The sequence below is a fragment of the Oryx dammah genome, unplaced genomic scaffold (assembly GCF_014754425.2).
Source record: "Oryx dammah isolate SB20612 unplaced genomic scaffold, SCBI_Odam_1.1 HiC_scaffold_18, whole genome shotgun sequence".
Lineage (NCBI taxonomy): Eukaryota > Metazoa > Chordata > Mammalia > Artiodactyla > Bovidae > Oryx > Oryx dammah.
Genome location: NW_024070202.1, coordinates 13,041,931 through 13,181,207, shown reverse-complemented (window position 1 = coordinate 13,181,207; position 139,277 = coordinate 13,041,931). Strand labels below are relative to the sequence as shown.

The 139,277-nt window shown below is 41.3% G+C and overlaps 3 protein-coding genes and 1 long non-coding RNA gene across 5 annotated transcripts in view; 3 read left to right on the top strand and 1 right to left on the bottom strand.

Moving 5' to 3' along the window:
• The first annotated feature begins 18,785 nt into the window (after positions 1–18,785).
• Positions 18,786–47,698, top strand: PON2 (paraoxonase 2). Its single transcript, XM_040260476.1, has 9 exons — positions 18,786–18,984; positions 26,014–26,084; positions 33,422–33,477; positions 39,312–39,477; positions 40,017–40,143; positions 42,114–42,314; positions 45,404–45,485; positions 46,159–46,287; positions 46,894–47,698. Exons 1-9 carry the CDS (start codon positions 18,911–18,913, stop codon positions 47,050–47,052), a joined length of 1,065 nt encoding a protein of 354 aa, XP_040116410.1. The 5' UTR covers positions 18,786–18,910; the 3' UTR covers positions 47,053–47,698.
• On the bottom strand, positions 19,299–33,871 carry LOC120877968. Its single transcript, XR_005724431.1, has 3 exons — positions 30,980–33,871; positions 23,911–24,005; positions 19,299–19,736 (listed from the first exon to the last, which is right to left on the bottom strand). It is a non-coding gene; the product is annotated as an uncharacterized LOC120877968 (long non-coding RNA).
• Positions 47,699–61,962: 14,264 nt separating the features above from the next.
• Positions 61,963–96,782, top strand: PON3 (paraoxonase 3). Its single transcript, XM_040260475.1, has 9 exons — positions 61,963–62,108; positions 63,449–63,519; positions 72,363–72,418; positions 78,350–78,515; positions 81,981–82,107; positions 90,913–91,113; positions 92,579–92,660; positions 92,900–93,028; positions 95,464–96,782. Exons 1-9 carry the CDS (start codon positions 62,035–62,037, stop codon positions 95,620–95,622), a joined length of 1,065 nt encoding a protein of 354 aa, XP_040116409.1. The 5' UTR covers positions 61,963–62,034; the 3' UTR covers positions 95,623–96,782.
• Positions 96,783–114,884: 18,102 nt separating this feature from the next.
• Positions 114,885–139,277, top strand: part of PON1 (paraoxonase 1) — a 35,330-nt gene continuing 10,937 nt past the window's right edge. The window contains exons 1-5 of one of the 2 annotated variants that reach the window (XM_040260473.1): positions 114,885–115,157; positions 128,245–128,315; positions 129,810–129,865; positions 131,108–131,276; positions 134,208–134,334. In XM_040260473.1, the coding sequence (XP_040116407.1) occupies positions 115,084–115,157; positions 128,245–128,315; positions 129,810–129,865; positions 131,108–131,276; positions 134,208–134,334 (497 nt within the window). In that variant the 5' untranslated portion in view covers positions 114,885–115,083. The remainder of the gene's footprint in view (positions 115,158–128,244; positions 128,316–129,809; positions 129,866–131,107; positions 131,277–134,207; positions 134,335–139,277) is intronic. The other variant, XM_040260474.1, reaches the window with a different exon arrangement.

Genomic DNA, 139,277 nt, shown 5'->3' with positions numbered 1-139,277 from the left:
CTGCAAGGAGATCCAACCAGTCCATTCTGAAGGAGATCAGTCCTGGGATTTCTTTGGAAGGAATGATGCTAAAGCTGAAACTCCAGTACTTTGGCCACCTCATGTGAAGAGGTGACTCATTGGAAAAGACTCTGATGCTGGGAGGGATTGGGGGCAGGAGGAGAAGGGGATGACAGAGGATGAGATGGCTGGATGGCATCACTGACTCGATGGACGTGAGTCTGAGTGAACTCCGGGAGTTGGTGATGGACAGGGAGGCCTGGCATGCTGCAGTTCATGGGGTCGCAAAGAGTCGGACACGACTGAGTGACTGAACTGAACTGAACTGAGGTTATGCTCAAAATCCTTCAAGCTAGGTTTCAGCAGTATGTGAGCTGAGAACTTCCAGATGTACAAGCTAGGTTTAGAAAAGGCAGAGAAACCAGAGATTTCTAAACTAGAACCAGTTTAGAACTAGATTTTTAAACTAAACCAGAGAAACTGCCAACATTCATTGGATCATAGAGAAAGCAAGGGAATTACAGAAAAACATCTACTTCTGCTTTGTTGGCTATGCTACAGCCTTTGAACATCTGGATCACAGCAAACTGTGGAAAATTCTGAAAGAGATGGGAATACCAGACCACCTTACCTGCCTCCTATGTGCAAGTCAAGAAGCGACAGTTAGAACCTCATGTGGAAAAACTGGCCGGTTCAAAATTGGAAAAGGAGTACATCAAGGCTGTATATTGTCACCCTGTTTATTTAACGTACATGCAGATTACATTATTCAAAATGCTGGGCTGGATGAATCACAAGCCGGAATCAATACTGCCAGGAGAAATATCAACAACCTTAGATAGGCAGATGATACCACTCTAATGGCAGAAAGCGAAGAGGAACTAAAGAGCCTCTTGATGAAGGTAAAAGAGGAGAGTGAAAAAGCTGGCTTAAAACTCAACATTAAAAAAAACAAAGATCATGGCATCTGTGATGGTCCCATCACTTCATAGAAAATAGATGGGGAAAAAGTGGAAGTAGTGACATTTTATTTTCTTGAGCTCCAAAATCACTGTGGATGGTAACTGTAGCCATGAAATTAAAAGACACTTGCTCCTTGGAAGGAAAGCTATGACAAACCTAGACAATGTATTAAAAAGCAAAGACATCACTTCGCCAACAAAGGTCTGTATAGTCAAAGCTATGGTTTTTCCAGTGGTCATATATGGATGTGAGAGTTGGACCATAAAGAAGGCTGAGGGCCGAAGAATTGATGCCTTCAAACTGTGGTGCTGGAGAAGACTCTTGAGAGTCCCTCAGACTGCAAGGAGATAAAACCAGTCAATCTTAAAGGAAATCAACCCTGAATTTTCGTTGGAAGGACAGATCCTGAAGCTTCAATACTTTGACCACCTGACGCAAAAAGCCCCTGATGGTGGGAAAGATTGAAGGCAAAAGGAGTAGAGGGTGTCAGAGGATGAGATGGTTAGATAGCATCACAGACTCAATGGACATGAATCTGAGCAAACTCTGGGAGATAGTGAAAGATAGGGAAGCCTGGCCATGCTTCAGTCCATGGATTCACAAGGAGTTGGAAACAACTTAGCAAGTGAACCTAAACAACAGTTTGAGATAAAATCATCTTGGATTTAGAATGGGTTTGGGAGTTTTGGATGGACATGCACACACTGCTATATTTAAAATGGGTAACCAACAAGGACCTACTGTATAGCACATGGAACTTGCTCAATGTTATGTGGCAGTCTGGATGGGAGGGGAGTTTGGAGTATAATGGATACATGTATATGTATGGCTGAGTCCCTTTGCTTTCCACCTGAAACTATCACAACATTGTTAATGGGCTATATCTTAATACAAAATAAAACATTTCTAAAAATAAAAATAAATTAAGTAAATAAAATCATTCCCAAGTTAAAAACAACAACAACAAAAGAATGAGTCTTAAATTCAATGACTTACATCTTCATAAGAAAAATGAGAGGAAGATTTTCAAGACAAAAAGAAGACACATGAAGATACAGGCAGAGATGCAAGTTATGACGGCACAAAGCAAGGACTGCCAGGGGACAGCAGAAACTGGAAGAAGCAAGAAAGAATCTTCTTTTAGACCTTTGGAGGGGGTGTGGCCCTGCCTACAGCTTGATTTGAACTTTTATTCTCCAGAACAAGAAGAGAATAAATTACTGTTGCTTAAGCCACTGAGTTTATGAGTATTTTTTATGGTAGTCCTAGGAAAACAATACCACATTTATGATACCACAGGCACTATAAATTATCTAGGAATAAATCCAAGTATTCATGTGTACAATCTTAATGGGAAAAAAATCATGTATTTTTAAGAAAGGTTAAAAGAATTTAAGAATTCTGAGAAATTTAAGAATTTTAAGAAATTAAATTATTTAAGAAGTTTAAGAATCTGTCCTCCCTGGGGGCTCAGTGGTAAAGAATCTGCCTGCAAGGCAGGAAACACAGGTTCGATTCGCAGGTCGGGAAGATCCCATGGAGAAGGGAATGGCAACCCACTCCAGTATTCTTGCCTGGAAATCCATGGAAGAGTAGCCTGGCAGACCACAGTCCCTGGGGTCCCAAAGAGTTGGACATGACTTAGAGACTAAATACAGACTACAACACAATATTCAATTGTATTATAAATCTATAGTGAGTTAAATAGTGTTATTGGCATAATATGAAAATCAGATCAATTTTTAAAAAATAAAGATTCCAGAAACAGACTCATTTCATAAACATAAGAAAGCCAAGTTGCAGAAGAATTACAATGACAGATGAATTTCCAAAAAGATACTTGGCCTCAGAAAGACTCAAAAGAATACAAATAAAAAGGACCCCCCCCTTTTTTATAATCAGCAAAAAATAAAATGTCTTATAATATCAATTGATTGGTAAGGATTAGAAGGAAAGGTATTTTCATACTGCTGTTGTGTTACAAAGTATAGCCACTATGGAGGACAATTAGGAAGTGTAGTAATCAATTAAAATTGAATATATGCATACTCTAAGACTCAGCAAATCTATTTCTTGGCATTTAACTTATAGAAACACTTATGCACAAGAAATCAAATGTAAGGTATTTACTGCATAATTATTTGTGATAGCAAAATGAATATCAATCAATTAGAATCAGTTAAATATACTAAGGTACATTCATGCAAAGAATATTATGCATCAAAGAATGAAGTACTCCTGTGAGAACTAGTAACATGGAAAATAAACATAAGTGACATCAAGTTCAGAAATAAAATTTACACATCGATAAAAGTTTTATGGGACTTAATGATAAGCAATATTGATAGTATATCAGAAGAATTCAGGTAGGATTCATGCAAGCTCAAAGATCTTTAGAGTTAAATGGAACTATGCTTACTCATTTTAACCTTAGAAATACAAGTTTTAATCAAGTGATGTTGACACCTGTGCAGGATTTCATAGTCTAATCTGATTTAAATGATGAGTGACTATAAAGCTAATTTTGTGTCAGTCTGGCTGGCCTACAGTGCCAGCTGTAAATTTGGTTGAACGTTACTCTGGACATTTTTGTGAAGGTGTTTTTGGTCTTCTCCACCTTTTTAAAGTTAATTTCTATTGGAGTATAATCCATCTACAATGTTGTGTGAGTGTCTGTTGCACAGCAAAGTGAATCAGTTATACACGCACATATATTCACCATTTTTTAGATTCTGTTCCCATATAGGTCATTACAGAGCACTGAGTAGAGTTCCCTGTGCTATACAGTAGGTCCTTATTAGTTAACCTCAACCTCCCAATTTATTCCTCCCCTTGGTAACCATAAGGTTTTTCTACATCTGTGACTCTTGTTTTGTAAATAAGTTCATCTGTACCACTTTTTTAGATTCCACATATAAAGTGATATCATATGATATTTTTCTTTCTCTGTCTGGTTTACTTCACTCAGTGTGACAATTTCTAGGTCCCTTCATGTCACTGCAAACAGCATTATTTCTGTGAAGATGCTTTTGAAATGGAACTAATGTGGTGGACTTTGAGTAAGCAAGAATGGTCTCTATCATGTGGGTGGGCCTCATCCTATTAATTTGAAGGCCTTACTGAAACAAAGACTGACATGCCCTGGGTAAGAAGGAATTGTGTTTGCAGTCTGCCTTTGCACTCAAACTGCACCTCTTTCCTGGGTCTCCAGCCTGCTCTCTGTAGATTTTTTTACTTACCAAGCCTCCACAATCACATGGGCCGATTCCTTAGAATAAATTTCTGTCCATATATCGACACATATCCTACTGGCTCTGTTTCTCTGGAGAACCCTGACTAATCCAGTAATGATAGAACTCAAATCCAGGCACGTACGCTATGTCTGTGGCCAGCTTATTCTTGAAGTTTCGGAGTTATTAGCTTTGTAATGTCTCATACAAGTAGGGACTAGTGCATATCCTCATGGCTGCAGTGATTCAATTATATAAGTCCACAATTCTGTTTGTTACAAACTCTATCAAGAAAAGAAAACAACCCCAAAATTATATAAGAAAGTAATCCCTAAAATCATGTGAAATAACATAATTTTCTTTTAGTAGGGAAGCATCTTTCAACCCTAAGAAAATCTGAAGTTAAATATATAAATGTCAAGTTAAATCTGTGTTTTCAATAATTTAGTGCTCAGAATTTTGCATGTTTTTATATTCTACATACCTGTCGATCTTAAAGGAAATCAGTCCCGAACATTCACTGGAAGGACCGATGCTGAAGCTGGAGCTCCAGTACTGTGGCCACCTGATGCGGAGAGCTGCTGCTGCTGCTGCTAAGTCGCTTCAGTCGTGTCCGACTCTGTGCGGCCCCATAGGCGGCAGTCCACCAGGCTCCCCCATCCCTGGGATTCTCCAGGCAAGAATACTGGAGTGGGTTGCCATTTCCTTCTCCAATGCATGAAAGTGAAAAGTGAAAGTGAAGTTGCTCAGTCGTATCCAACTCTTCGAGACCCCATGGACTGCAGCCCACCAGGCTCCTCCATCCATGGGATTTTCCAGGCAAGAGTACTGGAGTGGGGTGCCATTGCCTTCTCCAATGTGGAGAGCTACCTCATTGGAAAAGACCCTGATTCTGGGAAAGACTGAGGGCAAAAGGAGAAAGAGGCAGCAGAGGATGAGATGATTACATAGCATGACTGACTCAATGGACATGAATCTGAGCAAACTCTGGGAAACAGTAAAGGACAGGGAAGCCAGGCATGTTGCAGTCCATGGGGTTGCAAAGAACTGGACACAACTTAGTGACTGAACAACAACAGCAAATACCTGTGATATTTAAAATCTGGTCTAACAGAATAATAGCTTATTAGAACAGCAATCTCTTACGATTCTAATTTAAAATGTATTATACAGTTTTGTTTAGGCTCATGGTTTTAATTTAACATCTGTACTTCATAAACATTAATGGAACATGAAGAGAATTTAAGAATCATGTATTTATAAATATAATTTATTTGCTATATGAGCTATTAAAAAAGTGAAAGTCACTCAGTTGTGTCTGATTCTTTGTGACCCCATGGACTATAGTCTGCCAGGCTCCTCTGCCCATGGGAATTCTCCAGGCCAGAATACTGGAGTAGGTACTGTTCCCGTCTCCAAGGGATCTCTCAACCCAGGGATCACACCTGGGTCTCCCATGTTACAGGCAGATTCTTTACCATCTGAACCACCAGGGAAACTGTGAGCTATTTAACTACTCAGGAAACTTTTGATTGGTAAGACATACAATGTACAACTTTAAGGAAAACAGAATATTTTGGTTTCATGAATACAGTTTAAATAATAGAAGTTTAAAAATCTAATTTTATGAATTGGTCCTAATATTAATTAAAGAATTCTTACAAGATGTTGTTGAAATCTGCTCTGAATAGAATAATAAGACTTCTTCAAACATAAGATATAGATTTCATAATCTGTAACTTTAATAAATTATCCATTTTTAAAACCAACGATCATCTCTGAAGAGTGATTTCTATAGCAAAAAAGAATCATCCTCAAGACACCAAAGAACACTAGTTGACAATATTGTTCATGAGCACATATACAATACCACATGTTTCTACAGGTTCATATATAAGAAAATAATTTAAAAAAGAATATATAGGAAGCTACAAAAAGTGTTATACAGCTCTATACAGTCAGCAAAAACAAGACCAGGAGCTGACTGTGACTCAGATCATGAACTCCTTAGTGCCAAATTCAGACTGAAATTGGAGAAAGTGGAGAAAACCACTACACCATTCAGGTATGACCTAAATAAAATCCCTTATGATTATACAGTGGAAGTGAGAAATAGATTTAAGGGACTAGATCTGACAGACAGAGTGCGTGATGAACTATGGATAGAGGTTCATGACATTGTACAGGAGATAGGAATTAAGACTATCTCCAAGAAAAAGAAACGCAAAAAAGCAAAATGGCTGTCTGACAAGGCCTTTCAAATAGCTGTGAAAAGAAGGGAAGCGAAAAGCAAAGAAGAAAAGGAAAGATATACCCATTTGAATGCAGAGTTCCAAAGAATACCAAGAAGAGATAAGAAAGCCTTCCCAATTATCAATGCAAAGAAATAGAGGAAAACAACAGAATGGGAAAGACTAGAGATCTCTTCAGGAAAATTAGAGATACCAAGGGAACATTTCATGCAAAGATGGGCTTGATAAAGGACAGAAATGGTATGGACCTAACAGAAGCAGAAGATATTAAGAAGAGGTGGCAAGAATACATAGAAGACCTGTACAAAAAAGATCTTCACGACCAGGATAATCATGATGGTATGATCACTCACCTAGAGCCAGACATCCTGGAATGTGAAGTTAAGTTGGCCTTAGAAAGCATCACTACGAACAAAGCTAGTGGAGGTGATGGAATTCCAGTTGAGCTATTTCAAATCCTGGAAGATGATGCTGTGAAAGTGCTGCACTCAATATGCCAGCAAATTTGATTCAGCAGTGGCCACAGGACTGGAAAAGGTCAGTTTTCATTCCAATCCCAAAGAAAGGCAATGCCAAAGAATGCTCAAACTACTGCACAATTGCACTCATCTCACACGCCAGGGATGGGGAGCCTGGTGGGCTGCTGTCTATGGGGTTGCACAGAGTCGGACACAACTGAAGCTACTTAGCAGCAGCAGCAGCACACGCTAGTAAAGCAATCCTCAAAATTCTCCAAGCCAGGCTTTAACAATACGTGAACCGTGAACTTCCAGATGTTCGAGCTGGTTTTAGAAAAGGCAGAGGAACCAGAGATCAAATTGCCAACATCCACTGGATCACTGAAAAAGCAAGAGAGTTCCAGAAAAACATCTAGTTCTGCTTTATTGACTATGCTAAAGCCTTGGACTGTGTGGATCACAATAAACTGTGGAAAATTCTGAAAGAGACGGGAATACCAGACCACCTGACCTGAGTCTTGAGAAACCTATATCCAAGTCAGGAAGCAACAGTTAGAACTGGACATGGAACAACAGACTGGTTCCAAATAGGAAAAGGAGTACGTCAAGGCTGTATATTGTCACCCTGCTTATTTAACTTCTATGCAGAGTACATTATGAGAAACTCTGGGCTGGAAGAAGCACAAGCTGGAATCAAGATTGCTGGGAGAAAAATCAATAACCTCAGAGGTGCAGATGATACCACCTTATGGCAGAAAGTGAAGAAGAATTAAAGAGCCTCTTGATGAAAGTGAAAGAGGAGAGCGAAAAAGTTGGCTTAAAGCTCAACATTCAGAAAACTAAGATCATGGCATCCAGTCCCAACACTTCATGGCAAATAGATGGGGAAACAGTAGCTGCCTTTATTTTTGGGGGCTCCAAAATGACTACAGATGGTGATTGCAGCCATGAAATTAAAAGACACTTACTCCTTGGAAGGAAAGTTATGACCAACCTAGGCAGCATATTAAAAAGCAGAGACATTTCTTTGTCAACAAAGGTCCGTCTAGTCAAGGCTATGGTTTTTCCTGTGGTCATGTATGGATGTGAGAGTTGGACTATAAAGAAAGCTGAGCCCCGAAGAATTGATGCTTTTGAACTATGGTGTTGGAGAAGACTCTTGAGAGTCCCTTGGACTGCAAGGAGATCTAACCAGTCCATCCTAAATTCGATCAGTCCTGGGTATTTATTGGAAGGACTGATGTTGAAGCTGAGACTCCAATACTTGGGCCACCTGTTGTGAAGAACTGACTCTTTTGAAAAGACCCTGATGCTGGGAAAGACTGAGGGCAGGAGAAGGGGACGACAGAGGATGAGATGGTTGGATGGCATCACCGACTCAATGGACCTGGGTTTGGGTAAACTCCAGGAGTTGGTGATGGACAGGGAGGCCTGGCGTGGTGCAGTTCATGGGGTGACAAAGAGTCGGACATGACTGAGCGACTGAACTGAGCTGAATGAAAAGTGTTCTCCCTTGGAAGAAAGTTAAGATTTTATCAGGAACTCTAAATATTTTGCAGTGTGAAAACATTCATGTGTTATTTGTGTAAGTAACATAAAGAAAATCCTTCTTCAAGTCATGTCTACCCCATCTGAGTTCAATAAGCAGGGGTCAACATACTTCTGACTCAGTCTTCCCTGGTAGATCAGCAGTACAGTATCCACCTTCAATCGATAAGATCCAGGAAACACAGGTTTGATCCCTGTGTTGGGAAGATCCCCTGCAGAAGGAAATGGCAACCGACTTCAGTATTCTTGCCTGCAAAATCCCATGGTCAGAGGAGCCTGGTGGGCTACAGTCTATAGGGTCGAAAAGAGTTGGACACATCTCAGCACTGACAGACTGTCTATATTGTCTCAGAACCAGTTTGTATCAGGAGTTAACCTTGCTCTCTTCATACTAACACAAAGCCATGCTCCTAACTTTACCATTTACAATCACCTTCCTACTTGAGGGACTTTTTATAATGTGCAAAACTAAAAAAATATGAACAAGACTCAGAATGTAATTTTGGTACTACTGTTGTGAGTTTTATTGGCTTTGTCAGTATTACCGTGGCGAGGGGTGAAATATCCTATGAACAGTTTAGGGAATATTGATGGAAGTAGGAAAGCATGTAAAAAGACTCTAGAGTGGGGAGTTACTGGCATTCCAGACTATATTTTCCAAGTGTAGCCTGGAGAAAAAAACTTGTTATTTTCAAAGAGCTAAAGGTAGATTCCTCTTGAGTACTAAGGCTCTTCTTTGTTTGCTAGAAAAGGACCTGCAGCCAGGTTGGGTGTGAAATGACAGACTTTTGAGTCATGGTCTAGAAGGGAAGGCAGAACAGAGGGAAAGCTAAAATCCTCAGCATAAAGGTTTCATTCTACAGCAAAACTGGGAGGGTCCTAGTACTGAAGTAGAGTGTCCTTGGGTCAATGGGTCTTTTAAAATTATCATCTGTGATCCTGTCTTGGAGAACAAATACATAAGCCACATTACTGGAGCTTGTATATACAGGTTTTTAATTAACATTGCAGCTATCCATTAAAAAACTTATACTTAGAAAAAGTTTATTAGGTTGTAAAATTATAGTGTTTTAAATTTTATTTATTATTGTTCTTCTTAAGAAACAGGTCAGAAGTGCATATTGTTTTTCCTGGCTAAGGCTCTGGTAGTATCTGACACGATTACAAAACTCCTGAAATTATGTGTAAAAACTTGCTGAACAGAGTAGACAGTTCCACTCTAACCTAGAAACCAGAGCCAGGAGCTGAGTGACCTGATCCAAACTTCCTTTGCTCCTGCATGTTAGGTCTCAGAAGAGGGAAAGTCCCTAGTGATCAGCCGGGCTGCCCCACTCCTGGGCAGAACTGAACTCTTGAAGGAACACCCAGGTGAACAGTGGTGCCTACTGCGTTTCCCTCCTTGGTGGGAAGAGGTTGCTAATGAAAGTTTTAGGAAACAGACTGGGCTAGGTGAACTTTTCTGTAGCCCCTGGCAGAGGCGGGGTTGGGGCAGGGCGGCGGGGGGTGATAGGGCCAACTCCCAGGCACAGGTAGGTTCCAGAGACACCCTGGACTTGGCGGAGTTCAGCTGGCAGCTCACTTGGCCCATTATCAGCTAGGAGCCCAGCAGAGGCTGCTACCCCTCGGGCCCACTGTCCTCTTTCTTTCCTTCCTTCCTCCTGTGTGCGCCCCACTGCTCAGTTCTGTCCAGTGTCCTCCACCAGGAATTTTCCATCATTCCAGCAGCCTGCTTGGACAAATTCCCATGATTTCTCATGACTTATGGACCTCTGTGCAGTGCCTCACATTGCTAGACCTGGATTCATTTTCTATTTTTAAGATACTCAGGTAACTTCAATGTCTTCTCACTTAGAAAATCCATAAGTTAAATTTGTGGAATGCAGGCAGGGTTATTGGAAATGAAATATAAGGTTACAAAGAATACTGAAGACTTAATTTAACATCCCACCTCCATCTCTGCAATTTAATCATATTTCATGTAAATAGTCATTATTTTTTCAAGCCATAAAATATTAAGTAAACATAGATGATAGCCACTATCTGTGTTTGAAATAAGAAAGAGCCCTACCCCTAAGTCCCACACCAAATGTGAGGTTATCTTTCCCCAAGGCAGCCAGGCAAATTCAAGCTCCAGAGCGCCTGTGAAATATAAAGTAATGAAAAGAAAGTGCACAGGCTTAAAAAGAAATAATGATAATAATAATAAAACACTGCTTGCAGGAAAAAATAAATGAAAGGCAGAAAATGAAATAGGTCTCCAAAAGTCATTCCTTAAGACTCTCATGTCTATTCTCCTAAAATAAAACATATCAAATAAAATCTAAGTTCCTCCTGCATGTCTGTGCTGCACACACACAGTTTGTTAGCAAAGGGGATGGGGTCCCTGGAAACAGAAACAAGCAGTCTCCTGGTCTTTATCACATCACTCCGACGGAGAAAGTTCTTGACCTCTCCCACTGCCCATCACTGTCCCTTCTCTGACCCGAGCGCTGGGGTCTTTCAACTTCCACTTGTTAAAAGCCTGGCCCATCCTCCAGGCTGCAGTCAGGTTCATGATGCCCATGACAATGTCAAGGACTATCCCCAGAATCTCATTATCTGCTAATCTTTATTTCTGTTCCTCAGATGTCCCTGTGAATGGGCTTTGAGTCTGCCGTCAAAAACCGAAATCCACCGTGATACTCTCCCTTTGTGTCCTGTGGCAGCCCAGGCCCCGTTCTATCACTCACACCCCTTTTTTGTCAGCCTGCATGACAAAGCTGTTTACCAGAACAAAGAATAGATGGCAGGAAAGGGTACTCAAAGGAAGAAATCATGCATTTTTTTAGAAAACTCACTGACTAGAAGAAATTATCACAATCGTTTTTTCACTGGTTCTTACTAGATTCGAGTATGTGGGCACCCTCAGAATTTAGGAAAAACACATACACTTACAGTCTACTGCGCTGGACTTACATATATGCTGTTTCAGTGAAAACGCACACCATACATAAAGAATCAGCACTCTGCAAAATGGAATTAAACGGAGTGTGGGGGGCGGGGGCTGAAAGGCAGCCATTTTACAAAGGAGTTAAGACATCAAACGAGGTCAAAGAATTTTTCAAAAAGTGGAGAACCAGAGGGAGTGAGCTAAAAGATAAGGGATGGTGGCTGGAAAATGACATCTTAGAACAGAGACTGTAGAAGTATTGTGATTACTGGTGATGGCAACATCTTAAAAGTACAACCAGAGGAGTAGGCAGACAAGTAAGGTAGAGACAAGGTCACTGGAAGGAACGTAGTCATGGAACTGAAAAGGTGAGTCTGGAAAGGTTACCCACAAGGATGTTAAAATCGCCAAGCGTTTTGGCAGTACGGTATACAAGGCAGCGGGAGCAGAACCACCTAGGACAGGCAGGAAAGTATCCTGAAGCTGGGGGCCATGTGGGGCGAGTGGTAAAGAACCTGCCTGCCAATGCAGGAGACAGAAGAGACCCGGGTTCAGTTCTTGAGTTGGGAAGATCCCCTGGAGGAGGATAAAGCAGCCCACCTCAATGTTCTTGCCTGGAGAATCCCATGGACAGAGGAGCCTGGAGGGCTACACTCCCCAGGGTTGCACAGAGTCAGACACGAAAACTATGACTGAACATGTACTCATGCACAAATAACATAGAAAGTTGAAAAGGGTATTTAGAGAAGATGTTTGAGGATATAGGGGATTTTGTTAATGACTATGGGTTTCAGAGGATATAACAGAAGTGTTTTAGAAGGTGTGGGCAAGGGAGGATAGAGAGCTGGGAGAAAGTACCCAGACATATGGGAAGAGTCTGGTGGATGAAGGTTGACTAGGAAGCCTGAGCTTCTCAAGGTGACCACATAACACAGGGCTAAGGGGCCCAATGAGATCAAATAGATCCTGGAGGCAAGGCAGTGAGCTGCTCCAGAGCACTCTTGCCAAGGGCAGGAAAGGGCCTGTTTTATGCCAAGTATGGATAACTCTGGAGATTTCTTTCCAACCACTTCCACCATTCACATCGTTCCCAGTCCAAGAGCAAACAGGTTTCATTCTCTACGGTCAGGGAATGACTGCTTGGAACACAGTAGTATAAAGAACCTCAAGGCCATATTCAAATTTAGGAGAAAAACAAACAAACCAAAAATGGTCATCTCTTTGCCAGCATCTGCTCTCCCTAGTTTAAGGTGATCCCTAGAGCTCAGTTCAATTCTTCTTTCTCCATCCCACCTCCCACTTTTTAACTTGCGTCTCAGCCTCTCAGGACTTCTACATATGTCACCTCACTTCACGGGGCAATGTCAACCCTTCCTAAAGACCCTCTACACAGCTCTCTGCTCATGCACCCCACGTCTCCATGTCCAGACAAGACCTTGCTCCTGAGCATTAAAAACTTGTCTGCAGTTTTCTCCTGGGCTTGGAGCACATCCATGGTGCTCACCAATCCCCTGTCCATGACACCTCAATCTGTACCTCTCCCATTTATCCCATAGTATATCCCCATTTACCTATTTGAACAACCCACGTCTTCTTCAACTCCTTTCCCCCACATCTTATCGGCCACCTATTTCCATCCATTCGATCTCTGAATTCCTTAAACCCACCCCCTGCCCTCCCCTCCAACCTACTGCCTCAGCCTGGTTCACATCTTCTGAGAAGTCGTGGGAAGTAGACTCCACCCAACTCACCCTCCCACAGCCAGTGATCTTTGTGAAACATTGATTCTCCCTTCTTAAAAGGCTTTTGTAGCTCTGCAGCACGTACAGGGTAAAATTCAAAGTTCTTAGCCCTTGACAGATAACACTGCCCATGTTTGTTCATGCACCCCCCTCTCCCATTAAACTATGACCTCCACCAAGGCAGGAATGTATGCCTCCTTTGAGTTCCCAGGAATTGGTTGGAGATGCAGAATATACTCAATAACTGTGAAGTAATACAAGCAGGCAGAGGAAAAGTATAAAAGGCAACTCAATTTTAAAGACTCTCCTTCACGAGAGTTGATACAAAATCATTTTCTACAACTCCTGTTATAGCTGATTCATCTCTACTCTTACCTTAAATAGCAAAGGAATAAAAGTCTCTTAATTTAACAATTAAAAAATATATCAAGGGTTGAAATGAAGGGGTTTTTTTGAAAATTAGGTCTTAATATATATGTTCTTATATTGGATTCTGGTTCTACCATTTTCGAGGTGTGTAACCCTGGGCAAGATGCTTAACCGCTGGCCTAAGTTTCATCACTTATAAATTGGAGAGAATAACCAACTAATTCAAATGGTTGCTATGGGAATTAAATGAGGTCATGTCTGAAAAGTGTGTTAGAATAGGAAATGTTCAATAAGTAAGTTACTCTGAAAGAGATTACTCTGATAGTTACTCTGAAAGATATTGCACATATAGTTTATTTATGAAAACCAGAAACATTATTGGTATTAGACAATGGAAACATGCGTGTATTTCCTAGAATGGAGGGAACATATCTTTAGTTTTTCTACACAGTTCAGGCCATACCAAGTCAGCCTCTGAAGGAGATTGGGAGTTTTGTGTCTGGTCTCCCCAACCTCTCTCTCTCCCAACATTTTCTATCAAGACCTCTGGAGAGATCCCACGTGGTCCCACAGCTCCTGGAAGACAGGCAGCAAATCTGTCAGCCTTCTATAGAAAGAGACTTGGGTCAAAGGGACCATTTGATTAACTTCCAACATTATCTCAAAATTGTTTACTCGTATGTCCTAGAGATACACTGACACAATGAAAAAACTCATTCACTTTTTTCTTTGAACTTACACACTGCCGTTTTTCTTTCAGCATCTTACCTTACGAAAATGTAAAGTTATCCACTATCTCTGCTCTCTTTCCACACATGCAAGAATATTACAATGATTTAACACAAGTTCCACTTCCTCCTTGTTCTCACCTAAAATTTTAAAAACTCATTCATTTTACTGGGCCATTCCTCTTGTAATAAACCAGAAATAAACTTTTTTTTTTGCAAAATGCATAACTGTTTTCTGACTAGCACATAAAATTTTACTTTACATCTGTGTGTTTTTGATCTACAAACAGCAAGTTCATATTCAATCTAGTATCTGAAGAATGTTAAGTTGTTGATTATGAATATTTAAAAAATATATAACAATTTTCTATCTTTGTTATATGGCATTTCTTCACTTTTTAATATACTGAAATTCTCAGAAAATGACTTGGGTCAAAGGGACCATCTGATTAATTTCCAACATTATCTCAAAATTGTTTATTCATATGTTCTAGAGATACAATGACACAATGGAAAAACTCATTCATTTTTTCTTTGAATTTGCACACTGCTGTAAGTTGGTAGGGAAGTCTGCCCTCCAAGGAGCACTAGTATGAAGCATCTACAAAGCAAATCTTTCTTTTACTGATAATAACTATCTTTTATAACACCTCTTCCATGTATTTCTATGTTAAAAGATCTAAAGGTATGACTCCTTGAAAAAAAAAAAAGGAAAAGGGAGGAAGAAAATAAAAAGGATATGGAGGGATGAATGTCCCATCATATACAAAATGACAATAATTACAAGAAACCTATTTCATAAATTACTGGGATTTTACACGTGATGATCTACTGCAAAGAACTTTAAAGTGTTAAAATACGATCATAAGAGGCTGTCCACTTGTGTTCCAGGACCATTTTTGGTCTGTGAATGCTTTGTTTCTCGCCCATGGTGAGATAAGTATGAAAATTTGAAAGTATGCATTTAGAACTGTTATACAAATTTGACAAAGTAATTTTACATCAGCTGAATCAAATAATAAAAGATTTGGGCTTATATTTTGTACGTCTGAATTTTCATTTCATTTTCTAGTAATTCACTTTCATTGTACTTTACAAAGGCAAAGAAAACCTGTCCTTCACCACATATAGTTTGAGAAGCACTGAAAAAAACTATTATTATTTCTGCAATTTTGCTTAACAACCATTAATTTCTAATTACAAAGTAGTTATATGTCATTATTTGAGAAATACTTCCAACCAAGTGTGAGGAACTGCCAGCATACAAACAAGTTCTAAAACAAGTCTCTTTTGTATTGGGTAACTTGGTTATTTGGGAGTCAGAAAACAATTTTTCCCATGAGAAAACATAAGCCGAGGGTTAGGTTGGCATAGCCTACAAATTCCAATTATCTCAAAAGACTGCTAAGCTATACTATAAAATGTAATCCCTCGTATGTACTATAGAATTTATGACCAGCCTTCTCCATTTTGTGATGAAGAAATTAGGCTTCTAATTTCCAACTATGAGAAATTAGTTGGAATTCTAACCCAACTATGAGAAAAGATAATTCTCAGCCCTGGCATAGTAGGGATAGGGATTGGGGGTGGTGGTGGTGGTACTTTTTAAACTTTTTCGTTTTATTTTGGAGTATAACTGATTAACAATGTTGTGATAGCTTCAGGTAGACAGCAAAGTGACTCAGCCATATATATATATACACACACATGTATCCATTCTCTCCCAAAATTGCCTTCCATCCAGGCTGCCTCAAAACATTGAGCAGAGTTCCCTGTGCTATACAGTAGGTTCTTGTTGTTTATCCATTTGAATATAGCAGTGTGTACATGTCCATCCCAAACTCCCTAATTCTCCCTTCCCAGAATGGAGCTATTGGGCTCTTCACACAAAGTCCTGAGGAATTTAGGAGACCAAGTTTGAGGGAACTCACTGGTCGAGTTAATAAAATTAAACTGAGGGTTTCCCAAGATTCTCTGAGACAGGTGAGGTATGTCTCGCTGGATTTGAAAGCCTGGTTCTTTACCACAAATGCCTCCATCCTAAACCCCAGGGCATTGTGGTGGCACAAGATGGGGAGCAGGCTTCATCCTGAATGGAACTCTATCTTTGGGGACCTTTATTTCTCTTCTGTCATTGTTTGAAAAGATGTGAAGACAAGCCTAGGCTTAGTGAGAAACAATGGAAGGCTCAATTAGTGATGTCTGCCATGGGCAAGAAGGGCAGGTTGGCACAAGAGCTGTGTTTCACTACCCTGAGTATATCTTGAAGAAAGCAGACCTTTGACTCATTAAGTTCAGTTGTAACCAGGCTGAATTATTAATATTAAGAACATGAGTTTAAAAAATGCCAGGGAATAGCAAAGGAAAACAGCACACAACAATTAGATGTACAATTAGATGTACAGGCACAGGTTATGTACTGGTCACTATCCAGAATCATTGGCATAATGCTCTCCAAACTAACACAGAAGCCCTGGCCATAGGCCCAGGCCTTCTCTTTTGGCTCTTCATTCTAAATTCTGATGTCACATATGAGATTCTTCTCTTCTCCAAAGACTGTCATTAAAAACCTCCCTAGGGCTTCGCTGGGGGCTCAGTGGTAAAGAATCCACCCGCCAATGTGGGAGACATGGGTTGGATCCCTGATCCGGGAAGATCCCACACGCTGCAGAGCACCTAAGCCCGTGAGCCACAACTATTAAGCCCATGTGCCACACGCCCCAGAGCCCATGCTCCACAAGAGAAGCCATCACAATGAGAAGCCTCATATGGCAGCTAGAGAGTAGCCCCCTCTCGCATAGCCAGGGAAAAGCCTGTGCCACAGTGAAGACTCAGCACAGCCAAAATTTAAAAAACAAACAAACAAAAAACAAAGAAGCATGGTATCAGGGTATTTGTGTTCAAACAGACAATTAAAAAAAAAAAAAACCTCCCTAAAGAAGAGATCCCACCCTTACCTACCCAGTCATACGGTAACTATGGCACCATTCTTAATCCAGATGTTCCATATATAGAATTCCGGAGGGTTTGTGACTTTGAATGAGCGGAAAGTATCTTGATTTCTAATGGAATTAAGCATTGCTTTCAATTACGAAAGTAGGAAACAAGTTCCAGAAGCATTAGCAATACTTGTGACTTTGTTACTAATGGAAATGAGTTATGATCATTATTTCATTATAGTGCTACAGATTTCTTGAAATAACATTTATGCTCATCACTACGTGAAAGAATAGTGCTACACCTTGCTATTTAATGTGTTAACAATGTAGCACATATTACATTGCTATATTACTGTAGCACAAACTTCTGAAAGAACACTTTGATAATTTATTTTGAATGTAATAGATCTCCTTTGCAACTAGTACTTCCATTGTATGCACTTATAAACATTTTTCTAGGAAGGTATCTATAGTTTCACTACTGCCAGAGGAGTCCACGCCACACACACAAAAGGTAAGCCTCCTGGGCTTTCAAAGGACAACTATGTAAGTCTCTACCAGGCAACAGAACTTAATAATATCCCTCAGGACTGAATCAGAGACACTCACACACAGAAAAGTGAAAGTGAAAGTTGCTCTTTGCGACCAGGCCAGAATACTGCAGTGGGTTCAGTTCAGTTCAGTTCAGTCGCTCAGTCGTGTCCGACTCTTTGCGACCCCAGGAATTGCAGCACGCCAGGCCTCCCTGTCCATCACCATCTCCCGGAGTTCACTCAGACTCACGTCCATCGAGTCCGTCCAGGGATCAAACCCAGGTCTCCCTCATGGCAGGTGGATTCTTTACCAGCTGAGCTACTAGGGAAGCCCTACAGGAAATGCAGAGTCTTTTTTTTTTCCCCTGGGGTGTATTACAGGTGATAAACTGGCATCTGCCCACATAATGTAGGGTGACAATTAACCAGCAACCAGCAGAAGCTTATTTCAGCCATACTCACTTGTTCCCTGGTGGATTGGATGGTAAAGAATCCGCCTACCATGCTGGAGACCTGGCTTTGATTCCTGGGTTGGGAAGATCTCCTGGAGGAGGGCATGGCAACCCACTCCAGTATTCTTGCCTGGAGAATCCCATGGACACAGGAGCCTGGCGGGCTACATACAGTCCATGGGATCACAGAGTCGAATACGACTGAGTGACCGGACTGAGCGCAGCACAGTCTGGATGAAGCATTACTTAGAAACTTGATGTTTCCTTCCTCCCATCTATATACTGTTATTAAAAATAGTGATTCCAACATATATTTACAAGACACGACCCAGTATCTTTTCCTGTAGTAATAATAAAAATACGCCGCCCCCCCCCCACACACACACACACTTTAAAACCGTCCCTCACAAGTTTCTAGGACGTAAGTTCCAGCACTAGGAGGGAAGGAATGTCTGGGAAGTGGGCACTAAGCAAAGCCTGAGAGCTGCTTGAGATTCCTGCGGGGCTGTCAGTGAAAGGAAGTGAAGGAATTCTAAGCGCCCTCTAACCTGGCGCGGGTGCGGCGGGGGTGGGCCTCCGTTCCCAGGGAAGGTGTCTGAGGAGGTCGGAGTGTGTCCGAGGCCAAGGGCCGGGTCGAGGGCGGAGCCCCGGCTCCTCGCCAGCAGGGCGGCTCGGGGCGGAGCGCAGCCCGCGTGGCCCGGCGGTGCCGCGGCGCCGCCCACAGCGCTCCCCGGCCCGGCGGAGCAAGGCAGCGCGGCTCCCGAGCCATGGGGCGGCTGCTGGCGCTGAGCTTGCTGGGGATCGCGCTGGCGCTGCTGGGCGAGAGGTTCCTGACGCTCAGGTAGGGGCTGGGGGCCCTCCCGGGTCCGCAGGGTCGGGGTGGCCGGGGCTGCGGGGGCCCCTCGTGCTGGGACCCGGGGCCGGGGACGCTCTCTGCCGGCTCTGCTCCCCGGCCCGCCGAGCGTCGCCACCCCACCCCCAGCCGCCCGCAAAACCCCACACAGTTTGGGCTGAATCGCGAGACTTCCTGGAGAGTTTGCAAGCTTTTGCTGCTCACAAAGTTCTTTGCTACCTAGGTTGACGAGCTGTGCGAGTGCCGTGCAATTTACTCAAGGGCAAACCTCGTGCTTTAACTTGAAAACGACACTATTACTAATGCACTGAAACTTTAATTATAAAGATTTATTTCAGGTCACGGATCCTGCTTCTCTTTGGTGCCCAAACCAGCCTCTGTCTTTAACAAAGTTGTTCTCCATCCCTCCCCTGCCGCGTTGGAGAAGCTTCTTCCGCTCTCTAATCTTGGCGCGGCAGATCAAAAATACTTGAAATATTCAGCTACTGTTCTTACATCACTTCCTTATTTATCTCCTCGTCCAGGAACCGTGAAGCCAGAATGCCAAACAGGACCCGCCTAGTCCTTCACACATTTTACTTATTATGAAAAAAAAAGGCGGTAGGCAGATGTCACAGTCTCCACATTATCAATTCAAATTATATAAGCCTCACGCGAAAGAATTCCAGAAATGCTGAGCATCTGTTCTGTATGCTGTGCTCTTTTAGGCTCCTGTAATAGAGTAAGGTACCGTTCTTACCCTATGAAAGGGAAGGAGAGAAATAAGACAGATGGATAAACAAGGATGTCCAGTGCAGCAGTGTTAGTCGCTCAGTCGTATCCGACTCTTTGCGACCCCACGAACCGTAGCCCAGTACGCTGCTCCTCTATCCATCGGATTCTCCAGGCAAGAATACTGGAGTGGATTGCCGTTCCCTTCTCCAGAAGATCTTCCTGACCCAGGGGTCGAACCCAGGTGTTCTGCATTGCAGGCAGATTCCATCTGAGCTACAGGGACAGTCAGGATGTTCAGGACAGGTACAAACCAACCCCTATAGGCTTAAGGAGGAAAAATGACAACTCCTGAAGCTGAAGCTCAGGAGGAAGAGACATTTGACATTGTCCTGGAAGGATGGGTGAAACCCAAGTGGGGAGGAAGGAGGCAGTCCCAGATTGAGGTTGCAGCATAAACAAAGGGACTGATGTGGGGAAGTTTGGATCTGAGGGGAGCTTAAAGTTAAGGGATGATGACAGTAGGGATAGGTGAAGGATAGGTCTCGAGATGGTTATTAAAGGTATGCTGAGAAATTGGGGCCAGCTTTGATGGGCAAAAGGGAACTATCAGTGTTTGCTGTGTGTGTGCTTTATTTTTTAAACAGGAACCTGTTTAAACTTTCTAAAGCAGAATCAGCTGGACTGTGTAGAGCTGACCTGGAAGGCTGCATTAGAGTAGAGCAGTGATTCTCAATCCTGGCTGTGCCTTAGGCTCTCCAGGAGACCTGCTGTCTGGACTGCACCCCCAGCAGTTCCAATCCTGTTGCTCTGAGTGGGGCCCAGGCATGAGTATTTTTTATTTTTAAAAATTCTCTTGATAATTCTCACATGAAGTTAGAGTTGACAAGTACCAGAATGGAGACTAAAAAGACCTGGGGAAACTAGTTAAAGTATTGCAGTGGTCTGGCCCAAACTCTGGAAGCCGGGGGGATGAGGGGTAGGTCAAAGGTGATGCTAGAGTTTCCAGCTCAACTGGCTTGGCTGTAGCTTCGTCTGCTCTAGAAAAACACCAGGAGGACAGTGTCTGTGTGCCAGGAAGGGTCAGAGTCGGAGGAGGAACGTTCACTGGTAAGAAATGGATATGCTGAGCTTAATTTTCAGGTTATATAAATGACTGTCCTGTTCTGCAGAAGCTTATTGAGTTGGATGATTTTGTATGATCTATCCAGCTCCCAGTTTCAAAGCAAGACCATTAAAATTCACAAGCTCATTAGGTTCTCCCTATAGTTCAAACCACCAGTGTTTCTATTAATTGAAGTTTTCTTAGTTTATAATTTTTTCTTCTTAATAATCATAAGGTTTTAAATTTAAGTCCCTTTGAATTGGTCCTGGGTGTTCTTTGGAAGGAATGATGCTAAAGCTGAAACTCTAGTACTTTGGCCACCTCATGCAAAGAGTTGACTCATTGGAAAAGACTCTGATGCTGGGAGGGATTGGGGGCAAGAGGAGAAGGGGACGACAGAGGGTGAGATGGCGGGATGGCATCACCGACTCGATGGACATGAGTCTGAGTGAACTCCGGGAGTTGGTGATGGACAGGGAGGCCTGGTGTGCTGTAATTCATGGGGTCGCAAAGAGTCAGACATGACTGAACTGAACTGAACTGAGTGATAAATATGGTTGCAAACTTAAGAAAAAATAGAAAAATCTTATTCATACAGACTGGACCTGATGGGTCATTTAAAATTTAATGTGTCTTTTCTTTATAAAGACTTGACTATAATAAACTTTATTTAGCAGTGACTTCACAGGGTTGTAACCTCATTGGACAACTGAAGCCTCATATTGGCTGATGTGAGAAGGTGAGGGGAATGATGGATGGACAGATCTAGCAAATAAAAATGCAAGACACCTAGTCAAACTGGAATGTCAGATAAACAACAAATCTTTTTTTAGTATAAACATACCCCAGGCAATATTTGGGATGTAATTATACTAAAATAGTATTCATTATTTATCTGAAATTCAAATTTAACTGGGTATCTCACATTTTATCTGGCAACCCTATAAGTGCAGAATATCAAGTACCTACTGTTTACGAAGTTTGGTGGGGTGCTTAAATGCATAGCATTTCTCCTTTCAGTCCCTTAGAGTATTTTGAAAAGCAGCATGTTCCCACCTCCACAAAAAGAAAGGCTCTTCAAGAAACAGATTTTCAGTTTGTTTTTTTTTGCTCTCATCCGGTGCCTTCTATTTTATTATTCTATTTTTAGAGATGGTACTTTGGCACTCAAGTTTCTTTCTCTCCCCCAAGGTGCCCACTTAAATTTCAACTTGGATTTCAGATAAGCAATGAATAATATTTTAGTATAAGTGTGTCATGGATGGATAAATGGAATCAGAGTTGTCTGTTTCCTTCTGAACTGTAACTGGCTACAGTTCCCAGGGGAGGATGGCATATCATCCCCAACTTTTCCACTCCTCCCTGCTGCTGAGTCACTTCAGTCGTGTCCGACTCTGTGCGACCCTATAGATGGCAGGCCACCAGGCTCCCCAGTCCCTGGGATTCTCCAGGCAAGAACACTGGAGTGGGTTGCCATTTCCTTCTCCAATGCATGAAAGTGGAAAGTGAAAGTGAAGGCGCTCAGTCCTATCCGACTGTTAGCGACCCCGTGGACTGCAGCCTACCAGGCTCCTCCGTCCATGGGATTTTTCAGGCAAGAGTACTGGAGTGGGGTGCCATTGCCTTCTCTGCCCTAGTTGAACAATAAAGGGGAAAACAGAAATACACAAATGTTTCCAGGCCCGTGCTCCCTATTCCAAAGCACACAGCCTTGAATGAATCATAAGACTTAAGTGCCTAAGAGACTTGTGCCTGAGCAGGAAATCCAGAAATAAGCACCTGAACTTTCTGCTTGTTGCCTGACATCTTTTATGACAACTCCACCAAGAAGCTATCCAATGAACACTTCTGAAGGGGCAGCCTGTTTTTTAGCCACCATACTCCTTATTTATTGTGTGACTACCGTGTGCTGGTCTGAAATGGCTGTGCTGGGTCTTCATTGCTACACAGGTTTTCCTCTAGTTGCAGAGAGTGGGGGCTACTCTCTAGCTGCGGAGCACAGGCTTTTCATGTGGTTACTGCTCTTATTGCAGAGCATGCGCTCTAGGTGTGTGGGCTTCAATAAGCTGTAGGGCGTGGGCTCAGTAGTTACGGCTCCTGGGCTTTAGAGCACAGGCTCAGTGGTTGTGGTGCAAGCTTTGCCCCACAGCATGTGGGATCTTCCTGGATCAGGGACCCAACCCCTGTCTCCTGCATTGGCTGGCCGGTTCTTTACCACTGAGTCACCAGGGAAGCTCTGTGTGCTAGTCTTTGTGTTCAAAGTGTCAACAGTTCTTTGTATTAAACTAAAACAAACATTTACTGACATTTGGAAAGAAAGCCCTTTGACCTTCCTGCCTTCTCCCAGTCTTCATATCTGTCTTTATATTATATTATATATTTCCTATATTATATCTGATAAAGCTGAAGCTTGGAGAAGCTAACTAGTTCAATAGTTAGTGCCAAACCTGTACTCTAAGCCAGGTCTTCTGATTCTGGATACAGTTTGCCCCAGTTCCCTGCAGCCTCCTCTCTCGTCTGCCATTGGAGCAAACGTTCTCAGCTTTACAAGCCTGAGCACAAACTCTGAGTTAAGTAAGAGCATTACAGGGGATGAGGGAGTAAATTCCAAGGGGTTTTACAAGTCTGTATGTGAAAGATAAAGCCCCTGTTTGAATTTAGTGTGTACTTAAAAGATAAAGCCCCACCAGTGGTTTGTAAGTTCAAAGGCAGTGCAATAAGGAACAAACCTGGTAAGAAGACTGTGTCCCCTGTTGACACACCCACCTGGTGCATCTTTACTGTTACCACAAAATGAAGCAAGATAATCACTAACCAGCCCCATCTCATTCTGCTTTGAAGGTAATGCCCTTTCCTGAGTGAAAGAAGTAGAGATTTCTTTCATGCTAATGACTGTTGGTTAAGGGTTTATGCCTTATAGCCAGATAGCCTGAATTCTCCACTATTTACCTGACTCATTGGCTTTTTATTTAACCTTTCTGTGCCTCAGTGTCCTAATCTGGAGGATGGGGGGTAGGCTGTAAAAACAATCAATGAGTTAATTCTTGCAAAATGCTAGGACAATGTCAGACACATAGTAAGGGCTCAATAACTGTTACCTGTGATGACGTTGGAGCAGAGGTTCTTAGATTTTTGTGCCGCAGATCCTTTTGGCAGTCTGGTGAAGCCTTGACTCCTTCTCAGCATCATGTTTCTAAATGCATAAAATAAAATACACAGGATTACAAAGCAAACTTAAATACTATCTCAGTTAATACTAACTTACTTAAATTCTATTGTCAAACTATTTGAAAAATCTAATGTAGGCTATATTAAGCCTTAAATATATCTAGAGGTCGTTGAATACCTAACAGTAGGTACTGTGAAGCCGAGATGAATATAAATGGTATTTTGAGATATCTACAACTAAAATGTTAGGAAACATCTGCAATTTCTGTTAGTGGCAGTCACAGGTACTACTAGTAGAAAGCTCAGTGGTTTGTTGCCTACGCTCATCATCAAAAGAAATACTCACTTTCAGGCAGAGGTTTAACTAAAGATGTGTTTTTCTCCCCATCTGAGTTCATAGACCCCTGAATTTTACCCATGGACTCCATGAAGGTCACTGGGCCTGAAATTAAGAACCCTGATGTTGGGACTTCCCTGGCAGTCCAGTGGTTAAGAATTTGCCTTGCAATGCAGGGAATATGGGTTCGATCCCTGGTTGTGGAACTAAGATCCCACATAAGGCCTATAGACCTAAACTGACCTGCCAAAGGTCATGCAGTCTTACTGCTATGACAGAAACACAGTCTACCTGTTTCACTACTAACACTTTTGATACATGTTAGCCCTTCTTATTTCTGATTACCATTTATCACCCATGAGTATCAGCAGCAGCATCCTCATCACTAGTATTAACTGCTACTACTTATGTTAGGCTTAATAGACTTGTTTTCCAATAAAAATTAATTTAAAAAAATACTTGTTTTCCCTTTAAGTCATTCCTGGGGCTCATAGATTTGAGATCTTTTGGTATTTTTTTTTTTTTTTACTGTTTATTTAAAATTTTTGTTGGTTATTTTATTTTTAATTTTCTATTTGTCCATATATTTTATATATTTAATTTATTCATTTATTTTTATTTCATTGCTTTATTGCTATGTTTTAAGAAATTTAATACTATTTTAGTTATATGATTCCAAATACATAGTGATTAACACTTTAATTAGAAACTTTCATATTATATATATACACGTATATGTGAACTGCCAAAATACATAGTTGCCACTCCCTTTTGGTAATTCTGAGTTGTCCAGGCTGAGGTTTCTTCCATTTTGCCGAGAAAACGGTAGCCTTGCCCATATTCAGCGTCTAGAAGTCCGAAGAGGCAAGGATATGAATAGAAGAGAGACAAGGGACACAGGGTCATTCTGTCTCTTAGAAGAGTGGCATGCGTGAACCACTTTGAAAAATGCAGACTGCTCTGTCAGCACGATTGTCGTTATTTATGTACGTAGAGAACACAAAGAAGGTGCGCCGATGAGAAGAGGGGAAGCCTTCGAGCAGCAGAGCCCAGATGTGTTTGTCCACCTTGCTTGGCGGGCTGCTGCTCCAGGGCAGGAAGCAAGAGTGAAGATGCTTTATCGAAGTTCAACATTTTCTTGTTAGTTCTTCACTTCTGTTTTTACGAAATGACAACAGCAAGTAGTTTTGCCAGAGTAGTTGGTGCTCCTCAATCTCTTAATAAGTATTTATGTGGTATCTCCTGTGAGCCAGGCTCTGAACAATGCCATTTTCCCTTGGCCTGCTTTCCATCACTGCGTCATTATGCAGAGGGTCTGAGCAGTTTTCAGCTCCCCTGGGTCTTCTGGTGCTACATCTGAGGCTCTTCCCACAACAAGAGAGCTGTGAGAACTGGGATATGGTGTCATGCTCATATTTGCATAGGGGCATGCATTGCGAGCTGTATTTGCTGGATTACTAGCTTCCCTTCATGGCCCGTGTTCACATAGAGAACTCTGTGATGTGCATTTTTATTTTAACTTCAGTTCTGGTACTATTCTATGTTCCTACCCTTGTTTTCCATCTTCTCCTTTATCCGCTTTAGATTTGTGCTGTGTTTTGTGTCAGTGTGTGTGTATTGCTGTAAGCCTCTTTAAACCCTTTCTGCTACAAAGCAGGGATACATAAACAGATGGATTTTTTTCTTTTTTAAACAGGAATCGACTTAAAGCCTCCAGAGAAGTGGAATCTGTAGACCTTCCTAATTGCCACCTGATTAAAGGAATCGGTGAGTCTGAGAAAATGCTTGTTACACAGCTCACATTGTTTGGCCACTAACACTAAAAAATTCACTAAGTATTTTGGCACATAATTACTGTTTATCAGAGGAACAATCACATTAGATCAGCAAAACCTTTTCATCTCTTCTGATCTCATGTACCCTGTATTTCTTCTCTCTTACTCTCACTGTGATTTACTAATTATTTGTACAACCCTATGTTTGTTGTTAGATTTCTTGCTTGTTTAGTGACTTTGCTGAACTATTTTTGTCAGGTCTGTATTTTTGTCACGTGTGGCAACTGAATTCTATGTAACATTAGCCCAGGAGTGAGTTGGGGAAGGTAAGCCAGAAGGAAGAGAAGTTATAAAATAGAAAAATAAAAATCTCCTAACAAAATCTCCACTTCCCACAAATATTACTCAGCTATAAAAAAGAATGAAATAATGCCATTTGCAGCAACATGGGTGGAACTAGCGATGATCATACCAAGTGAAGTAAGCCAGACAAAGACAAGTATCATATGATACCACTTACATGTGGAATCCAAAAAATTACACAAATGAACTTATGTATAAAACAGAAACAGATCCAGAGACAGGCACTTCCATGGTGGTGCAGTGTATACGGGTTCGATCTCTGGTCCAGAAAGATTCCACATGCCACAGAGCAACTAAGCTGGTGTGCCACAAGTACTGAGACCATGTTCTAAAGCTCCTGAGCTACAGCTACTCAAGCCTGAGCGCCTAGAGTCCATGCTCTATAACAAAAGAAGCCACCCCAATGAGAAGCCTGGGCACCACAGGAGTCCGCCCTGCTCACCACAACTAGAAAAAGCTTGTGCACAGCGGCAAAGACCTAGTACAACCAAAAGTAAAGAAAGCATGAATAAATAACTTTTTTATTTTTTTAAAAAAGAAGCAGATCCACAGACATAGAAAACAAACTTTTGGTTATCAAAGGGGAAAGCGGAAGGTGGGATAAATTAGGAGTTTGGGATTAATATATACACACTTAGTTCAGTTCAGTTGCTCCGTCGTGTCCAACTCTCTGCGACCCAGTGAATCGCAGCACGCCAGGCCTCCCTGTTCATCACCAACTCCCGGAGTTCACTCAGACTCACATCCATCGAGTCAGTGATGCCATCCAGCCATCTCATCCTGGGTCGTCCCCTTCTCCTCCTGCCCCCAATCTCTCCCAGCATCAGAGTTTTTTCCAATGAGTCAACTCTTCGCATGAGGTGGCCAAAGTACTGGAGCTTCAGCTTTAGCATCATTCCTTCCAAAGAAATCCCAGGGTTGATCTCCTTCAGAATGGACTGATTGGATCTCCTTGCAGTCCAAGGGATTCTCAAGAGTCTTCTCCAACACCACACTTCAAAAGCATCAATTCTTCGGCGCTCAGCTTTCTTCACAGTCCAACTCTCACATCCATACATGACCACAGGAAAAACCATAGCCTTGACTAGACGGACCTTAGTCGGCAAAGTAACATCTCTGCTTTTGAATATGCTATCTAGGTTGGTCATAACTTTCCTTCCAAGGAGTAGGCGTCTTTTAATTTCTACCATATATAAAAGAGATAAGCAATAAGGAAGCACAGAGAACCCTGGTGTGCTGCAGTCCATGGGGTTGCAGAGAATCAGACACAACTTAGCGACTGACGACAACAACAAGGTACCATATATTGTGTAGCACAGGGAACTATACTCAGTATTTTGTAATAACCTGTAATGGAAAAGAATATATATATGCACATATAACTGAGTCACTATGCTGTACACATAAAATTAACACAACACTGTAAACCAACTATACTTCAATAAAAAGTAAATAATTAAATTTTTAAAAAAATTTCCATCTCCCACAAAAATAACCTCAGATACAGAGTTTCTATTTTATCTTTTCTGGTATTTCCAGTGCAAATGCAAATAAATATATGCATATACATTTATATCTATTTTTTCACAAATGGCCTCTTAGTATAAAATTATATTCTGTGACTTGCTTCATTCTGACTATGAAGAGATTTCCACATTAGCACTTGAATAGACCTCCCTCATTCTTTTTAATATTTGCATGTACCATTATTATTTAACCAGTTCCTTATTGCACATTGGAGTGGTTACAGGTTTTTGCAACTACAAGCAAATCAGTGAACATCATCATGCATATAGCTCTTGCATCTTTTTTACATGAAGGATAAGTTTTCAATAGTGGGATTATTGTTCAGTTAGCACATATATTTAAAGTTTTGATACTGTTCGCTAAATTGCCCTCAAGTTGGAACACGAATAAACTCAGGACCTCATATTTACAACCACATTCACTCCAGACAGGATTCATAATGCACTTTTGTCAAAAACAAAGTAGTGGAACTCTTCTGGATCATACAACGAAGGCTTCAATTTCACGCCATGCCATGCTCAGTCATTTCAGTCGTGTCCAACTCTTTGAGACCCAATGGACCTCAGGCTCCTGCCTGGCTCCTCTGTCCATGGGATTCTCCAGGCAAGAATACTGGACTGGTTGCCATGTTTTCCTCTGGGAATCTCCCCGACCCAGGGATCAAACTCTTGTCTCTTGGATTGCAGCCAGATTCTTTACTGCTGACCCACCAGGAAGCCAATTCATGGAACCTATTGGTTTTCAGAGCAGCCTTTCCTACTTCAGAGTTTCTTTCTGGTTCTGCCCCCTCTCCTCTGTACATCTGTTTTCTCTGTGCTCTTGTCTCCTTTTCCCGTTGCTGCTTCTGTACTTTTTTCCTAGTCCTGTCTCCCTTCACTAGACTCCTTGACTTCTTTCTCCTGGCATTTCCCCTTTTTGTTTGTTGCCCAAACACTGAGCAGGAAGATACAAACTCGGTGTCAAATAACCAACTGTTGGATTGAAAAGGGCTATGCTGGATAATGCAGACTGTCCTAAAATTCCGATTGTCTGAAGTCCTGAGAAACTCAGCAAATGCATCCTTCTTTCTGGCTGCAAGCAGGAAGAGCTCCTTGGAACTGGTCACTCAGCAGAAGCCAGATGGCAGCTGAGAGGGACCTGTTCAGGTTGGGAGGTTGAGTTAGCGATCCTGGAGGTTACTTTTGCTACCGAGTTAATAATTGTAAAATTATTAAATAGCCTGGCATCTGTGAAGCCCACCTTCTGTGGATTCAAGTCTCAGGGCAGACGGCATTACAGGACAGAGTGCCAAGCACATTGCTGCTGCAACTCATGGGACAGAGAGCTCCTCGGAGGAAAACAAGTGCAACAACATTTGTATTCTGAACAGGCGTCTGACTGTGTTTGTGACCTTTATGTTGTGATGTGTGCGAGCTGCTGTCTGCAATTGGGAAGAATGAGGAAATATGTCACCTATGGCCCCTCTTGTGAAGCGTTTAATGTCTCTGACGCACTTCAAAAGGCAGTGGAGCAAAGACGTTGAATGATTAGAAGCACATTTGGGATACATTTTTAGATCAAATTAGAATCGTATTTTTCTCTTTTTCCCTTTCTTCTTTGCTTTTGCTCTCTGGTTAGCATACACTATGTGAACATTTGTTGAGTGCTATGTCAGGGATGCATAGTGGTTAATAATAGCTTGTGGTTATATGTTTTTAACAACAGTTGCTTATTCAGTGGTCTTTGATTACAAAGGATTAGTCGGGTATACTTTCCCATATGGGCAAAAGCAACTTCTCACGGTAGGCAGCAGGAATACAGGAGTTCTCTTTTTTAGTTTCCACTTTGGGAACAGTAGCAGACACACACTTGAGGCCAGCTAATCCCTCCAGGAGTTCTCTACTTATTCCATTTTTTGTTTTTTTATTCCTTTCTAGTGTATCTAACAGAAACTAAGATTTGGCATAATATCTATATCTAAATAATAAAAAATATGCTTAAAGAGCTATTTAATTCTATTTGAAGTTTAAAACATTTTAAAATATCTTTAAAATATCTTGAAAATGCTGGCATTCAGAGCCTGGACTAAAAATTTTGAATGGATTATTTCTCTTGAGTTAATAAATGATTTTATACAATTGGTAATCATGATTTTTATAACTGCTGCTTGAGAGATTTTTTTGTTTTTTAAGCATGAAAGTTTGTAGCTCTTGTCATCAAGCCCTTTGCAATCTACCTATGCAAAGGGAAGCAGAAAAACTCACTGTGTGAGATATGAACATATTTTTTGTTTTTCTTTTTATAACAGTTAAGGATCTAAGGCTCAGAGAGGTTAACTTTAGCAATTTTTTTTCAATATAGTGTCTTCTCCCAGAGTCATTAACACATATAGCTGATTAATGAACCAAAAAAGTGGAAAATAATAGGCTACATTACATTTTGGTTACTCTGTTGGGTATGAAGGGCTGATAAGCTATTATAAAGTTACAGTAAGTAACTTACAGAAGAAAGAAATTGATTTTCTTTTATGTGACAGTCCAAAGACAAGCAAATGGCCTAGGGTTATTAGACGACTGTATTTCATGTGGTCATTCTGAGACAAAGGCTGATGAAGCAGCACAGCTATCTTCAACGTTTCACCTTGGTCCAAGACTAGAACTCCAGTGGTTGCCATTTCCCAGCAGGAAGGGGTAGAAAGAAAATTTACCTAGATATATTTACTTTCTTTACCCAGTAGTTGCATACACATTGTACTTTCATGTCCCATTAACCTGAACTCAGACAAACAGCCACCTTTATCAGCAAGAGGGATTTCTCTGATGGCTCAGTTGGTAAAAAATCTGCCTGGAATGCAGGAGAATTGGGTTCGATTCCTCGGTCAGGAAGATCCCCTGGAGAAGGGAATGGCAGTATCCTTGCCTGGGAAATCCCACGGACAGAGGAGCCTGGTGGCCTACAGTCCATGGGGTCACATAGGGTCCGACACAAACGAGCAAGCACACACATGTTGCCATGTACCTGTAGCTGAACAGCAATAAGGGAAGTATGGATCCTGGGGAGGGGTTAGCCTTCTCTGACACAGATAATTGCTAAAGAAATAAGAAGGGATCAAAATCAGATGTGCTAATTTACAAGACTTTCTGGAGAAAGATGGTTTGAAAGAGGTTTGAAAGAAAAGTACAACATATGAATTGATGAAGATCTTGGTGAAAGGCATGGAAGAAAACATTTTGAGGAAAAAGCCAACATATAGAATCGACCACAGCAAAGTCAAGTGTTCTCAAAAAGGAATCAAGGAATGGTTCTCACAGAGAAATTTCATTAAATGTTAGGTTGTATTTGTTTCTATGTACTTTTAAGTGAGAACAAAAGCCTTGAATCCCAGCTTCCCAGTTTGTGATCTTAACTGTTCAAAGGCTCAATATTCTCCACTCTAAAATAAGAGATAATATTATCACTTCTTAGAGTTATGAAAATTATATGAATTAACATGTGTAAAGTACTTATAAGGAGCCTGGTACTTGGTGAACACAATGTATGTTAATAGTTATAACTAATAGTTATAGTTACTATTACTAATAGTTAATAGTTACTACCAAAACTACTACTGTTTCTGTTATTGAATTAGAGGAGGAAAAACATCTCCAGCTTTGACTACTTTTACAATAATCAGACTGAAAGGGTGTTATGAGATGACAAAAGCCTACTGTTATATTGGCTATAGAAGTGAAGATGGGGGAGTAGATCTGGAAAATATTCTAAAGAAGCTACAGATATGACTTTTTTTCCTTTGAAATTAGGCAACAGGATGAAACAGAAGTTGCAATGTGGTCGAAGTGAACATATCTTTTAAAAACGTTGCTCTCTTCTTGATTATTGAAAGAATATGTTTTGTAGAAATTTTTAAAACAAAGAAAAATTTAAAGAGTAAAAGGAAAATCACTCAACCAAAAATCCCACCACCCCAAAAACATGGTTAGTTTTTTTTTGTACATATCTTTTCTTTGTCTATGTGTGTAGGCATGTACACATTGAAATTGTCTTAAATAATTTTTCAAGAACAACAAATTTTAATTAATTGAGCTCCTACTAAATGGATCTAGAAAGCAGAACTTGGACTAGAATTCTGTGTGCACATGTGTGTTCATATGTTTGTGTTTTTGTGTGTATATGTGGTGAAGGGTTCCTTGGTCCTCGCTCTTTACCAGTTGAAAAGCACCATGGAACTTTTGGTGAGTATCACAGACCCATTTTTGAACCTGCTGAAAGCATAGAACCTTTTTCACAGAAGATATCTGTACATATACAGGACATTTTGCATTGCACAGAATTTCAGAAGGCTCATAGAGTCTTTAAAACCCATTTGTGGTTCCACAGACCCGAGGTTAAGAACCCCGCCAGCACACTATGCTTAGACATAGCTCTCCACTTTCTGAGACAGTAAGCATATGGGTCATCTTTATGAAGTGAAGTTCTTGACTTTTTTTTTGCTTTTCTCCACTGTGATGGAACGAGCAACGCTAGAGGCAGTGCAGCTAAATGCAAACTCAGGAAGCAAAACCCAAATAGCTGGATAGGTGCTGTTTGTTTTTGACAACCTAGAAATAATCTTGGAGACATACTCTGGAGAGGGCTTAAAGGGGAAGACTGAATTTTGTGGACTCAAAGAACGCGTCATGACTTGGCTTAATCTAAGCCATTTTTCTTCTTTTCTGTGTTTGGGTCTATTATCTGTCCATGGAATTTACACAGTGAGACCACTGGGAAGGTCTTATGTCTAATTATTTGCTGTGCTGTGTGGAGTGTACAGCAGACAATCAATAAACAATCAATAGTAATTGTAGTCTGTCTCAGAGACTGCTCTGAAGCTTCAACTGGCTTCAGGTGCATGGTATTTTTCATTAATTTTCTTTTGCCAGTTTTTTTTTTTTTTAATCCAAAGCCTAAATTTAAAGATTAAACAGAAAGCTCTTTGCTTATGAGATCGAACAGACGTTGTTTTTTAAAGAGGGACTATATAATCCCAGGTGTTTTATCTCTGGTAATGAGAGAAATGTCTGTGTTTGCTTCAGACTGAATGAGCCGAGAAAGGGACAAGATATTTGCATGGTTAAATGATGATGAGTCCTTCATTCTGAAAGTAATAGTCCCCTGATGGCAATTACTTTTGCATAGACATCTGGCTGTTTATCATAAGAGTGTACAGATGTCAACTTTTTCAGTCTCGTAGCTAGAAATGTAGTGATTACTTGACTTTGATTTGAGTAAACATAAAATCTCTAACATTTAAAGTCAGAAGTTCACTGCAGGAAAGGATTTGGACCTGACGTTTATTAAAGGGAGTGGTTCCTTGGAAGGGAACCGTGCCAAAAGATACAGACACTGATAAAGCAAACAAAGCTCTACCTAACAAATCACAGAATTTGAACATGACATCTATCTATTTCTTGAACTTAACAGAAGCTGGCGCTGAAGATATTGACATACTTCCCAATGGTCTGGCTTTCTTTAGTGTGGTGAGTATCTACCTTCTCCATCTCAGTGCAAGAAGTACAAGGAAGTTTGATGAGGCCTGCAAAGCAGTCACTTGAAGTTCCTCACTTTCAAAATTATATTCTGAAAACAAAAGACAGGTCAAACAGGATCTTGGAAATTTACCTCCAGCTTCTCTAAATATAGGGATGAAAAAGTCTTTGCCAGTTGACTTATTACTGTTTATGTCCCCACTGCCTTGCACTAAAATATTCCAGTGCAATCTGTTTGTTATTAAAAATGATATCTGGAGCATGATTGTGGATATTGATAATACATTATCCTATTTTAAATGCAGAATATACCTTTCTTTCCATTGAACATTCAATTTAAAGCTAGCATTCTTGCTGTTATTTATTTATTTTAATTTAAATTTATTTATTTTAATTGGAGGCTAATTACTTTACAATATTGTATTGCTTTTACCATACATTGACATGAATCCGCCACGGGTGTACACATGTTCCCCATCCTGAACCCCACTCCCACCTCCCTCCCCGTACCATCCCTCTGGGTCATCCCAGTGCACCAGCCCCAAGCATCCTGTATCCTGCATCAAACCTGGACTGGTGATTCGTTTCTTATATGATATTATACATGTTTCAATGCCATTCTCCCAAATCATCCCACCCTCTCCCTCTCCCACAGAGTCCAAAAGACTGTTCTATACATCTGGGTCTCTTTTGCTGTCTCGCATACAGGGTTATCATTACCATCTTTCTAAATTCCATATATATGCGTTAGTATACTGTATTGGTATTTTTCTTTCTGGCTTACTTCACTCTGTATAATGGGCTCCAGTTTCATCCACCTCATTAGAACTGATTCAAATGTATTCTTTTTAATGGCTGAGTAATACTCCATTGTGTATATGTACCACAGCTTTCTTATCCATTCATCTGCTGATGGACATCTAGGTTGCTTCCATGTCCTGGCTATTATAAACAGTGCTGTGATGAACATTGAGGTACATGTGTCTCTTTCAATTCTGGTTTCCTCGGTGTGTATGCCCAGCAGTGGGATTGCTGGGTCATATGGCAGTTCTATTTCCAGTTTTTTAAGGAATCTCCACACTGTTCTCCATAGTGGCTGTACTAGTTTGCATTTCCACCAACAGTGTAAGAGGGTTCCTTTGCTCCACACCCTCTCCAGCATTTATTGCTTGTAAACTTTTGGAGAGCAGCCATTCTGACTGGCATGAAATGGTACCTCATTGTGGTTTTGATTTGCATTTCTCTGATAATGAGTGATGTTGAGCATCTTTTCATGTGTTTGTTAGCCATCTGTATGTCTTCTTTGGAGAAATGTCTATTTAGTTCTTTGGACCATTTTTTGATTGGGTCGTTTATTTTTCTGGAATTGAGCTGCAGGAATTGCTTGTATATTTTTGAGATTAATTCTTTGTCAGTTGCTTCATTTGCTGTTATTTTCTCCCATTCTGAAGGCTGTCTTTTCACCTTGCTTATAGTTTCCTTTGTTGTGCAGAAGCTCTTAAGTTTAATTAGGTCCCATTTGTTTATTTTTGCTTTTATTTCCAGTATTCTGGGAGGTGGGTCATAGACGATCCTGCTGTGATTTATGTCGGAGAGTGTTTTGCCTATGTTCTCCTCTAGGAGTTTTATAGTTTCTGGTCTTACATTTAGATCTTTAATCCATTTTGAGTTTATTTTTGTGTATGGTGTTAGAAAGTGTTCTAGTTTCATTCTTTTACAAGTGGTTGACCAGTTTTCCCAGCACTACTTGTTAAAGAGATTGTCTTTAATCCATTGTATATTCTTGCCTCCTTTGTCAAAAATAAGGTGTCCACAGGTGTGTGGATTTATCTCTGGGCTTTCTATTTTGTTCCATTGATCTATATGTTATTTATTTTTGAACAATATATTAACTCCCAAAGGAAGGCCAGTGCTTTTTCTTTCTTTTTGCTGCTGAAAAGCCTATCATCAGTGGAAAGTCATTGATTGCGTTTACCCTTCACTTTTGCCTTAATTTTTATAACCTGAAAAGTAACAGTCTTTTCAGGCATATATTTTAAAGACTTCAAAATGGATTGGCCAGAGTGCTGCTAGGTTATACCAATAGGCATTCTAATTGGAAAACCGTATATATGGGCCAAAGAGGAAGTTCTGCCTTTCTCTCCTCCCTAGAATGGGCCAGTGTGATGGACCTCAGCATCTTCATGGGTTCCATTTTTCTTGAGAAAGAAGAATCCAACTTTTGGACTTCCCTGGTAGTCTAGTGGCTAAGACTCCTTGCTCCCAATGCAGGGGGCCCGGGTTTGATCCTGGGAACTAGATCCTTGTACCACAACTAAGAGTTTGCATGCTGCAACTGAGATTCAGTGCATCCAAATAAATAAATATCTTTTAAATGAAGAAAAAAGTATCCAACTTTGAAGGCAGCCTGTAGGTATTCTGTTCCCTCTCAGCAGCCATTATTTTCAGACTCTGAGACTCAGGGAAAGATGTGAAAACCTTGGAGATGCTTAGAAGACAGTAGCAACACTAATAAAATAGCTGTCAGACTTACGAGGAAGGTGAGAGAGCACAGCTTAGATGAGAATGAGGGTTAGAGCACCCTTCAGGTTCTTGATGGTTTTTATGTGAAAGCCTGTGAGCAGCTGGTTGTCTACCATGGAGGAAGAAAAGAAATACTGTAGGTTTTGGCAGAAGCATGGATATTTATATTAAATTTTCAAACTACAACTTTAAAAGAAAAATTGTAGTTAATTACCTACTCACAATGAGTAAAGTGATATTTCTGGGAGGACTCTGGGTTTGTGTAGAAGCACGTGCTTGCACATATGGCTTACAGTCTTAGGGAAAAGCACTGAAATTACTCGTCAGCATTATACATAACCAAAGACACAAATATCTAGAGTAAAGGAGAAGGCAGTTGCTTGCCTTTTTTTTTTCCCCCCAAAGAAGCTGTTCTCAGAGATTTGGGTAATCCAGAAATCATCTATTTCAAGATTTTATCCCCATAAAAATAAACCTGAATTAGGAGGAGTGAGGTCTTCAAATACATAAATCAACAGCCATTTTTAGCTGAGAGATCTAATATAGTCACAGTGATCTTGTAGTCAAGTCAACAGAATTTCTTCTGCATGATTTTTTTTTTATCCTTCCTTGGTTATATGACTTTTTACTGATGTAAAATGATTTACTTTCATTTTACTGATTTTTAAAATTTACTCAGCATTGTCTCTAATATTTCCTAGTATGTTGCTCCTTTCTAAATGAATAACTCCTACATCGTGGCATTTGTTTATTCTTCCAAGCATTGTAGCCCGTTAACCCATCCCATTCAACAGTTAGGGGCAACCTCAAAACTGACACCACATTTAATGGGGACTTGGATGACACAGAATAGAATAGAGATTTAAATGACAGTGTAAATGTACTTGAAACTGCTGAACTGTACACTTAAAAGTAGTGATAATGGTAAATTTTATGTTATGTATATTTTACCACAAGTGGAAATAAAATTTTAAAAAGAGATAAAAACAGGTTTAAATGATATCTTAAATTAAGATAATTATGGAGAGTTATTGGGGCTTCCCTGGTAGCTCAACTGGTAAAGAATCTACCTGCAATGCAGGAGACCTTGGCTCAGTTCCTGGGTTGGAAAGATACCCTGGAGAAGGGTTAGGCTACTCTCTCCAGTGTTACTGGGCTTCCCTGGTGGCTCAGATGGTAAAGAATCTGCCTGCAATGCGGGAGACCTGGGTTCCTTGCCTGGGTTGGGAAGATCCTCTGGAAGAGGGCATGGCAACCCACTCCAGTGTTCTTGCCTGGAGAATTCCCGTGGACAGAAGAGCCTGGCAGGCTACAGTCTATAGTGTCACAAAGAGCTGGACACGACTGAGCAACGGAGCGTACATGAAGAGTTATTACGTCCCTGGTAGAGCTTCCTGTGCATCGATACTCTAGTGTTTATGGCGCGTTGATATACCACTGACTTGTCAGTGCCGTGGAACAATAGCATAATTCCAGTGTATTCTGTTTGTTGGATCTTGAAGTTGTATAATTTGATAGATATTTTTTTAATTGGAGAAAATGTGTATTAAATACAATTTGAGCATAAAGTAAGGTTTTGGGGTAGGTTTTGGACTTTGCTGGTGGCTCAGATGGTAAACAGAGAAGGCAATGGCACCCCACTCCAGTACTCTTGCCTGGAAAATCCCATGGACGGAGGAGCCTGGAGGGCTGCAGTCCATGGGGTCGCTAAGAGTTGGACACGACTGAGCAAGTTCACTTTCCCTTTTCACTTTCATGCATTAGAGAAGGAAATGGCAACCCACTCCAGTATTCTTGCCTGGAGAATCCCAGGGATGGGGGAACCTGGTGGGCTGCCGTCTATGGGGTTGTACAGAGTCGGACACGACTTAAGTGACTTAGCAACAGCAGATGGTAAAGCGTCTGCCTATAATGCAGGAGACTCAGGATTGATACATGGGTTGGGAAGATCCTCTGGAGAAGGAAATGACAACCCACTCCAGTATTCTTGCCTGGAAAATCCCATGGCTGGAGGAGCACGGTAGGCTACAGTCCATGGGGTCGCAAAGTGTCAGACATGACTGAGTGACTCCACTTTCACTTGGGAAGGTATTCTTTTAAATTTGCATAAAGTATGACTTGAAAAATTTAAAAGAGAAAAGACCTCAATTATTTCAGTGAGTGCTGAAAAAGCATTAAATAAAATTCAACTCTCATTCCTGATTACAAGCTCAAAAAAAACTAGAAGTAGAAGGAAACTTCCCAGAAACCTACAGCAAACATCATTCTTAGTGGTGAAATATTCACTGCCTTCCCATTAACGTTTAGAAAAGGAAGAAAATGCCCTAAAATGCCGTAACCATCAGTAATCTACTAAAGTTCTTAACCCAAGAAAACAAGAAAAAGAAATACGATGTAGGAGAAAAGACGAAACTGCCATTAATTTCAGACAGCGTGATTACTTGTTTTTCTAAACAGTCCAGGAGATTACACTGACAGACTCTTAGACCTAATAGGAAGTTGAGTGAAATGGTTGGATTCAAAACGAACATATAAAACTCAGTGAGTTTCCCATGCACTAGGAAAAACCAAATAGATAATGCAGTAGTAGTGATAATGCAGTAGTAGTTATACTGCTACTTCTGCTACTATTAATAAGATTTCCTTTGAATAGCAATTTGATATCTGAAATTTATACATAAAAATAAATGAGCAGATATATTTAAGATTATTTTGTAAAGGTAAAGCAATGTAGTGTGGGATAAATATATAGTATGTATAAATATATATATAGTATAATATATATACTAATATATATATGATAAATAAAGCTGTAGTAATTAAAAAGTTGCATATTAGCACAGAAATAGGGCACAAGTCCCCAGACAGACCGATATGTAAACAAGGATCTAGTACATGATAAAAGCAACATTTAGAATCAGTGGGAAAAGGACAGCCTGAGTGCATGCCAGGCACTGAGAAAGTTCCACCTGATGTCCCAGTGGGGAGAGGATGGATGTGTGTCAGAGAGCAGTTTATTCCCGCCCTCAACTCTGCATTATCTCATGTCCACCAACCTTCTGGTTACCCTCTGAGGAGACCAAACCCCTCATCTCTGTCTCTACTCAGAAATATTAGATACTGCTTGGCTTTCAGCCTTCCACCCCCCAATTATTATTTTCTTATTGTTTCATCTCTGCTTTCTTTGTGTTTCTAGCGTTATGCCAGCACCTTTAGCCAAACTATCACTTATTTATAGTTGCTACTTTAGTCCATAAAAATACTTCAGCCTTTATATTTAACTTTTGCTCTGTTTTCAAAAGGGTCTAAAATGTCCAGGCCTCCACAGTTTTGCACCAGATAAGCCTGGAGGAATACTAATGATGGATCTAAATGAAGAAAACCCAAGGGCACTGGAATTAAGAATCAGCCGTGGATTTAATTTGGCTTCATTTAATCCACATGGTATCAGCACTTTCATAGACAGTGGTAAGAACTGATGAGCTACCAACATTAAAAAAAACAAACAAACAATGGTTTGCAAATAACTGGAAAATAGATTTGGATCATATCTGTATAAGAGAACAATTAACTCATGAATTGTTTCTGTATTCTTCATACAAATAAGTCCAACATTGCCTCTTCAGCTGGCAGTAAGTTATACTACATTTTGAAATTTCTAATAGTTATTAATTACACCTGAGTGTTTAGATTTCATAAACTTTTCATATATCTATTTTCATTGCATTGAAAAAGAGCTATATTTCTAAGTTAAACTATAAACAGATTATCCATGAATTCCGTGTATGGAGTGAGAAACACTCTTGCTTAAAGGTCAGGAGACCAGTGATCAGAAATAACACTAGACAGACAGTGACGGGAAAGATGGGGAAGAAGAATGATCTGTTAGGTCCTCTAACAGCTTATACATTCAGCCTTTCCTTGCCTGTGGTATTTAAATGTCAGTGTCTACCCAGAGGTCCTATGGTTATATCTTGTAATTGAACTCTATTCTCTCATTTTTTCAGATGACACTGTTTATCTCTTTGTTGTGAACCACCCAGAATTCAAGAACACAGTAGAAATTTTTAAATTTGAAGAGGAAGAAAATTCTCTTTTGCATCTAAAAACGATCAAACATGAGCTTCTTCCAAGGTAATTAGTCCTTTTGTTCATTCTCAGGTTTATTGCTGCCTTTTCCAGATTATCATGGTCCTTTCATCTTTTGTAAGGGCTGAAATATATACATACATACATACATTCATACATACATACACATACATAAACAAATACATATACTTATATGTATATGTGTATGTATAGTTTCCTTGCAACTTTCCTTTTCATAAATATTTACATGAATGTAAAATTTTGAATGAAACCAGTATTTTAGCCACGGCAAAATTACATTATCCAAACTCAACTCAGTATTGAAGTGATTGAATGGTACACAGATTTTTAACCCCCAAGAAAGAGTCTTTAGAAACTCTCTCAAATGCACATCCTTTCAAACTGGGAAGTATAACAGGTTCATGAGACCTTTTTAGGTCCCAGAAAAACTTGCTCAGAATTTCTACCATGACGACCACTAACTGAATTTATATTCATATAATCTACTAAATAAAAGATGCAGGAATTGCATGGTTTCAGAGTTTTCTGTTATAGTATATACTGCAGAGATTAATTGTCCCTTAATTTGAAGAATGGGCTTCCCTGGTGGCTCAGCAGCAAATAATTTGCCTGTAATGCAGGAGACACTGGTTCCATCCCTGGGTCGGGAAGATCCCCTGAAGGGAATGGCAGCCCACGCCACTCTTCTCCCCTGGGAGATCCCATGGACAGAGCCTGGCGGGCTACAGCCCATGAGGTCACAAGAGTCAGACGTGACTGAGCGACTAAACAACAGCAGTTTCCTTGCAGAGCAGGGAAAGTTGACGTCAGTGTTCTATGCTGACTCGCTTGAGAAATGAGGAAATGCTGGTCTGCAGGGGATTTGCTTTTCAGAGCCGTCTCGAGAGTAGAAGACAAACCTCACCATTGTTCCTTCTGTCACCTTCCATTTCAGATGACTCATCACACAAATAATAATAATACCCGTCCTGCAAGGAAGAGTAGCCTGCTTTATATGGAATTTGTATGCTTAGTATGGAACTAACATGAAATGTTTTCACAAGGTAGCCATGGGCTCCTGGCCCTACAGAATTGGAAGTGCATCACTACTACTTCAAGAACACAGCTGGTTGATGAATATTTTTAATATCTACTTCTCTGTCTGGAATTTAAGTGTGTAGCTGCCAACAGTTCTTCCAAAAATTCACTTCCTAATAATTAGGAGCTTAAGTGCCCTCCAGGCAGCCTTTGCTTTAGGGAGCTCTTTCAGAAAGAGGGGACTCACCTTCCCTGTTTTTTCTTTAACAAAGGGGAAAGCCATTCTTTCAGAAATTTTTGCATAGGGTAATTGGAATTTAAATTTAATAACACCCTTACCTAACTGGTTTTAAAAATGTAATTGTTTTCAGCATATAAATCTCTCACCTGAAGCACTGCACTATGGCAATTTCATCATCCGTCTATCTGGAAGTGTTTATTGAGTGCCTGTTCATTCTCGGCAGGTCGGCTTTGCGAGTCAGGTAGAAATTGAACAGTCAATCTTAGTTTGACTAATAACTAAGCAAAGGCACTCAAGAAAATCCAGCAGCTGAGAAAATGGAAGCTAGGTAAATGTTTTTGACAGCCCAACCAGCTCACCAGCCAAAGAGGCTCCATCAAGCTCTGTACTATGGATAGCTGTGTCTTTTCACGTTGTTCTTAAACCTTACATTTCTTGCTGTCAAAAAAACATACTCTGTTGGCACTAAGTTATTTTTTCTTTGATAATAATCCTGCCATAATTGCTAAATGATCTGTCTTCAGATTACTTGGTACGATACAAAATTATTCTCCCAGCAAATGATATTACAGTAGGTTACATATGACTATACCCATGTGATCTTAGCTGAGCTTTTCCTAGGGAACCTCTTACCAACAATTTAAGGCACATATTGTGTCAACCTTCTGGATACTTAATCATTAATATGGAGACCAACTGGCTTTTCATTTTCTCTCACGTTATTTTTCTCTTCCAGTGTGAATGATATCATAGCTGTTGGACCAGAACATTTCTATGCTACCAATGACCACTATTTCTCTGATCCTTTCTTAAAGTATTTGGAAACATACTTGAACTTACACTGGACAAATGTTGTTTACTACAGTCCAAATGAAGTTAAAATGGTAGCAGAAGGATTCGATTCAGCAAATGGGATCAATATTTCACCTGATAAAAAGTATGAGCTCTTATGGAAGTATTTTCATTTCTCTTAGCCATGGTGCTAGGTGAAATTCTTTACTTCGCTCTTTTTTTTTGCCTAAGGCAGAAATAGCTTACCTGTTATTTTTGGTCTATGATAAATATATATGATATTTATAACTATTACTATAATACTATAATATTATAATACATATATGTAACATATTATTGGCCTTCCAAGGTTACTGGGCTTCCCAGGTGGCACAGTGGTAAAGAATCCACCTGTCAATGCAGGACACACAAGAGATGCAGGTTTGATCTCTGGGTCAGGAAGATTCCCTGGAGTAGGAAATGGCAAACCACTCCAGTATTCTTGCCTGAAAAATTTCATGGACAGAGGAGCCTGGCAGGCTACAGTCTGTGGGGTCACAAAGAGCTGGACATGACTGATCACAAAGGAGAGCTTATAATTTATTATTAAGTATATATATAATGTTTTATATAAACATATGTGCTATATATTTATATATAATGTAGAAATATCTATTTATATACAGTATTCAAATTTGGTCCATATCGTTATGGGTTTCCCCACTGGCTCAGTGGTAAAGAATATGCCTGCCAAGCAAGAGACATGGGTTTGATCTCTGGGTTGGGAAGATGCTGTGGAGGAGGAAATGGCAACCCACTCCAGTATTCTTGCCTGGGAAGTCCCATGGACAGAGGAGCCTGGTGGGCTATAGTCCATGGAGTGGCAAAAGAGTCAAATAGGACTGAGCAGCTAACAATGACAGCAACTCTATCATAGAATTTAATTTTATAAATGTAAATTCTCATAAAATGGGTTCATATTTATATATACATATTTAAATATAAGGTAGATGTTTTTCTTTTAAATAAATATATTATTGTTTTACTGGCTTTTATTGTTTTATTCCATTATAAGGATGACTGTAAACTAGCCAATTCTCTATGGATATATACGATTTTCTTTTCTGTACAAAATATGTTTTTTATTTTTCTTTTACCACTGAAACTTATCCATATATTTTTAAGGAACAACCTCCCCCCAAAGGAGAACATAATGGTTAAATATTCAGATTTTGGAGTCATGTAGACTGAGGTTCAAATGCCTACTGGGTATTGGCTAAATCTGGGGCTATGAGCCCCTTCCCTCTGCACATTTCTACAAGTGTTTCTGTAGAACAAACTCCTCAAAATAGAACTACTCACTCAAAGAGTGCTCCTTTTAAATGTTAATTTTTATAGTGCCAAATCCCCCCCCCAAAAAAATTCTTTCACTTTTATATGTCCAACTCTAGTTTATAGAAAGGATATTTTTCCCTTTTACTAGGTTAGCACATTGAACAATTTACTACACATATAACATGAAATAAATCTGCCATCCTTGACAACTAAATGTCTTTATTTTCATGACAATTTTTTCTTTATTGTTGATTACACAAAATGGATGTAGAATCTTTTCAATTGTCTGTGACTGACCCAATCCAACCTCTCCCACCAAATCTGTTTTTCTCTCCGACTCTCATCTTTCAATTATGAGAGTCAAACTTTCCAGTCACTCAAGCTGAAACTAATAATAAGAATAGGGAGTCCAGCTTTAACTCTCCTCTCACTGTTCCTACTCAGCCGCTGAGCAGCTCACACTGGTTCTGTGTGTGTTTCCTCAGCCCCTCTTCCTTCTCATTGACACTGCTTGGCCCCGGCTCTCACTCTCACTTTCTTCCCATTTGTTTTCAGTCTACTTCCATTTTCTTTTTCTCTTTTTTGGCACCATTGCCAATTTTGTCTTTCTCTGTCCCACTGCCGTTCCAAGACCTCTGAAAGAGGGACCTCTGTCTGCTTTACCTTTGACTCTTCACACTGAGCCCAGCCAGGCACAAACCACATGCTTAGTGACTGCTGCACAGAACTGACCATCTGTTATTATCACACTCTGTTATTCCAGAAATTCAGCAGACCCCAATTGCTTATCAAATCAAGGCAGGCTAAAGGGCTAGACTTTAATAGGCTAGCTCCAACCTTTCCCTTCTACTGTTTTCATACTTACTATGCCTTACACAGGAGCTCAGTATTTTGCAAACCTGCCTCTTTCATTCTTGGCCCTGTACCTTTGCTCACGTGTTTTCTTTTGCCTAAAAGATGCTTTGTCCTCACATCCTCAAATCCAGTCGTTCAGTCCATGTCCACCGCAAATGCCCCTTTCTTTGTAAGCCCTGTTTTTTCAGGAGTTAGTTAGAAATTTCTTCAGTTCCTAGACCCAAAATATGTCTTATGCTACCATCATGTTGTATTATTTTTTTAATGTGTACAGGCCATCTGATCACCACAACACACTGTAAACTTTTCAGGAAAAACAGCTGTTGTCTTCATGTTTATTTCTGTCACAATACTGAGTTCATGGTTTTACCCATTATAATTGCTCAAGAGAACAGTTGCCATGGAATAGTCAATTCAATGAGGAAGATTATGGTAAAGCAGTCCATTAATTCACTCTCCTTAGATGCAGACAAATTATGCTGAGTAGATATTTATCTCTAATGCTTGAATTTCTCAATATGTTAATAATATGTCTTCTGTTTTATACCAAATATTTCTACATGTATATGATCCCTTGAAATATCAAATTATATTGTGGAATATAAAAGTTTTTTTAAAACATTTGTTTTATTGTCCCTTCAGTGGCACAGTCTTTATACATTTTTAAAATTTATTTGTTTTTAATTGGAGGATAATTGCTTTACAATGTTGTGTTGGTTTCTGCCATACATCAACATCAATCAGCCATAGGTATACATATGTTTTCTCCCTCTTGAACCTTCTTCCCACCTCCCACCCCACAGACTTGATATTTTAAATGCTGACCTATATTATTTTTCCTTACCAATCTTTTGAAAAATAATTTAACAATTCCATGACTGTTGTAGCAGCACTGAATTGATTTTGAAAGCTTACTTTTAGATAAAAATTAACCTTTATCAGGCTTTCCTTGAGGGCCCATCATTGATTAACTTCTTGGCAGGTTATTAAGACTTACTCTTCCCACTGTGTTAATGAAGTTTTATCTTGGCTTGGAGCTCTAACCAGTGTGTCCTTCCTACAAAGGTACATCTATGTTGCTGATATATTGGCTCATGAAATTCATGTTTTGGAAAAGCACCCTAATATGAATTTAACTCAGTTGAAGGTAAAATATTTCTTTCTATATCTAAAGTTGACATTAATCTTGAAATTACATAGTCATACTATATTATAACAATACCTCCCTTAAAACAGACTAGCCAGTGTTGCTATTCTGGTTTTTTCACTGCTACCTGTCTGTAATTGACCAAGTATGTTGGGAGGGCTATTTGCATCAGAGTTAGAACCCACTCCATGAAGTACTGATGGCACCCGATGAATTCCAGTAAGAAATTTTCACAGTTGAAAAGACTAATAGATGAATTCCGAAATGAAGATTTATGCAAGTTGTCAGTTCTTTCAATAATAAATGAAGGTGGAAATTGGGTTCCATACCATTATTATTTTCTTCCTGCTTGACAACACATATTTTAGATTGATGAAGAATTTCTTATTTGAGTTTCTTGAGCTAACCGATCATTGTGCATCTTCTAAAGGGGGAAAGGAGTTCATTTTTTAGAGAGACTGATTATTGCCCTAACTTTCTTAATTCCAGGAAGAATGAAAAGTGACTCTAAACCAGTGTATTAAATTTATTTTATGCAATATTGGTGTTAAAGGGTGGAAGCAGGAGATGGGTATAATTTCCCCACATGTATAGGGGCAAGAGAGGTTAGCCCTAAATGATCTAATCGCAGTTTCTCATGACATTTAGATGCTGATGTTTTTTCATTTGGAAGGTACTCAAGTTGGATACCCTGGTGGATAATTTATCTATTGACCCTTCCTCGGGGGACGTCTTGGTGGGCTGTCACCCCAACGGCCAGAAGCTCTTCGTGTATGACCCGAAGAATCCTCCCTCGTCAGAGGTTTTTATATGTTTTACTTTTTAAACCTTAATTATGCAAACTCTTTTGAACTAATAATACAATAAACTGTCCCAGGGATGGTCCGTTTAGTCCTTTTAAACCAATAATACAATAAATGCGTGGCGGTTGGCTTCGTGATTGCTTTAAGCCAATAATTGGCAGAATTTCACATTGTTCAAATACTTTTAGAAAGGTAATCTTTTGATGTATTAAATGATGGCAGAAGCTAGTCAAAAGATCTTTTTTCTAAAGATGTGCCCTCCTTGTGTGGTATATTGGCAATTTTTTAAATACCTGGCTTATTGCCCTCACTGCATGCCACGACTTTTGTGCATGCTAAAGTAGGCACATTAGTGTGGAAGCTTTTCTATTAATGCTCAATTACTGTAATAACACTCAATCCAGTGTTGGCATGCAGTCACTAGATGGCTTAAGAAAGTACTTTCTTTGAGGTTTTAACAAAGTAATTTAAACATTAAAAAAATTGCTAGCTGCTATTTTCAACAGCATGTCCTCTTAATCATTGTGTCTTTGTGCAAGATTATTGATGACTGAGTGATATGGGTGGATGGTGGTTTATATTAATCCTTCATATCTCGTGAATAGGTTCTCCGCATCCAGAATATTTTATCTGAGAAGCCTACGGTGACTACAGTTTATGCCAACAACGGATCTGTTCTCCAGGGAAGTTCTGTGGCCTCCGTGTATGACAAGAAGCTGCTCATAGGCACTTTATACCACAGAGCCCTATACTGTGAGCTCTAGATGGTCCTGGGGTGCTGGTGTGCTAGCATCTTGACAACTAATTTTCCATGAATTGCTAATTCTGAGGGAATTTAACCAGCAACGTTGACCCCCAAATGTGTGACATATATAGTAAATTTATTTCGGCAATTAAAGGACCCCTTCAGTTCACATGGCACTTTTAACATAAAAAGAAAGTGAACAGTTTTTAAAAATGCCAAGTAAAGGTAAGAGAAGAAAGCTGCTTTCAGCTAAGTGAATACACTCTACACAAAATAAGCCTCATGTCTGCCTTCCAACTACCAGAGCATGAATTCCACTGAAACAGGGTAGATTATATTTCCTTAAAATGTGAGTGACCTCAGCTCCACCAGTGTGACCACTATGACTCAGAACTACTGATACATAACATGTTTTAATGTCTTATACTTACATCTTTACTATTAAAGAGTTGGAGTTATAGTAAAGACTAAAACCCAAGTTTTGTCTGTGCTTAATTCTCATGGCATATCCTCAGCAGAAAGTGGCCACTTCCTTGTGTGGTTTCCTTGGGAGGGACAGGCATAACAATGCTAATTTTTCTCATTAAATCTGAAAAATAAGCCTTTTATTTGATTTTAAAAAGAACAACAAATTAATTAAACATGGTAACTGGAATTCTCAATTAGTATGGAGTATTCTATCTGCTCTCTTTCTTAATGGGAGCCCAACTTGGATACAAAGAGAAGAAAACAGCTCAGAGCTAGGAGGTCAGTCACACCACCTCCTCACTGAACACCTGTGACTTCATCGGGTGAGACGAAATCAGTGGTCCAGGTGCGTGCACATGCGTGTTTCTGTCTGTCTGTCTGTCTGAAGGTGTCCTCCTCATAGGGGAACATGTGTGTGTGTCTGAAAGTGTCCAGGCCCGTATGTGTGTGTGTGTCTGAAAGTGTCCACCTCATAGGGGAACATTTGTGTGTGTGTGTGTGTTGCTCAATTGTGTCCAGCTCTTTGCAACCACATATTTCCATTTTGTGCATGTGTCCAACATTTTGCAACCCACCAGGGCTGAAGGTGTCTGCTCAGGGGAACATTCGTGTGTGTGTGTGTTGCTCAATTGTGTCCAGCTCTTTGCAACCACATTTTTTCCACTCACTGTGTGTGTGTTGCTCAATTGTGTCCAACTCATTGCAACCCCATGAACTGTAGCCTGCCTAGCTCCTCAGTCCATGGAATTCTCCAGGCAAGAATACTGGAGTGGGTAGCCATTCCCTTCTGCAAGGGATCTTCCTGACTCAGGGATCGAACTGTCCTCTCATGCACTGCAGGCAAATTCATTACCACCTGAGCTACCAGGGGAGCTCTTCCACTCACTATACCTCCTATAAACTCATCTGTGTTTCTTTTCCACTGTAACTCACCAAAGCACTTCACTTCTCATACTTCTCCCATCTTTAGCATTGTTATCATAGAAATATTTGCCAGTTACTTACAAAGCGAAAGAGTGCACTAAAAATGGTATATTCATTATCTCATTTAATCCTAATTAGGGCCCTGAGGGAGTAGGTATTGATTTCTATCACTGTTAACATTTCACAGATGTTCAAGGTCACACACCTAGTAAGGGGTGGCTCTCAATCTACTTCTGATGTCAGAGGCTGTGCTGTTACCCACTCCATGATGCTTCTGCCATGGAACTAACGAGGATCTCATTATTTACTCTTTTTCCTAATACACAGTTTCTTCTGTTTTTATAGGTATCAATTTGAGTTCTTTCAGATGGATCATTTAAAGACTTAAATGTAAATTGCTTAAGTATTCCTTGGTCTCTAACCACATTCGGCCTGTGTTTTTATTTATATTTTTAAATAGTCTGCTACTAAAATATATTGGATGTATTTAATATTAAAATAATTACCACTTTTTGCTGTTTACATTATCCATGGAGAAAACATTAAGTCACAGATAAGCAAAACAAGATTAAATATTATTCATTAGGGATCCAAAGCCAAGAAGCATATGTTTTAGATTTTAGACTATGAGCAATGACTATCTAAAAAGCTATATTCATGAAAAGTACCAGAATACAATAGACATCAGATAGACTTGGTTTCTATTGTGTTTATTAGAAAATTGATCTGGACAAAATTAAAAACAAGTTAATAAGCACATGTGATATTTATCTTAGAGATTTTTAAAGTTTTTTTGTTTTTTAAATAAATGCTGGTTTTGAGCCTCTGTGGGCCATGAGGGATTCATAAATATATTGTGCATCCATTTACAATGATCTTACTGGGATCCTATATTGAGTTTAACAATTTGGTTGGTTATTACGAGGTCATTCAAAAGGAATGAAATTGTAATTGGGATGTGCCACCAGTAGGTGGATTTAGATCTCAGGTATGTGAGTGTGTGTGTGTTAATTCTTTTTAATCTGAGGTCTTGCTCAGTGACAACAAATACGTTTTGGTCTTTTACAAAACCTCAGCTCTTCTACAGCAGCTGGATGTGAATGTGGACACCTAATTCAAGCAGTAAGGAAAATTAAATATAAGCTATAACTTTAGCATTTCTTATTCTCATTTTGTGTATGGATTAATTATTATTGACAGCTAGTCTAAGGCTGATCCCTTTTCTAGGCTTGATTTGCTTAGTTTGAATCCTCTCTTGGAGACATAGCTTGTCTCAGCTGATGGATATTTACTTGGCAAAACAATGAAAAATTAATAGCACTCACTTTCACACCACCCACGTCCACCATTCTCCTCCTTTCTCTGGCCACCTAGAGTTTTCCTTACTCTGAGATTTTTACAAAACATTTCTGAGTGTGCGAGGAGGACTGAAAGAATTCCTGCAGCACTCTCTTAGCTTTCTGCTCCTGGTTTTTAAGATTTTTATTCCATAAGGCAGAAGGCAGAGAAGAAGAAAAAAGAACCTAGTCTAATTTTTATAACTGCAAAGAGAATAACTCAGTTTACTTAAAAATTTTTTAATACAGAAAATGATGTTTCTGTAATCAGACTTAGAGTTGGGCATTAATATTTAACAGTGAACCAGATACATGCCTATATTCTACTAGGAGATTCAACAAATGAGAAAATAGAGAGATGATAAAAAGGTAGATTATAAAGAAATAAACATAGGGGCATCCAGATGGTACAGTGGATGCAAATCTACTTGTCAGTGCAACGGACATGGGTTTGATCCCTGGTTCGGGAAAATTCGACATGCCAAGGAGCAACTAAGCCCGTGTGTCTCAACTACTGAGCCCAAGCGCTTAGAGGCTGTGCTCTGCTGCAAGAGAACCCACCACAGTGAGAAGCCAGTGCCCTGCGATGAAGAGAAGCCCCGGCATTCCACAGCTAGAGAAAACCGGTGTAAAGCAAAGACGACCCAGCACAGTTACGTTCAATTCAGTTCAGCTGCTCAGTCGTGTCTGACTCTGAGACCTTATGAATGGCAGCACACCAGGCCTCCCTGTCCATCACCAACTCCCGGAGTTTACCCAAACCCAGGTCCGTTGAGTCGGTGATGCCATCCAACCATCTCATCCTCTGTCGGCCCCTTCTTCTCCCACATTCAATCTTTCCCAGCATCAGGGTCTTTTCCAGTGAGTCAGCTCTTCACATCAGGTGGCCAAAGTATTGGAGTCTCAGCTTCAACATCAGTCCTTCCAACGAACACCCAGGACTGATCGAATTTAGGATGGACTGGTTGGATCTCCTTGCAGTCCAAGGGACTCTCAAGAGTCTTCTCCAACACCACAGTTCAAAAGCATCAATTCTTCAGGGCTCAGTTTGCTTTATAGTCCAACTCTCACATCCATACATGACTACTGGAAAAACCATAGCCTTGACTAGATGGACCTTTGTTGACAAAGAAATATCTCTGCTTTTTAATATGCTGTCTAGGTGGGTCATAACTTTCCTTCCAAAGAGTAAGCATCTTTTAATTTCATGGCTGCAGTCACCATCTGCAGTGATTCTGGAGCCCAAAAAAGTAAAGTCAGCCAGTTTCCACTGTTTCCCCATCTATTTGCCATGAAATGATGGGACCAGATGCCATGATCTTAGTTTTCCAAATGTTGAGCTTTAAGCCAACTTTTTCACTCTCCTCTTTCACTGTCATCAAGAGGCTCTTTAATTCTTCTTCACTTTCTGCCATAAGGGTGGTGTCATCTGCATATCTGAGGTTATTGATATTTCTCCCAGCAATCTTGATTCCAGCTTGTCCTTCATCCAGCCCAGCGTTTCTCATGATGTACTCTGCATATAAGTTAAATAAGCAAGGTGACAATATACAGCCTTGACGTACTCCTTTTCCTACTTGGAACCAGTCTGTTGTTCCATGCCCAGTTCTAAATGTTGCTTCCTGACCTGCATACAGGTTTCTCAAAAGGCAGGTCAAGTGGTCTGGTATTCCCATCACCTTCAGAATTTTCCACAGTTTATTGTGATCCACACGGTCAAAGGATTTGGCATAGTCAATAAAGCAGAAATAGATGCTTTTCTGGAACTGTCTTGCTTTTTTGATGATCTAGTGGATGTTGGCAATTTGATTTCTGGTTCCTCTGTCTTTTCTAAAATGAGCTTGAACATCTGGAAGTTCACAGTTCACATATTGCTGAGGACTAGCTTGGAGAATTTTGAGCATTTCTTTGCTAGCGTGTGAGACAAGTGCAATTGTGTGGTAGTTCCAGCATTTTTGGCATTGCCTTTCTTTGAGATAGAAATGAAAACTGACCTTTTCCAGTCCTGTGGCCACTGCTGAGTTTTCCAAATTTGCTCACATATTGAGTGCAGCACTTTCACAGCATCATCTTCCAGGATTTGAAATAGCTCAACTGGAATTCCATCACCTCCACTAACTTTGTTTGTAGTGATGCTTCCTAAGGCCCACTTGACTTCACATTCCAGGATGTCTGGCTCTAGATGAGTGTGAGTGGTCACACCATTGTGATTATCTGGGTCATGAAGATCTTTATTGTACAGTTCTTCTGTGTATTCTTGCCACCTCTTCTAATATCTTCTGCTTCTGTTAGGTCCATACCATTTCTGTCCTTTATCGAGCCCATCTTTGCATGAAATGTTGCCTTGGTATCTCTAATTTTCTTGAAGAGATCTCTAGTCTTTCCCATTCTATTGTTTTCTTCTATTTTTTTGCACTGATCACTGAGAAAGGCTTTCTGATCTCTCCTTGCTATTCTTTGGAACTCTGCATTCAAATGGGTATATCTTTCCTTTTCTCCCCTGTCTTTAGCTTCTTTTCTTTTCTCAGCTATAAGGCCTCCTCAGACAGCCATTTTGCATTTTTGCATTTCTTTTTCTTGAGGATGGTCTTAATTCCTGTCTCCTGTACAATGTCACGAACCTCATTCCATAGTTCATCAGGCACTCTATCTATTCGATCTAGTCCCTTAAATCTATTTCTCACTTCCACTGTATAATCATAAGGGATTTGATTTAGGTCATACCTGAATGGTCTAGTTTTTTCCCCACTTTCTTCAATTTACGTTTGAATTTGGCAATAAGGAGTTCATGATCTGAGCCACAGTCAGCTCCCAGTCTTGTTTTTGCTGACTGTATAGAGCTTCTCCATCTTCGGCTGCAAAGAATATAATCAATCTGATTTCGGTGTTGACCATCTGGTGATGTCCATGTGTAGAGTCTTCTCTTGTGTTTTTGGAAGAGGGTGTTTGCTATGACCAGTGCATTCTCTTAGCAGAACTCTATTAGCCTTTTCCCTGCTTCAATCTGTACTCCCAGGCCAAATTTGCCTGTTACTCCAGGTGTTTCTTGACTTCCTACTTTTGCATTCCAGTCCCCTATAATGAAAAGGACATCTTTTTGGGGTGTTAATTCTAGAAAGTCTTGTAGGTCTTCATAGAACCATTCAACTTCAGCTTCTTCAGCATTACTGGTCAGGGCATAGACTTGGATTACCATGATATTGAATGGTTTGCCTTGGAAACAAACAGAGAGCATTCTGTCATTTTTGAGATTGCATCCAAGTACTGCATTTTGGACTCTTTTGTTGACTATGATGGCTACCCATTTCTTCTAAGGGATTCCTGCCTGCAGTAATAGATATAATGGTCATCTAAGTTAAATTCACCCATTCCAGTCTGTCTTAGTTCACTGATTCCTAGAATGTTGACGTTCACTCTTGCCATCTTCTGTTTGACAACTTCCAATTTGCCTTGATTCATGGACCTAACATTCCAGGTTCCTGTGCAATATTTCTCTTTACAGCATCAGACCTTGCTTCTATCACCAGTCCCATCCACAACTGGCTGTTGTTTTTGCTTTGGCTCCATCCCTTCATTCTTTCTGGAGCTATTTCTCCACTGATCTCCAGTAGTATATTGGGCACCTACCGACCTGGGGAGTTCATCGTTCAGTGTCCTATCTTTTTGCCTTTTCATACTGGTCATGGGGTTCTCAAGCCAAGAATACTGAAGTGGTTTGCCATTCTCTTCTCCAGTGGACCACATTCTGTCAGACCTCTCCACCATGACCCGCCCATCTTGAGTGGCCCCACAGGCATGGCTTAGTTTCACTGAGTTAGACAAGGCTGTGGTCCTTGTGATCAGACTGGCTAGTTGTCTGTGATTGTGGTTTTAGTCTGTCTGCCCCCTGATGCCCTCTCTCAGCGCCTACCATCATACTTGGGTTTCTCATACCTTGGACAGGGGGTTATCTCTTCACAGCTGTTCCAGCAAAGTGCAGCTGCAGAGCCTTACTTTGGACGCAGAGTAGCTCCTCTCGGCTGCTCCTGTGCCATCACAGCTGCTGCTCCTGCACAGCCAAAATAAATAAATAAATATTTTTTTTAAAAAACAGCCATACAACCAGCAATCCCACTGCTGTGCATACACACTGAGGAAATCAGAACTGAAAGAGACACATGTACCCCAATGTTTATTGCAGCACTGTTTACAATAGCCAGGACATGGAAGCAACCTACATGTCCATCGGCAGATGAATGGATAAGGAAGTTGTGGTACATATACACAATGGAATATTACTCAGCTATAAAAAGAATGCCATTGAGTCAGTTCTAATGAGGTGGATGAAACTGGAGCCTATTATACAGAATGAAGTAAGTCAGAAAGGAAAACATCAATACAGTACATTAATGCATATATATGGAATTTAGAAAGACAGTAACAACAATCTTATATGCAAGACGGCAAAAGAGACATGGATGTAAAAAAGACTTTTGGATTCTGGGAGGAGACAGTGGGATGATTTGAGAGAATAGCACTGAAACATATATAACCGTATGTAAAATAGATGACCAGGCAAGTTTGATGCATGAAGCAGGGCACTCAAAGCTGGTGCTCTGGGACAACCCAGAGGGATGGGGTGTGGAGGGAGGTAGGAGGGGGGATCAGGATGGGGAGACACATGTGCACGTATGGGTGATTCATGTTGATGTACGGCAAAAACCACCACAATATTGTAAAGTAATTAGCCTCCAATTAAATTAATTAAAAAAACTATAGACTTGAATTACATTTTTAAAAAAGGAACTAAGCATAGACAAATTATTAAACAGTAATTTGGAGAAACCCAATTTCCCCATCTCCAACACTTTTGAAATGTTTAAACCTAGAGGAAAATTGAAAGAGTAGTTCAGTGACTTCCTTATACCCTTCACCTATATTCACCAATCACCAATTATCATTTTTCCATTTTTGCTTTACTTTTCCAAGTAAAGATGCCTTTATTTTTCTGCACCATTTGAAAGCAAGTTGGAGCAGCTTGCGTCTTCTAAATATGAGGGTGTCCTTCCACATAACCACAATGTTATTACAACACTTTGCAGTAATAATACCTCTCATTAATAGTGATGCCATCTAATATCTGGTACAAATTCTAATTTTCTCAGTGGTCTCCAAATGCCTTTAATAATTGCTAACCCCTGCATCCCCTGTGCTCCCTAATCCAAAATTCAATCGAGGATCACAATTCACATTTACTTATGTCTCTTGAATCCTTTTTAATGTGAAACAGTCTTTCTATTTTTTGTTTTTATTCTTAATGACACATTTTTCAGTGCAAGCAAGATATCTTCTGGAATGATCTACATTCTGAATTTACTTGATTGTTTCTTCCTGGAGTCCTGAGCTCAATTAAGCAGCACTCATATTTCCTGTAAATTAGAAGTTATCCTAGGCTTGACCAGATTTAGATTAAACAATTTTGACAAGAATACTAATAAGTGACCTGTATTCCACACTGCATTGCAGAATATAAACATTGTTTTTTTTCACTCTTTGTGATGGTAAATCTGAGTAACTGATTAAGGTGGTGATCACCTGCTCAACAGGGTTAATTTTTTCTTTCTTTTTATAAATCCAAGTGAATATTCTGTTCCCTAAAACTTTTCATCTATTTGGCATCCAGTGGTGTTCTTGTCCAATTATTATTACATTGGAGTTGCAAAATGGTGATTTTTTCTTTCATTATTTCTATTATTAATATCTATGGACAATACTCTATTTTAAAAAATTATGTCATTGAACTCCCTTTTTTCCTCTTGTACATTCTTTCTCATTTTTCTGGAAGTTATTTTCTATCAGTTCCTAGAGAGATATTTCTTACCTTTCCACAGATTTCTACCTTAATTTCTATCCAAACTCAGATTAATATTCATTTTGAAGGAAATTAGTGCAATCATCTAATAAAGTAGAACGTCTCTATTCCATTTTCCTTCCCAGTGATTTAAAAGTCTACATCGATAAATCCTCCAACACACAGCTTCTGTGTGCCTCAAATTTTCACTCCCAATACCCGTTTCTCCCATTGCCTCAGCCGTCCACTCCTACAGCCATATTCTGTATCACAAGCTTTCTTACCTGTAAAACCTTTATTTCAAGTCTCAGACTCTGCAACCACCACCCTCTTCATTTCTAAGTCATCTGTTCAGGTACTGCCATGGTTCTAAAATTTTTGAATTGTTCCAACGTCAAACTATTGGAGAAGGCAATGGCAACCCACTCCAGTGTTCTTGCCTGGAGAATCCCGGGGACGGGGGGAGCCTGGTGGGCTCCCGTCTATGGGGTCACACAGAGTCGGACACGACTGAAGCGACTTAGCAGTAGCAGCAACATCAAACTGATTGATAGATAACCCTAGCCCCAGAGCTTCCTCCCCTTCCAACTGTTCCCTCTTATGCATAATATCTCTGCTTATCCAATCCAGCTTCCATCCTGTAATCACTTCCTTGAGTATACTCTCAACCCCTTTACATGTCTCTCCTCCAATTGTCTTAGGAAGCAAAACTCAAACCATTTCTGTACTTCACACATGCACCTGAGCAGCTATCTGTGACCTGGGAAAATCACAAAACAGCTGAATAGTTTCTCTCGGATGAATGTCAAAGCTCAGATGTGGTACTCAAAATGTCAAGCATTCCTCAATTTCTTTAGTAGATTGGCTTTTTTTCTCTCTCTTGAGTTAGTAATTTTATAGCTTCTCCTTTTCCTCAAATGTCCCACAGTCCTTTATCTAGTCACACTTTGGTCTGTAGGTCTTGTCTTATAATTCATTGAGAAAATGGAAACAACCAGATATAAGCCCCCTCACATTTCCCCTCCCAAAGTTACACCTCTCTCTGTAGCTGCATCCACCTCCTCCTATTTCTAATGTTAAAGTGGAGAAGGAGTCCTGCAATTGTGCTTAGGACTACACTTTTTCCATTATCCCTTCTCTCTTCTGTGTCATCAAACTCTTCCCCTGCTGATTCATGTTCATTAGTACAAAGATCTTCTAACTGCATCTCCCATTTGAAAAACAACACTCCCTTGATCTCACATTTTTAACCATCACATCATTTCTCTGGATTCCACTGATGGCTTAAAATATGTCCAAAGATTTGATATTCTTCCTGTAAGGCCGGACCCCGGGGCCATGATGGGCCGCCTCTCCACTCCCTCCCGACGGCGGGGGAAGTCCCTAATGGAAGGAGCCTCCCAGATCCTGGGGACCAATGACAGCACACTTCGACAGCTAAAGCCCCCCCACCCCAGCCACGTAGAAAGGACCTGTCAGCCCAGGACGCCTTGGCCTGGCAACCTATCTGAACCCCTGTCCGTCTAGCCTGACCATCCCTTGCAACAAACATATAAAAGCCACCCCCAACATGGTCCGGGTGCGGACTTCCTCGACCTACCTCTCTCGGGTCCGGGAACCCCGCCTGGGAGCACTTTGCCATTAAAAAGCCTGTTAGACACTTTTTTGGTGTCCTGGTCTTTTACCTAACACTTCCCCCAAAGGCAAGCTTAATGCACTGCTCCTTAACAACTTATTGACCACAGACATATTCATACATCCTTTGTTATGCACAATATTGACCAGAAGATGTTTTGATATTCACTTACATAACAAATCGCCAGCCATAGGTGTTAGTTTCTGCAAAAATGCCCCTGTCACTAATGTGTTAAGAGAGGGTTGGATTTAGCAACTGATGTCTAACAAACAGAATAAGGCAGAAGTGACAACCTGTGACTTTTGAGACTCGGTCATAAAAGGCGTCAAGGTTTCCTCCTTGCTCCCTCATTCAGGCCACTAACTGGGGAAAGTTGGCTGCCTTATCCTGAAGACATTTCTCAGGCAGCCCTTGGGGAGGTCCACATGGCAAGGAGCTTAGGTCTCCTGATGACAGACATGCAACTGAAATGCCTTCAGATTACTGCAACCTCATGACTGATCGTGAACCAGAAGCACTTCACTAAGCTGCTTCCACTTTCTGACCAACAGCAATGCCCAGATCGTGAATTTTAAGCCACCTTGTTTGGGGATAGTTTAGTACATCATGCTGCTGCTAAATCGCTTCAGTCATCTCTGATTCTGTGCGACCCCATAGGCGGCAGCCCATGAGGCTCCCCCGTCCCTGGGATTCTCTAGGCAAGAACGCTGGAGCGCATCATAATACATAACTGATACACCCATCATAAGTAAAGTCTTTGAGATCCACACTGTCTCTTCTTTCTCATTAGTCATTCACTTCTCAACCAACTACAGTCTGGTCTCTGTTCATGTCAAGGTCATCAGAGATCTTTGTGTTGCCAAATCCAATTACCTCTATCTCTGCTCTAATCTTACCTGACTTCTAAGCAGCATTTGGCATGCTCTCTTCTTTCCTTCTCGAAACACTCTTCCACCTTGGCTTTCTCAACACTATTCTCATTCTCTCCTGTTTTCCCCTCCTTTGCTGGTTTGCACACTTCATCCAAATAGTAATAGAAATGTAATGGCTCTTTAGGGCCAAATTGGGTGCTCTTTCCTCTCTCCCATCCATTCCAATGGGTTTATATACTCCCTGTATACTGATTACTCCAAAATTAACATCGCCAGCTCAGACCTTGCAGGCATCTTTCATATCGTGTTTGTCCTTAACTATCAGAAAGTCTACCCGACTCTATCTCCAAGGGACACCCTTTCATATCTGTTCTCCTGTCTCTGCTGCAATCCCTGTTCTTACCTCTTACCCAAAACAGTTTTGCAGGTGGACTTCTGTCTACCAGTTTTTCCCCTCTCCAATCTATTTCCTACTCAGTAGCAAAGGACTCAGATCACATCATCTCCTGCAAGACCTTTCTGTGTTACTGATCTCTCCACTAAGACCTGCAAGATGCTGTGTGATCTGGGTTCTACTTCCCTCTCCAACTTCATCCAGCAACGGCTTGGGCCACACTGTAACTGCAGGTCCTGGCAAACACCAAGATCTTTCCCTCAACTGAAATTCCCCTCCTCCCACTCTTTACAAACCTAGTTTCTTCTCTTACTTCAGGTCTCAGTTTTAATGTCACCTCTTTAGAGAGGCTTTTCCAGTTCTGGGAGACAGCAAGGGGCTCCACCAGAAGCATGTCTCTGATTCACAAACTAACTGGTCCAGAGCCATATCCCCTCTATCTGGCCCTTACACGCCAAGAGACAATATTCCTCTGCCGTAGTCATCCCAGAACCAGGTGCCAGGAAACTAGCAACTACCTTATAGCCTCAAACCTGCCAAAATTATTCAAACTAGCCAGTCCTAAGTAGTTCACCCTGCCCTGCACACTGGCAACCCACTCCAGTATTCTTGCCTGGAGAATCCCATAGACAGAGGAGCCTGGCAGGCTACTGTCCACAGTGTCGCAAGGAGCGGGACACGACTGAAGCGACAGAGCCTGCACCATGCCCTGCCTTGGCTTTACTGTCAAAACCCCAATAAAGGGGCAGCTTCAACCCTCCTGCCCTGTTTTCTGCCTCCCAGTCACCCAGGTGTCTTTCCCACGTGGCCCTGTACCATGCCTGTCCTTCTGTCTCTAAAGTTTCGTGAGTATAAAAAACTATTATTTCCTGAGCCTCGCTGTCTCCTCTCACGGCTATACATGACTGATTATTTCATAAAAGAACATGAAACAACTTACTTCTTTACTTTGTCTTTTTCTGGTTTTCACCTTCCCTCCTGCTTCTTTCCTTTTTTTCTATCCTCCCTCCCTTCCTTCCTTGAAATATATTTCCCCTATAGGATGTAAGCCCCTTGAAGGCAAGGGCATCTTGTTCACACCAAGTCTTCAGCGCTGGGCAAGCAGTTGTCAGTGCTTACCAAACAGTGCTGAGTGTGAATGCCAAGCAACACTCCTTCCCTTCCTTCCCAGTCTCCCATGGACTCACACACACCATTCCAGAGAACAATACAAACTCAATGGCCATGAACCTGTCTGGAGAGTCATCACCACACAGTGATACATGGGGTTTGTCTTTCTTCAAAACAAACATGCAGGATGTTGACTAAGTGAAGAAATGTGAAGCAACAGCAGCAGCAGAATCTCCACACCATATGTGTGTGTGTGTGTGTGTGTGTGTGTGTGTGTGGTGTGTGTATTTATGCATTTTCTTCTGAAATATGGGTCACTGTTTTCACAGGAATCTCTTTATTAAAAATCAAAGTTATATTAAAAGCTATGTTGAGGGCTTCCCTGGTGGTTCAGTGGTAAAGAGTCTGGCTGCCAAGGCAGGAGAAACAGGCTTGATCCCTGCTCTGGGAAGGTCCCACGTGCCCTGGAGCAGTTAAGCACTGTGCTCCCGAGCCTGGGGACCAAATCTACTGAGCCCATGCATCACAACTAATGAAGCCTGAGTCCCTAGCACTTGTGTTCTGCAACAAAAGAAGCCACTGCATTGAGAAGCCTGCACACCACAACCAGACAGACAGTAGCCCTTGCCCACTGCAACCAGAGAAAAGCTCACGTAGCAATGAAGACCCAGCACAACCACAAATAATAAATAAAATATTTTTTAAGAAGGTTGAAAAGTCTCCTTGTCATCCCATCTGTCCCACTTAGGGGAAACCAGTTTGTTAGTTTCTTGTGTATCTTTCCAATATTTTTATAGAAATACAGGGAGATATCAGAGAAGGCAATGGCAACCCATTCCAGTACTCTCGCCTGGAAAACCCCATGGATGGAGGAACCTGGTAGGCTGCAGTCCATGGAGCCGCGAAGAGTCGGACACAACTGAGCAACGTCACTTTCACCTTTCACTTTCATGCATTAGAGAAGGAAATGGCAACCCACTCCAGTGTTCTTGCCTGGAGAATCCCAGGGACGGGGTCACACAGAGTTGGACACGACTGAAGCGACTTAGCAGCAGTAGCAGTAGCAGGCAGATATAAATATGCATTCCTCCTCTGTATGAACTATTTTCAAATTAATCTTCTGAAGAAGTAACTGTCTTATCAATGCAATTCCAGATGTTCCAGTGCCAACCGCCCCCCTCCACAGCTTTAATAAAAATCAGCATAACTGAGGAAGGGCACAGAAAGAGCTCACACTGCCACTCTCTAGCTGTGTAGCCAAGGGCAAGTTACACAGTTAATCTGTGCCTTGGTTTTTTCACCTATAAAACTGGGATGTTACCTACCTCAGAGAAGTACCAATAATCAAAAGTTAACATAGGCAAAGTTCTAAGGACAATGCAAGGTACACAATAGGTGCTGCAAAAATGGCAAGCTTTATTATTCCACTATAATTATGTATTCAGACAGTATTTATGTATCCCATAAGTCAGAAACCTCCTTTACTTAATATCTCCACTTCTGTGTTCTCTCAAACACTTTTACTTAAACTCAATAGAAATAGTCCTTTTTTTTTTTTCATTGTGGAAAATAAAAACATCTTGAAGATGCTACTTGGCTTTGCCCAAACTCTTTAAGTCTTTCCCACCTCGTGCTCCCCTTCTTCCAACCTGATCTTTATCATGAGTGTGGGAGGGTACAGATTATTTGCCTGGCAGGATCTAAAGATCCAGAAGAAAGAAGGATCTAGGAGTCTTTTGAAAGTCTAACCTTCCAAAGAAGCTATGCTTCCCTTCTCCCCCTCTCTCCTCCGTTCTGCTCATCTTGTTACCTATTCTATTTATTTCTTTCTCTTCACTTCTCCTGACTTTATCTCAAATGTTGGGGGCAGATGCTGACAGTCACAAATCCGCCCAGTCCACAAACAGAATCCTCCCCCTCCCCGCGCCCCGCCTCCACCCTGTGTGTGGGACCAATTCTGCGTCTTATAGAACACCTTACCTTCCACAAACTGCAAAGTTTCTGGGTCTGAAGTACAGCTCCCCTTGCTCTCTGCACCTCCAGTTTCCCCTTCAGGCCACTTGAGGAGCTGAGGTAGAATTCCGCAGCTTTTGGCTGCAAACCTCCTCCTCTATCGTCCCACCCACCCGAGGGATCTCGCCAAAGCTGCCAAGGGAACCCAGGGCTATGGGTCCTGTTTCTGTATTTTGAGCCCTGAAGAATAAAGGAATCTGCGAGTAAAGGTTTCCTTGAAAGCATGTGACTGTGGCCTTGAACCCGGAGCAGCGCTGCAGAGAAGGGCGGGAGGCAGCGACCTTGGCCCAGCGCCTTGGCAGCGCACCTGCCGGGCGCAGGAGGGGCGGGGCGGGCACCACTGGGGGCGGGGCCGGCGCGTCCGCAGCCCCTCCGGAGTGCTCTGCGCGCACTGGGCGCCCCTGGACCCTGGAGACCATGGGGAAGCTGGTGGCACTTATCCTGCTGGGCGCCGGCCTGGCCCTAGTCGGGGAGAGATTTTTGACATTTAGGTGAGTTGGCATCTTGAGCGTCCTGGGCTTTTTCTCTTCTTCCAAGTTAGGTTAAGGGCTGCCCCGGGCCGCCTTCCTAGCGGGTAAGAATGAGCTGTTTGGGGAGCCCGTCTTCTCAATCCCACCTAACAAACTATCCCTCGAGAAGCTCTGATGTGGAAAGTGAGCTGATTTCTTGCCTTTCCTAAGATCGTGAGGCAGAAATGCCCCGATTTATTTTCTGAAATTTATGCAACTCCCCCACTTCCCCAGGTCACCCTCAGCATTCCACCCACCCTTGAACAAACTAACTCTGTTGGAAGCGCTGGTCTTGGGGGAGGGAGCCAGGCTACTGGCTGGATGTTTTTGGCTGACTCAGAGGTTGTCCAAGGCAAGTTCAACCTTGAGGGGTACCGGGCTACCAGATTAAAGGAGCTAGCAGGACAGCAGGGAAATGAACTGAAACCTGCAAGAGGAGATTGGCATTGTCTGGTATCTGACCTGACTGTTTGAAGTGGAAAATCTAGTGGTGATAGCCATTCCAGAAATATCTCAGGAGAATACTGGGCTAGTAAGAAGAAATGTTTGTTAGATGATGACATGTGTTCCCGAATAGATGTTAGCCTCTACTTGCTTTCAGTCCTCTTTGGGTTGTTTTTAATTTCTCTGAAGAGAAGTTCACAGAGGTTCACATCTATTGGCAGAATCTGTTGAGGAGCATGCAAGTGAGAAAATCATAAAAAATAATAATTATAAAGCCAATCTAAAGAGCATTGTTTAAAAACTCATGGTAAGATAAGTATAGAATTTTCCTGAATACAATTTAATAAAAATGTAAAATTATTCCTGGTGTTTAGAAGAATGTTTCACTGTGGAATCAAAAACATTATTCAAAAATAATTTGGCCAGTTGTTTAAACTATGGTCAGTTTAATGAACTCACGAACTTGCAAAGTAAATGAACATACAATTTTAAAAACAATAAAGCAAAAGCTACAGAGTTTAGCTATTAGGAGACCCTGTTGAATTTGGGGAAGGCAGTTGGGGACAAGGACTGTAAGGGATTAAGGGAATCAAAGTGCAGATTTATAATAGATGATGCTTTATCACATTAGATAATAGTATTTTATGCATTTAAATTAATAATACTTATATACTATTAAACAAAAAAATATAGGCACATTACCCAGTGTGTCCACATTATATAAGTAAATGTAAATAAAAGGAGATGCCTACTTATTTGTGATATCATCCATAAATGATGAGAAAGAGAGTTAATGAATTTGAAGGTGGTTAAAGACTGTGGTTAGACATTGATTTTGGATGTCGTGCATTGATCTCCAGTGTTTTTATCTTCCACAGAGAAAAAATGAATGCATATCGAGAAGTGGAGTCAGTGGAACCCCAGAACTGCCACCTTATTGAGGGAATTGGTATGTATATGACAGTACAATTTCCTGGTCACCATCCCCCTGACTGAAGCTGCTAATTTAATTCACTGCTACTCCTTAAACCCTCCTACTGAGGCTTCAGCCTCATCAATTTTACCCAAGCGATCTGATTCCACGTCTCCAAGGGGTATCCTAAAAGTCAAAATCTATGGCTTTTTCTCGGTTCCCTTACTGACATCTCTCCATCATTTGAAATATGTTGTTGACTACTCTTTGGTTGGTCCCTTGCTGGACTCTGCTCCTGTCTACTCTGTGACATTTCATTTCCTTCTGTCTTTTTCTGTTGCCTTACTTCTTTTTTGTTCTTCTCCCCTCTCCTTGATGATACTCCTAGCTTCCAGTATCACTGCCTTCAAAATTTATCTGCTAGTACTAAGAGAAATGTGACAGCCCTTATTCTCAAGAACCTCCCAATCAATTGAGATTTTTTTTTTCTTAATTAATTGAAAGTCCATAGTGGGATCCCTGATCTTTCAAACTGCAGGCCTATTTTCCTGTTTGAAATCTACTTTGCCTGTCATTTCCTCTCTCACACCCTCACCCATCAGCTCTTCTTCCAAACTTCTCTTAAGCTTGGTACCTGCATTCTCAAAGAGATTCAGTTCAAAATTTAGGAAACTTGAACTTCCCTGTCAGTCCAGTGGGTAAGACTTTGCCTTCCAATGCAGGAGATATGGATTCCAGCCTTGGTCAGGGAGCTGAGATCTCACATGCCTTGAGGCCAAAACATCAAAACATGAAGCAGAAGCAGTGTTGTAACAAATTCAATAAAGACTTTAAAAATCTTTTTTAAAAAAATGAAGGAGCCATTTATTTTCCCCTCTCCCCTCACTGTTTCATGTGAGACCTGTTGGCCTCTCTTGGGCCCCCACACTAGAGCTGATCTCATTTACTCCTTACTGCTTCAACTGCTTGTTCTGGCTCTGAACCTTTTGCTCTCCCTGATAATACTACTAGGAAAAAAAAAAAAAAAACACATCTAGCCAGATGCTGTTCTAGGAATGTATTCTTTCATTTTCTCACCTTTGCTCATGAAATTACCTCCAATGATTTCTTCATTGCTGCTTGCTGAAATCAGCTGGAAATCCCTCTTCTACCCCTGAACTCTCATAGCACTCTGAAACTCCCATTCACTTGAGATACCTACGACATGCTTTATTTCAGAGCCAGCAGTGTCTTTCTCTCACAGTCAGATTGTAAACCTCCTAGGGTCAAGGACTGTGAGTTATTTCAGCATGCGACAGGACAACACTATAGCTTATTGTGATATAAATGATCTCCAAGATAAGTTACTAATACAAATATATAGAAGCCCTTTTGATTTTGGTTTTCTGTTTTTATTTCCCCCCTCAATTTCTAAAACAAATAGAGAAATAGCCTTGTGCTCCCTAGTCTTAGATGAGGTGTGTATTGCAAGCTAGAAGGCAGAAGGAACTGAAGACAAATCATTTCCTGTCTTTGATATTTAAAAACCTGGGCTATTTCAAGGGATTCTGATGGAGACGGAAGGGGAATATGTGGTTGTTGTGTTTTATTTTTTTAATAACAGGGGACTTTGTCCCATTCTGGGGGAGAATCAAGACCTATAAAGGAATGGCTACAATATACCTTTAGGCAGGCTGGATCCTTCACACTTTGTGTCACAGAATGAGCAAAAGTTGTGTGTGTGTGTGTGTGTGTGTGCACGTGCAGTATGTATAATTGGCAAAATTTTCTAAATTAGAGGGACCACATGAGCTTGGCAATGGATATTTCAGTGGTGACTAGTGTAAAATAAAGGCCATATGGACTTCCCCAAATATTTAGCTTCGTTTTAAAATCCACTAAGCTATTTGCACAACCCTAGCAGAGAGACCCAATAATGACTCAGGCTGAACTTCCTACCAGTTCAGTGCAATGTGGGTTCGGGGTCAGATTTAATTTGATTTAAAAAATAAGGAAACGTAACATTCAATCATTTGTTTACTGTCTTGTGGAGTAATATTCACATTAATTATATATATCTCAAAAGAGTCTGCCAATTAACTTAGACAGTAATTAGATCATTGTTAAAGCATTGTAAAAGTCTAGCCCAACTCTCAGATTGTATGATTCAAATAGACTTGCGAAGTTAAAACTAGAGCAGAAGGGGCCTCCCTGACGGCTCAGTGGTAAAGAATCCACCTGGCATTGCAGGAGAAACGGGCTCTATCCCTGATCCAGGAAGATCCAGCATGGTGCAGAGCAACTGAGCCTGTGCGCCGTAACTGCTGAGCCTGTGCGCTAGAGCCCAGGAGCCACAACTCCCGAGGCCAGCATGCCCCAGAGCCCATGTTCTGCGACACTTCACAACGAGAGAAGCCACTGCAGTGAGAAGCCTATGCCCTTCAGCAAGAGAGTAGTCCCTGCTCTCCACAGCTAGAGAAAACCCAGCACAGCCAAAGATAAATAAAATTATTTCAAAAAGCTAGAGCAGAAGAAAAAAAGGCATGCACACCTCATGTCTATTGGCATATGTACATTCTCTATTTACAGAACTGAACAAGTGAGAATGATCACGGGTCATTTGTTAATAGGACAATATTGCTATATATCTAAAAATACCACTACTACCTTATCAAAGGCCCAGTGTCCATGAGCTTTGTGCTGAGTCCTTTGGAAACACTTTACATCATCCTCGCAAACACCCCGTAAGGTGGGTGCTGCCATCTGTCTTTGGAGATTAGGAAACTGACACCCAGAAGAATGAAGTTCCCTGCCCACTGGTCCAGAACGAGAAGGTGCCAGGTCTAGGTTAAGAGGCAGGGTGCTTTTCTTCCATGCCTTTGAACTCTCTGTTGTGTAACACTGCCTTTCTTATCTACCGACAGCACATTTTTATTACAGAGTTTCAGGGAAGTATGGTGGCGGCAGAAAACAGAAAATCTGAGATGCAAAAAAGTGAAATATTAATCAATAGAGCTGACCAAGACAGGGCAAGTTGGATATTTAAACAAAGCTCACTAATGAGATGATACTCGTCAGACCCTCCTCTCTGATAGTGAAAAGCTTTGTGAAAGCATGGAAAACCAAAGAATTGAAGGCAGAGTGTAGTAGGCAGTAACAGAGCTGGGGAAAATTTCTGATTTGTGTTTTCTTCAAGACCTAGACTTTTCTGATTAATTTTATTGGTCGAGGGCTTCCCCGGTGGCTCAGATGGTAAAGAATCTGCCTGCAATGCAGGAGACCTGGGTTCAATCCCTGGGTCAGGGAGATCCCCTGGAGAAGGGAGTGGCTACCCACACCAGTATTCTTGCCTGGAGAACTCCATGGACATGGAATGCATGTGCAGACAGCAGAGCCTGGTGGGCTACAGTCCATGGGGTTGCAAAGAGTCGAACACGACTAAAACTTCCACTTTATTGGCAGAACAAACTTTTCCTCTTTTTGTTCTCCTTCCTCGTTATTTATTTATTTATTTTGGCCTCACTGTGTAGCATGTGGGAGCTTAGTTCCCCTACTGGGGATCGAACCCAAGCTCCCTGCATTGGAAGAATGGGGTCATAACCACTGGACCACTAGGGAAGTCCCATTCCTTCCCCAGTATTCTTTCTGGGAAGAAAGCTTAACAAGTGAAATAATTCTAACCTCCCAGAAATCATACCTCAAAGATCTTTTTTATATTAAATTCATCTTTTTTCCAAGGCTTTGAGGCTCAAAGATTGGCTTAACTGGGGAGTTATTTGGCTAATTAAAGTTGCCCTTGAAATAGGAACAGCTTTATTAGCCTGCCCTTGGCAGAATTATCAAGTAGACAGCCAGCCGTCATATGTGAAGTCTTCCTACCCTCCTCTCCTTCCCTTTCCCCTCCTGTAGCTTCCCGTGTCGCCAAGACATGTTTCTACTCCATGGTAGGTTCCATTCGTTTTCTTAGCTGGCTGTTTTCCTCCCTTGATGATGTGAAATTATAATATTAATTGATAGTAATGTTTGGGCATGACTTTTTCTCAAGACGTCTATAGAGAACAATCGGAGGCCAGAGAAATGAGGTTATGCCAAAAAATAGGGTTGACAGATTAAAAGGGAGTAGATACCTATTTGTAAGACTGGTTTTAGATTTAGCAGTGGGGTTTTAATGTTGTCTGTGCACAGGGTGATGAGTATGTGGAGAGGACTCAGGGGAGGGTGTCCCAGAGGCTCTTACTCCCACAGGAGCCACTGTTGCTAAGATGCACTGGGCTGTCATGCAGATGCAGTGTAGGTCGGGGAGGGGGATAAAGGAGGGTTCAGAATAATGTACAATCAGCTACTAATTCTTTTCCACATCTGAGTGCAAAGCACCAGCTTCCCTGTGCTGTGGACAGAGCAAGTGAAAAAAAAAAAAGAAAAAACAGCATAGCATCTCTGGAAAATGCCCACTCATGCTGCAGGTGAATTACTGAAGCAGGTTAGTGCTATCATGGGAGATGTGTGAAACGGTGTTTGGAAGATGAAAAGACTAAATCAGAAATTATACAACTCAACATCTTCTATTCAGAAATTAACACTCCCTTGTCTATAATTTAACCTCAAACAAGACAAAGTTCAAAAAACTAAAGCAGTTTCTCCTTTTTAGCCAGTCAACCAGCTTGTTGCTGAAAGCTTTTATAGAAAAAGCAGGTGTTATATTGGGTACAAGGACACGGTACTGAATACAACCAGGTCCTTGATCCAAGCAAGTTGCAGCCCAAGTGTGGAAAATATCATGGTGGAGGTAGTCACAGGTGACCATATTAGTACACAAATTGGATGTTGGAGCCAAGAGAGGTTGAAAAGGCTGAGGGGACAGCATCCAAGTCATCTCTAAGGGCCTGTGATACTCAGCCAAGTGGAGGTGAGACGGGGTGTGGGAAATGTGTGTTGCCAAGAAGCAGGTAACCAGCATGTGCTCAGGTGTGCAGGTAAACAAGCCTGGCCCACCTTGGAACTGCTGACAGAGTGCTGCAGCACACCTGGAAAAAACAGCGAAGGGTGGGAGCCACACGAATTGAGCTCAGAGCCAAGAGGCAGAGCACTGTGAATCTAGGTCAAGGAGTCTGAGAATTTTACTGCCAACCCTACTGGACCTTTGGAGGGTTTTAAGCAGGGGCATTACAAGGTCAAGTTTGCGATTTAAAAAGAATGGTTGTAGGGGAGCAAAGTGGACCTACTAGGAAGCTATTACAGAAATCCAGGAGGGAGTTCCAGAGCTTGAAAGACTTGTGATCAGACGGTTTTAGGGAATAAGGAAAAGGAAGACATCAAGGATAACTCCAAGGTTCCTACTTTGGGTTCTTGGGGGATAGAAATGTCATCCACTGAAATTGAAATATACAAAATGGAGCAGATTTAAGAGGGAAATTTCCAGATCGCTTTGATACATGTTGAACATGAGAAATGAAAAGGCCCGATAGAAATGTCCTATATACGGGAGACCTGGTTTGATTGGTTGGGAAGATCCTCTGGAGAAGGGAACAGCTACCCACTCCAGTATTTGGGCCTAGAGAATTCCATGGACTACATAGTCCATGAGGTCGCAAAGAGTCAGACACAGTGGAGTGACTTTCACTATACATGTATATACAGGTGAATACAGAAGTCTGGAGGTTGGGAGAAAGTTTTGGGCTTGATTTAGAGATTGGAGAGTTAAGAGTATGTGGCTGGAAGCTGACACCTTGGGACTAGAGTAAATGGGTGGTCTGCTATGAGAAATAGCCAAGTGCGGGTAGAGGCTGGTGAGTATTTCCATCCAGGATAGAGGCAGAAGGAGACTAGGGCAAAAGGAAGCCCAGAAGTGGTGTTGAGAGGAAAAAAGAGATAGAAAAAGGTTTGTTCAAAAACTAACTCATCCAGGGGATTCCCTGATGGCTCAGTGGGAAAGAATCCGCCTGCCAACGCAGGAGACATGGTTTCAGATCTCACATGCTGCAGAGCAACTGAACTCGTGTGCCACAATCATTGAGCCTGTGCCCTAGAGCCCATGCTGTGCTACAGGAGAAGGCACAGCAGGCAAAAGCCCATGCAGCGCCACTAGAGAGTAGCCCCTGCAGCAATGAAGACCCAGCGCAGCCAAAAGTGAACCAAACGCCTGACAGTTGAAAAACACACACATTAATGAATGTATTTTAAAAACGAACCCACCCATATTCAACATCCTTTTTAAAACTGTTTTATTCAGTTTGCTGGATTCTCCCCAAGTCAATTTTACTCCACGTAGGGCAGGGCATGCGTGCTCAGTTGTGTCTGCCTCTTTGCAACCCCATGGACTGTAGCCCGCCAGGATCCTCTGTCCAGGGCACTCTCCAGGCAAGAATACAGGAGTGGGTTGCCATTTCCTGCTCCAGGGGATCTTCCCGATACAGGGATCAAACTCACATCTCTTGCGTCTCCTGCACTAGCAGGCTGATCCTTTACCACGGTGCCACCTGGGAAGCCCTTTTCCATGTATAAAAAGCATTAAATCTTCCAGACCATCAAAACACCATATATGGGTAAATCTTGATTAACTGGAATGCTTAGAAAATGGAAAACTGTGATTAGTTTTCAGGTTCCTAGTTGGGGATTTGTTTTCATCTTCAGTATAATCAACATGATTAAATATTTTTCCATCCTCCAGTTTTCAGTGCCTATTGCTTATTACTCTGTTGATTCAAATTTGCATTTTTTTGGCTTTATTCCACTTTTGTTTCCCCCATTCTTCTTAGGAACCCATTACCTCAGGTAACCATTTTCCCATGTATTTTATTTACTATAGCTGTGCAGCAAACTACCTCAAAACTTAGTGACTGAGAAGGACAGTAGTTATTTTGCTGATGAGTTTGCAGTTTTGGCTGGGCTCAGGAAGGCAGCTCATCTCTATTCCCTTTGCATCAGCTAGGGCATCTCAGCTCATCTGAGACACTTTCAGACCCCTCGGTACCGCATGTGGTCTCTCCACAGTCTCTCCTCTGTACCTGCAAAGTAGCCAGACTTCTTATATTTAGAATCAGGGCTCACAAGGCACATGCTTGGAGAGAGAGAGCAATGGCAGGTTTGATTATAACTTGACTTTGTATGTCAGCTGGCATCACTTCCTCCTCATGCAATTTGTCAGAACAGTTAGAAAGGTCCACCCAGGGTTAAGGGAAGAGGATACAGACCTAGCCTCCTAATGGGAGAGCTTGAATATCACATTTTTAAGAAGAGCATGTGGTTTTGATACATTGTTTCAATCAGATTTGTAAATTACCATTTGCCATATTCGATAACCATTGCTTGCATCCTCAATGCTGCCTGCCTGGGAACACATCATATGTGGGTCCACCTCTCTGCTAGAAAACATGCGAATCTCCTTTTCATCCTGTTCTCAATCATAACTTATTCATTATATGTTTCTTTCTATAGAAAAATGCCCATGACCATCTCTCAGTGAGAAAAGGATCTAAGTAAAATCTTCCAAATTCATTTATTTTCAACAGCTCATCCTAGGATTTATTGCTTTTTTAAAATTGGAGTTTAGTTGCTTTATGTTGTATATGATCTGTTGCTTTTATAACAGAGAACAATTAATAATTTCCCAATATGATTAGAAAACAATAGATTTTTTAGGCCTCAACAAGTTATCAATAACCTCAGATATGCAGATGACACCACCATTATGGCAGAAAGTGAAGAAGAACTAAAGAGCCTCTCGATGAAAGTGAAAGAGGAGAGTGAAAAAGTTGGCTTAAAGCTCAACATTCAGAAAATGAAGATCATAGCATCCGGTCCCATCACTTCATGGCAAATAGATGAGGAAACAGGGGAAACAGTGGAAACAGTGGCTGACTTTATTTTTCTGGGCTCCAAAATCACTGCAGATGGTGATTGCAGCCATGAAATTAAAAGATGCTTACTCCTTGGAAGGGAAGTTATGACCAACTTAGACAGCATTAAAAAGCAGAGACATTACTTTGCCGACAAAGGTCTAGTCAAGGCTATGGTTTTTCCAGTGGTCATGTATGGATGTGAGAGTTGGACTATAAAGAAAGCTGAGTGCAGAAGAATTGATGCTTTTGAACTGTGGTGTTGGAGAAGACTCTTGAGAGTCCCTTGGATTGCAAGGAGATCCAACCAGTCCATCCTAAATTCGATCAGTCCTGGGTGTTCATTGGAGGGACTGATGTTGAAGCTGAAACTCCAGTACTTCGCCACTTGATGCAAAGAGCTGATGCATTGGAAAAGACCCTGATGCTGGGAAAGTTTGAGGGCAGGAGGAGAAAGGGACGACAGAGGATGAGATGGTTGGATGGCATCACCAACTCGATGGACATAGGTTTGGGTGGACTCCGGGAGTTGGTGATGGACAGGGAGGCCCGGCGTGCTGCAGTTCATGGGGCTGCAAAGAGTTGGACATGACTGAGCGACTGAACTGAACTGAACAACAAGTTAGAGGAGAGAAATACTTGGCAGAGAAGTCTTTAAGTGACCTTCACAATGATGGCTTTCCAAATGTTATCACTTGGTATATAGATCTGTCTTGTGTGGCAAGTAATGCTGAATCTCTCAGGACATGCTCTAGGAGTTTTTATTTAAGGAATAAATCTAGAATATGAATTTATTTTATATTTGTTTTCTTTTTTCTCCTGAAAATGGACTTCTTAAAAAAAAAAAGAAGAAGAATTTAGTATTTCAGGAACCTGGCTCAGGTTTTCCTGGAGAGCAGTATGCCTGTAGGATTCCTGAAAGTTAATATTATTTCCCAAGTAAATAGCTCAAAAAGTTAAGGTAGTTTCCAAAAGAAGTTCAAAGTCTTGACTGTGTGTGAAATCACTTTTTAAGCCACCATTCATGCATCTTTCTGATCCTCAGCTTTTTCTTTTTTTTAATAGAAAATGGCTCTGAAGATATTGATATCCTTCCTAGTGGGCTGGCTTTCATCTCCAGTGTGAGTATTTCCGATGCTCCTCAGATGCGTAAGTCAACAGCTGTATGGACAGAACATTAGTGTCACCAACTCAAGTGTCCCACTTGTATGTAAACTAGTCAACTAAAAGCACCAAAATGGGATTCCAGAGGCTAACTGAGGCAAGACAGAAGTGCCCAGGCTTGCCTACCCCATGGTGGGCAGTTATATACCCAGGGGAGTGCTGATAAGTGTATATTGAATTCCATTCACTTCCTAGACGAGGCTCCAGATTTGCTCTGTGGCTATCCATCCTCATCATTGCCCTTCTGGCTGAGCCTCAGCTTCTGGAAGTCATCTTCTTACTAATCGGTATTCATCTCATCATGCCTGCCTGAGTTTGGAACTCAGTAAAAGTTTGCAGAGTCAATGTTAGCCCTGTTACTCAGTTCATAACCATCTTGCATTTCTTTGCATTTCCCAAGAGGATTTCCATCTTAGGTTCCTCAGCATTTAAAGAAAAGCTCTTTCAAAGAGGAGTAGGGAAAAACATGCATTTTATTTCCAGTACCACCTTCACAGGTTGCGGATGATTAGGAAGCTATGAGAAGGACTGAACTTCAACTAATTAAAATGTTATATTGTAAAAATATTGAAAATTATCATATACTTAGTTAAATCAGTTACAATTTGGAGTGGGACTTAGGATTTTGAAAAAAGTAGGTATAAATTACATTTCCAATGTGAATTCTGATTGCTGGAATTTCATGTTCTAATATTCCATTTGGGCCAATAAAATACTATCAAATAACACATTTTAAAAATCTATGTCTTTTTGGCCAAAAGGGGGGCCCATAAAATATTTCTTAATGATCCCAATTTCTAAATTCTTCAGTATAGTCAGGGTCTATAGTCAATATGCATTTTAAATTGCTGCTGGTGTGGTATATGTTAGGGTAGGTGGGTGGAAAGGATTTTATGTCTTTAGTTTTCCTCCAAAAACTAAAGCTGTCTAGAAAAGCTTTTTCTTTGTTGACTTAAATTACCTACTGTCAATTTAGATTTTCAATGTGATGCCCAACAGACCTTTAAAAACAATTATTGTATGGCTAGGAGATGTGTAGTTCCTACTGTATATTTCTTTTCTATTAATATGTTCACTAGAGGTAAGTGTACTGAATTCTTGTTATTCAGCAAGTAGAGATTTTCATCACAAATAATTCTATGAGAAACGTTAGCTCTTTTTGCAAACTAACAAACAACTCATTCTTATAGGATAAGGATAATGTTCTTTGCTTATTTTTAATCTTGCTGTACTGCAATAAATTCAAGTCCTTGTTCTTCTTGGTCACCTCCTTCTGCCCTTTCCTGCCATCCTAGAATATGTTTGGAAGCTGCTGATTTAGGGAGTAATTCTGTGTGATAGATATTTTTAGTCTACTTAGAGGTGCCAAGCAGGCTATTTGCTTCCTTACCTTGGGACTTGACATGTTCTTTGCCAGCACGATTACTCCCTTCCTCACATGTTGCCATCTAACTCCTAGTTCCCTATGAGGGCTCACTGCAGTAGAACTTTAATTCCTCAGGAATATGCCTCATATCTTTCTGGGCAAGGTGGCTCTTCTGTGCCCCCATAGTTTCCCTGTGGGTGGGGCCTTAGATGCCTCCCCATATCTGGTGGGCTTGCTTAGTGCTGCCTCCCTGGATTTCAGTCCTTTCGAGACTAGGACTTTGGAGTATCTGTTGCCATGTGGCACGTGCCACAGTATCTGGCATACATAGGTGCTTGACTGCTTACTGAATATGCGTACTGGTAAATGAGGGCCATGGAGGAGTGCAATGCTTGTCCACACATACCTGTAGTCTGTTGGTGGAAATAAGATGCCTGCACACCTAGGTGATTTTTGCCATTTTCGGGGGTGAATGGTATCAAAACAATTGCAGGCATTTGCCAAGATTCTTACCTAACTGCTTTAAACAGAAAACCAAGCATATGTAAAGAGTTTCATTCATCGTGACACTTACTGTAGGCCATGTTTGTTGGCCGTGCTCCACCCTTATTCCCCAATCAGATCATTACCATTTCCAGAGCACCTGATCCTTCTACCAGTTGGCAGTGCCCTCACATTCCTCCAAGCTCCCACTGTACTTGCTGTGGGGTTCTACCCTGAGCAGCGCTCCTGAGCAATATAATATTCTCTACTGTCAAACCTTTCTTTATGGTGTGGCAAAAAGTTGTACATCACTGTACAACTAATGATCTGAGTGATTTAGGCATTTCACTTCTCTGGGCTTAATTTTCCTTATGTGAAAAGAGAAGATTTACCTCAAGTGAAAATGGGAAGAATTGGGTGTCTCTGATATCCTTCCCCCAATGTCACCACTATTTGTGCCATTGGACTTAGTGACAAATTGACTATGAAGGAAAGGATAGATTTGGAGTCTCAATTGTACAGCCTGATACTAGGGAGAGCAGTGATTCCCTTAACAGAGAATAGATACAAATGAGAGCAAGGATTTGAGGAGAGATGATTTTGATTTTGATCATTTGATTTTGAGCTGCCTTTAGGAAGAAGTTGGGATGCAAGCTAGGGCTCCATAGAGAGGTTCCAGGAAAATGTGCATATCTGATACTTACTAATATGGAAGAAATAAATGAAACCTTATGAATGAGCTCTGCAAGGGAAGAGTGCAGAATGAGAAGGAAGGGATGGATGAGGACAGAGGGAGGGAAGGGCAGGAAAGGAAGCAGTAATTCTATCTGGAAATTCTACTTTTGATTTTTTGATAAGAAATAAAAGTTCTACCATAGTGTCAAATGCCACAGAGATACAGATAAGGAAATACAGAAGGATTATTAAATAAGACATTTTGGAGGCCATTGATATGACCTTTATAGAGGTATTTCTACAAACTGGTAGAGTATGGATTCCAGAGAATTAAGAGTTGGAGCAATTCAAACCAAGGCAACAAGGTCAAGTGATGTTTCTAAGAAATTTGACAGTGAAGGAAGGTGAGAAAACTGCCTATTTGAAGTAGTAAAGTTGGAAAATATTTATTTCAGGGAAAGAGAAATGAGCAATTTTTCAGGTAAAAGAAGGGAAACTGGTGAAGAATAAGTGGTGAATTCTAAAGACAGACCCTAGAGATCACGGAATTAACTAAGAACAGAAGGATATTCTTTCCTTAGAAAAGAGGGAGAAAGGATGAGAATTGGTAAAACTGAAGAATAAACTGAGGTAGAAAGGAGGGAATGAGGAAATTCATGTTGAATGGCATGGGTTTTTTTTTTTTTTTTTTTTTTTTTTGTTTTTTTTTTTCAGTGAAAAAGGAGGTAAAGTCATCCACTGAGAATACAGAAAGATGGTGTGGTCTATGGAAGATAATGAAATAAATCCAGAATAGATACTTAGATATACACAGTAGTTTACATATTAGAATAAACACAAATATTGATAAAGAATATTAAATGTATGGTTGAAGTTGAGATGATAACTACATAGTGTTTTTCAACCTGATTTTAGACTGCTGCTGCTAAGTTGTTTCAGTCGTGTCCGACTCTGTGTGACCCCATTAGATGGCAGCCCACCATCCCTGGGATTCTCCAGGCAAGAATACTGGAGTGGGTTGCCATTTCCTTCTCCAATGCATGAAAGTGAAAAGTGAAAGTGAAGTCACTCAGTTATGTCCAACTCTTTGCGACCCCATGGACTGCAGCCTATCAGGCTCCTCCATCCATGGGATTTTCTAGGCAAGAGCCCTATATAAAAGCTAGAACAGGGCAAAGAGAATTGATAGATAATCTGATAAGGAAGCAGTGAGCAAAGAGTGAGTCTTTCTTAGAAGACAGGCTCTTAACTGATGATGGCAAGATTCGAGGTCTGGAAGCAGAAGTGCATGGCTCAGGGCCATTAAAAGACACTTGCTCTTTGGAAGAAAATCTATGACAAACGTAGACAGTGTATTAAAAAGCAGAGACATCACTTTGCCAACAAAGGTGTGCATAGTCAAAGCTATGGTTTTTCCAGTAGTCATGTACACATGTGAGAGTTGGACTGTAAAGAAGGCTGAGCACCAAAGAATTGATGCTTTTAAACTGTGGTGCTAGAGAAGACTCTTGAGAGTCCCTTGGACTGCAAGGAGATCAAATCAGTCAATCCTAAAGGAAATCAACCCTGAATATTCATTGAAAGAACTGATGCTGAGCTGAAGCTACAATACTTGGGCCACCTGCTGAGAAGAGCTGACTCAGTGGAAAAGACCCTGATGCCATGAAAGATTAAGGGCAGGAGGAGAAGGGCATGACAGAAGATGAGATGGTTATATGACATCATCGACTCAATGGACACGAGTTTGAGCAAAGTCCTGGAGATAGCAAAGGACAAGGAAGCCAGGCCTGCTGCAGTCCATGGAGTTGCAAAGAGTCAGATATGACTTAGCAACTGAACAACAACAACAAGGGCATGCTGATCTGTCCTCTAGGTGTGGTCACTTAAGGGGGATGAATGATAGAGGGAATAGCCCTTCCACCGATGGGCTTCAGTGGCTTGTATTATCTGAGGAAAGCCAGGTTTCTCGTAAGATTTAAGCATAGAATGACTATTCTGAGAAAAGTTTGAAGATATAGGCAGAATTATCCGCTGTAGTCCATGGGGTCACAAAGAATCGGACACAACTGAGTGACTCAACAACACCAAATTTGGAACTGAAGACCTACTCTCGCAGAGGTCAGGGGTGAGGCAATGGAAAGGCCAAGAATAGTATGAGTAAGAGTGTGTGTGTGTGTGTGTGTGTGTGTGTGTAAGAGGGGGAGGGAGGAAGGGGAGAGAGTGCAAGGGAGAAGTTAGAGTAGAAAGAAAGAGAGAGAGAAGGAAAGAATTTAAACTGGGTATAAGTAGACATGAGTGTACAAGAAAATATACAAGGTTGTTGATGTTTACATACATCAGAGTGATAGAGGAAGGATACAAGGAGGAAGTAGGCTGAGTTTTATAATTAGTAGAGAATAAACCAATCCTAAGTTTTGACACAGTGACCTCGGATGCAGCAAAGGTCCAATACATTCAGGATACCTATTATTGGTTGATAAACACCTGGTCCTTCCAGTAGAAACAGCCACTGTACAAGTTACTGGAATGAATGTTTTACAGTATTTGGAGAAAAGGATTCACATTCAAATCTTTGGACCAATCTGTAGGAACCAAACAGGTCAGAAATAGTCAATTCAATGAAACTGGTTCTCCTATTAATTCTTAGCTGATCCTACTCTTTGTCATTACATAATATAACAATGCAGGGTGTAACAATGCTCCCACCCTACACTGTTATATTATGTAATGACAGAGAGTAGGATCAGCTAAGAATTAATAGGAGAACCAGTTTCATGGCCACCTGATGCAAAGAGCTGACTCATTTGAAAAGACCCTGATGCTGGGAAAGATTGAGGGCAGGAGGAGAAGGGGACGACAGAGGATGAGATGGCTGGATGGCATCACCGACTCAATGGACATGGGTTTGGGTGAACTCTGGGAGTTGGTGATGGACAGGGAGGCCTGGTGTGCTGCAGTTCATGGGGTTTCAAAGAGTCGGACACGACTGAGCGACTGAACTGAACTGAGGGTGGGAGCAGTGCAATGAAACCATACACCCTAGGACTAGAAAGAACCTTAGTAATTAAATATTTTAACTTCCACATTTTATAAATGAGTAACCTGTAGCTTAGGCAGGTTAAGGGACTCAAAGTAATTCAGCTTATTCTCTTGTATTATGCTCTTTGGCTTAACCTCCTCTCTATATATTAAAAACTGAAGATAGATTCTTCCCATATTCCCATTCCCAATGGCTTGGATGACACTGGTAATCCTTCAAATCAGATAATGGCAACACCTGACAGTGTAAAAAAAAAAAAATATCCCAGAAATCTATAAAAGAAATTTAGAGCTTTGAACATTTTTGTTTCTCTGTTTCTTAAAGGGATTAAAATATCCAGGCATGCCAGACTTTGCACCAGATGAGCCGGGACGAATCTTCTTGATGGATTTAAATGAGCAAAACCCTAGGATCCAGGAATTAAACATCAGTGATGGTTTTGACAAAGCATCCTTTAATCCACATGGAATGAGTACTTTCATTGACAAAGGTAAAACCTGAATGCTTAAGAATAAGGGGGAAACGAGGGAAATACAAACCACTCATCCTCAAACTACCCAGTGTGTATGTCAAAGGAGGGAAGATGATATTTTACCATAAAGGCATATATTTGTGAGATAATAAATGTATATCAAAACATTTTTTTAATTGCATGAAAGAGGGGAAGACTAGATTGTGATCAAACCCTTTCTCCTATTCCCTTTTCATCTCACCATCAAAACCAGTCTGAATGTTGTTCTCAGAAATCTAACGTATAAACTAAAGGCCCTTTGAAAATAATCACGTGACATCAGGCTGCTGCTGCTGCTAAGTCGCTTCAGGCGTGTCCCGACTCTGTGTGACCCCACAGATGGCAGCCCACCAGGCTCCCCCATCTCTGGGATTCTCCAGGCAAGAACACTGGAGTGGGTTGCCATTTCCTTCTCCAATGCGTGAAAGTGAAAAGTGAAGATGTGACATTATTTAACAACATAAAAGAAAACAATGGATGAATTAGACATGATCAAAATTAAAATCTTCAAAAGATACAACCAGTGTACCACAGGTAACTCTGCTCAAGGTAGTGTGGCAGCCTGGATGGGACAGTTTGGTGGATAATGGATACATATATGTGTGTGGCTGAGTCCATTTTCTGTTCACTTGAAATTATCACAACATTGTTAATTGGCTATGCTCTAAGAAAAAGTAAAAAGTTTATTAAAAAATAATAAAATACCAAAGTGGTTTACCAGGTGATACACTTCTATTAAGATGAACTAAATAAAGAAAAAAACCACCATGGAAGTGAAAAACAACCTAATGAGTAAGAGGAAAAGATTTGCAAATCAGATATTTAATGAGGCTTATATCCAGAATATATGAATAATTTTACATCTCAACCAAAAAGACAAACAACCTGATTAGGTAAAAGACAAAGATCTTAGTAGATTGTTCCAAAGAGATATACAAGTGGTCAATAAACATATGAAAAGATACTCAGTATCCTTAGTCATTGCTGCTGCTGCTGCTGCTGCTAGGTCGCTTCAATCGTGTCCAACTCTGTGTGACCATAGATGGCAGCCCAGGGCATAGTTATGACTACACTGTATTATATGTGCTTTAAAATATTAATTTTCTTTATAGTGTATAAGTCCAGATTAACAACTTTTAAATATTTGTGGGGCTACAGATCATGTAAAATATAAAAAGAATGAAACCTCTCTAGTAGTAATGACATGAAAAGGAGGAGAAATGGAAGTGCTGCAAATCAAAATTTTTGAATGAATGGTGTTTTAATTCTTCCAATTACATACTGGAGTTACAACGCATTGTTAACTATAAAGTTGCTAGGGTAATTTCAGTGAACAAAAAAAAAATTAATAATTATTTCAGTCCACTTATCCAATCGAACTGTTTCATTCCTTTCATCTGAACCAATAGAGACTTGCTAATTTTTAAATAAATGGTACCTTTTAAATATCTCAAAGATATTTTTGTTGTTGTTTAGTCACTCAATCATGTCCAACTCTTTGTGACCCTATGGACTGCCGCACACCAGGCTTTCCTGTTCTTTACCATCTCCCAGAGCTTGCTCAAACTCATGTCTATTGAGTCAGTGATGCCATCCAACCACCTCATCCTCTGTCATCCCCTTCTCCTCTTGCCTTCAATCTTTCCATGCTTCAGGGTCTTTTTACTAAGTTTAATATTCCCCTGAAATCTATAATAATATATGATGTGTATTTGCTTAGCAAGCTCTTATTTAGAAGATAATTGTACCTAACAGTCTTTATTGTTCTTCAGTTCATAAACTACTTTCATATATAATTTATTCCTCAAAATAAAACACTGGGCCCAACTTTGACTCTTCTCCTCTCCCTGCCCCATTAAATCGACTATTTACAAGGTTCTGTCCAATCCGCCCCGCACAGAACTCTCCAAGCCTCGCACCTCTCCCTATCCTCCCTGCACCATCCCAGTCCAGGGCCCCAGCATGTCTTTCCTGGATTCTGCAGTGGCCCCTGATGGTAACTGCCCTCTTGTATCACTTCAAATCATTTTATAAGCAAGTAGTTATTTTCTGTGGAAATGTGGTCATGTTACTCCCTTCTAAAAATTCATCATACGATTCCCATCACTCTCAGAAGTGAAAGTTGTTTTTTCTTTTTTAAGATAGGACCATTTACTGATTAATCCTCAGGCATATAATCAGGTTTTCAGAAGCTGAATGTATTAACATCTTATTTTATTTGTTAGTGACCTCCCTTAATTATGTATTTAATTCACAAGGCCAAAACATTATACATAAATTGGCATGCATGAGAAGATAGAGAACAAAAGTCTTCTCACCAGGCATCTCTTAAATAAAAAAAAGGTCCTAAGAAGCGGGTAAAGCTGGGGCAGCACATATATTTTTCATGCTGTGACCAGCAAGAGTGTCTTGTTGAAGGGCCATGTGGGGACTAAATCCTACCCGTGTTCTGTCAACTCCCTGGAACAGAGTTGGGTCAGACCAAAAGAAAGGTTCATCTGTGAGGAAGCACTTTTCCTTAATTCAGATAAAGCTGCCCATATGTTTCAGGGGCCCTAAGGATAAGCCCCACATCTCAGAGGTCCAGCTTCCAGCTTGCTCCACTGCATAACTGGAAACCCCAAGAAGGGAACTGAGGAGATGAATGTAGATCCAGTCCTGAGTGGAAGCATGGGCCCAGGTTTTCTCAAACTCTGGAGCTCATCTGATTTAGAGCTCCTGGTAAGTTAGAAAAGACTACTCTGACAAGCCAGAGTACCCTAATCTGGTTCACATCACAGCAGTTCACATTCCAGTATGAGAACAGACAGCTGAACATTCCTGAGGCTGGCTATAACCTAGAACTGGCTAATCTATTTTCTCCTACACTCATATTTACATTTCACATCCATTGGGTTCACAAATAAATACCGTTTCTGCAGCCTCAGGTAGGGTGACTTGTGTTAGGAGTTCATTCTCTAACTGGGAGGTGTTTATTTTAATATGTTTATGCTGGCCTGACACCTCCTGAATGTGTGTTGCAATGTAGGCTCTTCTCACAGAAAAGAATTCTCAGAAAAGCTTCACTTGCCTCTACCCACTTCTGTTTGCTAAAGGGCCACTTTGGGAAACCACATCTATGTTTATGCACCGTGGTAGCTCTGCATCTTCCTGTTAGAGAGGGTGTGCAGGTGAGGCTGAAGGGAGCACTGCAGAAATATCTGGGCTTGGCTTTGCCACTAGGTGTTGGTAAAATTGCTCATAAGTCATTAACTTTCTGAGTGTCAGTTTCTTCAATAAAACGGGGATTCTGGCATTTGTTTGACTTACATTAGATGGGTAGTGGGGATCAGATACAAGATGTGTATAAGAAAAATCTCTGGACATAATCAAGTTCTATACTGTGTCTAAAATAGTTGAAATAGAAGCCAACTTCTTGGAAATTATGTCTTTTTTCCAATTTAGACCAAACTGTGTATCTTTATGTTGTGAATCATCCCCACATGGACTCCACCGTGGAGATATTTAAATTTGAGGAACAACAACATTCTTTGGTATACCTGAAAACTATAAAACACGAACTTCTCAAAAGGTATGGAATTATTTTGCATTTTTATTTATTTTGCGCCTCTGCTGTGTACTTTGTTTTCTTAGTTCAGCAGGCTGTCTTATTATTTTTATTATTTATTTATTTTTGGAGGCTAATTACTTTACAATATTGTATTGGTTTTGTCACACATTGACATGAATCCACCACAGGTGTACATGTGTTCCCCATCCTGAATGCCCCCCCCCATCTCCCTCCCCATCCCTTCCCTCTGGGTCATCCCAGTGCACCAGCCCCGAGCACCCTATATCATGCATCAAACCTGGACTGGCGATCCGTTTCACACATGATATTATACATGTTTCAATGCCATTCTCCCAAATCATCCCATCCTCTCCCTCTCCCACAGAGTCCAAAAGACTGTTCTATACATCTATGTCTCTTTTGCTGTCTCACATACAGGATTATCATTACCATCTGTCTAAATTCCATATATATGCGTTAGTATACTGTATTGGTGTTTTTCTTTCTGGCTTACTTCACTCTGTATAATAGGCTCCAGTTTCATCCACCTCATTAGAACTGATTCAAATGTATTCTTTTTAAATGGCTGAGTACGTCAAGGCTGTATATTGTCACCCTGCTTATTTAACTTATATGCAGAGTACATCATGAGAAACGCTGGACTGGAAGAAACACAAGCTGGAATCAAGATTGCCAGGAGAAATATCAATAACCTCAGATATGCAGATGAAACCACCCTTATGACAGAAAGTGAAGAGGAGCTAAAAAGCCTCTTGATGAAAGTGAAAGAGGAGAGTGAAAAAGTTGGCTTAAAGCTCAACATTCAGAAAATGAAGATCATGGCATCCGGTCCCATCACTTCATGGCAAATAGATGGGGAAACAGTGGAAACAGTGTCAGACTTTATTTTTTGGGGCTCCAAAATCACCACAGATGGTGACTGCAGCCATGAAATTAAAAGACACTTACTCCTTGGAAGAAAAGTTATGACCAACCTAGATAGCATATTCAAAAGCAGGGACATTACTTTACCGACTAAGGTCCGTCTAGTCAAGGCTATGGTTTTTCCTGCGGTCATGTATGGATGTGAGAGTTGGACTCTGAAGAAGGCTGAGAGCTGAAGAATTGATGCTTTTGAACTGTGGTGTTGGAGAAGACTCTTGAGAGTCCCTTGGACTGCAAGGAGATCCAACCAGTCCATTCTGAAGGAGATCAGCCCTGGGATTTCTTTGGAGGGAATGATGCTGAAGCTGAAACTCCAGTACTTTGGCCACCTCATGTGAAGAGGTGACTCATTGGAAAAGATTCTGATGCTGGGAGGGATTGGGGGCAGTAGGAGAAGGGGACGACAGAGGATGGGATGGCTGGATGGCATCACTGACTCGATGGACATGAGTCTGGGTGAACTCCGGGAGTTGGTGATGGACAGGGAGGCCTGGCGTGCTGCGATTCATGGGGTCGCAAAGAGTCGGACACGACTGAGTGACTGAACTGAACTGAACTGAATATTCCATTGTGTATATGTACCACAGCTTTCTTATCCATTCGTCTGCTGATGGACATCTAGGTTGCTTCCATGTCCTGGCTATTATAAACAGTGCTGCGATGAACATTGGGGTACATGTGTCTCTTTCAATTCTGGTTTCCTTGGTGTGTATGCCCAGCAGTGGATTGTGGGGTCATTAGGCAGTTCTATTTTCAGTTTTTTAAGGAATCTCCACACTGTACTCCATAGTGGCTGTACTAGTTTACATTCCCACCAACAGTGTAAGAGGGTTCCTTTTCTCCACACCCTCTTCAGCATTTATTGCTTGTAAACTTTTGGAGAGCAGCCATTCTGACTGGCATGAAATGGTACCTCATTGTGGTTTTGATTTGCATTTCTCTAATAATGAGTGATGTTGAGCATCTTTTCATGTGTTTGTTAACCATCTGTATATCTTCTTTGGAGAAATGTCTGTTTAGTTCTTTGGACCATTTTTTGATTCAGTTCAGTTCAGTTGAGTCGCTCAATCGTGTCTGACTCTTTGTGACCCCATGAATCACAGCATGCCAGGCCTCCCTGTTCATCACCATCTCCTGGAGTTCATTCAGACTCACGTCCATCAAGTCAGTGATGCCATCCAGCCACCTCATCCTCGGTCGTCCCTTTCTCCTCCTGCCTCCAATCCCTCCCAGCATCAGAGTCTTTTCCAATGAGTCACCTCTTCGCATGAGGTGGCCAAAGTACTGGACTTTCAGCTTTAGCATCATTCCTTCCAAAGAAATCCCAGGGCTGATCTCCTTCAGAATGGACTGGTTGGATCTCCTTGCAGTCCCAGGGACTCTTAAGAGTCTTCTCCAACACCACAGTTCAAAAGCATCAATTCTTCAGCACTCAGCCTTCTTCAGAGTCCAACTCTCACATCCATACATGACCACAGGAAAAACCATAGCCTTGATTAGACAGACCTTAGTCGGCAAAGTAATGTCTCTGCTTTTGAATATACTATCTAGGTTGGTCATAACTTTTCTTCCAAGGAATAAGTGTCTTTTAATTTCATTGCTGCAATCACCACCTGTGGTGATTTTGGAGCCCCAAAAAATAAAGTCTGACACTGTTTCCACTGTTTCCCCATCTATTTGCCATGAAGTGATGGGACCGGATTCCATGATCTTCGTTTTCTGAATGTTGAGCTTTAAGCCAACTATTTTGCTCTCCTCTTTCACTTTAATCAAGAGGCTTTTTAGCTCCTCTTTACTTTCTGCCATAAGGGTGGTGTCATCTGCATATCTGAGGTTATTGATATTTCTCCTGGCAATCTTGATTCCAGCTTGTGTTTCTTCCAGTCCAGTGTTTCTCATGTACTCTGCATATAAGTTAAATAAGCAGGGTGACAATATACAGCCTTGATGTACCCCTTTTCCTATTTGGAACCAGTCTGTTGTTGATTGGGTCATTTATTTTTCTGGAATTGAGCTGCAGGAGATGCTTGTATATTTTTGAGATTAATTCTTTGTCAGTTGCTTGGTTTGCTATTATTTTCTCCCATTCTGAAGGCTGTCTTTTCACCTTGCTTATAGTTTTATTTGTTGTTCAGAAGCTTTTAATTTTAATTAGGTCCCATTTGTTTATTTTTGCTTTTATTTCCAATATTCTGGGAGGTAGGTCATAGAGGATCCTGCTGTGATTTATGTCAGAGAGTGTTTTGCCTATGTCTTCCTCTAGGAGTTTTATAGTTTCTGGCCTTACATTTACATCTTTAATCCATTTTGAGTTTATTTTTGCATATGGCATTAGAAAGTGTTCTAATTTCATTTTTTACAAGTCATTGACCAGTTTTCCCAGCACCACTTCTTAAAAAGATTGCCTCCTTTGTTGAAGATAAGGTGTCCATAGGTTTGTGGATTTAGCTCTGGGCTTTCTATTTTGTTCCATTGATCCATATTTCTGTCTTTGTGCCAGTACCATACTGTCTTGATAACTGTGGCTTTGTAGTAGAGCCTGATGTCAGGCAGGTTGTTTCCTCCAGTTCCATTCTTCTTTCTCAAGATTGCTTTGGCTTTTTGAGGTTTTTTTTGTATTTCCATACAAATAGTGAAATTATTTTTTCTAGCTCTGTGAAAAATACCATTGGTAGCTTGATAGGAATTACATTGAACATATAGATTGCTTTGGGTAGTATACTCATTTTCACTACATTGATTCTTCTGATCCATGAACATGGTATATTTCTCCATCTATTAGTGTCCTCTTTGATTTCTTTCACCAGTGTTTTATAGTTTTCTATATATAGGTCTTTTGTTTCTTTAGTAGATATATTCCTAAGTATTTTATTCTTTTCATTGCAATGGTGAATGGAATTGTTTCCTTAATTTCTCTTTCTGTTTTCTCATTGTTAGTGTATAGGAATGCAAGGGATTTCTGAGTGTTGATTTTATATCCTGCAACTTTACTATATTCATTAATTAGCTCTAGTAATTTTCTGGTGGAGTCTTTAGGGTTTTCTATGTAGAGGATCATGTCATCTACAAACAGTGAGAGTTTTACTTCTTCTTTTCCAATCTGGATTCCTTTTATTTCTTTTTCTGCTCTGATTGCTGTGGCCAAAACTTCCAGAACTATGTTGAATAGTAGCGGTGAGAGTGGGTACCCTTGTCTTGTTCCTGACTTTAGGGGAAATGCTTTCAATTTTTCACCACTGAGGATAATGTTTGCTGTGGGTTTGTCATATATAGCTTTTATTATGTTGAGGTATGTTCCTTCTATTCCTGGTTTCTGCAGGGTTTTTATCATAAATGGATGTTGAATTTTGTCAAAGGCCTTCTCTGCATCTATTGACATAATCATATGGCTTTTATTTTTCAATTTGTTAATGTGGTGTATTACGTTGATTGATTTGCAGATATTGAAGAATCCTTGCATCCCTGGGATAAAGTCCAATTGGTCATGATGTATAATCTTTTTAATATGTTGTTGGATTCTGTTTGCTAGAATTTTGTTAAGGAATTTTGCATCTATGTTCATCAGTGATATTGGCCTGTAGTTTTCTTTCTTTGTGGCATCTTTGTCAGGTTTGGTATTAGGGTGATAGTGGCCTGATAGAATGAGTTTGGAAGTTTACCTTCTGCAATTTTCTGGAAGAGTTTGAGTAGGATAAGTGTCAGCTCTTCTCTAAATTCAGCAGGCTGTCTTAAACTTTTGAAGTTTTTTTTTCCTAAAGCTTTCTAAAGGTTCCCATGGTGACACTGCCCAGCACCTCACTAGAAATTGCTGTATTTAGTATTGAATATCTCTAACTTTTAGAAAGCATTTTAATCCTATAAAGGTGCTCAGTTAGATTCCCAAGCTCTAATTCCATCCTTGGTAACACAACAGTGCAGTACTTGCTACTGGGCTCTTTAAACACCCATACCCTCTAGTTGTCCTAGTAGGTTGTAATCTGAAAGCCACACCCACTGGGAGTTATAACCAGCCTCCAGAAGGACCATTCCTTTGTTCAATCAAAGCTTTAAAGTAGAATTTGAAGGAAGGAAAAAAAGGCCTGTAGGCACATATACAAATTCACATTTATCAAGTGTTGACTGTGTGCCAGGCATTGTGCCAAAATACCTGATCCACCTCTTCTCACAACTGCCTTTAGTGACAGGCAGGAGTAAACAGACTTAGAGCAGTTTGGGGCCAAGTTACTTCCCCAAGTTACATAACTTGTAAGTGGCTGAATTAGGTGTAAACCTTGACCCATCTGAATTCAAAGCTGGGCTCTTACTCACTGTGGTGAACATCTTAGAGAAAAATTCTAAGTTTTTTTATGGGCTAGGTTGCCCGTTCCGAGCCTATAATGAACTATGAAGAGTCTCTGATAAAACAGACTCAGCATCAAAAGACTGGTTCTAAAACAGTAGAGGTCCATCTTCGCATCAGGCAGAAGAGTAGGGAAAGCAAAGGAATGAAGTTCATCTTCTCTCCTTTGCTCTCTTTCTCAATGACATATTTTAATTTCTCCATACCGAATTAGGGGGCAGCAAAAGCAGAGGGGAGGATGTAAGAGAACTTAACGTTGTTGACTTTTCCCATGATGCGTCGTGCTGGGTTCTGAGGCATGGTGGGGCTAGGACTGCCACAAGGTAACTGAGAAACTGTGGACCAACAACTTAACCTGTGCTTCAGTGCTCTTAAGCAAAATGGGGATTCTCTCATAGGCCTGATTACCTACCTGGTGATTGTGAGGATCAAATGCAACATCACCTCATGGGAATAGCTCCTCAGCATAGCCGGAGGGAAAACTCGAGACACCATTCATTTATTAGGGAGGACCAGCCCAGGATACAAAAGTCAGAGACCAACCTGAGGCAGGGGAAGGGGAGTGTCATAGGTTGAACTATGTCCCTTCAAAAAGATAAGTTGAAATTTTAAACCCCCTCCCATACATCAAAACATGACCTTATTTGGAAATAGGATATTGTAATTAGTTAAGATGAGGCTATATTAGAGCCTGCCTTTAATCTAATATGATTGATGCCCTTATAAGAAGACAGACAGCAAATAAGACAACAAATTTGTGTTGTCTTAAGCCTCCAAGCTTGTGGTAACTTTTTTACAGCAGCACTATTCAGAAGAGACTATGTCAAAGCCTTTGACTGTGTGGATCACAATAAACTGTGGAAAAATCTGAAAGAGATGGGAATGCCAGACCACCTGACCTGCCTCCTAAGAAATCTGTGTGCAAGTCAGGAAGCAACAGTTAGAACTGGACATGGAACAACAGATTGGTTCCAAATGGGGAAAGGAGTATGTCGAGGCTGTATGTTGTCACCCTGCTTATTTAACTTATATGCAGAGTACATCACAAAAAATGCTGGGCTGGAGGAAGCACAAGCTGGAATCAAGATTGCCAGGAGAAATATCAATAACCTCAGATATGCAGATGACACCATCCTTATGGCAGAAAGCAAAGAACAACTAAAGAGCCTCTTGATGAAAGTGAAAGAGGAGAGTGAAAAAGTTGGCTTAAAGCTCAACATTCAGAAAACGAAGATCATGGCATCTGGTCCCATCACTTCATGGCAAATAGATAGGGAAACAATGACAGACATTATTTTTGGGGGCTCCAAAATCACTGCAGATGGTGACTGCAGCCATGAAATTAAAAGACGCTTACTCCTTGGAAGAAAAGCTATGACCAACCTAGACAGCATATTAAAAAGCAGAGACATTACTTTGCCAACAAAGGTCCATCTAGTCAAAGCTATGGTTTTTCCAGTTATCATTTATGGATGTGAGAGTTGTACTATAAAGAAAGCTGAGCACTGAAGAATTGATGCTTTTGAACTGTGGTGTTGGAAATACTCTTAGAGTCCCTTGGACTGCAAGGAGATCCAACCAGTCAGTCCTGAATACTCACTGGAAGGACTGCTGCTGAGGCTGAAACTCCAATACTTTAGCCACCTGATGTGAAGAACTGACTCATTGGAAAAGACCCTGATGCTGGGAAAGACTGAAGACGGGAGGAGAAGGGGATGACAGAGGATGAGATGGTTGGATGGCATCACCAACTCAATGGACATGAGTTTGAGTCATCTCCGGGGGTTGGTGATGGACAGGGAGGCCTGGCATGCTATAGTCCATGGGGTTGCAAAGAGTCAGACACGACTGAGCGATTAAACTGAAAACTGATACAGAAGAGAGTCTATAGTAAATATATTTGTCAAGCCAGCCACTGCTAAGTGTAACTGACTACTTGAAATCATGGGATTGCCCTCCAATAAGCAACATAGGCATCGTTTCAAGACAGTCTAGTCAAGATAAGAAAGGAAGAGGAATTTATCCACCAGCCCCATCTTTCAGTAGTCAAAGGTTTGCTTCAAGGGTTGTTATTTCCTGCACATAGCTCCTTACGCAGGTGCAAGGCAAATCTGGTGATATCCTGTGCTTTGATATCAATCTGGAAGCCTGGATGTAGGAGTAAGAGGCCCATAACAGACAGGGACAAGGCACTAGAAGGGTGCGCTGTGGAATTCTGTCAGGTCCCATGCAGAGCAGGGTGAAGCAGTGCCAGCTGGAACAGAGCAGGTGGGCTTTGAGGACTTTGAGAGGTGCCCTGATAAACACAATGACAAGGCATTTCAAGAGGTGGAAGAAAGTGCTACAGGACATATTATGAGGAAGTTTAACTTAATCTATGGTGTTGGGCACTATCTCTTGGAAGAAGGACTGTGTAAACTGAGACCTAAAACTTGGGGAAATCATTACGCAGCAAAACCTCAAAGTAGCTCCTGATTCATCCAAAAGTTTTTTTTCCTAAATTAAGTCTAAACTTGTATGGGTGTAACTGAATCACTTTATTATACACCTACAACTAACATCATTGTTAATTGACTATACTCCAATATAAAATAAAAAATTAAAAAATCATGTATACCACGAGAAAGGGTGGCACATTAAACTTATGACAATATTGTGTATTTTACAAAGTTGCTGCATAAAGGAGCTTCACACACACACACAAACTTCAATTTTTTTCCTTGCATTTTTTTTTCAAGTCATCTCTTTTTTTTCTTTTCCAAAATGGAATTGACTTTGTTTTTATTGACTTTTGTTGTAAGAGTAAGACTTACTTCATTTAAATTTTTTAATGGTATTGAAGAACATAAATAAGAGAGAATAACACTCATAATCCCACCTATGCAGAGAAAATATAAAGGTCAGACTGATCTGGGTCTTGGTACAATAATAGAAAAGAAAAACCCTAACTCTTTCACAGTTCAAACCGTGAAGTTGTTTTGTCTTCTCACTCATGCTATGTCCACTGTAGATTCAGGAAGTCAGTTGCATGGTGTCTGCATGTAGAACCCTAAGAGAGAACCACAGTTTATCAGAAAAGTTGCTGGTTACTGTGGGAGAGTGAGGGAAGCATTCTGGCTCTCAAAGCCTCCCATCTTGGAAGCTAATATATGATTTCATTTTCATTGGCCAGAGCAAGTCACATGGCTGTGCCTAACTCCAAGGGCACGGAGCAGCCTAGTTCAAGAAAGAAGAGAACCAGAAGTACTGGTGAGCTGCACGATGACCACCACAGATAACTACTATTAACATTCACAAGTCACTAGATTTAGATTTGGGGTTTATCTGTAAACTTATCTGTTTTTGCTGACTCCTATGGAAGGGAAGAGTGAGACAACAAGTAGCTAAAAGAAAACCCATCAGGGCAATGAAAAGTCATGTCCTCTTCATGGAATTCTTTAATCCAGACTAGTTCTTGTACAGCTCTTCAAGCCAATGAATTTATTGGTCTTTGAGATTTCATGATTTGTTGGTTTTCCCTCTCTCTCTCTTTTTCATTTTAGTGTGAATGATATTGTGGTTCTCGGACCAGAGCAGTTCTATGCCACCAGAGACCACTATTTTACCAACTTCTTCTTGATGCTATTAGAGTTTTTCATGGATCTTCACTGGACTCAGGTACTTTTCTACAGCCCAGGAGAGGTTAAAGTGGTGGCCAGAGGATTTAGTTCTGCCAATGGAATTACACTCTCGCTAGACAAGAAGTAAGCTCTTTTATGAATTTTCAACTGTTTACCCTCATGTTCTTGTGGACTCTATCTCTGAAGAAGTGGTTACTTCTTGAGGCTTACGTACTCAATACATGTGTGCAGGGATCCAGTGTGGCGAGGCTCACACTCGGTGTGTGATCTTAAGCCAACCATTGCCCTTGTGCACATAAGGCTCCCCCAACAAAATGAAGGATTTGGACTCATGGATATGAGGTCCTTGTTTCAAATTCTTTTTTGTTTTTTTAAAGAGGAAAAAGGATATATGTTTTCTTGTTTAACAAAATGAATTAAATAAATGAAGCTTCAGCTCAAACTCTATATAAAATTACAGAGGTCTGGGGCCATGGGGTGCCTGGTCCCGAGGTGGGTATCCAGCATGGCCACAAGGCCAGGTGGGTCTTGGGCTTCAGGAGAGAACAAGTCTCTGTGGCCCAGCCTTTTCATCATTGTTAATATTATTATCTTAATTTCTTAAATTTCAAGGGCCCCGTCTTTCTGGCCATGGGAGGCTAGATGAGACAGGAGGCTGGCTGGGATGGGAGGCTCCCCCAGCCTGCCCCAGCCTGTCAGGGCAGTACCTAGGACTGCTCTGCCCTACCCACTGGCCCAGGGTACTGGTGGACTCCTGGACATCCAGGACAGGTGGTAGAAAAATAGCCTGGGTAGGGACATAGGCGGGCAGGCATAGTTTGTTCCAAATTCTTGTGTGACTAAAAAGGAGAATAAATGCACAATACCTCTATTCTTTATGAGGCCAGAAGGACTTTAACTAGGTTAACTTATACTAAGTTCAGTTACCCAAAAGTTATTAGACAGGGAACCCCAACTTAGACTGGGCACTGTGATTGTATAAGTGGCAGACTTCCTTTCATACTACAGCAGACTTTTCTATGAGAGATGCTATTCTATGCAGTATAAAATTTTATGAGAAACATTCTTTTAAAGTGTTTTAAAATGGAAGGTTATTTAAAAAGAAGAGTACCATGAATATTAAATGTAATGGTAAGACAGTAAGTAGAGATGATCCCTGTGGAAACAATTGTAAGTATTCTCCCTCTTTTTAAAAATGACTGTGATTGGGTTTCATGATCATCTGCTACATCTTTTCAAGCACTAGTTTCAAGCACTAGAAGTATATAATCTATTGGCCTTATAAGAGATCCACTTATCTCCATTCAATTTAAAGAATAAAGTGTGACTCTTCTAACTAATGAGACTGAACCTGTGTGTCATTTGGAAACACCAGTTCCATTGCCTTTCGTCAAATTTCATATTCAAAGCTTATTAAAGTACTTCAAAAGTATTAAACATACTACTCCATTATCTTTCACTGTGGTTTAGCAAGGTATTGCACGGACATGTTGAGCTATTGTGAATTTGTATACCTCTTTCCCAAAATAAGAGTCAGTGTCATCTTTCATTATTACTTGCTTAAATGTAAATGTTGTTTACTTCAAAGGTATATCTATGTAGCTGATGTATTGGATAAGAACATTCATGTTATGAAAATACATGACAACTGGGATTTAACTCAACTCAAGGTAAGAGTACCCTGGTTTCCCATACAACATGTTCCTTTAGCTCCCAAGCTTGACCTGGGGATGTACTTCTTGAATGAAGGAAATGAGACTATTTTTGAAGAATGATGGTGACATTATGTTTGCACTTAGAAAATTCAGTAGCAAAAATACCAATTTGGAGAGCCAGAAGGAGCTGGTAGGAGGAAGGTGGAAGGGATGAAAGTCAGAACAATGTTTCACTGCTTCCTCTTTGTTGGAAGGTAATCCAGTTGGACACCTTAGTGGATAACTTAACTGTTGATCCTGACACGGGAGATATTTTGGCAGGATGCCATCCTAATGCTATCAAGCTGCTGACGTATAACACCGAGGATCCTCCAGGGTCAGAAGTAAGTTCTTAGACTTACCTGAACTGCAGGGGAAAGCTGCAGGAACAAATAATGTGTGGAGGTGACTTGGGAGAATTTAGCAGGTCATATGTGATGTTCCAGAACTGAACAAATTCTGCATATGGAAAGAGTAAGATTTGGGACAGGCTGGGGAGATACAGCCTATTAACCTTTTCAAGTCACCTGGTGCCCGTTAACCATCAGTGCTAAACAACATAGCCCATCCATGCAAAGGCTATACTTGTTTTTGGGAATCATGGGTACCAGTTCGTGGCCCAGGGAATTGGGGAACCCTGGTTTAAATGACTGTAATCTCAAAAAAAAATTTAGATTTTGCCAGCAGTTCTATTACATATGATAGTGCTGAAGAATGTCTCATTTTAAAGATGTTATTTTAAATCTCTTCTAAAATAATATCATACACCATTGGATTTTATATGGCATTAAAAACAACAGCATAAAGTATTGCAATTTCTACAGCATTATGCTTAAGAATTTAAAAAATCTCTAGTGAATTTAAATACAGCTATAAATTCTTGGCACACATACTATGAGAGATTTATTCCCAAAAAATTACTGAGCACTTATAATGCACTAGGCTTTGTTCTCATACTTAGAATATATATCAGAAAATAAAGCATACCAAGATCCCTACTGTTAGGGAGGGAGACATTCAATGAACAATAAGCATCAGAAATAAGTAAATTATATATTAATAGTAAGTTTGAAGTTGAAAAGTTCTATGGAAGAAAAAGCATAACAGTAAAAGGGATCAGGACTGCTGTGAATAGAAGGACAGCAGGTCTTAGTAAATACAGAGACCAAGACAGACCTCACTGAGAAGGTAAGATTCTAACAAAGATTTAATGGTTGAATCTAGATTTGGGGTTTTGGGAAATTGAGCCTCAAACGCCACCCTGGTAATTGGTCCAGTGGGTAAAGAGAACATACTGCTTCCAAAATTGCTATTCTTTAGTTTTTTTTTTTTTTTTTTTTTAATTTGTTTCTTGAGACTTCCTGGCAATCCACGGGTTAAGATTCTGTGCTCCCAATGCAGGGGCTCACGCTTGATCCCTGGTTGGAGAACTAAGATCCCACATGCTGTGCAGTACAGTAAAAATAAATAAATAAAATTTAAAAAAATTTTTTTCTTTTATTAACAGATTAGTCACAACTTTTTTTTTTTGGTGGGGGGGCACACCGCATAGCTTTTGGGATCTTAGTTCTCAGACCAGGGACTGAACCCATGCCCTTGGTGGTGAAATTGTGGAGTCCTAACCACTGGACCTCCAGGGAATACCCTAGTCACAACTTCTTGACAAAAAAACAGTAACAACAACAACAACAAAAACCAAAACATCAAAAAATATAAAAAGTACAGTCTGAGACTGGAGCCTGAAGAATGTCACCCTGAGCTAGCAAGCTACCCTAGCCTCAGATGTGTGCCTCACAAAGTGATACATATAACTTTTCTACAAATGCCCAACAATAATGTCTGCTTTAAAAGAACAAAAGAAAATATGATCCATAGAATGATTTGAAAATTGCTTAGACTCTTTTTCATGTCTCCATTTTCAAGTTTAATTATTTGTTTATTTTAGGTAAGACTTCTTTCTTCACAATCTCTGATACCCTTTATTTTTGGTTGAGACTAATGTTTACAACATGAGTTCCGTCTTGAGTATTTCCATGTAACAAACCTGAGATAAAGTTGTAGGATCTTCCTTAAGATAGGAACTTAAAAAAAAACTCTACTAAACTCTGTTTTAATAAGAGATGTCGACATAGACTCATGAACTCCTACTTGGTTTTCTTTAATTCATATCATGTCCTGATTGAGTGAACTTCATCCAAGCTATTTGGAAACCTGAGTGCTTATATATTTACTGATTAGCAAACTAAAGAGTGTTAATCCTGCAGATCAAAAATAGGACTAGGCAGTCATGTCAGACTGAATTTCAGAGTGTACATTCTTTACGCTTGCTTCCCTGAGTGGCGGCTGCAGCTGTGAAAACTACCAGCCACTGGTTCTGGGTTGGTTTGCCTAGCTAACTCGCTATCCCTTCATTCTTTTGCTCCACGTTTACCTCCCCATGCTGTATGCCCAGTAAAAGGCAAGACCCTTTCTACAGAAGGAAGACTGTACACTCAATTAGATAAGAGCATTCATGGTTCTTACCTGCCTCTATAGAGATGCCCGAACTATCAAAATTGTGAAAACCATCTGTTAAGGAATTTGGCTGATGTGAGATTACTAGCTCACTTGATTAGAAACATTAATACTTTCATTAGAATAAAAAAAAAAAAGACTGAAGATGCACAGATTTTAACTTACTGACTTCTGAGAATTGTACAAGTTCTGGGGTGTTTGGGAAAGAAAATGTCTCTGACAGCTGTTTGTTCTTATACTACTAATGAATATTCTTTCTTGACAGGCACTTCGCATCCGGAACGCTTTGTCTGAGAAGCCCATGATAAGCACCATATATGCCAACAGTGGCTCAGTGCTTCAGGGCAGCTCTGTGGCTTCTGTGTACAGGAGGAAGCTTCTCATAGGCACTGTATTTCACAAAGCCCTATACTGTGAGCTCTAGACTCCAGATATTCCCAAAGTCTACACGTTTGGTAAAAGTAAACCTCTAATCATATGATAAGTGGAACTCTAAGTAAATGACAAACACACTTTAAGTAAATGACAGCTGGACAAAAGTGTGTCCAGCTTTTCTTATGCAGACATAAAGCAGAGAGATTACATAATATTCCCCTAATAGCAAGTCAAGTTAGTGACAGTCCAACAAGAAACAAAACCTCTCAATTCTTTAACCAACTATTCCCAATATCCTTTCTACAATAAGACATGTGAGCTGTGATGAGTGAGGTATCCAGCTTACTTGATAGCTGTGTGACAAAATTACCTCATACAGCTGTGCTGTTCTGAGCCTCCTGCAGTCCAGACCAGGAGAAGAGCTAATGTTCACGTATTTACAATCCCTCTTCTCTTCCTTCAATTGCACAAGGCACAAACTGCCAGTCACGTGCCCAACATATGGATAAAAGCAAGAGTTGGCATTGTGAGACTGCCCAAGCCCTCCCTGAACTGGCATTCTCCCAGTGCAGACACACAGGAAGTCAGATTCTGGGAAATCTGACAAAAGACAGATGGCACTGTCTACTTTAAGCCACAGCAGAGCTAATATGATCTTTGTAACAGGTCATTATTCATGGTGGTATCTTGTCTCTGAAGTGAAGTGTTGTTATCAGCTTGACTCTGAGCTAGGAGACAGGGCCTCAGAACTGTTAATCCTCAGCTGCTTTAATCTTGTTATTTTGGTTGATTCAGTAAACCCTTATTAAGCAACATTCCACAGACTTGACCCTAAAAAATCTGAAATAAATAACACAGTATAGTACTGAAGTCCTGTCTTAAGGACTCAACCTTAGTTTGACGAGGATGAATAGAAGTGTCCTTTTCTTGGTCAAAAGTCAAGACAACCTTTAGCAAATCATTAACGTGGCTTAGTATACCCAAGCACCCCACCCCCTCCCCCTTCACTTTTCTGTGAATTTTACTGAGAAGTGGTTGGTTGATATATTTTTCTCTTCTGAGGATGGGGTGTTGGGGTGACTTCTTTATGTCCTAAATCATTTTGCTCAGTTTGATGTAAGTTTTATTGAAAAGTTTTGTAGCCAGGTAAAATTCTTTTTAGCCCATGTAACCCTTTCTAATTTAGACAATAAAACTGTGGTTTCCAGACTTCCCTGGTGGCTCAGATGGTAAAGAATCCACCACAGTGCAGGAGACCGGGGTTCCATCCCTGAGTCAGGAAGATCCCCTGGAAAAGGGAATGGTTATCCACTCCAGTATTCTTGCCTGGAGAATTCCACGGACAGAGGAGCCTGGCAGGCTACAGTCCACGGGGTCGCAAAGAATCAGACATGACTGGGCGACTAAGCACACAACACAAACTGTAGTTTCCATTGCTCTAGAGGATGAATGGTTCAGCAAAATGTTACAATCAGTTCTCAGATTTTACTTTTCAAAAGGCTAACCATTAGGGAGACACAGAGAAAAATAACTAAGAGCATGTATATAGCCAGTTTTGGAAAATACAGTCTTTTTTTTTCTTCTTGTCTTTAACCTGTACAACTGCAAATTAGATAAAGTTTATCTGACTAAGGGAGACTTGGAGAGCCAGAAATAAGAAGAATATGTGTATTTAGATGCTGGTGGGTTTGTAAGAATCTACCCTCTTCTTTTCAGGGCAATTTAGGAAAGGCAATTTGCAGAAGGCAATGGCACCCCACTCCAGTACTCTTGCCTGGAAAATCCCCTGGACGGAGGAGCCTGGTGGGCTGTAGCCCATGCGGTCACTGAGAGTCGGACATGACTGAGCGACTTCACTTTCACTTTTCACTTTCATGCATTGGAGAAGGAAATGGCAACCCACTCCAGTGTTCTTGCCTGGAGAATCCCAGGGACGGGGGAGCCTGGTGGGCTGCTGTCTGTGGGGTCACACAGAGTTGGACACGACTGAAGTGACTTAGCAGTAGGAAAGGCTGCATGATAAAATCCCCAGAGAGATGGGTGGCAATCTCATTGCTAGGGACCAATATGTCCTTTCACAATGAAGGCCTAGGAGAGATAAAGCCCTGGTGTTTCCCTTCATGTCAGTTCAGTTCAGTCGCTCATTCATGTCCGACTCTTTGGGACCCCATGAATCGCAGCATGCCAGGCCTCCCTGTCCATCACCAACTCCCAGAGTTCACTCAAACTCACATCCATCGAGTTGGTGATGCCATCCAGCCATCTCATCCTCTGTCGTCCCTTTTCCCTCCTGCTCCCAATCCCTCCCAGCATCAGAGTCTTTTCCAATAAGTCAACTCTTCGCATCAGGTGGCCAAAGTACTGGAGTTTCAGCTTTAGCATCATTCCTTCCAAAGAACACCCAGGGCTGATCTCCTTCAGAATGGACTGGTTGGATCTCCTTGCAGTCCAAGGGACTCTCAAGAGTCTTCTCCAACACCACAGTTCAAAAGCATCAATTCTTTGGCGCTCAGCTTTCTTCACAGTCCAACTCTCACATCCATACACGACCACTGGAAAAACCATAGCCTTGACTAAACAGACTTTTGTTGGCAAAGTAATATCTCTGCTTTTGAATATGCTATCTAGGTTGGTCATAACTTTCCTTCCAAGGAGTAAGCGTCTTAATTTCATGGCTGCAATCACCATCTACAGTGATTTTGGAGCCCCCCCAAAATAAAGTCTGACACTGTTTCCACTGTTTCCCCATCTATTTCCTATGAAGTGATGGGACCAGATGCCATGATCTTTGTTTTCTGAATGTTGAGCTTTAAGCCAACTTTGTTACTCTCCTCTTTCACTTTAATCAAGAGGCTTTTTAGTTCCTCTTCATTTTCTGACATAAGGGTGGTGTCATCTGCATACCTGAGGTTATTGATATTTCTCCTGGCAATCTTGATTCCAGCTTGTGCTTCATCCAGCCCAGCATTTCTCATGATGTACTCTGCATATAAGTTAGATAAGCAGGGTGACAATATACAGCCTTGACGTACTCCTTTTCCTATTTGGAACCAGTCTGTTGTTCCATGTTTAGTTCTGACTGTTGCTTCCTGACCTGCATATAGGTTTCTCAAGAGGCAGGTCTGGTGGTCTGGTATTCCCATCGCCTTCAGAATTTTCCACAGTTTATTGTGATCCACAGTCAAAGGCTTTGGCATAGTCAATAAAGCAGAAATAGATGTTTTTCTGGAACTCTCTTGCTTTTTCCATGATCCAGCAGATGTTGGCAATTTGATCTCTGGTTCCTCTTCCTTTTCTAAAACCAGCTTGAACATCTGGAAGTTCACGGTTCACATATTGCTGAAGCTTGGCTTGGAGAATTTTGAGCATTACTTCACTAGCATGTGAAATGAGTGCAATTGTGCGGTAGTTTGAGCATTCTTTGGCAATGACTTTCTTTGGGATTGGAATGAAAACTGACTTTTTCCAGTCCTGTGGCCACTGCTGAGTATATCCCTTCATGTAGGTACCTCCAAATCATTATGAGATTACCTTGAGCCTCTTCCTTTACTTGGTTTGGGAAGGACACGGACTGCCTGCCACAATAGATGCTGCATTTCAATGATTCATTGTCTTTTCTTCCCCAGTCTTTCCGTTTAAATCGTCAGAGATGCAGGTGGGGATACTAGAGTGATGATGAGCTCTTTGTTGAGCTCAGGAAAGTAAAGAGCAAAAACCAATGTGCTCGACAGCTCCAAGATGGCCCCTAATGATGTCTAATTTCTGGTATTCCTTCTCTTGCACAGTTCCCTCCTACATCAAATATGGCTGACTCGTGTAATTAACAGGACATTCTAGATGGTGATGGGTGACTGTCAAGCCTAGGTTATACAAAAACTCTTCCATTTCTGTTTTGCTCACAAAAGAACCATGCATCATGATAAAAGTTTCTCACTGCTTTAAGATGCTAAATTCAGAAGTAATTTGTAATGGTCAACTAATGAAACAGAAAATCAAATACAGTGTAGAGATTAAACAAAAGCCAAAAGTTCATTCTTTAAAAAAAATAGTAAAACCTGACACACATCTGGTGGGATTTATGAAGAAAAAAGAATGGCTCAATCATCCAGTGTCAGAAATGAAAAATAAGACAAGCAGATGCTGTAGACATTCAGTTCAGTTCAGTTGCTCAGTCGTGTCCCACTCTTTGCGACCCCATGAATCGCAGCACGCCAGGCCTCCCTATTCATCATCAACTCCTGGAGTTCACTCAGACTCACGTCCATCAAGTCCGTGATGCCATCCAGCCATCTCATCCTCGGTCGTCCCCTTCTCCTCCTGCCCCCAGTCTCTCCCAGCATCAGAGTACTGGAGGCCAAAGTACTGGAGTTTCAGCTTTAGCATCATTCCTTCCAAAGAGATCCCAGGGCTGATCTCCTTCAGAATGGACTGGTTGGATCTCCTTGCAGTCCAAGGGACTCTCAAGAGTCTTCTCCAACACCACAGTTCAAAAGCATCAATTCTTCGGCACTCAGCCTTCTTCACAGTCCAACTCTCACATCCATACATGACCACAGGAAAAACCACAGCCTTGACTAGACAGACCTTAGTCGGCAAAGTAATGTCTCTGCTTTTGAATATACTATCTAGGTTGGTCATAACTTTTCTTCCAAGGAGTAAGCGTCTTTTAATTTCATGGCTGCAGTCACCATCTGTGGTGATTTTGGAGTCCCAAAATAAAGTCTGACACTGTTTCCACTGTTTCCCCATCTATTTCCCATGAAGTGATGGGACCAGATGCCATGATCTTCATTTTCTGAGTGTTGAGCTTAGAGAGATAAAAAGGGTTTAATGCACCAGTTTGTGCCAACAAATTTGAAATTTTTATGAAAGGAACAAACTCCTGGAAAAAAATAACACTATTAATTGAGGTAAGGCTAACCTATTGTAACATACAAAATGAAACATATGATGCCTTAAAAAATAGATGATCAATTTTCTTTTATTGTCCAGTTTTCAGGAGAGTGATCAATGTGGCAGCTTCCCTTGATGGGGCCATCCAGAGGCATCACTGGTTAGATTTTGCAGGAAAGAGAAATCAAACTCAGATGGGGCTATTGAGGGAAGTTCTTTAAGGGGAGTAGAGATACAAGGGTGGGAATGTAAAAGGAAACTAGTAAGACAAAGTATAATACTCCATTGTTAGCAATGGAGTAAGAGAAAAGTTGGGGGTTTCCAAGGGACTGTCTCCAGCCCTAGGTTTGAAGGAACAAGGGAGTAGAAGCAGTTATTAGAACCAAAAGAGAGTAAATGAAGTGGAGACTCTCCCAATAGATGCTCTCGTCACTGGTAGGATGCAGCTAACCTATGACAACTCAGCAGAGAGAGCAGAGGGAATGAATACCTTGACTGAACTCCTCTTCCACCCTCCCAAATCCATAAGGCTGGGAGCTATTAATGGAGGCCAGAAAGCCTCCCAGGATGCAGAGCAAAGGGGAATAGTGTACAGAGTGAATCCTAAGCAGCAGAAAGCTTCATCGTGTTGCTGCACCACAGCTAGGTAACTATGATTATCTGCATGGTTGAAGCTCGATCACCCTCATGTCTGTGTTTCATCAAACTGGAAGGAGAGAAAGACTGGAGGATGGCAGGGAGAAATACCCCATGTCGTAAGTCCCAGGACCAGAAATGGTAGTCATTACTTTTACTCTGTCACCAATGGTAAAAACTAACCGCATGGCATCACCTAACTAACTGCAGGGGAAAATGGGTGATGTAATACAACTAGAGGGACATACGTTCGAGGAGGAAGAACGAATAAATTTTGGTGAACAGCTAGTGTTCTGTACCACAGTCTACCCTCTGGTCAACAGCAACAGTCCACTCTTCTCTCACACACTGTATCCCTCACCAAGAAAGATGACCCCAAGCCCCACCCAAATTCTCCCTTCCGTTCAAAGCTCAGGATCTCAGGGTAATGTTCCGATCTCTACAATAGGTCCAGATCTGGTTACATGGGGCAGCCTAGAAAATAAATATTGTCCCCACAACACATCCAATTACAATGGTTGAGTATGAACAGAATATCGATAATAAACAATAATAAACAGTTGGTTCTTCTCTTAAAAGAAAGACTAGAATACACTTAGCAGTCTCTGGTCCATACCAATGAGATTATTCCACCTGGGAGGAAATGAGGTTACCTGTCTTAGTAATGGTGTATTTTTCTAGGTCCCCTGTGACTCCAAATTTTATCCTTTTGGAATTCTTTCTAGTATATTATGCTTTAAGACCACACTGAAAGTGAGTCTTAGAAATACTATGTAATTTTAGTAGCTTCCTTCTTACAGGTGTACGTTTGAAAATCTGAGGACATTTCCAGGTCAGATTTTTTGGTTGCTTATGCAATGTAAACCACTTAGAATTTGACAGGCTTCAGCATCTGTTTGTTTCCAGTAAGTGCCATGGGCCAACAACAAATTCAGATTCCTTTTTGGAACACAGTTTTCAAGCTTAATTTACTTCCTGGTTTCCATGTCTACCCATTTCGCTCTCCCTCACCTAAAGGCTGCCTCCTGTGAGGCCATTTGAGGGAATGGGTAAAAGGAGACAAAGTGCTGACTACCTCCCACAGTGCTGGCTCACTTGGTGTTCCTAACTAGGAAGTATTTGAGAAAGACTATGAGCTGTAGCCAGTTTTCCTCTTGCCATGGGACACAGCACCACATTTCTAGACCTCCTCTACAGCCTCTGCTTTAGGCCTCCTAGTTCTTACCTGAACACATAATTGTATCACTGTCCTGTACTAAAAATGTCAAGGACCAACCAACCAATACACAACAACATTCTGGTTGCTCTTTGGGGAAATGGCTGGCCTTTCAAGTTATTGGAGGAAATGTTTTTCTTAAATATTTGTGTGAAGATGTTACAAGGATTTCCAGTTTGCAGCCTGTGAAATGTTTCTTCAACTCTAATCTAACCACATATTTAAGATTATTTTTTGAACCCCACTTCTATGTTCAAATTCCTGTATTTTTAAGGCCACAGTAAGCTGCTGTAACAGGCTTCCCAGGTGTTGCTAGTGGTAAAGAATATGCCTGCCAATGCAGGAGACATAAAGGGTGTGGGCTCGATCCCTGGGTTGGGAAGATCCCCCGGAGAAGTGCATGGCAACCCACTCCAGTATTCTTGCCTGGAGAATCCCATGGACAGAGGAGCCTGCTGGGCTACAGTACATGGGGTCGCAAAGAGTTGGACACGACTAAAGCAACTTAGAATGCGCGCATGCTAGCTGTTGTAAGACAGTAGCTTAAAGACGGTACATCATAGTGCATAGGAGCACAGATGGGGGAGTCCAACTTTCTGGATTTGAACCCCAGTTCAGTTACTTACTCACTGCAACTCTGGCCATCTCTGAGTTTCAGTTTTCTCTTCTTTAAAATAGAAGTAATAAGACTAATTAGCACTTACAGTTTTTAAGAGGATTAAGAGTTAATATATATAAAATTTAGCAGTACTTGTTATATGCCAGTGTTATATATATATGCTTCCTCATTTTAGAAAAATATTTATAATCTCCTTCACGTCAGAGATCTCAGATAACAGTTTCTCAGACAGATATCGGCATGAAAATTCTGATCCTTGTGGTACTCCAGGGGTCTAGCAGTTTTCATGCAAGAGAGTATATTTGGTAGGGCATTAACATCATCATGAACAATCATCATATTGGTTTCCATCCCAAAGAAAAGCAAAAGAAAGTATGAGGAAACATGCCAAATATCTTCAGGCCTAACCTGGAAATGGCACTTCTATTGGCACTCTATTAATAAAGGATATCACAGGGCAATACCTAACTGGAAGAGAAGCTGAGAAGTTTAGTTCAGCTGGGTCTCCTTATGGCCAAAGAGGAAGGGTTTGGGTAAGTAGCCAGTGTCCTCTACCATAGTTCCTTCACTGACTCAAGACGAGTTTATAAATCATGATTCTATTACCATTAAAGAAATTGTGTTTGTAATAAAAGGTTTTCAAATTAAAAGAAGCAGTACCAGAGATAACCAAATGTTAACAAAGTTGAAATGGATAAACAGATTGTAGTAAATTCATACAATGTAACAGTACACAGCAATGTTTACAACTAGTGCTATTTGAAGCATGGAAGAATTTCATGAATAATGTTGAGCTAAAGAAAATAAAAATTAATACATGAAGTATTAAAATGATTTTATTTAGGAGGAATCCCCAAAAAGGCAAAATTAAGCAATGTTGTTTGGGGAAATATGCTTAGATGGTTACATTAGAGAGAACAGGGAAATGATGGTTATCACAAAAGTTAGGATAGTGGTTGCCTCTAGGGAAGATGGGATTGTAGTCAGGCCAAAATACATGGGAAAACTTCTGGAGTGCCGGCATTATTGCATTTCCTGACTTGGATGGTGGTTTACATTGATATTTCTTTATAATTTTTCTATAACTATATATATTTATATACTTTTGAGTATATACAATGTACCTCACAATAGATTTTTTTATATGTATGGACAAGCTAAGTCAGTTTCGGAAAATGAAGGTCAGGGATAGATCTAATAATAAAAACAGTTTAGTATTTGTGCAAGAAAAAGATAAATAGACCAATGGAATAGAACAGAGATCTCAGAGACATATTTTCTGGGGAATTCAAGTAAGATAAAATTAGCAGCACCAATTAATAGGGTCAGGATGTTTGTTTAGGAAATGGAAGTGGGAAAACCAATTCACATTATGCAAGGAAATAAAACCATGTCCTACCTAACATCACTAGGTAACTACTAAGCAAGAATCTACACAATAACCTTTAGAGTTAATAGGAGACAATATAGGAACGTATCTATGACCTAAGGATAGGGAATGATTTCTGACACAATGTTTCAAAAATAGAAACTCTAAGACAAGAAAGTTGATTGAATTTGAGTCATCAAACTTAAGGATTTCCATTCAGCGAAGGACACCATTCACAAAGATTATAGATGAATATCAGAATGAGAAATACTTGAAATGTTAAACTGACAACATATTAAACAGTAGAATATGCTAGGAACTCTTGAGAATAACAAAGTGGAGACAGTAACCCCAAGGAATAACAGGCAATAATGTGAAGAGGCAATTTGCAGAAGAGGGGGGGAAATGAAGCACATGAAAAGCTTAGAATCTTCAATTATCAGAGAAGTGTCAATTAAAACAGCGCTCTTAAATTACTTTATACCTATTAGACTAGCAAAATTAAAAGACTCAATATTGTCAAGTGTTGACAGAAAGTTAAGGGTATATGGAACTTCACGCACTGTTTGTGGGAGTGTAGATAATTTTGGCCATGATAAATAAGACTCAGAGCTCAAGGAATCATAAGAACATAGGATCCAGAACCACGCCTGCAGCCAAACTAGCAGAGCAGATGCTTGCTATACTGCCTCTTTGCTCAAGGTTTCAAATTTCAGTCTTGCTCAAGCTCTTCTGATTTGAGGCACAAAATCACATCCTGTACTGTTACTTCAAGAGCTGTGGAAGTATAGGTTCTAGTTATCACCTCTGAAGGGTAAGAAGGCGCATGAGAAGGGAGTATCTGACTCCCCCCCTATTCACCCACACCCCTGCTGAAGTTCAGACACTGTTATGTTATAAAATCTCCCTACATGGTTCGAATATGTAGCCAGGATTTTAAAACACTGTACCCAAAGGATGTTGGAAAAGAGGTGGAAGGTGCTGAGTTAGTGCCTCTACCACACCATCACAAGAAGACTTGGTTGCACACATATTATTGATGTATTTTTGTTCAAACTATTATACATCACAATACTGCAGGAAACTGTCTACAGCAAAAAACAAATCACTTAACTTTTTGCCAGAATTCAATTTTCCCATGCAATGAGGTTGTTTAGAAAATAATTTATTGGAGATGTAAAAGACCATAATTAGCATAGAAAAAGGCAAGTGAGGAAATCCAAGAGGAACATGCTTAAGTAGGAATAGAGAATGTAGTGGAAACTTTTAACACACAATTTGATACTCTCTCCCACAGACAGAGCAGAAAAAGCTGGGTTCATCAGGGATGATTTTGGGAAATGGAGCTCTGTGGTTTCTAACAGCTAACTGGTATATTACATGAACCTGTAAAATGTCACTGATTCCATTAAGAAGTAAAACCTAAATGAAGTACAGTTGGAACATTCTCTGGACTATTGGCAATTTTCACTACAGAAGAAAAAAGTGGCTTCCGTAGTGAATCTGAAGACTGTGGATAGAGTGCAAATTCAAGATCTTTGGGAAATGGATAATCAGTGGATTCCAGATGAGTCCACTGGTACTGAAAATCACATTGTATGCTAAAAGTCACATACACAAACACACACATTATAGAATTAATGGAAACAATAAAGTTAGATGTGCCCTACCATTAATAGGTTTAAATATTTTGATTCTTTTCATTTTCTTGTCTTGCTACCTTTCCAGAATTTTTCCTGATGAGCACTCTCTCAATAAAACATGAGCTTTTAAAATCCTCTTCTTCCAAGGAACCAGACATTGACCTTCAGCATGACTCCCATCAGCCCAAGAGAAAAGCTAGATATTCACTTTCCCAACCTCTACGATAGGTTGGATAACTGTTGCCCAAATATCCTTGTTCTCTTCTTGGTATGCTATTCTCAGTGGCTGGCGATACATCTCTGTGCTGTTGAACTTAAAGAGTGGCTTCATGGCTTACTATGGGCCATGAAATGTTGGTAAAGTAACACATGCCACTTCTTCCAGGTAGAAATATCAAGTGTACGTGTTTCACTGTGTCTCTTTTCTGTTTGCCTCCAAACTGGTAATGTCTTCGATGCCCTCTGCCCTGCTAGACTGCGTCCTGGATTGGTGATGACAGGAAGCAGAGCTGCAGCCAACTTGCAATGGACATGTGGCATAAGTGATAAATAAACCATTGTTGTAAGCCTCTGGTGTAGCACATTACAGTATTCTTTTTCATTTATTGCGTATAGTATTTCATTGTATGAATATGCCACAATGTATTTATCCATTCTACTACTGATGAATACTTATACTGCATCCAGGTTGTTTTTTTTAATTATAAACTAAGCTGCAATGAACCTTCTTGTACAGTGTATTTTAGTTCACATATGTAAACACTTCTGTTGGGTATACATGTAGAATTGGAGTTAGTAGTAGGATACACTCATGTCCAGCACACAATTTAGTTCCACACAAGCATATGTGCAGTTTTGCAAGGTAGTCATTCCACTAACAATGCTGGAGGGTTCCTGTTGCTCCACTTTCTTTCTTTCTTTTAAATAGTAGATTCAGTGTCTTTAATAAATGTACAATTATTGAGATTTTTCTGTTTCTTCCTGTATACTTTTTGTAAGTTTAGAATTTCATCATTTTCATCTAAATTTTCAAATTTAGTGGAATAAAGTAGTTCATAATACATTTTTATTTTATAAAAATATTTTCAGGATCTGTGGCAATATCTCTTTAGATTTTGTAACCTCTGTCTTACTAAAGATTTATAAATTTTAGTACTATATATTTTCAATAATCATTTTCTAAATATTCGGTCCCCTGATTTTTTTAATGTGGTAAAACCCCCATAACATAAAATTCACCATTTGGAAATATACAATTCAGCGGCATTTAATACATTCACAGCATCATGCAACCATCTTTACTATTTAGTGCCAGAATATTTTCATTACCCCAAAAGGAAAGCCATATCCGTTAAGCCATTACTCTCTGTCACCCTTTTCCCCTACTCCTAGTAATGACTAGCTGCTCTCTCTGTGCATTTGCCTATTCTGGCTATTGCACGTAAGTGGAATCACAGTATGCAGGCCTCTGTCACTCAGCGTAATATTCTCAAAGTGCCACCGTGTTGCAGCATGCATCAGGACCTCATCTTATGACTCAACAGCTTTCTACACAACGGGTATTCTCTCCTTGTTTTCTATTTCATACATCGCTGGTCTTTTGATCATTTCTATCATTCAACTTTATGTTTTTTCAGTTTTGGAGATGACTTAGATAACTGTTTATCTAATGCTTAGATAACTGTTGTGAAATGGTGTAGTAGTGTCTCTATTTGCTTTATATACTTTGAAATTCTATTTCTGAAGTGTTAGTCGCTCAGTCATGCCCGACTCTCTGCAAACCCATGGGCTTTCCTGGTGGCTCAGATGGTAAAGAATCTTCCTGCATTGTAGAAGCAGGTTTGATCCCTGGGTCAGGAATTCCATGGACAGAGGAGCCTGGCAGGCTACAGTCCATGGGGTTGCAAAGAGTCAGGCATGACTGAGTGACTAACGCTTTCTGTTTTTAGATGCACTTAAATTTAGGATCACCAAAGCTGGACATACATATCTGAAACTCCTACATTTCCTAACTAAATGACTTTGCATAAAACGGGGGTAACAACATTGGCCCCTCACCTACCAGGATGTTGTGAGGTGAAAGCACTTTTTCTATACTTGGATAGAACTTTATTATTTGCACTGCGGTTGCTTTATTTCTGCATAGCAGTTTCACAGATTTTCTCCATTTATTTCATATAATAAACCCACAAGAATTATCTTCATTTTATTTCTGCTACTATAGAAGTTCAGAAAATGATTATGAATCCAGGATTCAAGTCTGGTGGTTTTTGAGTTGGTTTTTGGATTTCGTTTTGTATTTTTACTAGAGATGCCTCAAGCAGAATGGTGTTATTGGAGCTCTTAGGACATTGGAACTTCATACTTGCAGACACTTGAGAACATTGCAATTACTGCCAACCAGGTTCAGCACCTTCTAAAGGAAGAATAGCAAGTGCAGCCATAAGATCAACTCTTTGTGCCTGCACAGAATTAAGCTTGGCAGATTTGGTTCTGGCTCTCTGCCAATGCATTGACAGATTCTACTGAATAGTCAGTGAGTTCAGGTTTGTGTAAGAATTAGTAGATGTGCTTTTTACCAAATATATTTAAGAACTAACATTTCAATGTGTGCAAATTACTATTTAGCATGTGAGGAATAAAAGAGGAAAGGAAATGAATTATAAAAGTCTGGGTGATATCTGAGACCGGACTTTAAAAAATATTAGATTATAAGTTGCTGTGATAAAAAAGAATTCTAAGTTTAAAAAATCCGCAAAGCTTCCCATTAATTTTAAACGTTTGTATTTCATGGATTCCATTATAATTTTTTATACATTTTAACAACTCTTAAATAGGAAATCACTGTATAATTGACAGTTTTTAAAGAATTTTGTTATAGATTAATTAATAGCTTTTTCTTTTCTGCTGCTGCTGCTGCTAAGTCGCTTCAGTCGTGTCCAACTCTGTGCGACCCCATAGACGGCAGTCCACCAGGCTCCCCCATCCCTGGGATTCTCCAGGCAAGAACACTGGAGTGGGTTGCCATTTCCTTCTCCAGTGCATGAAAGTGAAAAGTGAAAGTGAAGTCGCTCAGTCTTGTCTGACTCTTTGCGACCCCATGGACTGCAGCCCATCAGGCTCCTCTGTCCACTTTTCTTCTCTAGTGGCATATAAAATAACAAAACAATTAAAGTAGTAAAATAATAAACATAAGACCTATGATACTTTAAAGTTAATAAATTATGGCATATTAAAGTATTCCAGAGGCTCCAGGAATAGTTTGTCAAACATTTATTCAGTTATTGAACAACATATATTGAGCATCTAACCTGTGTTAGGTGCTATACCAGGTATCAAACTATAACAATGAAGGCATTGTTATATACGTTCATAGCCTAGTGAATAAAACAAAACAGTAGTAAGATACTAATAATAAACAGAGTGGTAAGAATAATAAAGAAGCATTGTGTATATGAGAAGGGTATTGAAGATTTAAGGGTCAAGAAAGACTACTTGAAATATGTTCTAAACTGACATCTGAAAGAACAAGTAAGATGTGGACATGTCAACAATGAGGACTAGAGAGGTTTTGGGAAAAAATCGTTCCAAACAAGAGAGTAGGTACAGAGGCCCAGAGGAAGAGTTCCACAGAGAGTAGGTCATTTCAAAGTAACTGACAGTCCACAGCAAATCATTCACCGGTCAAGAGTTTTCACTTTTTTTTGGACAAGGATTCTTGATCTCTGCCCTTGGTCATCACAGGCTTCAAGGTTGGACATGTGAAGCTACAAAGAGGAAATGTGAGTGTTTTGTGGGCGTGTGAATCCAAGGAGGGGCTTTACTGCCTTCAGCAGCTTCAAAGCTGCTTGAGTCCCTTCAAGAGAAGTTAAAAGAATCTGTGCTGTAAGGTCTGATAGAATAGAGCAAGCAAATCGAAAAGGATACCCATATACTGTATAATTTATACAATGAGTGAATGAGTCAACAAATCAACCAGGTCAGAAGAGTAGGAAGTGGCCTCTCTTCTCTACTCCTCAACCTGCCCTTCAGCCCCATGTCTTCCTTCCTTCCTTTATCCTCATCCTTTGCCATTCATCCCTTCTTTTACCCCTTCTCCAAATTTTTGAATACCTACTATGTGCTAGAAATTGATCTAGGCGTTGTGAAGAAAGATGACAAATTAGTCAAAGCCTGTGCCTTCCTCAAGTTTAAGTACTAATGGCTGCATATAAGTGAGCAAACAGAGAAAAAAGATGGAGTCTTATGGAGAAGGTTGCTGTGAAGGCAGGGGTGACAGTCAAAGTCCTTAACACCTGGTATCGCACATTCTCAGACTCTCAAACTAAGCAGGGCCCTCTGTGAGAGAAGAGTCTGGAGACTCTCCTATGCCAGGCAGTAACTCCTTAGTCACCGGTTCACCCTGGGGTGTGTGTGGTGGGGGACAGGGGACTGTGGTTTTCCAAAGACGGGAAATGGTCTGCATTGTGGAGGACCCCTTGGGAGGTTTGAAGAAGTATTTACCAACCAGTACAGAAAGATATCACTATTCTAATAACCAGTACTTCTCTACTGGTGCCAACCATTTCATATCAGCTCTGGGATCTTAGTGACTGGTGGTGGGCAGAAGATGCAAGAGGAGCTTACTATAGACAGTAACACGAGAAAAGGCCTCTCAGGAGAAGTGACATTTCAGCTAAGACCTGAATGACAAGAAAATCAAGGAGCAGTTAGGGAGCAGGTAAGGGAACAGGGGAATACTCTAGCCAAAGACTAGCAAAGGCAAGAAGGATGAGGTTCAATATATTTGGCATGTTTACAGAAGTATAAGAAGGCTAATATTCCTGGAACATTCATGAGTGGAGGATAAGAAATCAGGTCAGATCACAGGCACGAGGCCAGATCTCACGTGGCCTCTTAGGCTATGATGAGAAAGTAAAATGAGAAGCCACAGTAGGGAGGACTTGAGGCAGGGAAATGATATGGTACTATTTACATTTTTAAAAATCACCTGCAGTGAGGAGAATGGATTGGAGGGTTAGAGAGAGAATACTGAAGAGGCTGTTTGTGCCTACAGACAATAGTAGCCACAGTGCTGATCAGTAGAGAAGGGGAGAAGCGGGCTGATTCAGGACTGATTTGGAAGTTGGGGCAGTTTTAAAGATATGCCCACACATTCTTTGATACACCTCCCCTCAAGAGAGGGAGCTTAATTCCTCTCTCCAAAAGGGGGACTGGAGGTAGCTGTTAGCTTCTAGCAAAGAGTCTAGGGCAGACATTGAGGGATGTCACTTCTGTAGTTCGGTTGTTAATAGATCATGGCTTCCATCTGGGAGGCATGCTCTCTTGCTTGGGTAGATCGCTTATCCTGAGGGAAGCCAGCTACCTTGTTGTGCTGCAACTCTGTGGAGAGGTCCATGAAGCAAAGGACTGCAGTCTGCCAATAACTATGTGAGTGATCTTGGAAGCTGATCTCACCCCCTCCATCCCATCCTAGTAGAGCTTTCAGATGGCGTTAGTGGTAAAGAACTCACCTGCCAATGCAAAAGATGTAAGAGATGTGGGTTCGATCCCTGGGTCGGGAAGATTCCCCTGGAGGAGGGCATGGCAACCCACTCCAGTATTCTTGCCTGTAGAATCCCATGGACAGAGGAGCCTGACAGGCTACAGTCTATAGCGTCCCAAAGCATCAGACACGACTAAAGCAACTTAGCATGCACGCACAGCTCTATTAGTCAGCGTTCTCCAGTAAAAGAGGATGGATATATATAGAGAGAGATAAGAGATTTATTGTGGAACTGGCTCACAGGATTATAGAAGTTGATATTTGCCAGGATGTGCTGCCTGCAAGCTGGAGAACCAGGTATAATTCAGTCCAGTCTGAAGGCCTAAGAGATGAGGGGGCCACTGGTGTAAGTCCCAGAGTTTGAAGGCCTGAGAATTAGAAGCTTTGGTATCCAAGGGCAGGAAAGGATGCTGTGCCAGCTCAAGTAAAGAGAGAAAGAAGTCGTCCCTTCTCTACCTTGTTATTCTCTTTAGGCCCTCAACAGCCTGGGTGATGCCCACCCACATTGATGAGAGTTGATCTTATCTACTGATTCAAATGCTAATCTCTTCTGGGATTACTGTCACAGTTGCATGCAATAATGTTTTACCAGCAACTGGGTCATCTCTTAGCCCAGTCAAATTGACACACGAAATTAACCATCAGAGCAACTCTGTCAGTTCATGAGAGACCTCAAGCCAGAGGTATTTAGCTATGCCATGCTGATTCCTGACCCATAGAAACTATGGGTTTATCAAGAGACAAGAAATGTTTTCTGACTGTGAGATTTTTATGTAATTTGTTGGGTAGCAGTAAACAATTAATATAGAAGTAGGGCCTATGACTGATACACCTGTGTAAAGAGATGTGAGAGAAAGAGGTGGATGAAGAAAAACATCTAGGTTTGGAGTTTGAGCAACTAGATGGTAGTGGTGTCATTTATTAAAGTATGGAGGGTTTGGAGGATATAACACGCTGGTGTGAGGGAATCAATCATTCTGGTTTGGAGACATTTTGAAGAGACTGTAAGACATCCCAGTGGAAGTGTCAGCCAGGTAGTGAGCACAAAGCCATCATCAAAGCTCACCAGCCATCATCATCCTTCATCTTTGCGCGCTCAGTCATGTCTGGCTCTGTGACCCTATGGACTATAGCCCACCACGTTCCTCTGCCCGTGGGATTCTCTAAGCAAGAATATTAGAGTGGCTTGCATTTCCTACTTCAGAGGATCTCCCTGACCTGGGGATCAAACCTGCACCTCTTGTGACTCCTGCATTGGCAGGCAGATTCTTTACCACTGCGCTACCTGGGAAGGTATGTGCTCACCAGCCAACCAGTCTAATGTCTAATAAGGGACCACTTTTTGCCAGCCCCTTTTTTATGCCCTGGGGTCACAGTACAGAAAAGACAAAAACTCTGACCTCAAAGAGCTTACGTTCCATTAGGCAGCAACAAAGTATAAACAAACTAACAAGATTTCAGAAACAAAAAGTGATGAAAAAAATGAGATATCAAAATGTTGCTGAAGGTGCCATGTGCTATGTTAGCTAGACAGATCAAAGATGATCTTTAAAGCCACAGTAAGTGACTTGAGTTAGGTGTGTACATTTTTTGAAACACCAGCATACTGATGGTATGTAAATCCACTGGAATGGATGGGGCCACCTTGAGGAAGAATGCAGAAAGAGAAGATATCTCAAAACTAGTCCGAGGGCTTCATTATTTTGAGGTCAATGACAGGAGGACCCTGCAGAGAAGACCAGAAAGGTAGAAGAAAGATGGATAGGGTGGTGTCATGGATACAAGAGAAAGTATTTAAAAAGAAGGAAGTGGTGATCTGTGCCCAATGTGGTTACAAGTTGAGTACCATTAGAGCACAGAAGTAACCACTGGGCTGGGTAACCTAGATACTATGAGTAGTTTAATAAGAGACAATTCTTTGGTTGAACTGAAGGAACACAAGCTCTTTTAGAATGGTTAAGTAGAGAATGAGAGGTTAAAGATACTTCCTAAAATCAGTTGCCAAACAAAAATTTATTTTCTTATGTTTACACACAATGAGTAAGGAATTTGGGCAAGATTCAGCAGGTTGATTCTTCTGCTTCATGTGGTATCAACTGGGATGGTGCCTCAGTGATACTCTCTGGGTGGCTGGACAAGTCTCAAGTGTCCAAGAGGGCTTCAGTTGTATCCACTGCCTTGGTGGAGATAGCTAGAAGGCTGGCCTTAGCTGGCCACTTTCTCTCTCCACATGCTCAGACCCTTTCATATGGACACACCAGTGAGGTGGTCAGATTTATTAAGCAGAAGCTCAAGATGTAAGAGTAAGTGTTTGAGTGATAAGAGATGGAAGCCCTTGGTCTCTAAGGCTGTGCCTAAAAACTTGGACAGCACCACTACATTCTATAAATTAAGGCATTCACAGAAACAGCACCAGTGTCAAAAGAGGGATCTTGTACCACACTTTTCAATAGGAAGAGTGTCGAAGAATTTGTGGCCATCCTTAATCTGTTACAAGAGGTGATAAAATGGAAGCAGTAACTGTTGACAAGTCTAAGAGATTTTATCAGTGCTTTTTTACAGAAGCAGCAAAAAAGCAGTAGGTAGTTAGAATGTGGGATCACAGAGTATTTTTCCCAGAAAACTCTGAGTGAACCTAAAGCATGCCTGTATCTAATGGCAATATTCCACAGAAGAGGAAGATGTTGTAGGAGAGAGAAGTTGTAACTGGGACCAAAATCCTTGAGAAGGAAATAAAAAAAAAGAAACCCAGGGCAAAGAGAAGAGGTGGTCTCTCATGAACAGGAAAGTCTCATTCATGGTAACAAGAGAGAAGGCAGAAGGTAGAGGCACTTCCTACCCTGCTTTGCTCAGAAGTCACCTTATCAGTGATGCCTCCCTGGACACGCCTTTCTTAAATGGCACCTCAGTATGCCTGCTCTATGCCTTTCCCTGCTTTATTGTTCTCCATAGGGGATGTGCACCCCCATAATGCAAACACGGATTATCCACAGCATATGCAAGAGTGATATATTTTACTGATTGCTGGCACATAACAGGTACTCAATGTCAGCCAAAAGTCTGGAATGAATGAACACCACAGAGAGGTATCTGATGAGTGGTGCTGAAAGAGAAGCTTGATATGCAGATGTCTGACGGAGCCACGTGGCGGTAGTGGTAGTCGCGTGAGGATAAACTTGTATATTAATAAGTGTCAATCACAGCCCTCCCTCCCTTTTGTGCCTTTTCTGGCTGAGTCACAGTGATCAAGTTACTGAACCCCTCTGAGTCACAGGATTAGGACCTTGTTGGCACAAAGTGAGCCTTCCTCAAAGCCTGGCTCTCCTTTCCCACCGCTCTCCGTTTCCTCCGACCTGCCTATTCTCCCCTTTCTGCCCACTCTAGGCAGCTAGTTCTCTCTTTAAAGCCTCGGGAGCGCGCAGCACCTGGCTGCAGGCGCTGACCCCAACCAAGTTCCCGCAGTCCCCGAGCAGGGCGGGAGGGGTGAGCTGCACCCCGTGGCGGGGAGGGCGGGGTGGGGCCAACCCCAGAGCAGCCCTAGGCTGCGGATTCGCAGGGTCTCCACCCCTTCTCCCGTCTGTCCCAGGCCATGGCGAAGCTGTTGGTGCTCACCCTCTTGGGACTGGGGCTGGCATTCTTCAGGGATCACCGGTCTTCTTATCTGTGAGTTGGGCTGCAGCCCACCCCTGTACTGTCTGTCCTATCCACTAGCCAGACCCGGGAGTCTTCCCCCTCACCCTCCACCCCCAAGCTGGCTCCAGGCTCTTAGAAAATCAGAAGGCAAGTGCAGGATGTACATCCCAAAGCGATTTCATAAATATGCAACTTTCCCTAACCACCTGAACACCCTTGCTCACGGTCTGGGAGAGAGGCTAAGGAGGCGATTGCCCTTGGTGTGAGTGGCCAAGCTGTTGTCACACACCAATTAATTTTTCATAAATACTGGTGTATCTTGGCTACAGATTCACTTCTCAGATTTGCTGCAAAATAAATAACCAGACTGGAGGGGGCCTCTGATATTGTGAGAATTAGGGAAGAAGCTCCAGACTCAGTTGCCTGGCTGTGGCAGAAAACTACGCAGCGTGGAGATGCTCAGTTTGAGGCCTCGCTGAGAGACAGAAAACTTCCGTGTGCAGTGGGGCAGATGGGAAGGAATGGCCACCTGCTGCAGGGGAGATGTGTCAGGGCTTAGAGGAGAGACCTTGATGTCCTAGGTTCTTGCTGTGTCCCTTCCACTGGAGGATCTCTCACATTTATTTTTCATGAATATCAGTGTATGTTGGCTACTGTGTCACCAAAGCCTCATATAAGAAGCACCCAACAATGTGCTTGGGATATAGTAAGTATTTAATAAATGTGTCCTGCTTCCCTTAAAGGGAAAAGTGCCTTTCTTAGAAGTGTTCTGCTTCCCTTAAAGGTTTTATAAATTTTTAAGTACTATACAAGGGGGGAAAGTTTTCTAAGAAAGTATCAGTAGTTTCATAATAACTTTTTAATAGGGGTTCAAAGTCTAGAGATCACCCTAACCCTAACGATTAATCGGTCATACGTTATTGACTTTGAAGTAAAATATTACTAAAAATCAAACTGAACATTTTGGACTTTCAGAAAAAGATCATATGACCCTGTTGACTGTTTAGAAACATATATACATTCACTCAGAATAGATTTTTGTAAAAATTGGGATTTTCTTTTCTAATTGTTGATTACTTTTGGAATCACAAACTTAGAAAAAAGTAAGAAACAGACAGTGATTTGGGATTTTTAATCATGTAAAAATTATAGTTTGTGGATTTTCACTAACCATGGTACTATTTGTTGTCAAAGAATATATATTTATATACATAGTGCCTTATATATAATATTAATACATGTATGTAAATACATTATATACATGTGTATATAATGCATACATATACATATATACATAAAGTATAGCTTTACCACTACTACCCTAAAAAGTTTCTCTCTCAACATGAAGTCTTAGCTTATTTGAGCCAGCATTAATATTTCCCCAAGTTTGTTCCTTGGAACACACACAAGTCACAATACATGCTCTATAAAAAATAGGTTCCTTCAAAATCACTGCAGATGGTGACTGCAGCCATGAAATTAAAAGATGCTTACTCCTTGGAAGAAAAGTTATGACCAACCTAGAAAGCATATTCAAAAGCAGAGACATTACTTTGCCAACAAAGGTCCGTCTAGTCAAGTCTATGGTTTTTCCTGTGGTCATGTATGGATGTGAGAGTTGGACTTTGAAGAAAGCTGAGTGATGAAGAATTGATGCTTTTGAACTGAGGTGTTGGAGAAGACTCTTGAGAGTCCCTTGGACTGCAAGGAGATCCAACCAGTCCATTCTGAAGGAGATCAGCCCTGGGTGTTCTTTGGAAGGAATGATGCTAAAGCTGAAACTCCAGTACTTTGGCCACCTCATGCGAAGAGTTGACTCATTGGAAAAGACTCTGATGCTGGGAGGGATTGAGGGCAGGAGGAGAAGGGGACAACAGAGGATGAGATGGCTGGATGGCATCACCGACTCAATGGACATGAGTTTGAGTGAACTCTGGGAGTTGGTGATGGACAGGGAGGCCTGGCGTGCTGCGATTCATGGGGTCCCAAAGAGTCGGACACGACTGAGTGACTGAACTGAGACAAAGAAAGTTTGGGAAATGTCTATTATAGCCTTTTCCTAGAGATTGACAGTGCATTCTGGCACACTGAACACTTTGAAAAGTCCTTCAGTAACAAAATACACAAAATGATTTTGCTTTGTCATTTCACAGACTTATTTGCCCACATCCTTTACTCCCTTTACCACGTGTATAACTCTCTGGGATACAGTTTGAGACCGATTATTCTATACCATTGATTGGCACCAAGACTTAAATTTCAAGAGAAGTTGAGGTCTGGCCTTGGGCAGCAGGTTTCTGGAACCCCCAAGCCTGACTGTGATTTGTTTGAAGGGACCAAAGCACACTATGGTCATAGCTTAACATAATGTCAGTGTCTGCCAGTCCCCTCGGTAGCCTTGTCTGTGACTAGGGCGCCTCCCAGAACCACTTTTCCATGGGGACGCTGCAGTGGGAAGACCAGGTCTGGTTTGGAGTGAGAACTCCCTGTTTACTTTCACCACCCGAGTCCAGCACGTGGGGAGGGAGCCTCAGTCCTTTAACTTCTGGTTGTAATCAGAAGACTGAGAAGAGAAAGTGGCCATGCAGTGGACCTATGGTTTTTGAATGAAAAAGAGGGCTCGAACAGAGAGCAGAGTAGGAATAACGTGCAGCTGGGAGGATGGGTGGTTCAGTGGTAAAGAATCCATCTGTCAATGCAGGAGATGCGAGAGACACAGGTTTGATGTCTGGTGGAGTAGATGCCATGGAAAAGGGAATGGAAACCCACTCCAGTATTCTTGCCTGGGGAATCCCATAGACAGAGGAGCCTGGCGGGCTACAGTCCATGGCGTTGCAGAGTCAGATATGACTTAGCAACTAAACAACAGGATGGGTGGTTATGGGGATGGAAGATGGTGTAGAGCCTTCAAGCAGCTCAGATGGGGGAGGAAGGGAAATTGCCAGGAAGTCTGCGTGTTTCTCCTCCAAGATGCCCGCATTCTGCCTCAGTCTTGTACGTCTCCCTTTACTCGGCTCGCTCTTGCCGTCTTTCCTGCCCAGCGCCAAGCACCCTCACTTGGCAGACCTTTTCAAGAGCTCGCCTGAAACCTGAGACACGACCATCCTCTCACGCCCCATTGCCCGGCAACTTCTTTACAAAGGATATTAATAAATCCACTTCTTACCTTTCACTTTGCCTCTCCTGAACTTCATGAAGTCCCGAGACTAGGTGCACGGTTTCAGTCAGAAGATTGGGGGTTGGAGTCTCACACGAGGTTCACCTGGGCTCCTGCCCCACGTGAGGCAAGATTGCGTTCGAATTCCCACCTGAGGTGTGTGGTTTCAAAAGGACATTCAAATCCTGCAGCCCCCACCCCCACCCCCCGCCCTCCAACTTAGAACCAGCTAGAGAGCCTAGAGGATCAGTAAATTACCTTTACCCCCATTTTAGAGATAAGGTCTCTGAATGTCAGAGAAAATCATGAATCTGTCCAAGGGAGGAAGGGAAAAGATTATATGCTGAGACCAGCAGCAAGGTCGAGGTGAATCCTCAGAGGGGATACAACTTTTTTTCCCTCAGAGATGTGGCGTATGGGGCAGGTTCACAAGAAGTCCTATAGTCCTGGAGCAGGACGGAACTCGTGGACGGATACTAGATGTGCCTTGAGGGGTTCCCAGATGCTTCTGAGGTGACAGCAGCACAGAGGAAGGAAATAAGGGAGCTCCCTTGGGTTAGCAGTCTTTCCCGCCCATCTGTGCCTACGCCGCTGAGGTTTTGCAGAGTGCTCACTACGCAGGCGCACTGCACTTCCAGTGAACGAAGATGTAAACAGTGCCCCCTGGCGTATGGAAAGTTGAACATGCATCTCTGGGGCAACTTCCTCATTTCTTAAATTGGTGGTGCTTGCCACTCCAGTCGGAGAAGGCGATGGCACCCCACTCCAGTACTCTTGCCTGGAAAATCCCATGGATGCAAGAGTCTGGTGGGCTGCAGTCCATGGGGTCGCGAAGAGTCTGACACGACTGAGCGACTTCACTTTCACTTTTCACTTTCCTGCATTGGAGAAGGAAATGGCAAGCCACTCCAGTGTTCTTGCCTGGAGAATCCCAGGGACGGGGGGGCTTGGTGGGCTGCCGTCTATGGGGTCGCACTGAGTCGGACACGACTGAAGTGACTTAGCAGCAGCCTCCCAAATGCAGGAGACTTAAGAGACACGGGTTCAATCTCTAGGTTGGGAAGATCCCCTGGAGGAGGAAATGGCAACCCACTCCAGTATTCTTGCCTGGAGACTCCTATGGACAGAGGAGCCTGGGGGCTACCGTCCATAGGGTCACAAAGAGTCAGACACGACTGAAGCAATTTAGCAGGACGTAAGGCGTGAAACTCCTTATTACAAGGAAACAGCAAAGCTAGTGCTTATTAATAGTGTTAATATTTCTGCTACCCCAGTGCCCACTCCAGGCAACACACTCTAGTGGGAAAAGAATAGTGGAGGATTCCAGCAGACCTGGGCTGGACCTCAGTTCTGCAGCTTTCAGGTCACTTTGTTACTGACTTGGATTCTTGGGCTTTTTAATCAACAGAAATTGATAACAGGTTAGAGGAGAAATTCAGGCAAGCTTTTTTTGGGACTAGTGCTGCAACAGAGGGAGTAAACACAAGTAACAGGTTTCCTTGCTTGCTTCTTGACTGGGAAGCAATCTGGTCCCTTAAATGGGGTGAGGGTAGGTGCCTATCCAGTGGTCAGGCCGCAGGGGTGGCTTGGCTGGTTGGCCGACCTGCTTGATGGAACTGTGTGTAGGAATCGTGTGCAGTACCCTGCTTTTGCTCCGACAACGTATAAGTGGCTGTTGGATTTTTGGTCCTTTTTGCATCATATCGTTGATCATTTGTTCCAACTGCCTTATGCATACAGTTCTTTTTAGTCCCTTATAGTTTTTCTTCTGTTGCTCTGGGAGATGTTTGTCCAGGTGCAAGCATTGTAGCAAAGAGTCCCTGGTGTCAGCCTGCCTCAACTTTACCATTTTGAGCCTGTTTCTCCACCTAAATATTATGGGCTCATAATACCTATCACAGTAGGTATATGTGTAAAATCTGGCCCATGAAAGATACTCTGTAAATGTTAGTTTTTATTATTGCCGTATGCTGTCTCAAAAATCTACCTATGAATGATCCACTAAATGAGTGAAGTTTGAATATATGTTGTGGTAGGACCTCCCTGAGACCCTAGGTTAAGAACAAATAGTTCACTGGTCCTCCTCTATCAATGCAACCAACATCATCTTCTGCATCTGATGTGCTAGCCTGCTAATTCCACAAAACAATTCAGCAGACATCTACCAAGTACTTTCGTTTTACTTGGGCTCTGTGTACTTGTGCAAAGTCACAGGATAGAATAGGATGCAGTATTCAGTCACAGATTTCAGAATTTCGTGTTAGCAACGAGACTACAAACTGATTGCCATAAAACAGTATGGAAAGAGACTCTGTAGATGTATGTGTGAAGATTTGTGAGGATAAATGAAGGGGTCACTAATCCTATCACGAAAGATCAGGAGGAGTTGCAGACTGGTCATGAGTAGGAAACTTCCAGGTGGATTAGCAGGAAGGACTAGGTGGAGGGAAAACTGGCATAAGCAAGTGAAAGGAGAGAAAGTGATGTAGAGAATAGGATTCTTGGTGTCATGGCACCTGATTTCAAATCCAAATTCCAGGGCTTCCCTGGAGGCTCAGTGGTAAGAATCTGCCTGCCGGTGCAGGAGACATGGGTTCGATCCCTGATCTGAGCAGGAAGATGCCACATGGCGTGGAGCAACTAAGCCTGTGCACCACCACTATTGAGCCTGTGCTCTAGAGCCTGGGAGCCACAACTACTGAGCCTTGTGCTGCCACCACTAAAGCCACCGCACCCTGGAACCCATGCCCTACAACAAGAGAGGCCACCATAATGAGCAGCCCCCACTTGCTGCAAGAGGAGCAACAAAGACCCAGCAAAAAGAGAAAACAAACAAGGAAAATCATAAAAAATTAAATTCCATCCTTTTTAAGGATAGTAAGTCCCAATGCTGGGAGGGATTGGGGGCAGGAGGAGAAGGGGACGACAGAGGATGAGATGGCTGGATGGCATCACTGACTCAATGGACGCGAGTCTGAGTGAACTCCGGGAGTTGGTGATGGACAGGGAGACCTGGCGTGCTGCGATTCATGGGGTCGCAAAGAGTCGGACACGACTGAGCGACTGAACTGAACTGGAATGAAGTCCCAATAAGAAATATTGAAGAATGAGGAGTGTGCAGTGGCAGAAGATAGACCGGTGAGGATACACATGGCCCCAAGGAAAGTTCTAAAATGGATTTCTTAATGCAAAGCTAAAGATCCTCACTTTGTTTTGTAAGGAGGTGGCATGTATCTGCAAAGAATAATTCATAACAGGAAGTATGTGATTTCTGGCCAGCCTTCAGCAGCTTATTAATCAGCGATACATCACAAACATTGAACTTTGTCCTTTAGACCTGGAACATTGGGACTTAAGCCCTTGACAAGATATTTCCTGATAACTGAAAGTAAAATAGAAAAACATGAGCTGGATTATAGTAACACAATCTGAGCTGTCTTTTGGCATTTCTTCCAGTCTTTTGGAAGCAGTAATACCGGTAAATTATGCTGGGCAGAGGACTGAGTGTGATCTTTGCATTCATACTTGGGTTCCAACCCCAGCTCTGCCACTTCATAATTTTGTAGACATGAAAAGCCACTTAATCTTCGTCACCTGTGAAAAAGGGAAAACAGTACCTCAGGGAGAGGTTTGAGGATTAAAGCAGAGTAATTGAAGTACCTGAACTACAGTAACAATGATTAGTCTGTTGAGATTTGGGCTTCCCAGGTGGTGCTAGTGGTAAAGAACCTGCCTGCCAATGCAAGAGACACGAGACTCAGGTTCAATCCCTGGGTCAGGCAGATGCCCTGGAGAAGGGAACGGCACCCCACTCCAGTATTCTTGCCTGGAGAATCCCATGGACAGGGGAGCCTGGCGAGCTACAGTCCATGGGGTCACGCAGAGACTTAGCACCCACGCATGGCCACAAATTTGAACCAAAAGCAGCTGGGTGCTGACTGAATGCCTCCTTATCTACAATTGGCTCCCTTTAGCTCTGATCATTCTGCCTTTTCCAGGTTAGAGGTCAGCTTCCATGAGAGAGAAACCTGAGTAAGAATAGAGGCTAATCATTTCTGCTCTTGTCTGTCCTCTGTGAACACATCACATGCACTGAACCTTGCAAGCCTGTGTGATTTTGACTCTAAAAAGCTAATATGGCTGTCCTTGGCATTTTCCTCAAGTCTTCACCCGCTCACTGATGGCTTGTCGTCGACGCTCTTCTTCTGTGTCACTCTATTGTCCTTGATTATGACCGCTTGTACCTGTCTTTTGAGTTCCCTGGGGCACTCTGTACATATTCACTAAGCTTTTTGTAAAGCTATGTTTTCAAATGGTGGATCACAAAATCAATTTAGTCAAGTATGATCAGCCCTTATTTATTTATTGTTATTTTATTATTTTTAAAATTGAAGTATAGCTTCCCTGGTGACTCAGACGGTAAAGAATCTGTCTGCAATGTGGGAGACCCAGATTTGATACCTGGGGTGGGAAGAGCCTTTGGAGGAGGCAATGGCAATCCTCTCCAGTATTCTCGCCTGGAGAATTCCATGAACAGTGAAGCCCTGTGAGCTACAGTCCACGGGGTCACAAAGAGTTGGATATGACTGAGCAACTAGCATATAGTTGGTTTATGATATTATATTAGTCTTTCAGGTATACAGCATAGTGTTTAAATATTTTATAGATTATACTCTATAGTTATAAAATATTGGCTATGTTCTCTGTGCTGTACAATATATTCTTGTAGCTTATTTATCTTATATATACCAGTTTGTACCTCTTAGTTTCTATCCTTATATTGCCCCTCCCCACTTCCCTCTCCTATTGGTAACCACTAGTTTGTTCTCTGTATCTGTGAGTCGGTTTCTCTCTTGTTATATTCATTCATTTATTTCTTAGGTTCCACATGTAAGTGATAATATACAGTATTTGTCTTTCTCTGCCTGACATTTCACTAAGCCTAATACCTTCCAGTTCCATCTATGTTACTGAAAATGGCAAAATTTCATTAGTTTTCAGCCGGGGTCCAGCCCCTGCAGGATCCAGGGAAACCCGAAGGAGAAACGGCGTCGGCGATTGATTGAGAGAGAGAGATAGACAAGAATGTTGTAGATAAGAAACTAGAGGAGAGGAGAAAAGAAGCTGGAGTTCCTTGGTTTATACAGAAAATCAATAAAGTCTCAAGACAAGAGACTTGCACCGTCTACGTGAGGCCACAGGTGCCCTCCCGGTCTCCCAAGGGAGTGAAGGCGCAGGACGCCTTCCCGTTCAGGTCTTAGAAACCCAGGCAAATAAGTAGACACGGCGGATCTCCATACTCCAGATGGGAACTAGCCAGAAAAAGAGAGTAAGAGGAGGAAAATGATTGACACGAGGAGATCAAGCTGCTTTGATGAGCAAGATCCATAGCTTTATTTTTAAACGGTACTTATATACCTTTTTTGTACGTAGAGGGAAATGAAAGATGCAAGGTCATACAGAGTCAGCCCAACATTCCAGCGGTATTGCCTTTATCAACCATGATTTTTCTGCATACCTTTTCCACAAAAGATGTTGTGTACAGTATCTTCTGGCCTTGGAGGCCTGTGAACATTTTATGACCCTCTTTCGATAAAGGCTGCTCAACCAAAAAACTTGTTTTCCCTCAAAGTGTTTTTTCTTTATATTTCTAATCTATGTAAGCCTCAGAAAATGCCAAACAGAGTTACGTTTTTCACAGAGCAAAGGTGCAATGAGTTATAAGAAAGAACCAATTAGCTCAAAAGTTTGATGTGATTAAATTCAAGGATACACTTGTTTTTCTAGCGTTCTCACTATGTTAACTAATGCATTCCCAGGTGCACAGTGGATAAGAGATATGGGAATTTAGCAACAAGCATTGGCCCAATAATGAAATCCTACATCAGCACTAGCACTACTCTAATAACTTTTAACTCTTTCAAAGACTCTATGTTTTAGGCTTTCCGTGCCTCTCACAGTTGGGAGGCTGTAAATAATCACATGTGTAGCTATAAGGGTCTGGATATACCTGCCGAGCAAGCCAGAATGCTAACAGAGGGGGGTTGATTTGAAATATTCCTCTCATGTCCAGGAGACTTATTAGCTATAGCCCTAAGTTGATTTTCTCCAGAGAAAAGTGGTCAGGGTTAGCCCCCTGTTAATGTCAGAGGAGTTGGTGAAAGTCATGAAACAGTAAAACAGACAGATTCTGGTTTTGGGGTAGATGCTCGAGAAAGCCTAGGGAGCCCCTTGAGTTCTGAAGCCTTGCTTAACAGTTCTCTTCCACATGGCTTTGTCATGGGTGGGATCTCCCATGGCAGCTCCCGGCAGTTTTCTATGACTGTAAAATTCATACGTGCACACACACATATACACATTACATCTTTATCCACTGATCTGTTGGTGTGCTTAGGTTGCTTCTGTATCTTGACTATATCTTGGCTATTGTAAATCGTGCTGCTATGAACACTGAGGTACATATATCTTTTCAACTAGTGTTTTCATTTTCTTTGTACATATATGCAACTGTGGAATTGCTGGGTCACATGGTAGTTCTTTTAGTCTTTTGAGGAACTTCCATACTGTTTTCCACAGTGGCTGTGCCAATTTATATTCCCACCAACAGTGGATCATTTCAGTTCAGTCTCTCAGTCACTGTGTCTGACTCTTTGCAACCCCATGAACTGCAGCACGCCAGGCCTCCCTGTCCATCATCAACTCCCGGAGTCCACCCAAACCCATGTCCACTGAGTTGGCGATGCCATCCAACCATCTCATCCTCTGTTGTCCCCTTCTCCTCCTGCCCTCAATCTTTCCCAGCACCAGGGTCTTTTCAAATGAGTCAGCTCTTCGCATCAGGTGCCCAGAGTATTGGAATTTTAGCTTCAACATCAGTCCTTCCAATGAACACCCAGGACTGATCTTCTTTAGGATGGACTGGTTGGATCTCCTTACAGTCCAAGGGATTCTCAAGAGTCTTCTCCAACACCATAGTTCAGAAGCATCAATTCTACGGCACTCAGCTTTCTTTATAGTCCAACTCTCACATCCATACATGACTACTGGAAAAACCATAGCCTTGACTAGACAGACCTTTGTTTGCAAAGTAATGTCTCTGCTTTTTAATATGCTGCCTAGGTTGGTCATAACTTTCCTTCCAAGGAGTAAGTGTCTTTTAATTTCATGGCTGCAATCACCATCTGTAGTCATTTTGGAGCCCAGAAAAATAAAGTCAGCCACTGTTTCCCCATCTATTTGCCATGAAGTGATGGGAACGGATGCCATGATCTTAGTTTTCGGAATGTTGAGCTTTAAGCCAACTTTTTCACTCTCCTCTTTCACTTTCATCAAGAGGCTCTTTAGTTCTTCACTTTCTGCCATAAGGTGGTATCATCTGCAAGTCTGAGGTTATTGATATTTCTCCCGGCAATCTTGATTCCAGCTTGAGCTTCTTCCAGCCCAGCATTTCTCATGATGTACTCTGCATAGAAGTTAAATAAGCAGGGACAATACACAGCCTTGATGTACTCCTTTTCCTATTTGGAACCAGTCTGTTGTTCCATGTCTAGTTCGAACTGTTGCTTCCTGACCTGCATACAGATTTCTCAAGAGGCAGGTCAGATGGTCTGGTATTCCCATCTCTTTCAGAATTTTCCACAGTTGATTGTGATCCACACAGTCAAAGGCTTTGGCATAGTCAATAAAGCAGAAGTAGATGTTTTTCTGGAACTCTCTTGCTTTTTCGATGATCCAGCAGATGTTGGCAATTTGATCTCTGGTTCCTCTGCCTTTTCTAAAACCAGACTGAACATCTGAAATATTGTTCCTTTTTTTCCCAAACCCTCACCAGTGTTTGTGGGTTTTTTTGTATTATCATTAACTTTAAATAAATGAAACAGAATTGAATAGAAACGTTAAGAACGTATCGCATTGATTAGGGGAAGTATCCTTTCACGAACTTTGTTTCAGGTATGTGTGTGGTGTGCTGTGTGTTTCCACCAAATAAAATGCTTTTCCTAATGTGGGTCTTAGTTTGAAAAGTTGATAAAGCTCCAAAGTTTCCCTTTTATTTCTTTACTGCAAACTTTTGTGACTATATGTCAAATTTCCATTGTTGGAATACCTTTTTGTTTCTCAGTCATGGAGGCAGATCCCAACTTGCCTTTGAAGTCTGCTTTCCAAGTTCATGTCCATCATTCAGGGACCACCCTCTCCTTGCAACCAGGCTTTCCTCATCTGTGCATTCACCTCTGGATCTGTAGCATTCAGACTGGTAAATCTCTACTCCATGCTAACAATGAACCGTGGCTCTTTAACAAAGCTGATTTCTAGAGCTCATTGCTAGCCTCTTAAGCTCAGACCCTATTGAAGTGAAGTGAAGTGAAGTTGCTCAGTCGTGTCCGACTCTGCGACCCCATGGACCGTAGCCCACCAGGCTCCTCCATCCATGGGATTCTCCAGGCAAGAATACTGGAGTGGGTTGCCATTTCCTTCTCCAGGGGATCTTCCCTACCCAGGGACAGAACCCAGGTTTCCTGCATTGCAGGCAGGCTCTTTAACCTCTGAGCCACCAGGGAAGCCCCTATTAGACCCTATTAGAGGGTGAAAATGCTAGCTAATAACGCAGTAGTAGGGCTAGTGGGAACAGGCTACACTTTTTTTCTGAATGAAAAGATGGAAGATCAGTCACCGCCAAATTCGTATTACTTTATACCAGGTTGTTAACAATTTTATTCAAAGTGTCTAGTCACCCCTTCACCCATCCTCTTCCTTCTATGAGAGGAAATTATCAGTAAGGCAAGTGAGAGACTTCTCCGCCTGACTATCTTTAGTCAAATAAGATTTCTAGGGCTGGTTGGATAAGCATTGCTACTCACTCTGACTGTATTGTATCGTTGTTGTTCCTGTTCAATCACTAAGTAGTGTTGGACTCTTTTCAACCCCATGAACTGCAGCATACTATCCTTAGTGCTAAAAAAAAAAAAAAAAAAAGTTTATTGAGTAAGTCTCTTGGCTGAGCTAATGTTGTGGTCCTTTTCTTTCAAATGTCACGTCAACAACTCAACAGCTCTGTGCTATGTGCGCAGGCAGCCTGCTGGTGCCTCCTTCTCACAGCTGTTCTTTTTGCCTTGGTCGTTCACTCAGATGGTTCCCCAGGAAGTTTATGCATTCCGCTTTACTTTTGTGTGCATATGTGTGTGTGTGCTGTGTGTGTGCACGCATGTGTGCATGCGATGCCTTTAAATATGCTGGCCTTGGGTAGGATTTTCTGAAGCTATAAATCCTTTAAGCACACCTGTGTTTTTCAAATAACACACCTGAAATCAGGCGCCCAGTCCAGGCTTTGGGGCCACACTGGGCAGATAGGCAGGAGGCCTATCTGTCAGCAGCTCTAAAACATCAAATGGAATCAACTGGACCCAGGTTGTTATTTAACCCAAACGTCCACTTAGGGCTCCTGCCATGGGTGATGAAATAGTTCCCGTTCTGCCAAAGGGCACCGAGCCCTGAAAGGACACTGCACATCTTTGTGTATCCACCCAGGGCTTCCCAGGTGGTGTAGTGGTAAAGAATCCACCAGCCAACAGGAGACCTAAAAGATGCAGGTTCAATCCCTCAGTCAGGAAGAGCCCCTGGAGGAGGGGATGGCAACCCACTCCAGTACTCTTGTCTGGAGAATCCCATGGACAGAGGAGCCTGGTGGGCTGCAGTCCACGGGGTCACAGAGAGTCGGAATCAACTGAGCACACGGCACGTCTACCCCCCTCTGCTAAATACACACTAAACGTTGTGCCCAGGGGCCCCGTGTGTCTGGCCCAGGCCTGGTCTGACAGAATCGCTCCGGGACCACTAACCCTGGGGTTGAAACCTAGGCAAAGTTCGGTTAAGGAGAATTTTACTGGCTGCTTTTGCAACTTAGTTAAATTTCTGGATAGTTTTATGCATATTTTATTCCTTTTTATTTTCTTTCTCTTCCAGAGCAAGAATGAACGCTTCCCGAGAAGTAAAATCGGTAGAACTTCCTAACTGTAAATTAATAAAAGGAATAGGTAAGCATTTGAGAGGAGGAAGTATTATCAAATGCGTAAGTATTTGATAATACTCCACTTGAAGTATTACCTTGTGAGTTATTTGATTAATACACCTGTTTAATTCTGTTCAAAAATAAAACTACTAGCCAGGAGAGTATTATCAAGTCAATAGTTAGTTGTAAATACCAGATTACTTGACCTTCGACTCTACCAACCTGTCATCAAGGGGTTTGACCGCTGTTTTATTATTTGTTTTTGTTTGGGTCATTTAGCAGAAACAGTGGTCAGGAAGCATTTGATTTTATGGTAATATAACCTGAAGCGATGGCAGAGGAGGGACAGAAGGAGAAAGAGTAACGAGTAAAGGGTAAATGTTTGTGAAGGCCTCGCACCCCTTTGCCAGTCCCACAGGCCTTCTCCTTCTGCATTTCTCTTTTAATATCTGGAGGCAAAATTTTCCCAGAAGCCCCCAGTATATTTCCCCTCAGATCTCATTGGTCAGAGCTAGACGACAGGCTGGTGCCCTAGCTGCAAAGGAAGCTGGGAAAGTAATTAGAGGACCTCCTCTGTGGGAGGCAGGCCCCTCAGCAAAGATAAAAAGGACAGGTAACAGAAGCTGGTAGACAGCCAACAGGGAGGGTTGGAGGACTCAAGTCCCCATCTGGTTTCAACCAACCAGCTTTGTTATTTGAAAACAACTTGTTTGACATTCATGCTTTTGTTGTTTGAGGGCTTGCTTGTTTAGAATCATTTATCTCAGTTGTGGTTAGAAAGGCTAGACCACATGATTTTATGCAGATAGCATCAATTACCTTGGTCAGATAGCTTATATTGCAATCTTTTTTTTCTAGAAAACAAGCATGATATTGATATTAAATATCACTGGATATTTGTAAAATGAACATCTCCACTAAAATTAATACCAAATAAAAAATCATATATGTCTTGAGATTGAAATTCAAAAAATTTACATGTATTTAAAGCATAACTAACTTGGTGAATTATTTATTGATGTTTATAAAGGCATATTCAGAATATGAAATGTATCCTCACTTTAACCAAAGCATTTGAAATTTGCTTATGTTTCCAATAGGGCTTTTCAAAGAGTTTATTTGATTTGGAATGATTAGGTGTCAACATATATGGGGAGTTTACTCTGTGTCTTTAAAAACTGCAAGCTATTTTCAAATTACTATACCTTTTGTACATTTAGTGAATTTCCATGAACTTTAAGAGATTTCAGACTCCGAGGAAAAAGTTCTAGTTCATAAACTTAAAACAAATATATTAAGTGTAAGTTTTAAATACACTTTATTATATGAATCTCTAAATTTTTAAATAATCATACGAATCAATTTGAATACATAAAGGAAAGAATGATTTATTCTGAACCTATCAAAGAAGAACTAAATATGTGGCCCCATTTTCAAGTTGGGAGTGGTGAAGACAAGGCCCCCTAACTTCCAAGGGACCAATCTAAACAACCTGTGCTGTCTGTGCTCTTTTTTGAAGAAACTGGCGCTGAAGACCTGGAGATACTTCCCAATGGACTTGCTTTCTTTAGCGCCGTAAGTGTTGCCTTTCATTTCCTGTGCTCTGAACCATTTTCTAGGACCAGCAGCTTGCCTTTCATTTCAGCCTTCTTTATACCAATGCCCATCTTCAAGTAAAATGAGCAGTGATATGGTTCAAAAAACAACCTGTGTAGACATTCATACTGGTGTTATGATTATGATCGTATGTGTTCTACACAGGTTTGTATTCCTGTGGGTACACTGAGCTCCTGTATTCCGTTATCTTCCACTGTGACAGTTTGAGTCCAGTGAGTTCAAGAACGGCTTCCCATTCATCTGTCTGTTCCTTGAAGAACATAAGCAGTGTACTCAAATATCTGCTGACTTGAGTGTGTGTGTGTGCGCACATGCACGTGTTCCCCCTCACATATCATTTAGATTTTAATCCTTCTTTTTACACTTTTTGGAATAAGCCTTTTAATTTTAAGATGTTAGTAGGTCATGCCACAATTTCCAAACTTCTGGAAAGAAAAGCCCCCGTGTTGTGAAACTCTCCTGCATACAGATCATTGTGGTAGATGATATAGCTCAAAAACAGAAGTCATCACCCTCATGAAGGATAACAGAATTGATAGAATACAGTATTCAAGTCATCCAGCCACTGAAAATCCTTTGCTGCCTGTTGTAATTTATTTAATCCAGTTTTCTCCTATGAAGACTGATTGTCCTCTGAAGAGGTGTCTTACAAACTTTTTTTTTAAAGCTAAAGAATATAAATTTCCATTAAATCTTACACAGGACCCCACTATCTAAAACAAATAGTAGCTGAGCTGTTCTACCTTCAAGCTAAGGAAGGAGTTTCTCCCTGGAGTGATTAGACCCCAACCCTAAACCTTTGTTTCTGAGATGCTTCCATGAAACCCGCCAGGGGACGATCCGTAACCTGTGTTCCTTGCTTATATTACTGAAGCTTGTTAGTAAATGCCTCTTTCGTCTGCTCTTTATTTTTTTTAATCGTCATCATGGGTTGGTAGCGGTGATATTCAGCACACATGCTTTGTAGCTGGTGATGGAAGGGTCTGTGCCCATTATGTGGGGTCGTCTGGGAGCATGTGACTTCCAGAGACCCCCAAGAGCTGCTTGCACAAGCCAGCTAGTAGGCTTGCCATGTGGCTTGCAGCCTGAACCAGACGGTGCTGAACCCATGTGCTGTCTACCACCTCCATCGGCATTTGAAGTATTTGTACAGTAAAAAGTAAAGTATTTGTAAAGTTTTCTCCTCTGTTATTTTATAAGGGATTACAATATCCTGGAGTAAAAAGCTTTGAACCTGATAAGCCTGGAAAAATACTTCTGATGGACATGAACGAAGAGGATCCAACAGTGTTGGAACTGAAGATGACTGGAAGTAACTTTGATGCGTCTTCATTTAACCCTCATGGCATTAGCACATTCACAGATGAAGGTAACAAATTCAATGTCTATTAAAAATAAAACCAAATTAAAAAAAAAACAGAAAAATGTTAATGAATGAATATTTCTTTTTATCCAACTAAAGTACAGTCATGAATCATGTTCTCACTCTGGGTTTTAAACTTACCTCCTAGATGAATTAAACATAACATAACCATGTAAATCCTTCAGAATGCTAAAATACTTGAGATTTGCAAAGCACCTAATTTTTAAAAATAGCAGCATTCACATAATCCCTATAATTACCATAGTAATAATATCCAGCCCTAATAGGAATGAGTTTTTCCATTTTAAACAATTATACAGATCCAGGTGTTTACAACAACAGACTGCTCTAACATAAGACACGTGCAGTCTAGAGATCCACCGCCAGTCACCTTCAGTGCGTCGCTACCCACTGGTTCCTTTGTCTTCAGTTTCTCCACAGTTTGACAAACTGCCCCACCCATTATGCTTTCATTGGATTTCTTCCCTTCTTTTTGCAGCCATTGCCTTGGTCTCTACATTAATTCTCAACCATGGTTGTGCACACAAGCACCTGGAGAGTCTTAAAAAGCCTGATGCCCAGGCCCCAGCCCCAGATATTTTGATTCAGTTGCTCTGAGGGAGGCTTGAGTGGTAGTGCTTGTTACAAGCTCTCCAGCAGATAAGAATGTTAAGACCAGGGTTGAGAATAGCGCCTATCCCCATGGCCTCCATCAGACAATCCCTTCCTTGGTCCTTGCAGACTTTTCTGCAAGGGGGGGACTAAAACTGCTGCCTTGAAAGCCACCAGCAATGTCCTCATTAAGAAACTCTCTCTCGCAACTCTTTCCCCCCCTTTCTTCACCCTTATGATACTGGTGTCCACTCAGTGGTAAAGAATCTGCCTACAATGCAGGACCCTCAGGAGACCCAGGCTCCCTACCTGGGTTGGAAAGATCCCCTGGAGAAGAGAATGGCAACCCATTCAAGAATTCTTGCCTGGAGAATTCCATGGACAGAGGAGCCTGGTGGGCTACAGTCCTTGGGGTCACAAAGAGTTGGACACAACCGAGTGACTAACACAACACCTACAGCCAAATTAAACTCAAAATGTTAAAAAGTAATTCTTCATCCTCTTATCTTCCCTTTTTCATGTTTACTCCATATGACTTCCCTTCTTCCATATATATATCTTCTGAAATTTATATACATACCTATGTATTTCCCTTTCAGTGATCTCTTCACCCATTTATTAACATTATATTTTATTTTTAAAATATCGTAAGTGCAAAGAAATAGGATGTGGGGTGTGTGCCTGCTCTTTTGAGTTAAAAAGGGAAAATAACCACATGAATATTATACAGGTCCTCATATAAATTACTTTTGCATTAGACACTGCATCATGGACTCCTTTCCCTGACAGTGCGTTCAGAGCGGCTTTGCAGTGGCTGTTTGGAATTCTGTGGCATGGGAGAACCATTATACAGTTCATCTGTTGATGGATATTGAGCCTGTTCCCACCTTTATGCTCACTGAAAACGAATGCCAGAATAAACATCCATATGCACGTAGCTTCTATGACTGCTTATGATAAATTCCCAGAGGTGGATTCTGCTGTGCAAAACGTGAATCTGGGTTTTAATCCTCACTTAGGATTGATTTCCACTTCCCATATTCCTCAGCCATCATCAGGGACTTTTGGTACTTCCTGTCAAATTCCTCTCATATCCTTCCCTGCCTTTTCCTGTCAGTAGGGTAAGGCTCCAGGGCTTCCTTACAGGGGACTTTCAACCAAGGAGTAACATGACTGTGGGTATAGCAGTAATCCAGGCATGTGGAGAGAAGCAGCGTCCTCCTGATCTAGCCCTTCTTTTCACCTGTCTGGATTCCTGCTCTACCCACAGTCATATACTCCCTGGTTGAAAGCCCTGTAAGTAAGCCCTGGAGCCTCACCCTAAGCCCTGCAAGACTAACCTGGAGTCCTGTGTCTGTGGCTTTAATCCTCCCACTCTTTCACTCACTTCTACTCCAACTACAACCTCCCACTAAGCTCCTGCCTCAGGCCCTTTGCACCTTCTCTTCCTTCCACCTAGAACACCCTTTCCCCAGATATTCATATAGTTCAGTCTCTCATTTCATTTCAGTATCTGCTTTAGCATCATCTTCTCAGAACTTGCCTGACTCCCATGAACAAAACATCTCATTACTCTGCATCCCTTTATCTGGTTTTATTTTCCTTCTGTAGCACTTAACACCAATTAAAATAAACATCTGCTTGGCAAGGGGCCCAATGGGAAGTCTCACAGCTGGCTTTTCTTTTCAGATTTCTTCCATTCAACCTCCTAAACTTGACACTATTTTCCTTTAAACACCAATTTGGTCATGTCAAAGTTTTCCAAAGGTGCACTGCTTCCGAAGGCAGAGACCATGGTCTAACATCTGATCACTCCTTCTTGACCACTTACGCTGGTCTCTTTCATGCCGCAGAGTTGCACCGACTCCTGGAAGCTAAATCCCTTTGAGATTATCTCTCAGGTGCTCTTTTTATGGAATTTATCATCTCACGCTGTGTAAATTACACCTGAGCACACCTTCTCTTATTGATATTCTTCTCATCTTTTATCTCTTTTATCTCAGTGCTACATCTTGCTGAGACCATTTGCAGCAGAAAGCTTAATAAGCTCTTTGGAGTTTTAGTGTCAAGGGCTGCTCATTCTTAAGTTGAGGACTTTTTCCCCCCTGTGGAGTCTGGTGGTTTTTAGACTGTCACCGGGTCTTCCTTTAGCCATTTTTCTCTGGAGCAATCACAAATGCTTCTCTCTACAAAGAGATGAAAATATTCCATCTGCCTGACATCCTAAGTACTGGTTGGAGGTGGGTAGAAATTGCTTTTTAGAGACAGAGCTGACAGCTGAGAGCTCAGTTAATGTTTCGATTTTTGTTTTTAATCTCTTCTCAGATAATACTGTGTACCTGCTGGTGGTGAGCCATCCAGATTTTAAGTCCACGGTTGAGTTGTTTAAATTTCAAGAAGAAGAAAAGTCGCTTTTGCATCTGAAAACCATCAGACATGAACTTCTGCCTAAGTACTGAGATATGTCATATTCCTACTTTCCTTTAACACCAGGAGATGGTGTGTCTACTTTTAGTGTTTCCTTTTGGCAGGGGTGGAGGGTGGGGTGGGGGGATAATGGCAACTCTCCTTTCTCTTTTTTAAAATTTTACTTTGCTTTCATTTATTCCTCTTCTAATGCTCTTTTCCCTCTTTCTTATTTTTTAAATTATGAAAGTATGATAATACATTTACAGGAGACAAAAGTTACTTAAAGCTCAACATTCAGAAAACGAAGATCATGGCATCCAGTCCCATGATTGCATGGCAAATAGATAGGGAAACAGTGGCAGACTTTACTTTGGGGGGCTCTAAAATCACTGCAGATGGTGACTGCAGCCATGAAATTAAAAGACACTTACTCCTTGGAAGGAAAGTTATGACCCACCTAGGCAGCATATTAAAAAGCAGAGACGTTACTTTGTCAACAAAGGTCTGTCTAGTCAAGGCTACGGTTTTTCCAGTAGTCATGTATGGATGTGAGAGTTGGACTATAAAGAAAGCTGAGCACCGAAGAATTGATGCTTTTGAGTTGTGGTGTTGGAGAAGACTCTTGAGTGTCCCTTGGACTGCAAGGAGATCCAACCAGTCCATCCTAAAGGAGATCAGTCCTGGGTGTTCATTGGAAGGACTGATGCTGAAGGTGAAACTTCAATACTTTGGCCACCTGACGTGAAGAGCTGACTCATTGGAAAAGACCCTGATGCTGGGAAAGATTGAGGGCAGGAGGAGAAGGGGACAACAGAAAATGAGATGGCTGAATGGCATCACTGACTCAATGGACATAAGTTTGCGTAAACTCCGGGAGTTGGTGATGGACAGGGAGGCCTGGTTAGCTATAGTCCATGGGGGTCACAAAGACTCAGACACGACTGAATGACTGAACTGAACTCAACTGAAAGTTACATATAGTTTCACTGTATATTATTAATTCAATTATTTTTTAAGTAGGTAAATTAAGACTTCTAGTTGGAGTTTCAATATCAAACTCTCAAAAATTAATAGAATGAATAGACAGAAAAGTAGAAGGATATAGTAGACCTGGAAAGCACCATGAGCCAGTTCAACACAATTAAGATTTATACAATTTTCACACAACAGTAGGATCCAAATTCTATCCAAGTTCCCATAGACTGTAAATGAGGGCGACTCTCCTTTCTGATGAGCATAAACTCCTCCAGATGTTCATCTGCAGAAACCTTTGAGGACTCAAGCTCCAGAGAAGACACCCCTTCTCTTCCCTCCTCATTTCCCGGGTTGGCTGGATGCTGGTTTATGCCTCCTGGTCCCAGAGAATGTTCCTTTATGCTTTTACCAGGAAAGCACTCTGCTCTTCTGCAGAACCAGACTTAGTATCTCAAACCCAAATTGGTTTCATGGACAAATTTCACCTCTTGAGCTTATCTGTTCTTGATATTTACAGTGAAAGTTGGAATTGTACATGTTTCTAAGAAACGCAAACCCAAGAGGAGATCTGTGATCCAGTGCCTCTAAGAGCTCCCAGCGCTGCTTCTCCTGCGGTTCATTTGCACAGGATTCCTGAAACAGCAGCTCTGTGGTTAACAGCCAGCTCCATCCCAGCTTCCTCCGCAGCACAGCGTCTAGAGAAAGGAAACACACAGATCCCTGATCCCAACACAAAACTGACATCCTCACTTGCCTTTGTTGTTGTTTAGTTGCTAAGTCATATCTGACTCTTTGCGACCCCGTGGACTGTAGCCCTCCAGCCTCGTCTGTCCACGGGATTCTGCAGGCAAGAATACTCGGGTGTGTTGTGGTTTCCTTCTCGAGGGGATCTTCTCAACCCAGGGAGGGAACTCACGTCTCCTGCATCACAGGCAGATTCTTTACTGCTCAGCCACCAGGGAAGCCCTGTTTATGAGGTAATGATGGATTTCAGGAAATAATTTGACACTATCTTCCCACACAGTTTTTATCCTCTAATCGTTATGGTCTTTTTAGATTCTTAACCTCTATTTGAATAATTTACCTGCAGAACTCAATTATCTCAGAATGTGTAAATCTGGATTTCTTTTAAACCATGTAGCAAAGCACCTGCTCAGTGTTACCAGGGCTCCTCCCTCTCTTGTCTTACCCGATGGGGCTGAAGCTGAGGAAATTGAGACTGCAAGAAATCAGGTTACTGGAGGAAGGCAAATTAGCCAATTGGTGACCATTACAAACTACCGCCCAGGTCTTCATCTGCACGAAAGTTCAGAGAACAGCTTTTGGTGGGAGAGTTTGTTCATACCTTCATTCAACAAATGTATTTTGGAAAGAGAATGAGGACACCGAGTGTCTGGAGACTCTGCCAAATACTGAGATCTAAATTAGGGCCAAGTGTGTGGACTAGAGAAGCCAGACTAATGGTAGAAATGATGGTGAGAATAAAAGTTTGAATGAGCTTCCGCTATAACTCAGGTGGTGCAATAGCCAATTTAACAGATTTCATTAGTTTTTTACAAGCATGTTCTTAATTAGGTTTTACTACTATACCATATTAAATTTAAAGATTCAACCTCGAAAAAAATAAAATAAAATAAAACAAATGAAGCCTGGGGACACTGCTTCAGGGGACACTGTCAGTAAAAGACACCGGAATTTTAATCCTGGAGTCTGGAGCTTGAGTCTGGAGCTTCTGCTCTGAGTTGCTATGAAATAGTGAAACTTATTTTATTTATTTTACCATTTAACCTTGGAAATCTTAGTTTTGTCCAATTTCCTACGGTTAGGGCTTTTTTTTTTTTAAATTTTGTTGTTGTTGTTCAATCGCTAAGTCGTGTCCAACTCTTTGTGACCCCATGAACTGCAGCACACCAGACTTCCCTGTCCTTTACTATCTCCTGGAGTTTGCTCAAACTCATGTCCATTGAGTTGGTGATGACATCCAGCCATCTCATCCTCTGTCGCCCTCTTCTCCTCCTGCCCTCAATCTTTCCCAGCATTTTTCAGGGTCTTATCCAATCAGTCAACTCTTCCCATCATGTGGCCAAAGTATTGGAGCTTCAGCTTCAGCATCAGTCCTTCTAATGAATATTCAGGGTTGATTTCCTTTAGGATTGACTAGTTTGATCTCCTTGCTGTCAAAGGGACTCTCAAGAGTCTTCTCTAGCACCACAGTTTGAAAGCTTCAATTCTTCAGTGCTCAGCCTTCTTTATGGTCCAACTCTCATATCCGTACATGACTACTTGCAATTGCAAATGCACTGATCTTTGGCAATACAGAACCAAGCTATAGTTAGTATCACAACTAACCAAAATTCTGCTCTCCCCACCCACGGGTTAGCCGTGTATACTTTCCTCTTTGTATTTGATGGTTGTTTATATGGCTGTCTATAGCATTAATGGGCTTCCCTGGCTCAGATGGTAAGGAATCTGCCTGCAATGTGGGTAGGCCCAGGTTTGACCCCTGGGTCGGGAAGATCCCCTGGAGAAGGGAATGGCAACCCATTCCAGGATGCTTTCTTGGAGCATTCCATGGACAGGGGAGTCTGGTGGGCCATGGTACGTGGGGTCACAAAGAGTCGGATACAACTGAGCGACTAATACAACTACAACAACGGAATAGCGTTAATATTCCAATGACTAATCTATTAACAGAACAGGTTATTAATAATAATATTATTGGTCATCACTGACCATGTACTATATGCCAGGCATGGTGCCAAGGTCTTTGATCTGTTATTTCATTTTATTCATATCCCAGCCTTCCAAAATAGGGAGAGGCTTGGAGCATACTGACATGCCATGGCCGCACACCACGTTGAGAGCAAGCAATAAATGGAGGATTCAAATGGAGCCCATCAGATTTCAAAGCTATGACTCTAACCCTTTCTGCTCTGCTCTCTTTTTAAAATGAAAAACAGCAAAGGGTTAAAAAATACTAATTTCATACATTTACCTTTAAAAAAGAAAAGAAAAAAACCCCTATCTTTGCAGGCTTCTGCCTGAAGCCCATACAGACTAATCCTAAATCCCTAGACCCCCTTTCTCATATAGGAACAGTGGTTACCACTGATGGAGGTTTTGTGAGTGGCAGGCTCACTGCAGAGCAGACGGCAGGCATTGTCTCATTGTAATTCTCACGGCAACGCCACACATGAAGATGCTGACCCTTAGTCTTATGCTAATGAGTTGTATGACTTTGGGGAAATCATTTAACCTCTCTTTGCAGATGAGAAAACTGAGGCTCTGTATGCTTGTCAAAGATGCCCTGGAGCCTGGGTCGGCGTCAGAGCTGATGTGCTGGGCCGCGATGCCCTCCGCAGTGGAGCTGAGATAATTCTGTCCTGGATAATGGCCCAGAGGACTTCTGTCACCTCAATCAGCACAGAATGACTCACTTATGTGCTCACTGTAGTACCTATTAAAGCAGAAAAATAGACTCATATGGCTTAGATTTTCAGTAACACAGAGAGAATCAAAATCAGAACAACAGCAACAAAAAATGCCACCACATCCTATTTCTGAGCGTTCTTGCTCACGGATGTTTCACTCTGGTTAGAATCATGAAACTTTACAGCTGAAAGTGACCCTGTAAGTCTGGAAGATAGACCAGTCCATCTCCTCCTCCTTTTTTTCTTTTTTTAAACAGATAAGTAAACTGAGGCCCTGGCATGTTAAATGATTAACTTTCCCTAGATCACACAGCTAATAGTAGCAGTTCAGTTCAGTTCATTTCAGTTGCTCAGTCGTGTCTGTTTACAACCCCATGGACTGCAGCACACCAGGCTTCCCTGTCCATCACCAATTCCTGGAGCCTACTCAAATTCATGTCCATTGAGTCAGTGATGCCATCCAACCATCTCATCCTCTGTTGTCCCCTTCTCCTCCTGCCTTCCGTCTTTCCCAGCATCAGGGTCTTTTCCAATGAGTCAGTTCTTTGCATCAGGTGGCCAAAGTATTGGAGTTTCAGTT

Coding starts and splice junctions, on each gene's coding strand:
- PON2 (XM_040260476.1), top strand. CDS start 18,911: ATGGGGCGGCTGCTGGCGCTGAGCTTGCTGGGGATCGCGCTGGCGCTG. Junction 18,985..26,013: donor GAGAGGTTCCTGACGCTCAG/GTAGGGGCTGGG, acceptor TTTTTTAAACAG/GAATCGACTTAAAGCCTCCA. Junction 39,478..40,016: donor CAGCACTTTCATAGACAGTG/GTAAGAACTGAT, acceptor TCATTTTTTCAG/ATGACACTGTTTATCTCTTT.
- PON3 (XM_040260475.1), top strand. CDS start 62,035: ATGGGGAAGCTGGTGGCACTTATCCTGCTGGGCGCCGGCCTGGCCCTA. Junction 91,114..92,578: donor ACACTCTCGCTAGACAAGAA/GTAAGCTCTTTT, acceptor TTTACTTCAAAG/GTATATCTATGTAGCTGATG. Junction 93,029..95,463: donor AGGATCCTCCAGGGTCAGAA/GTAAGTTCTTAG, acceptor CTTTCTTGACAG/GCACTTCGCATCCGGAACGC.